A 144,179-nucleotide genomic window follows, 5' to 3' on the forward strand; every position below is an offset into this window, starting at 1 on the left:
GCACAAAGAAGCTAGTTTATAGAGCAAGTAATTAAGCTGCCGCCTTAATTTGGAGATTAAGTTATTCCTATCCCCAGGAAGAGAGATAAATTAGTAAACAAAACAAAACACAACAAAAACAATATCAAATAGGTTAGTTTAGCTATCTGTAGCTATCTGCAGAAGTTCAACTTTAAGAGATTTTTATAAACAGTTGCTAATGGAGATGAATAAAACATTTAAATTCAATCAAAATGTTTACATAGGAAGTACATATTTAGACTTTAAAAGTAATGTAATAAATTCTGTGATACATAAAGTCAGATTTGAACATAAAGGTAATCCAGCTTGCATGAAAAAAACATAACAAGAAGAGTCAGAAGCAAGAATTTGCAGTTTTTATCCAGCATTATTCAGGGGAAAAACACTGACCTGGAAATCAAGATACTCTTATTATTGGAAATGATTGTCCTATTGGGGGCAGGAATCAGTAATTAGACCTTCCTAAAGTCTAAATTATGTATTATTTCTACATACTTACCTATATTTTTGATCTGTACTCATTAAATAGTCATCTATTTTGCAAACTGTTTCCCAAAGAACTTCTTGGCAGCTAAGGAAACGCAGCATCAAAACGTGATGGTTAGGGAGGTGGACATTGAAGTTAGTGGTTTCAAGTCCTTGTTCTCTCATTTTTGAGCTATGTAATCTTGAGCACATCACATGACCTCTCCCTTAATCTTATCTACGAAATTATAATATTTGCAGAATCCATTTCATAGACTTGTTACTAGGATTAAATCAGTTAATACATATTAAATATTAAAAACTATGTTTGGCCCAGAGTAAGGACAATTTAAGTCTTGATAACATATGAAGGGGGAGATTCAAATGGCTGATACACTTTTTGGATTACTATGAGTGCATATTCAATCTATTTTACACTAACATTATAGGCCTTGGTGAATTGGATTGATTTGATTCAGTAATCCATAGCTAATAAGCTTGTTCAAAAACTTAGAGGAATGTACATTTTAATAAAGTATATGGAAAGCCCGTACATATCCAAATGTTCATCTTGACACCTGTGTTTTACATTGTAGCATGTAATATAAGGAAAGGTGTGAATACGGTAATCTATATTTATATCATAAATTGTGTAGAACATTATAGATACTTAATTCTAAGGCAAATAAAAATGTATGCTCAGTTTTTAATTCTGGGAAGAGGTTTGTAAAAATAGTGTATTTTGGAATTTCTTAAAATAAGTATTAAATATGCAAAAATTTGATACATTTTAATATTCTTGGTTAGGAAAATTTAAATCATTTTCTTTATTTGGTTTATTATAACCAAATAAGAAGTCGGTTTATTATAACCGACTTCTCGGTTTGTAATATACTACCATCTCTTATTAATTTCTGAGAGTATTGTGGAATTATATGAGAACACATCATTCCTTTGCAGAGCATGTTGAACAGCAATGTTTCTCAGAATACATTTTGAAAAGGCCTGGGCTGTAATATAAAATAATAAGTGTAAAGAGAGGGATTATAGCAAATCATCCACCATTTCAGGCAAAACCATACCTAAACCTATTTTTAAATCATAAGCATTTAAAAATAATATTTGAGAGTAGGAATAAATTATTTGTAAATACTGCCTTTTAGAAAATTGCTTCAGGCATCAAAACTCATACTACAATCCTGAAAGCTCTTCCATAACATCAAAAATGGAGTTCCACATGATGAGGTCTGATTTTACCCCCCAAAGTAGCTAAGAATAACCCATTGTATATGAATCTTTGAAAAAGAAGGTAATAACACAAATATAAATAACATCTATATGTATTAATTATTGTCAGTGCTTCATTACTGGTCTCCAGTAAATGTTTCAAAATTGCAGAATGCTACAGTGGCTTCTTAAAATTTCTCTTAAATGTTTCTGCGGAAATCAATACAGAGTCTGAAAACAGACTTGCAAGTTATAGAAAGCCATGGAAGAAGATTTAAGCATGTAGTTTTTCGGAATCATCTCCTGGAAGGCAAATTGCAAACAATATTAAGTGGATCAAATAGCAGTCGAAATACTAAATCAAAAATCTGTCATAGAATGTGCAGTGTGTACGAACCCATTGTAGCTAAAATAACTCACTAACATTAGTCAGTGGGAGTGTGAATTGGATATAAATGACTGTCACTTGTGAAATACTTTATTCCCTCAACCACAAACAGAATGTACTACACAAAATATTGTTAAGGATTTCCTAATAGTCAGGGAGTTTTTGACATTGCTCATATTCCCATGTATACACTTACAAATAAATGGTTTGCCTAATTGCCAACCACTAGGGCTAAGGGGAGTGGAAAATCAAAGCACTAACCAAAGCTTGTTAAAAATGATCACTTAACATTAACGTACAAAGTATAACCAAGGGCTTGGATATATGAGATAAGAAAAGCAGTGAAAAAAAGGGATTTAATTTATTTTACAATTTTACAAATGATAAAACAATAACACCCGGTTGCTATACACAAACAATAAGAAAACAGTGTTGAACAGAATGAACTTGACAGAATAAACCTCATCTTTCAATTCCACAAATTCTATAAGAAATACTCAGTAGCAATTATTGTGTGCAGCAATGCTATCTCTGTAAACTCTTTTTTTTCCTGCTATTTACATTTGAAACACTTGTGCTTTTGCCTACACAAAGAAACGGTTTTTATTAAAAGGTGCTACTTAAATGAAAAACACAAGGCCTAGAGCCACAGTCTGAAAACTGTAATTCGAATACATTGCTAGCTTGAAGGCTTTACTTTTCTTCTTTATTATTATTTTTAAGATTTGGACATACTAGACTCTTACTGTAACTCTACATATGAACGACATAGAATTCAGTTATAAAGTAGATACCTCTTAAAGCAGGTTAGTAACTGAAGTCTCAAAAGAACTTCTTTATTCTAAAGTGGCCTTACTTATCTCCAGGGTAGTTCACAGTGCAGACCCTGAAGATGTTAGCATAACACAAATCTAGTGTGTACATATTACAGACTCAGTGTGTATAAACACATATACACATATATAACATTGTATATATGCATCACACATGTCTATTTGTACTATATAGTTATATCTATAGCACATATATAATAAAATATCTATTTCTAGGTGGGTTTTATTTGGATTTTCTTTCATCAAATACAAATAATAACCCTCACTCAATTTTTAAAACGTTGGGATATTGATAATGTTTGATGGGAAAACTTTCAAACTTGTAGAGATAACAACTAACTATACACAACTCTTCCCATACCCCTTCCACAATTACATATACTCCCTACAAAAACCACATGAAAACAATTCTTTTATGAACCAAGTATCACGTTATATGCATTATGTCTAACTGACTCAATCAGAAATAAATTAATTTGTTCATCCTTTTTCTGTATAGTAGCTGAATAACTAATTGGTATGTACACTACCCCTAGCATTACTTAAATAAATTGCTTTTGTAAGCATATATGTAGAAATTCCCATTAGTAATTGATATACAATTCATATGATATACAATACATGAAGACATTTGAATGCCCAGCACCTTCTTTCAGATAGAAAAACTTCCGCAGTAGTTTCATCAGTCCTGTGGGCTGAATCATCAGATTTGCCCAGAAAATCTATTACTTGCTCACTTTTTATTTCAGCAACTTAACATTAATTACAGCACAGGCTGAGTAATAATGATGAAAATGTTTCCATAGTCTATTCATGTCAACAGCACAATAACAACCATGTTCTGTAAAGGACAGGAGTATTTCACAATCAGCTGCCTGAGCATTGCCAGGTACAGGGTTAAATAGTAAAAAATAAATTAAAATATTAAAATTGTGAATATATGATATTTTCAAAGTAAAAAAAACTCCACTTATTTCAAGTATGCTTTTATAATTTGATTTTGTTATGATCCTTTATGCTCTGCTATTGGTTAAATCTCAACTCATTTTCTTATTCTTGCCATTAGACTTCATTGATCTTGCTCTGTTCCTATAAAAAGGCCACAGTAGATAGTGAAAGCGGGAGGGCAGATGGAAAGGTATACAACAAGGAATGAAATGGGCTTGTACGGTTTGTCTTCTTTGAACCCTAAATACTTTTAACTGAATTCATTCTTGACTATTGAACGTTCCCTGAGATGAACAAAAGTAGTCTCAGTTGATACTGAAGCCCTTTTTTTCATGCTGAACATTTTTGGAAGTGGGCAATGTATTTAGGGAACACAAAGGATACAGTAGTAACAAAGCAATGTGAAAAAGCTAAAAAGGCACTACTCAATGCATCTATGAGATAAACATCAATGCACAGAACAATTAATGGCTGAGATATGTGTGCTGTGGCCTTAACATTGTTTAAATATATTTATTGAAAATATACTAAAAATGATCCGGCTGCAGTGGCTCACACCTGTAATCCCAGCACTTTGGGAGGCTGAGGTGGGTGGATCACTTGCAGTCAGGAGTTCAAGACCAGCCTGGCCAACATGGTGAAACTTCGTCTCTACTATACAAAATTAGCCAAGTGTGGTTATGGGCGCCTGTAATCCCAGCTACTCACGAGGCTGAGGCACAAGAATCACTTGAACCTGGGAGGTGGATGCTGCAGTGAGCTGAGATGGCATCACTGCACTCTAGCCTGTGTGACAGAGTGAGACTCCCTTTCCAAAAAAAAAAAAAAAGAAAGAAAGAAAGAAAGAAAAAAGGAAGAAAATATGCTAAAAATGGCAAGGTACATTGCTGCTGCTTTTTAAAGACATACTTTAAGTGCCCAGATGGATTTTACCTATAAGATATTTGCTTGTGACTTCTAGATTTCTGTTGGATTTAAATTAAAGGCTACTTGAACAGCTTATCATTTGCAAGTAGTCCAAATTTAGATTTTATAAATCACTTTCAATTTGTTAAGTAAACCAGACTTTTCAACTTTACATTCAAAACATGTATCTATTCTCTTACAATTTCCAATAGATAAGAGGTTTAATTATAAAAGTACATTAATGTTCCATTCATTTTTAGCTATCAGCCTCCTATACGCATTAGATTTCACTTACTTAGAGACACATACATTCTCAAAAGATGTAACATTCTATATCCCAAGGTTTTACTATATTTTTAAAAGATGGCATCTCATTAAAAATATTGAGAACTGTACTACTGTGAATATCCTTTTCCATGGTAACACACACACACACACACTTCATGCTTTTTATTCATTTCTCAGATTGTTTTCCCTAAGAAACAAAACATATATATTCCCCGTGCATTTCTTCTTTCCTCAAATTGCCTCCCCAAGAAATAAGAAATCAAAGTAGAAGTGAGAATGCAGTGCTTCTGCTTTCTAAAGAAACACTCCACTATCGTATGTTACCAGAAAACTGGCCTACCGGTCAATTCTGTCATACATTAAAAATTTTTAAATTACTTTATTAATAATTTCATGTGTCTCTTGAAGAACACATGTGATATTGTGACTAAATTTAACTACAGAAAATATTGGTCAATTAAATTCATTTTAAATGCAAAATATTGACACACAATTTCATTGTTAAACCTCTTGAAATTAATCATCTCTGTTTTAAAAACAATACTCTATTAATAATGTTATTTCTGCACTAAGAAATTTAACAGTAATATATGAAGCATTTCCATATTTCTATTTGAATAACAAGGGGAATATCAAAGAACTGGACGTCACATTTCAGCTATATCAATCTAATATTTATTCTAAAGGGCAAAATGCTTCCACAAAATTATTATGTAATGCAAAAGGTGTGAAAAACATTTCAAATGAAAATAAAGCATGAGTTTGGAAATTTAAAAATATTTAGAGACAACTTTCACATTAATAGCAAAATAATATATTCATGTTAATAATATATTATTTTCATGAAAGAAAAATGGTTTGCTGTGTAGAAACGCAAGCGTAATCTTTGGTACCAAAGATCTTTTTTTCTTTTTTTCATTTTTTTAAAATTCTGCCTATTTTACCATCTCTGATGACATGGAACATCTTTCCTTTAGAATGGCCTAATATTACATAGTGGTTCACTTTAGCTGGTACCTTCTACACCACTGGAAAATAATATGCAGGTTTAGAGTTGTGCAAAATAAAACTTTTTAGAAAGTCGGCCGGGTGCAGTGGCTCACGCCTGTAATCCCAGCACTTTGGAAAGCCGAGGTGGGCAGATGACGAGGTCAGGAGATCTAGAGACAATCCTGGCTAACATAGTGAAACCCCATCTCTACTAAAAATACAAAAAATTAGCCGGGCGTGGTGGCAGGCGCCTGTAGTCCCAGCTACTCAGGAGGCCGAGGCCGGAGAAATGCGTGAACTTGGGAGGCGGAGCTTGCAGTGAGCTGAGATCACACCACTGCACTCCAGTCTGGGCGACAGAGGGAGACTCCATCTCAAAAAAAAATAAAATAAAATAAAATAAAATCTTTGTGTGATAGCTTTTAAAAAGTATAAGAACTTTAAAAATAATTAAAGTTTCTTTCCTCATTCATATGTATCTCAGAAAGGATTTCTAAGCACCCTAATACCCAAAACAAAAGAGATCCCAGAAGAAAAACAAAAACATAAATTAAAACATAAAATTCATGATCAGACTCAGAGTCCTGACTGAAGGCATTTACTTGAGTTGTTTAATCTTATGGATTTCATTGCTCAAACTGCTTCCATCTTGGTTTCTGCTGACAAGGATGGTTTAATTTCCCAAGGTCAGAGTTACGTTCCTGGGGTTCCTCTTCTGATGTGCTTGGCGTTGCTGTGGGCAGCCTGACAGTGATAAACATATTTGCTTTGTTAACTAATGATGAGTGCACTGTTGGATCTTGTAAACACTACTGATTATACATTCAAACTGTATTCTTAGTGGAAGTGGCACTTACTAGGACCCTTGAAGTCAAAATATTTAATTTTTAGAGCACTTTGCAGGTATTTCGTCAGCTGGTAGTCGATTTCTCATGAACGTCCTTTATTCACCTTTCAGTTAATTGGTGGATGCTGAAACCCAGCCGTGTTTTGGATCCTATTTTCAAATCTCCGGAAGCATCTTCAGAAAAGAAGTGCATATTGTTTGTTTCAAAATGTGCTTTATTGCTTTACACACTTTCCTGTTGTCAGTTTTAGAGCTCCTCTATTATGTAGCACATTTAATGTTTTGAATTCCAATGGCATTCTGTGAGGGCTTGCATTGGAAAAGTACCTATATTTTAAGTCATCATAATAATGATATTTGACCGCTTTTCCATTTAAATCCTTAGGGAATGGCCAGAATCCATACAGGTGAATTTCATCACAGAATCTTGTGGCAAGTGTATACATGAGGAGACCTGTGCTGGGTCTTTTGATAGGAACTTTATTGGTCAGCCAGTAACTGGAAAAACAAAAAACAAAATCAAGAAGAGAAGAATTTAGAGAAACAGAGCATATCCTATAGCAAGCATACAATGCAGAAAACTTAAAAAGTATCTTTATGAATAATATTTTAAAGAATTACTGAAGAAATATTTCTAAGCATTTAGAAAATTTGATGCTTTTATTTTATTTTTTCTTTAATGTTTATTCTCTTTCTTATTCTTGAGGTCATATAAATACGCAGGGGACCTGGAATGTAGGTGAATATTACTCTAGAACCTCACCTTTGAAATGAATCAATAGCAAACATTTATATAATATGCAGAGTAAAATCTTCTCAAAAGGGACTAAATATGACTGCAGAAGTCATGGTAACTGGGTAAAGATTAAATAATCTTCCTAGAAAAAAATAGTTTGAAACTATGCCTATAGATTTTCAAAATGTATGATATTGCAATTAAAATTCCAAAGAAATAAATGCTTTATCTATGTTATATCAACTGATTTATTCAGCTCTAATTTTCCAAGTCATAAGGTACTAAAGCAAATTAGAAGCCTTAGTTCCACTCATAAATAAAAAAGTTGTAGAATAATTGATAGTTTTCCACATACACAATTCAACATTTTGTTAAATAGATAAAATATATTTCAATGCTGATAAGTACTTTACAGGCAATAAAGCACTTCAAAATGTTTAAATCCATAATTGCTGTCAAACATTCATGTGAAAAGCACACAAACTCACATCTCTGGAAGAAAGGAGATTTCCAATATTTCTTGGCATATTCATTTCCTTAAGGGCAATGATGTTTTTTGAAAACAGCTGAGTGTGGATTTTTCTCTTACTTTCAAAGTTGTCCAATTATAAACACAAAAACTTAATAAGTTTAAAAATTATTTTGTTTTTGCTATTGTCTTATATACTCTGCCATCCAGATGTAAGGGAAATATGTTAGATCCCATTTGTTGCTGTATTTAATAAACTTGCTTTAGATTTCACATATTATTTTCTTTTTCTCTAAAACTTTTATAAAGCTTTCCAGGGGAGATAAAATATATCTAGATTACTGAGTATGAAAAAAACTTAAAGTGAGATGTTACTTCATTTCCTTAAATAAATTTATACTTTCAAACCTCACTGGAAACATCCAAAACAGGGAAAATATACCTCACCATAATAATTCTATATTTTGTCTTTCATTTTCTCGCTTCTCTGAATCAGGAATGGCCTTACACATATTCTATTTTTCTCATTTACTGAAGGCCGTGGGCTAAATATTTTGAGCTGTATGAAATGTGTTATGAACCATTTATTATCACAATTGTTTTGAGAACGTCTGTAATCAGTAAAGAAGATTTTATAAGAAATTTTCAGAGAAGAACATCTAGGAATTTTCTCATAACTCAGAGTAACTTAATGAGCAAAACCATAACTTATACACTATTAACATAATGAAGAAACCATAGAGCGTGATTCTATGCAAGGAGCATAGTCAAACTTCTTTGAAGACTTTGAAGAAACTATGATATGGCCTGAAGCTCACTGGGCTCTGAGAAAACAAGTGTTTTTTAACATGAAATAATGATTATAGGAAAGTATTGCGAATGTGATCTTATGTGAAAGCATTGTGAACGTGTATGGTTACAGAGGTTAGGTGATGCAGTTGGTTAGTTAAAAAAAACTATCTATTTATAAATTTTTAAAGTAAGCCAAGCAAATTCACATTCAGTCAAAAAGAAAAGAGTATTACCATTAGGCAAAGTCAATGATTAGGAATAATTTGACAGTATGAGGTTCATGGTGAATTATTTCTAAAGTGAGAAAAATGCTGCTATATTACTTGTATGAAACTCCAAACTTCTTACTACCAATGAATGCTTTCCATTTCCTAATTCTGGAGAGATTTCCTCAAGGTTCATGTAACTATGGTTGCTCATTGACAAATACCAAAGCAATTTCTACATGCAATACAAATAAGTAACTACAATGTTAGAAATGCTGAAGGCAAAATTATTTTCTTTAAAATGGTGTCAGAGATGAGCAATCACTCAACCTTTTTCGATTCAGCGCATCTTATGAGATACCACAAATAGAATATCACTGAAGTGTCTTGAAAATGAAACTGGGATTGCGAAGCATCTTATTTGAAAGTAATGGGTAGAGTGGCTTTAAAACCTTTCTGTGGTCTTGTTCTAGATAAATTAATCTATGCAGTTAAAATACTGAATTAATTTAGCTTTAATTCAGCTAACAGAAAAATAAACTTTGCGATATTTCATTTGCAACACTTTGAATAATTTCAAAGAAAAATATACCATCAATATTTCAGGACATTTTTGAAGAAACAACATAAAATAAATGCCACTTATCCTATTGATTTCTAAAAAGTGTCACAGGAAAATACACCTTAATAAATGACATCAATATGTAACAGATAAGTTGAAAAATACCTTAAGTCAGGCAATAAGTAATAACTTTCTAAAAATTTAAAAACACAGAACTGATCAAACAGTCAATAAGACTATATTTTGTGTTTATTATCAACCTAATGTTGTTTGAAATTATATAGGCCAATCTAAATTATAGTAATTCAGTATTAAACCAGTAACAAATTCCACATGTGAAAAGAACAAAAATAGATATTCTTTTAAATTCTGTTAGCATATTTGGTTAGATAATAATTATCAGCATTAAAAGCTAGAGCCCAGACTACATTTTTGAAATCCATACCTGAATGTATACACCTATATACAATTTGATATTTGAAAACTGCAAATTCTTATGGAGTCTATCAAAAGAGATAGAATATTAACTTGTGTTTCATCCTCATTAGGAAAAATAATAAATTGAAAATAATGCATTATAAAATAATGGAATAGTCACACTGTTTCAGTATAGCATGTTCTAATTTTTATCCCAAATATACATGTTATAGTTTAAAATTTAGCAAAATTTTAAATTCAACCAATAATTTAGTTTGCATACATGTATTTCTTTCTATGTAAATTGATTTTTTTGTGTGTTACCAAATCAATGTAAACTCCTTGTAGAAAATTTGAAGAAAAAAAAATCTGAGTAAGAAAAATATTACCTATAATCCATACACATAAAGATAATTACTGCTATAATATGTGACATTCTTCTCTGGTTGATTTGGATCTTAATATATGTTACATTCATACATAGACATATACAAGTTAGTTTTCATCAGAGAGGCTTTGTTTTATTTTTAATATTATTAATTTCCTTTCATTCTTCCTTTCTTCCTTCTTTCCTTCCTTCCCTCCTTTCTTCTTTCTTTCCTTCCCTTTTGTTTTATGATTATACTTTCTTCTGTTGTATGAAACATTCACTCTGGACTTTATGTGTAAATAGAACATTTATTACTTTTTAATAAATTTGGTAGCCTCTATAGATCTCACTACTCTCTCACATACAAAACAGAGCATGAAAGCTGTGTTTTGGCTAAGTGAGGTGTCTTATATACTCTTGCTCCAACATGGTTGTTCCATTTCTTACATCAAAGAAACTCAAAATTTGTAATGTCTCTACCGACCAAATCAGTGTGCTATAGAAGGCTATATTTATAGTCAGTAGCTGCAGCTTTGAATCTGTGATATGTTTATAAGTACTTGAGAAAGCTGTTTCCCTTCCTTGGAGCCCAGTTAACAATATTTAACATAAAAGGTTGTGATGCTGTAAAAGAGGAAGTAAAAGTAAAAGAATATAAAGCTTGACATATAATAAGTAATACTACTTGGCTCTCAGCATATCCCAAAACAATCATTCTTCAGTCCCACTCACAAATCCCACTTCTCTCTTGGAAACTTCCGTGACTACTTATTGGCTGGACAATTGTGGTCACGTTGTTTAACCTCAATGGACATATTTCCTTAATTGTGAAACAAACATTTAATTTATGGCTTTGGGGTTTCCTCTATAAAATTCGATTGTAGTTTCAAATCTTCTCTCTCCATGAAATTGTGTGAAACACTCTTATTCCTTGTCTCCTTTCTCCTCACAATTTTGTTCCCTCTCCTTCCTTCAGGTTGTAGTACATTGCAGAGAAAAGAAGGTACCTAATAAATGCTTACTGATTTTAAATCCAGTAATATTTTAGATTGTATCTCATAATAATAGCAGATAATAATCACCTGATGAGTCAAAATACCTGATTATTTCAAGCAACCACAGTTCTAGAACAACAATGTTATAATTAACAACATTGATACTAAGGAGAGCTCACATTCAATATATTGACAAACAAGGAAAATTAGTTTGTGTTTATATTTAAATAAAGAAGTCTAAATTTTTAGAAGTATAACATTGGTGCAAAAGTAATTGTGGTTTTTGCTATTGAAAGTAATGGCAAAAACTGCAATTAATTTTATACCAACCTAATAATGATAGTTTTTTTCCTCTTAAAATATTAGTCTTCTTCAAAAAATCAAATGTGATAATTTCTAGAAGAATTTGAATATCAAGGATGGAATTTCACTGTGCCAACAGTTGTAATTTAATGTTATATTATAAACAAAGTTTCCATTAATGAGCCCAGAAATTCTTCTATCTGGAATGTGAGATGAAGTGTATAACAAAATATACCTTTATATTCTTAATTCAGGAGCTCCTCTATTTCTCCTCTCATATTTATCTTCCAATAACTGAGATTTGTGCTTGATTCCACTGGAAGACTATGTCACGGGTTAAAAAAATGGTTTTTGGTTCTTCTAGTCTACGGTAACTTGAGATATTATAAAATAATTGGCTTTTTTTTGATGTTTTTTTTTGAGACAGAGTCTCGCTCTGTCACCCAGGCTGCAGTGCAATGGCGCGATCTTGGCTCACTGCAATCTCCGCCTCCCGGGTTCAAATGATTCTCCTGCCTTAGTATCCCAAGTAGCTGGGATATCAGACACCCACTACCACACCCAACTAATTTTTTTTTTTTTTTTTTTTGTATTTTTAGTAGAGACTGGGTTTCATCATGTTGGCCAGGCTGGTCTCAAATTCCTGATCTCATGATCCGCCTGCCTAGGCATCCCAAAGTGCTGGGATTACAGGCATGAGCCACCGTGCCCCGCCAAATAATTGGCTTTCTATTAGTAATCTTTGCAGAACATATCTGCACATTCTGAACTCTAGAGTCACGCCAGAAAGCTAACAGAGACCATTTATGATGATATTATTTTTCCCATCAAAAATCATGTATGGAACAATAAATAAATGTATGTTTTTTTGAGATTCCATCATTCACATTTGTCAATATTTCCATTCATTCTTATGAGGAGTATATGTGTGTCAACCATATAACATGGAACTTAAAGCAGTCATCCCTGGACATATTGAAATGGAATATCTGCTGTTTTCTTCCCTACTGTTAAAATAGTCCTTTCATTGTATTCTAATCTGCAGTATATTATATAAAGCACAAGCAAGTTAATTTTGTTTTGAAATTATTTTGGCACAGTTCATGATACCTTTTAAGATTATGAAATGGCTTGTGCTGTCAGATAAAGCAGGGTTGATAGTAAATTCTTTAAATAAAAGTAGAACTTCCAGCACTGAACTTGCTGAAAATAATTCACTCTGCCATGAAGTAATCCTTATAGTATGCCAGACAGACAATAAGTGATAGATCTTAGATCTTGTTCTAATGTGTGTAAATAAAGGGACAGACAGACATATTTAACATGATTTGGCAAGCTAAGTGTAAACCTAGGGGTAAAAAGATAAGCAATTATTAAGAGATAGCAATAAGAATAATTTATTGAGAGTATATAATGGGCCAGAAACAGTGTAAAGAGCTCTATATATGGTCCTTTTTCATTTAATCCTCGCCAAAAACCTATGAGTAGATGTTATGTCATATATGAGGACACTGAGGTTTGGTGGTGATGGGAAAGAAAGGCTAAATAATCAGTTAAAAGTCACAGAAATTGTAGGTGACAGGACCAAGATTTAAGCTCACATATACCTGGCTATAACTATTTTAATTTTAACTTTTAAAAATTGTTTTCTTTAGCTACTTAAGAGCATTCAGCTTGGAATAGCAAGTTCTTAGGATCATTACCAACAGGGAGTTAATTGGTGGAAAAAGTAAACAATGATCTGTATGGTGTTATGGTGATTAACAGGCCAGTATCAATAGTGATTTTTTTCTATGTATGAAGCTTTTTGGAAATTTTTTTTTCAAAGGTAAATAAAAGAGGACTAGTATAAAGGACCCACTTTTCCCATGTACACTCTCAAAAGTGCTTGAAGTCAGAAGACAATTTTGTACTTTCACGATATATTTTACTTAACCACATTGCAAATGACAAAGGCAATGACATTGTACCAAAGGGTAAGAATTTCCTTGCAGAGTTTTATGATGCTTCTGAAGGTATTTTGAAGTCTCATTAAAATGAAAGCAGAAGTCTGTAGCTTTAAGAGGTCAATTGCTAATTTTTTTTCTACGTGCCCTTTGTATTCAGAGCTCTGCGTCAAATAGCTGAGAAAGAGAAAGTAGAAAATATTTTCTACAGAAGCTCTTCATAGTATACATACAGAGAATACTTTATCACACTTTATAAGCTTAATTCATCAGAGGCATAAACGACTCATGGCATGAGGAAAGGAATGGGGATACTACTTTATGCTCAATGATCACTAAATTCTATTCAGTACCAATGTATGTTATCTGACATCTATCAGAGAAACAAGGCTTTGCCCTTAGCTCTGAATTTCACCCCTCTTCTTTTTATCTGTCTATGCACATTGTCACATCAAGTATGGATACAATGTTAAGAAATTCTAGATCTACCTATATTATGTTAGTTCAGCCAACTGTCTCATATTTAATGAATACACAACTCCCATTATTGTGATATTAGTAATTTTACTCCATATAGTTTCAAACCACTTTCACATGATCCTCATAAAATATTACAATATACGCAATAGAATATATTATCATCCCTACTTCATAGAGGATGCAGTTGTGGCTCAATAAGTAAAATAGCTTATCCAGTTTTGTTCAGCCAACAAGCTGTACATTGGTATGTTGGTGAATGTTTAAAGCAGACATTGGGTGTCGGGAGACAGTTCAATGATATATATAGCATTTGTCAGTTTCTGTGGTGTAAATGTTACCATCATGGCTGATTTCAAGCTACCAACCTGACATCAGTGAACACTAAATTGGGAAGAGATGGCGCAATGAGATCTTACAAGCCAGTACAAGCAAGCTCCAGCATGCTGCAGACTGCAGAAGAGAGAGAAAATATTCCTTCTGACCTGCAGCTTCATGAGTTTTAACCAACAAAATTCAATTTAAAAAATTACTTAGAAACATTTCCAGGTATTAGTTGTTTATTCCATTTGTGAAGAGAGAAAATAGAGTAAACCATTTATTAAGAGAGAAAGTGGAGTAAGGAAGCTATCTTTGTAAAGATAGCATCACTACCTATTAATATAAATGTTTACCATTATCTAATAAAAATAGAAACAGAAGAGATAAATGATGTTTTTATTTTAAACTCATATTCAACAGAATACTGGAAACACAGTTGGTACTTAATGCATGCTTATTTAATTTATTCTTGCTGGCATTTTAGAGAATTGTAGTGTTAATAAAACAGCATTCTCATGACTTGCTAATCCCTGAGTTACAATATTCAATAGTTTGAAAGTATTGGAAAAACTGAAGCCCGGCTTTGATGTACCTTTGTTAATGATGTGATCTTGAGCAAACCATTTAAACATATTCGGACTCAGTTTACTCACCAACAAAATGAGGATCTTAATATGGTTTCACTGTATCTAAAACTTTCACTTCTATATGATCAAAAGCAGTATGAAATTCACAATAAGGAACAAGAGAGCTCATTCAACTATAGCAGTAGTCTATCCTTTACATCTTGCTGGCAGATACTAACTACCCCTACTTTATCTGACATAACATGCAGCATTTCTCTTCAACCGCATCATGGAGCTCTTTGATTAGATCATCCCTACTGAAAAACTTACAATATAATTTCCACTTTCCTGTAATACTCGTAATTAAGGGTCATATAATCTTTTCTCCTAACAAATTCATAATTAATGTTTATTTCAAATTTATTTATTCATTTTAATTAACATATAAAATTGTATTCATTTTATAAAACATGATGTTTTGATAATGTTTGATTATCTGAAAGTTATAAAATGACCCATTACAATTTAAAAGCTAAAGCTAATGTAAGAGAATTAAGTCACAGGAAAATGGAATCTTGCTGAAAATTGAGAAAAATTAAACAAAAATAACCATAGAGAATACTCTAGACTTTATTTACCATGTCAGATTGTTGAATGGAATTAAAATATATGTCTCCCAAACTACATATATGATTCAACTAATCATATGTGGGCTAGATTTTGGTGAAGAAGAATTTTAAAAATAAACATCATATAATAGATGGATTATAACTGCATTAGTAAAATATATTTGGGGAGTTGTCAAAGACAATGCTTAAAATCTTGAGCTGGCAAATTGGAGGTAGAGTAAAATATGAAACAGATGTCAAACCACAGATGTTAATGGCCTTTTTTTTAAATCCATTACTATTTCAATGACCTTCACTTTTAATCCTTCTGAGAAAAAACTGAAACTCATAACCTAAACTTCCAGAATGAAGAAGTGGTGACGTACAAAAAGTGAAATACTAGAAAAATAGAAAAGGGATGGTCTTCTGAAGCATGATGAAGGAGTTAAATTAGGTTAACATTTAAGTGCTCTTATGAGATCAGGTTACTGTTTGAAAATCAAAAACCATGGAAACTGTACATTTTTCTTACTAAGATTGAAAGGAAACAGTGCAATAATTAATCACAGGACATAGAATCCTACAAGAAAAAAAAAAGCATTAAAATACAAGGAGTGGTAGTTGTGTAGGTAATCCTAAAGCTCAGTAAAAACGGGTTAGATAGGGAAGACGATAATGATCTAGGTGTTTATCCATGCACATTTTTTCTTTACATTGACATGGAGTCCAAGGAGGTACTTAGAGAATATACTTCCATATTCCCCAGCTTATATGAGGTTAATTTCCCAATAAAAGTTAATTTTACTATGACAACAAAATATAAACAACTCTTCTAATGATCTGATGATCTTATTTTAGCTTGATTTGGACTGTTTACAAATGGATATGCTCAGTTTACATCAATAAGTCAGGTTACATTAACCTCTCAGTTGTGCTAAAATCAATTTCAAGAAAAGTAAGGACCAACAAATGTGATCTATATTCCATTGAATAATGTAACATTCTTGCTATCAATGTACACTAACTAAACATCAGTCAAAGATCAGAGTTCTCAAATCCCAGCAAATGAATAGAATTAAGATAGCCATAAGCAAATTCAAAGTGGTTCCTAAAAACATTCTCAGCAAGCATCAAACTAATAGCATTTGGGAAGGTTAGTCAAATATAAATCTTTATTCTCTATTTTTATTCCTGCCATAAAGGGCAGATACTGTAGGAACTGCCCATTTAGACAATTGCCTTGTCCCTGGCATAAACTGAACATTCAAATAAGGACTTTCCATGAGCATATAAGAAAGGGAACTTCCCAGCTGAGAAAAACCTCCATGAAGGAATAATGCTAAGACAATGTCAAGGTGGCAGGCTTTGGGTTTTGAATTCTATTACAAAGCCACTGTTTTAATTCTGCTCCACAAAATTAAAGAAAAACTTTCAACTTTTAGCCCTGAAACTTTAAAGGGCTATAAGATGCTATGAAATATGTTTCATTAGTCAAATATCAATAAATACCTGGATTGTTTTTCCCCTCCACATGTTAATCCCTATTTGGTGAAATGTCAATCTATTCAAACCATTGTTAATTTTCCTCCCTTTACTTTATGTTAAAATAAAGTCAATGGTGATACCTTCAACACATTTTAGGCAGAATCACTTAGTTTAAAAACTGCATTTATAAAATGATTGCCGAAATCAAGAATGTTAATATAGAGAAAGTTTCTAACATAATGTTAATGTTCCTATTGAACAACTTCGGTACAGTGAAAAATCTTAGGACTTAGATTGCAGTCAGCCCTCACAGTGTAAGCTCTAAGCCTTGGCTAGTCCTTGTCACGTCTGTGTTTCAGATTCCTGATCTCTAAATTTGGGCAAGAACCTCTTCCCTTTAGGAATGCTGAAAGAATTGAATGATACCATACAAATAATAGTTCACTGTAAATTACGTATCAATATGTAAATGAAATGTAATATATTATGTCGAAGCAATCACATTAACAAAGTCAGGTCACATTACCTATGTACAAGTGTTAGAACCAGAGCAACTCCATCTTGAATAGGAGCTCGGTGAAATAAGACTGAGACCTACTGGGCTACATTCCTAGACAATTAGGCATTCTAAGTCACAGGATGAGACAGAAAATCAACACAAGACACAGATCATAAAAACCTTGCTGATGAAACAGTTTGCAGTAAAGAAACCAGGTAAAACCCACCAAAACCTGTAATCCCAGCACTTTGGGAGGCCGAGGCGGGCGTATCACGAGGTCAGGAGATCGAGATCATCCTGGCTAACACGTGAAACCCCGTCTCTATTAAAAATACAAAACATTAGCTGGGCGTGGCGGCGGGTGCCTGTAGTCACAGCTACTGGGGAGGCTGAGGCGGGAGAATGGCATGAACCCGGGAGGAGGAGCTTGTAATGAGCCGAGATGGCGCCACTGCACTCCAGCCTGGGGCGACAGAGCGAGACTCCGTCTCAAAAAAAAAAAAAAAAAAAAAAAAAAAAAGACACCAAAACCGGGATGGTGATGAAAGTGACCTCTGGTCATACTCACTGCTACACTCCCACAAGGGCCATGGCAGTTTACAAAAGCCATGACAATGTCAGGAAGTTACCCTATATGGTCTAAAAAGGGAAGATATGAATAATCCACCCCTTATTTAGCATATAATCAAGAAATAAAAATAAAAAAGGGCAACCAGCTCTGTCTATGAAGTAGCCATTCTTATATTGCTTTACTTTCTTAATAAACTTGCTTTCACTTTACTGATTTGCCATGGATTCTTTCTTATGTGAGAGCCAAGAATCCTCTCTTGGGGTCTAGATGGGATCCCCTTTCCAGTAATACATGCTCATATAACACTCAACTAACAAATGTAAGTTCAGTTTCATTTAACTCTTATTTTTGTTTAAATAATTTAACGAATTGGTGCCTGAATTATACAACCAGGACTTGAAAATTATCCGGTAAAACAAAGCAAAACAAATGAAGAAACAAAAAACTCCAATAGTTACTTTTTTTGGACTTGATAAATTTTAGAAAGCAGTGAAAAATGATCATGTGGTATCTATCTAGAATGTGGACTATGCAATTCAACTCAATATAGCAATCATGAAATTCATTTAAATTTAGAGGCACTGCCTAAGACAAACATTTATTCCATACAATTTGTTTTCTTTCTGTTACACTGGTATAATAGAAATTCAAGAATGAGAGTCACAACGTTTTTTTTACCGACACTTTGAATAAGAATATAAGTTGATAGAGATAATTAACTGAGACTTTATAACAATAAACTTAAAGAGAGTTAAATATAACTTTCTTTACAATGAAAATGTGATTGAAATGGCTTTTTGTTGTTGTTATTGTTCAAGAGGAATATTTCCATAATAAAGCCTCTCAAATCACTTGTTTGATTGATGATTGGTTCTACTTGGGCAAAAAATCTGAAGAAAGGCAATCTGTGGGAGTTGGTTTGTGAAGAAGTGTACAGTGTCCTTGACCGTCTGTTTCTCTTTTAGTACATTCACATAATATTGTTTTGTATGATGACTCAAATTTCATGTATAAACTGCTAGAATGCATGTAATACATATAGAGTGCAGAAGGCAAGAGAAGAATCTAGGGTATATACAGGTTCATAAAGAATGTACAGAGTACTAGAGTATAAACTGCATTAAAATATTGGGGAAAGATTAAGTTTAAAATATTACAAAACCTCACATTGAATCTCTAGTGGGATTACTTAACTAAAAGAAAACTGAGATATCTCAGTTGCTATCTTAATTCATTCTTTGGAAGAAGGCTACAAATCCATAAAATTTATGGGAACTCTTTAAAGGATATCCAGAGGATCCTACCTTTTGAACAGACATGAAAAAAAAAAAAAAAAAGGCTTTTTATTTTTGGTCTAACAATTGTGTATCAAAGCAAACTCAGGAACTAAGGAACTCTGTTATATATCTAAGAAATTTTAAATAACAGCATCTAAAAAGGAAAAAAAAAAAGAGCAGGGGGTAAGGTAAGTCATCCCATTCAGTTCCTTAACCAAATAAGAAAATACACCTAATGAGTTCCTCCAATGGCTGCCTACACAAAAGACTTAGTAAATAAGATCTTTAGGCCAGGCGCAGTGGCTCATGCCTGCAATCACATCACTTTGGAAGGTTGAAGTGGGAGGGTCCTGGAGGCCAAAGGTGTGAGACCAGCCTGGGCAACATAGAAAGACCCTGTCTTTACAAAAAAAAAACATAGCCAGCAGTAGTGGCATACACCTGAAGTCTTAGTTATTAGAGAGGCAGAGGTAGGAGGATAACTTGGGCCCAGGAAATTGAGGTTACAGTGAGTTATTATCAGGCCACTGCACTCCAGCCTGGGTGACAGTGTGAGACTCTGTCTCTAAGTAATAAAAATAAGAGATTTTATCAGATTATTAGAACCAGTGATTATTCACTGTCAGAGAAACATATAGATTCCTAGAGTGGGATATAAGTAGAAGTATAATAAATACAGTTGTTTTGATTGGGTTCAAATCATATTATTTAATTTATTTTGCAATTCCAAATATTACTAAAGACAGACATGAGATTTCATGTTTATTTATTTATTTATTTATTTATTTTGGAGGCAAGGGTTAAAGAAACTTTGAGGATGGTCTATGATTCTACTGAATTATATTTTATATATTAACATTAAGCTTTCTAGATCAGTGATGTTGAAATTAAGTAATGAGCACAGAAATAAGAAGTGCATTAGTGTCTGTCTTGGATAGTTCACATTTTTGTCATCAAATTCTGTCTGTAACATATAAAGTTTTCAAATTTGCAAATATTCAATAATTCAGATTTATTCCAGACAAACTGCCAATCAGATTGTTCTCATAGACTTTAAAGAAAGCGAAGGATACTCAGTATGGTTGCTCTTTCTACTGCAAGAATTATCAGGTCAGAAACAGGCTCTGAAAGCACAGGACCATGACTGAACTCTGGACATTAAGTGGCATTTTAAGTCTCGCCACTGGCTAATGTAAGGAAAATATATATTATTTATGAATAGGATATCAATGCACAAATAAAAGTACCTTTTCTAGCCATATAATTAAGGTCTGTCTTAGGTAGATATTTTTGTCATTATTTACCTAACCTGTAGCTTGTAGAGAGATTATTCACCTAATTTGTAGCCTGTAGAGAGCTTAACCTAACACTGAATTGCCAGTAATGCTTAATTTGACTTGCTTATATTAGGGTCAAAAAATATAATTATAATTTATATAATTACATAAAATAAAATTCAGCAGAGCAAACACATCCTTGTCAAGGGCATAGCTCATTTCTTTCTCTTTTAACATTTCACCAGCACTTACTGTATTTCCAGAATTCCAGTTCTTTTGAAGAATATTCTTACTGGATAGAAACACAGGCAACCTGATGAACTTTTGGTTGGTTTGGAACAACTTAATTTTTTTTTTTTTTTTATGATGTGGTTCTATAGAATAAAGAAATTGTAACTATGTAGTAATGCTAAGTAATGATCTTCCAGTTTTTCTTGCCACACACCCTGGCCAGTTCCCCTTTTCGTTGTTTCTTGTCTATATTTAAGAGCTGACTACATATGCCAATGTGGGAAAACATTGCTCCTTTTCAAACAGAAGTTCTACTTAAGTTTCAATTTCCACTTGATTCATCAAAACAAAGCTGGTTCAGAAAGGGGAAAAATTACAAATTGCTTACATCTGTTCGATGTAAAACATTATTCATAATCTGCCAGTGATGATGGCTAAGCCATCTGGGGAATATGATAGGTACTTGGGGCCAAAAAAAAAAAAAAAAAAAATCACAGTGCAGTGAAGAAGTGACAAGAGTGAAGGTCTGAAGTTTATCCTGCAGTCCAGTTATGGCTTTCAGGTATTTTGGGATATGCAAGTTCTAAATTTATATGTAAACAAACTAGAAACTCTTATATACTTAACATTTTCACATAACAAGTTTGAATATACTTGTTAAATTAATGAATTATTAAAATCAAGAGTTTCTGAAAAAAACAAGTGAAACAAATTGTTACAGGGTATCATTAGGTAATATATCATTTAATTATAATAAATAAAGTAAATATCCATATGAGTGTCCTATTCAGAATAGTTATATAACATGTATAGTTAGATGTTGTATATTATATTTATACAAACAATTATATATAATACATTAATACATCAAATCATATCTGTAAACATATATAATAAATATGTAAATATATATATTCAGTCTGCTATTCAGATACATATATATATGTACACACACACACACACACACACACACACACACACATCCCATAGGAAGAAAATTTCCTCTCCAAGTTTTTATTACCACCTATTTGGGCACACCTGTGGGGTGATATACGTTAGTTCCTTATTAGAAAAATACTTACAAAGTAACAAATTATATTTACTGGGCTTCTCCTAACACTAATGGTACAAGTTAGAAGTTTTGAAGTAATATTATAAATGTGTTGCTAGCACTATACATTTGACAGAATGTTGAAGAGAATAAGTTCAATATCAATAAATAAATATAAAATAACTTAAATCTACGTTGTAAAAACATCTCTTTTTCAGATGAGTCATTGAAGTAGCTTGGATAATCTATAACAATATTGTCTTCATTGAGGAAAAAGAACAACAACTGGATATCTTAACTCTGTATGGCTTACAAATGTTCCCTGCCCCTCTCAGATGTAAACTAAGAGAATTATGGCTTCAGAAAAGGCTCAGCAATCAGAGATGAGAAGAGGTACTGGGGTCACTTGCATACATCTGCATATTTACTATGGACCATCCTGCTGATAAAACTCACATTCAAATATGACTAGAGCTGCTGTGCATTTGTATTCATTCCACCATGGAAACAGTTTGAATGCTTTTCTCTGGAGACTTATGTATCTCAGTGACAGCTGCATTGCCACAATATGCTGAAGTGGCTCATCTTGACAGGTCATATCCTGGATTTCACATTCTGAATGGCAGCTGGGATGGCAGAGTGTTTTCTCACAGTGGGTGGGCCCTGTATTTAATCAGGCCCTCCCTGACTTCAGAGACAAGCAGCACGTGTGGCCACAGGCAACTCAAAGAAATCCAGGATTTACCTTTGTCACTCTAGTTCCTCCCTAAAGAGCATTGACATTCACAGCAACAATCTGCAGCTCTACAAGAAGAGGGCAAAGTGCATTTTAAGATCACAGATTTCCTATGTTTTCTTGTAGGACTTTGCCCTGGTGCCATGTGCAACATCAGTACTGTACACTGTTGATAAAACACTGGTTAAGTAATTCAAATTTCAAACTGAAATCTATCTCTGTATCCATTTATCTATGCATATACAGAATGTATGTAGTGAAGCAAAAATAAAACACTCTAATTTACAGTTCTGGGACATCTCACTAATCAGAGCAAACCTGTGATTGCAACTACAAAACATGAGTCCACTACCATTCACTGGAAAAGTAAATTACCTGTCCTGGGAGAGCCTGGGGTTCTGGGGGAGTTTTCACTTCTTGGGTTCATTACACACTGGGGTTCACATAAACCAACCACCGTGTAAAACCCTAATGAGCTGATGAGCAATAAATTGATACGTGCTGAAATGAGGAACATTTCTGTCAGCCTTTCAGAGTTCCTCTTTTGTGCCAGTCAAGAGCTTTTCCAAAACGTTCACTCACAGCAGCCTGAGAAAGCAACTTTCCGGTATTCCTTAGGGTCAGTGTGCTTTTTGCAGGCTCCAAGCTCCGCTTTTCCTTCTCTGAGACCTCAAAAAGCAACACCTCTTTGAAAATCCCTGAAAGTGGCTCATTATGGATCAAAAGCTTTTCCGTTAGATGGAAACATAGGTTGGACTTGAGATTTCTAATCACGTCTTTGCTAAAAGTCTCCTCTCAGGCTAAAAGTTGATTTTGCCCTATATTCCTCACTCGTGGGACCCCATAGACATCTCTAGGGCTACTTCCCTTGCCTAAACCTGCACTTTACTTCTAGAAAATTTAGGTAGAAAGGTCTTAGAATTCCAGAAGAGGATCAGAGGATTGTGTGGGATGTGGAAGATCGTTAGTCTTGAACAAGCATTGGTTCAAGTCAAAAGAGGTAAACTACTATTCCTTAATTAAGCAAGGGAAGAGTTCCGTTTTCTTCAATGGCCCACATTCCTGGGAAATTTTCTTAGCAGGTCTGAGACTGAGAAGAATTTTCATTGGCTTAATTATTACAGCCAGGAAAAGAACAAAACCTTGTCAAATGACTCACTATGAAATAACTATGAATTCTGACGCAGGCAATTACCTATAAACTATGAATATTCTGCACATAGGAGCATCAGTGTGTATTCACGCTTGCTCTCACCTCACTGGCATGCTCTGCTCTCTTGGGTTAATTGCCAAGAGAATCCCAGTGAACAGTACCCCGTGAGCCCCTACAGAACTGTGTGAGCCATGAAGTCTTCCCCAGCACTCTCTCTCCCTTCAAAATAATTATCTATTGGTTTGATCATTAAGATTCTTTGTCTTTTGGTCTCTCATGGGTTAGAAATTTAAACTCAACCCTTTTTCAAATACAAGCACCTATATATTCTTTGATCTGTTTTTTCCCTTCACTCCTCCCAACTATTACCTAAATGCTTTGATAAATCTTTTCATTTACTTGAACTTTTTTCCTTTGTCTGAATTCTGTTTTAGAGTAATAAAGTAAAGGTTGACAAAATAGGATATTGACAGTGATATATCTATAATGGGGAAAGGAAAGCCATAAGTTAAAGAGAAAGTAGACATAATAAATTACTTGTTGTGTATAATCTCTGAAATCCTGGAACATGTTCAGATCCTTTAGAATTATTACAACATTTCTACCTAGCAACATATTCTTCTGTAAGGAAAAACGATCTTTCCAAAGCACAATTAAACAACATAAAGAGATAAGAAGTCTTTATTTATTATTTATGTCTCATTTTTAAGAGTATGGTCATGTTATTTTTGCAATCTTTGGTCACAAATGTGCCACACTGAAGATAAAATACTTATGTGGCTCACTCTAAGACTTTAGGAATCGCTTATAAAACTGTTGAAGACCTGTTACAAGGGACAAGTAAGTGAAAGGGAATACTTACAAGACATTCTGTGCAATAATTATAGGTGCAGACTCTGGAACCAGACTGATGAGTTTCAAAGCCCAGTGCTACCACTTACTATGTGAGCTTGTATAAGTTATTTGACTTCATTGTGCTTTATTTCATAGTCAATAAAATGGGAATAATATTTACCTTATAGAGCTGTTATGGAGACCAAATAAAGTAAAATTTGTAAAGTGCTTTAAGTAATGCCTAGCACATAATTAGTACTGTAGTATTTATTGTTGAATAAAACAGTCAATAGTTTCCTATTTGGATTTCAAATTTTTAAAGCCCAATCCATGTCTAAGTTAGAAACTGCCATATGCAGCAAATATCCGTATACATCAAATATTTTATTCTTCTGAATTCAAAATACCTCTATAAACCCTCGACAGACTTATTTTATGTCTTATAATATTTCTGGGTGGTAATATATTGTAATAAGTTTATGAGTTCAGGCAAGCAGTCAAGGACACATCATCAAGAATGATATGGCAACTGATTATTGCATAACTTAAAGATATTCTTTCGAATGGTTGCATTATATTTGTCTATGTGTGTGCATGTATGTGTATGCATAAATGTACAGATACACAAGAAACGTGTGCAAGTACAACTCAACTTAATTTTTAAAGGATACAAGCAAATAATTTCTATAGGAGATTCAGTAATCATATCTATTTATGTAACTATACTTGCATATGACTTCAGATATAAATATTATGTTTTATTATGTTTACTTAGAATTGGTAAAGCACAGTATAACCAATGCATTCTTAAAATTAGACCTATAGCTTCTCAAAATAAATCCTATTACACCTACGTATAGGACTTATAATAAATGTCCAGTGACAACTCTCTTCAAAAGTATTAATTGAAATTGAAATAACTGGTTTGCAAGAGGTAATTAGTTACATTATATAATTATATTTATCTACCTAAATTAACTTTTGGAATTATTTCTTTTTTCATTATTGGTTCTGTTCTCCATTGACCACTTAATTTTGAGGAACTACTGTTCTCCAGGTACTTGACTCGTGAACAAGCCCAGACAAGAAAAAATATAGTCCTTACCCTGGGATGACTGACAGTCTTTATCCCATAACTAAGGCCCAGGGTCTCGTTTACCGGACCACAAAAGGACTGTATAAAATGCCTTGCAGGTGCCACAGCAAGACAATCTCCAAAATGTGACTATAAAAAATTCTAAAATTATACCTTGAGACATAAAACATTTATCAATTCTAAAACTTCCCGTCTGGATTCTTAACAAGATCTTTTAAAATTCTTTTGGAGGCACAGTTCTTTTCATCTTAAAAAAAGACTTATAAAACCTACTTCTGATGATTCAATGATAAAATAAATGTTCAATAAATGGAATTATTATGATGACCACTGTTTTTCTTTCATGCAGAGACACAACTCTTCTTCAGAGTACTTTCTCATCTCCATCCTGTTTCATGATATTAATTTTTCTTTCATTCTCCACTGTCTCTGCTCCATTGAAATATTGTCCATCAGGTGCAATGCATAGAGCTAAAATGCCCCTATATGAGTTGGTCTGATTATTTCTGAGGGTCAGGGGGCTCAAAACAAAAATATTTATTTTTTAAATTTTCCTTATCTAACTCTTGAACTAACTTTTCCACAGTTGGTTTGCGTTATGGGGAGAGGGGCTGGAAAGGTGACACAGGAATTGAGAAATGATGGGAATCTACATATTGTATGCAAGTCAAAAATACTTGAGTATACTCCCAGAATCTAGAACTATAACTTTATTTAAAATATTGGTTCTAGGAAATATTTAGAAGGAAGGAACTTACCTATGAATTCTAAAGAGAATCTAGTTTAGTTTAAATGCTATTTTTAATCTTTCTCTACATAGATACTAAATATCAGTAACAAAAAGTTCGTATTTGGATGGATTAAGTGTGCTCCGCTCATTGACACTTAAAGCAGGAGCTTTGATACAAATCAGTTCACGCTTTAGGTTTTATTTAATTATTTATATTTATTTTAGTTAAATTCATATGGGTTAGTTTTTCTTTTGGAGGTTCTATTGGGGCACCACAGTGCTTGCAATTATAACTAAGATGTGATACTGTATATCTGGGACATATGCCTGAGGGAAGCCTTCTCAATTTCTAAAAAAAAATTGAAGATATTTTTGTATCACAGATGTTTTTTTATTGAAGATATTTCAGTACCACAGATGTTTCATTTTCAAACATGCTTTGGACCACAGAAACTGCAATGATAAGAAGAGAAATTTGCTATGCCCATAAATGAAATGAAGGAGATTGTTCTTATTTTCAAAGTATGACTCTCCCTTTTTCAGTTAATGTAGGTTACTGCACTAAAATGTATTGCAGCATTCTAAAAACATAATCTTAATACAACCCTAGCTAACTTCCACATATATCTCTTTCTTTATCTTCTTGTTTTCATTAGTCTGCCTTAGATTATCATTAGTTTGCACAAAGTGTAACAAATTAACCTCTAAAATGTTCTTATAGGCTCCTGTTACATCATTGGAGACCATCTAGAAACTTACACCAACCCAACTCTTCAGGACATTCTCTCATTGTTCTTACTCGGCTCTAACTTGTCTATTCTATTGCTTTTGCTCCTCTTCCCCTCTATGTGTCAAGTTTCATCTACCTTACTACTCTACCACCTTCCATTGAGAAAATCCAATCCACTCTTACAGGCCCTAAATGCCTCCTTTTAATGAAGTATCTCATGATTGACCCCGAGAAAAGTAATTCTTCCCTTTACAGCATGTTGTTGTGTTCATTCATTCATTCATTCTGTCTTTAGTCAGGTAATAGATATTGTGTTATAAATTCAAAGGTGAATCAGGCAAACTCTGTACCTTCATATCACATGTAGGTTGCATTTGGCATAAGTTTTATACATTCTTATTGGTTAACATGTTATTTTGCAGGAAACATTGTGAACTCTTTGAGGGCAGAGATTAAATTAACTGATCTTTACATCCTGGTAACTAGCACAGAGTCTTGCATGTATAGGAAGACAATAAATCTTCGTTAAAGTGAAGTAAATTCCTAACCTTCTTGCTGAGTTCAAATTCATGATTGATGACACACAGGGTTTATGTATTATTTCAACGATTGTAAGTTGGTCTCTAAAATTATTTTATGCAATTGATTCGGCTGTAAAATGAATACCTAGCATAATAAATCAAATTTTTTTTGTGCATTTTTATTGTACAAGGCAGTATGGAATTGAGAGGAAGCAGGAAACGTACAGATGATGGAACCAAGCTACTTGGATCCCAGCCTTGAATTTTACTGGTTATGTTAACTTGGGCAAGTTACTTAACTAATTTATTCCTCAGTTTTCTTAAGGGGAAAATAGGAGTAATAACAAACCTATGTTAAAAGGGCTGTTTACATAGTGTGAAAATCACTTGTAATAATGATTGGCACACAGTGTTACATGAGTGTTAACTAATATTACACAACAAAAAGGCATCTGGTTTTGCACATGTAATTTTCTCTGCCTGAAACATATTTCCCTATTTTTGGCATTAGCTAGAGTATCAATTTCATCAGCAGGTCTTTTTCTTTTAATCAGTCCCCTAACTCAGTTTTGCTAGAAGGGATTCTCCAAGAGCATCCACTCCTCACTCATCTTGCACTTATCACACTGTACTATAATTTCCTAGTAATGATTTAATTATCCAAGTGAGGTAATAACTGTATCTATTTAATCCAAATGTGCACCCCAGATATGGCAAAATGCCTGGCACTTAGAATATGTTCAATAAATATTTGTTGAATAAGTAAATGAAAGAATTAAAGGATATTGAAGAGATTGGGTTATCATCTTAATCAAATGAGTGCTAATATAATAATCAAAAGACATTATTTCTATAAAATTCCATCTAAAAATAGATGCACTTACATATACACACATATAATAGATATGGATATGTACTACTGAGGTCCGTTTTAAATAGAATTAGGTAGAAGAATAAAAGAATAATAAAACATAGAACGCTTTAGTGACAAAAGGAGTTGTAGGGTATAGAGAGCAGAATGCTTAGAAATTAGAAATTAGCATTTAGTAAAACTTTAAATATTAAATACAGTGATCTCATAACTATTTAACTCACATTAAAAAGAAATGTTTTCAGCTATGATAATGCCTATAATTTGGTATCGAATGGGGACATTAAAATATAATTGCTAAAACGTATTATTATGGTATTTATTTTATGTTGACAGTTTTGAGTTTCTAAAGCTTTAATATTGCTTATTATTTTTTATATTAAGTTGTCACTACTGATCAGATTGATTCAGTGATACAATTTGGATCTATGTCCCTGGGAAATATCATGTTGAGATGTCATCCTCAGTATTGGATGTGGGGCCTTGTGAGCAGTGATTGGATCGTGTGGGTGGATCTTTTATGGCTTGGTGCTGTCCGCGCGATGGTGAGTGGGTTCTCACAAGATATGATTGTTTAAAAGCGTGTACCATCTCCCAGCTCTTTTCTCTTGCTCCTGCTTTCGCCATGTGAGAGCCTGCCCCACTTTGCCTTTTGTCATGATTGTAAGCTTGCTGATGCCTCCCCAGAAGCCAAGCAGATGCTGGTGCTGTGATTCTTATACAGCCTGCAGAACCATGAACCAATTAAATCCCTTTTATTTTTAAATTACCCAGCCTCGGCCGGGCGCTGTAGCTCAAGCCTGTAATCCCAGCACTTTGGGAGGCCGAGACAGGCGGATCACGAGGTCAAGAGATCGAGACCATCCTGGCTAACACGGTGAAACCCCGTCTCTACTAAAAAATACAAAAAACTAGCCAGGCGAGGTGGCGGGCGTCTGTAGTCCCAGCTACTCGGGAGGCTGAGGCAGGAGAATGGCGTAAACCCGGGAGGCGGAGCTTGCAGTGAGCTGAGATCCGGCCACTGCACTCCAGCCTGGGTGACAGAGCGAGATTCCGTCTCAAAAAAACGTAAATAAATAAATAAATAAATAAATAAATAAATAAATAAATAACCCAGCCTCAGTTATCTTTTTATGGCAACATAAGAATGGCCTAACACATCCAGCCTTCTTGGATTATTGTTTTTTCGAAATATAAAACATGTGAAATGAAAAACAAACAAGGAACTAGGGCTGAGATGTCTTCCAGCTTATATTCTTGTTATTACAGATGTGGCATTTTTATATCCTAGAAAATATGTTAATTTGTTCTTTCACTGTTTGTAAACAAAATTTTCAATCACAAATGCTAAAGTTTCCCATGAGTTTAGATCTATTAGTAAATGGCACATGATTAGCTATACAGTGACACTTCTCCCTTGAATTATCATATGGAGAGTTAATCAATTTTTCATGGAATTGTGAGACATTCTGACAGCCAGGAATGATTCTCTACTTATTTTGAAAGAGGTTGTCATTTTTTCTAACACAAACAAATTAAGTTATACTCACATGAAAGTAGGTAAATGAGTAGGAAAATGCATGAGAAAAACCATTCAATTTTTAAAAACCTTTTTTTTCAGCCCAAGTAAATGTGGCTACTTGAAATTTGAAAATATGCAATGCTATTAAAGATAAACATTGGAAAGTTAACTTGTTACAGTACTGCTATTACTGATGGTTAAAATAAGGTTCTCCACTAATTCATATTCATTCATACCAAATTTTTCATCTGAGATTGTACTTGTCACTCCTGTGAAAAGCTTAAGATGAAGTTTAAAATATTAAAACATCATTATAGGTGCTGTGGTTGCCAATTATTGTTTCAGAAATAGCATAGTGAAGTCAACAGATATTTACCAATAATTAATATACAGCTATTTCAACTGCCAAGTTTGGAATGGACCCATCCCCACTTTGGGAGATACATTGGACATATTCATTCATTATTAATATTCACCAGAATAGAAAGATAACCATCAGTTGACTTCATTCTAAATTGAGAGAGATACAGAAGTAAAAAGGAAGCTAAACGCAGATATTTTGAGTAGAGTATTTTCTGAAATCAAAGTAAGGCATAATAAGATGTGATCACTAGGTCTCCTACTTGTTTTTCTAACCAAAATTCATTTATGTATTTCAAGACACTTTATTAGAACAAGTGTGATTAATTTAAATAAACCTGCAGAAAGGGAAGAGTTGTCTGGAAAGAGAGAAATACCTTGAGAGAGAAATGAGCTTTGCTTAATTACCCAAAGGAGAATTTACTGAATCTATTTTTCAGTGATGTATTAATTAGAGATAAGCCTTGTTTAGCACTTATAATGTGCCAGGCACTGTTCTAAGTGCTTTGCATATAACTCAAATGATTTCTCAGTAGCCCTGAGTAGGCACTGTTAATAATCTTATTTTACAGATGAGGAATGATAATAACTAACTGGCACAAAGTCATGGAACTAGTAAAATGTGGAACTGGGAATTACAACGTAATCTGGCTCCAGAGTCTGTGCCCCTAAAGACCATGTTGAGCTGGATCTCTAGTATTACTATTAAATTGGCCATGCCATTTTTACATGGATTAAATTAATTTCAAATATTAAAATTAAATTGTGAAAATCATAAGATGTGATAGAGGGTTGAATGCAGAATTCATTTTTTTTTTTTTTTTGCACTGGTCTGAGATTTGTCATTAGGTTTGGTAGACTACTAATGGATAAAAGTACATAGAAAAGAAGAAACCTAAAATTGAATGTAGAAAGGAAGGTTCACGTGTTTTCTCAGCTAAATATATGGTACTCCTTACTAAGTATAACCTAGAAATAATTAACTTTCACTTTTCTACAGCAAATGTTAAATCCCACGTTGACTTCTCCAACTTGGCAAATTAAAGTTATCATTTCAAAACTCCCAGGTGGACAAATATTTTTTAAATAAAATGAAATTTAAAAAATAAACTTGAATTATTCATAATTTGAAAATTCTAAAAAGCATTATTTTATCATTGCCAGATTCAATTTTTTATTTAGATTTGGTAGAAAACACAGACTGAAACTTGGAAAAAATAAAATCCATCAGAGAAAATTGCTACTGTTCCGTACTGACGTTAAAATATAATACTTTGGAGACTTACTTTCCAATTTCCAGGTTAAAATACTCCCACGTCACTTATCACTATTGACTTTACTCATAGGAACTCTAAAGGAAGTCTAGGGAATTTTCTCATTAGTGCTAAAACACACACACACACACACACACACACACACACACACAGACCATAATACCTAAGGGAAATAAGATACCATTCTGATCATTAGCTCTACTTTCCACTTGCAAAACCTGAGTCGTCAATAAGTGTCACAAGTGCTTTAGGGAGCCAGTATTGAACTGGTTTCCGAGACAGAGAGAGAGAGACAGAGAGAGGGGGAGAGACAGAGAGAGAGAGAGAGAGACGAGAGAATAGATAGTAGATAGATGGGTAGATAGCTAAATAGTAGAGAGATCTAGAATTGATTGTCTACTGCAGCTTTATTTTCCATACCCACACTCTCTAGCTAAATTTGTGAAAGAACATAGAAGAAAATAATAGGACATTTTAAATCTCAGTCTCATGTCATCATTTCCGCTCCAAATTCTTTCTCAAGAATAATTCTAGAGTACTTGAGCACAGACTATTTTACTTTTCTCTTATGCCCTTTTCTATTTTCATACACTGTTCACTTCAAATTCAAAGTCCTCTCTCCAAATCGTTGGGCAAAAGGATGATTTCCTTTACATTACAGGTGAGGAACTATAAACAGCAGAGGACAGATTTCAACAACTGTTCCAAGTGAATTTCCCAACACACACACACTCACACACACACACACACTTATCCATTTTGCCAGTCTTTTCATAGACAATAAGTAAAGTCGTTGGGGTGTATAAGTTCTGGGAGCAGCAGAAATCTTTTACTAGTATTTAATACTATTTGAATATTTTTCAGCAAATTTTATCTTTCTTTGCTTTCTTTAAGTCAAATGTTACATTTATCTGTCATTTTATGGATTTTTTTTTTTTTTCATCCAGACAGGACAGTTAATGGAAACAAACGATGCAGATTCTCTATCTGTAACATTTAATAGTTCTGTAGCACTGGGCAAGTCTCCTTCCAGCAAAAAGGGTGAAATATTTTAGATGCAGTGGTTGCAATAGAATGACATTCAACCATAAGAATGAATTTAAGAGGTTTTAAATGAAACATCTGCCGTTTTATTTTGCTCATGTAGTAGCACAAAATCAGTCTTTTGAGAAAACCATTATGCTCAATATTAAATTAAGAAAGCTAGAAATTAAGATAACCTATATATTCTTAGGTACTGTTGCAAAATATTTGGTTGTAATTCTCTTTAGTGGTGAGATTCCTTTTTTTATGGAATGAGGGAGACATTATATTTCAATTCTTAATTTAAAAGCTCTATAAGTCAATCACTGAGAAGTACAGTAAAACATCATAGGTGAAAGGAGTTTTTCCCCCTCAAAAGTTGAGCATACGTTACACCCAAATACCTTATTTCTATTTAAAAATTAATCATAATCTGTATTAATATTTTAATAAAATCCTGCATTACAGTTCTGGAATTAGGAATAGAATTGAATGCATAATAAGCTGAATATACATACTAACTGAAATATGTATACACACACAAATATACACACACATACTCAAATGAGCATATATAGACGTGTATATGTAATATTTGTCATATTTTAATCATGTATTATCAAGAATTAAATCTTATTTCTGTTTCTTGTATAAAACTTGTATCACAAATTCTAAAGGAAATGATATAATTTTACTTCCTCAGATAAGCAGCAATCACTTTACTAATATCATCTCATTTTCAGGCTAAGTAGTTAAGAAATCAATTTTTTCCAATTATGTAAGTAAACATATTTCTTACCTGTGAGAACCAACGTCATAACTACCAAGTTTCCAGAATAAAATGAAAACATTTAAATAATGTCAAAATGCTTTTAAGCATATATAATAGAGAAATTAGAATATATATACTGTGCTATGTCATTACTATTGGATTTTTTTTACGTTTTAGACAAAGAATGAAAATTTAGAAAAATAATAATAGATTTAGAGTAAATATCCATTTCTGACACACACCATAAAATCTGAATGCTATTCAAAAGCATTTAGCCAGTCCAAACTCAATAGCAGGATGAAGAACTTAAATACTTTTTCTTTGTCCAAAACATTTAGAGACTCCACTTTAGGTATTATTATATAAAGTATCCATTACACATGTTGATATTTGATTAGTATAATAAACCAGAAGTGACAAAGTCTATAAAAGCTATTGACTTTGTGTTTACAGATGTCACTGTTGCCAGTGCAATTGCATTGGCCAATCTAAACTACGATGACAGTTAAAATTTAAATAAAATATTCTAATACATGAGATAGACATTTCTGATAGAGTTGCCATTTGTGATAGAAATGATTTCATTTAATAAGCCTGAATGTTAGTAGCTGTAATTTTCTTCACCCAATTTACACAAGAATCTCCTTGAATCATATGTCCATTCTAGAGTGCTGGAGCTGGCCCTTATTGATTCACAGAACCACAGAGAATTTTTTTCTTTTTTAATTTTGTGAGCTGTTTGCCATCTCCTCATTAGTCTGAAATTGGACATGGTGGGAGTATTTACCTTATGAAAATCAGCAAATGCTATAAATCCAGTTTGTTTTCCCAGAGAGTTAGTGTTAAACATTTACTAGCACACACTGCCTGAAAGGAATCTCTACTGGTGAGATGTTGCCTGCTTTTTTGCAACTATTTCAGATTTGGTTTCTTAAACTCATGCTGATAGACGTATATTTGAGACCAACCTATTGTATATGTCGTCTTAGTAAGTCACTTAATCTGTCCAAGAATGTCTTAAGGTCATTATTTTTAAATGAGATATTCATTGGAAAATATGCAGTCTTCTCCACTTCTAAGAGTGTCTGAATCAATTACCACATATGTTTATACGGCATTCTACCTTCAGAAGGCAGAATAATGAAGCAAATGGTTAGAGAGCTGGATAAAGCCAGAAACTAGGATGAGTGAATCAGGCTTGTTATCAGGATGAATGAGACAAAGCAGTACATGGGACTGTGAAGGACAGGATATCAGTGCCTAGAGTATAGAAGACAGCACAATTTAGCTCTGCCTCACCATAATCATGAAGAAATAGAGATCTAGGACAGACAGATATTCTGATTTTTAAAAGAATCACCAGATATTGAAATGTATTTTGAAAAATCTCATGATAATTAGATGTTGACAGTTAATTTCATTTTTAAATATCTGTGTTATTAAGCAGGTCGGTAGGCCAAGTCAAATTGTGAGTCATGAGTCTGCTACCTCTCTTCTACAACCAGAATAAGGAACAGAAATTACACTATGGTGTTTCTGTAAGATAAATGAAAGAAATCAGAGATTTTAATGAAGGCCAATGTTACATTACTTAGATTGCTAACAAATACACATCAAATAATATAACCAAAATACATCTTGGCCAGAAGTAACATGTAAATTATATATTTTTTCATTCCAGTCAAAACATTAGGAACTGATTAAATTTGGAGCACTACAGAAAAAAAAAAAAAACAACCTATTAAATTAAAAATCAAATTAAAAGTCACTGTATTACAAGTATTTACTTATTTATTTATAAGAATTTAATTAATTTAATCTGAATTTATAATGAAAATGTTTCTGTGAATTCCAGAGACTTACTGTAAGTCATCAACACTGTAGATACTTAGAAGCTATTCTCTGGCAGTTTCTTCTGCTATAGCTTCATGAATATTTGCTTTGAATAGACTAGCAAATATGTACAAGAGAAAATAAAATTGCTACTGGGTAATTTCAGCAAATCATAAAATGGTGGCATTCAATTTCCAACACTATGACATCCACATTATAAACTTTCTGGCAAAATTATTTAAGCCATAGTGACAAAACTTGCACTAAAAACAGAACATTAATTTTTTTTTCTTTTTTGTAGAGATGAGGGATTGCTGTGATGAAAAGTCTGATTTGAAACTCCTGGCCTCAAGCAATCCTCCTACCTTAGCCTCCCAAATAGTTGGAATTAGAGGCATGAGCCACCACACCCACCTTTTAAAAAATTTTTCTATAAACTTTCGCCAACTTACAATATGTAAAAAATTATATTTAGTTATGAAATGAATTTCACTTGTTTTCTGGGTAACTGCATATTGCAAGGTTTCATATCTTGTTTCAAATTTCATTTAAACTAAAATATTTCAAATGTACATAGTTTGAGCCTTATAAATAATATGGCACACCATCAATCAATTTGCCAGAAAAGATCTTGATTTTGCTCTGCAGATGTCAGCTGAAAGCCTGAGCAGATAAATGAACTTAAATTTAATGAAATGCTTCAAAGTTCAGCTATAGAATTTATGCTCTCTTTGTTAAATTGAAAAAATAACCATTGAAATTCTATTTTAGAATTATTTGAAAACTTGGGTCTGAAGTTTGAGCTTTGAATCCTTAGCTACAAAGGCAGTTAATTTAGTTGTTTCCTCTTCTTGTCTATGAAAAATAATCTTCTCTTTATCTCTGGCCAGGAAACACAAGACAGAACAGCTCAAGATCTGTGATAACTTATATAAATAGAAACCACTCACTTTGTGAATATTATTTTGGCAATACATACAAGGGTCTCTAAATCAATAGGTGTTATTATATTGAAAAAACATACATCAACAAGAAATGATAAAATGGCACAAATATTGCCATGTTATTATAAAGATAAACTGTTCTATAGTGAGATTGGTTGAAAGAGAGCTGCTCCTGGAATTAGCAACTCTAACTGTGCCACTGAGTGCCCATTTTTGAGCAAATGAGACTCTGAGCTGTATAAAGACTTTCCTTTATAAAATAAGGAATTTAACTGGATTATGTCAAAAAATCATGAAAATATTTTCCATATGTAAGCATTAGCTACATATAATAAATGCATATATTTAAATAAAAATATATACTTTTAATATTTTCAATTCATACAGAGTATTTTTAAAACTATTCCTGATCCCAAACTTTTATATTATGTCATATTTTCTTTGGTCTTATCAATGAGACACAGCAACATTGTCGAATACCTGAAAGGAGAATTTTCAAATGTGTTTAGATTTTTCCAAGTTATTATAAATTTCCTTTCACCCTTTCCTTTTCACATTTTAGAGTATTTTCTACTTATTTTAAGGAATATTGTAGTGCTATTTTAAAGAAATCCAGAGCAGAGAATACATACAGTTGTTTGATGAAATATTTGTGTGTGTCTGTGTGTGTGTGTATATATATATATGTGTATATACATACATATGCACATGGCTATTTTAGAGTTTTCTTTAGGGTACAAGTTGGGGAATTTTCAAGGAGACCATGAAACTAGTTTTCAACGTGTTGTTCTAATGGACTAAAAAACAAGCTATGAAAATGTTCCCTAATATCATCATCAGCTTGGTTAGAAAATCCCCAATCATACCTAAATATTAAAAGGGTCAGAACATTGAGCGAGTTGCAAAATTCCCCCAAGAAGTTGATTTCCTCATGACTCACAATGCTTGAATAAAGAAAAGTCATTTCTTAACACACAAGTTACTATAGAGGAAGGTGAATGCCTATACTATCTCCTGACTAGCTTGGGCAGCATAACATTTTTGGAGCTTTTTGTCTTCCATAGAGTCTTTTCCAGTCAGCCTACATTCTCTCTCATAACATTCTTGTCTCTAGGTTACTTAAGAATGTAAGAAAAAAAAAGTCCCCAAAGTTTTCTTATTACATGTATTCCAAACAATAAAAACAAATGAAAATAGTTTTTTTCAAAAAAAAAAAAATTGTTTCTGTGTGTTTTATTCTCTAGCAAGTACCCCTTTCCCCGGCCCCCACCTAATCCATTTGCAATCACAGTATGCCTCCTCATTATCACACTCAGTGTCACAGTAAGGCATCCAAAAGCTTATTTCCTGTGCACACCAAGTTAAATGAGAAAGCCAAAATAAGGGAAATGCAAAACCTACTGTACATCATAATAAAGAAAGAAGAGAGGTTCACAAATCTATTTGGAACGTATTTTTGTTGTCATGTTGGTAATTTCTAAACAGATTACTGATTTCAATAGTTGCATAGCTGTTTACTCTTATTACCTTCCATGCCCTTCTAGAATAAAGTTGAGTATGTAAAATTATGGTTGGGAACCTGATGCTTTGTGTAAACTGGAATTTTTGTAAATTGGGATCAATAGAAATTTTTTTTCAAGCCATAGGTATTGGAGTCATTATGTTTATTTCTTTCAAAAGAGGTCGATTATGCAGTGTATAGCTGAGGCAGGAGGATAGGGTCTGGAGGCAGGGAACATAAGGTCAATTCACATTCCAATTGACTCCTTAGAACTAAATCAAATGGAAACACTTTAGCTATGACAAGAAATATCCTCTTCATTTACACACGGCATACAACAAGTAACCAATGGAAACCTCTAGAGGGTATTTAAACACTAGAAAATTTGGTAACCCAGTTATTGAGTGCCTACGCTTGGGCCCGCTCTCATCCTGTGGAGTGCACTTTCATTTTCAATAATTCTCTGCTTTTGTTGCTTCATTCATTCCTTGCTTTGTTTGTGTGTTTTGTCCAATTATTTGTTCAAGATATCAAAATCCTAGACACCCTCCACTGATGACACAGTTCTGACACAATTTGTGGATAGACATTTCTGTAAACTCTTAGTCTATACTTTTAGCTGATCTTTAATACTGTTTGGAATCTCTTCTGTGAATCTCTAATCAGTGACTAATTACATGTCCCATCCAAGCATTTGCCAAATCCCTTGATCTAGAATTCCAAAACTACCTTGTCACTTCCCTATGTAACCTTGTTGGCTACCAAGCTGGTTTTGTTGCTTGAGGAAGCCCCTGCTTTGTTTTCTTTTTTGCAGCTTCAGACCTAGCCCCCAGTACAGCACTCTATACGTGTTTACAGAAGGAATTTAGTGATATAGCAGGAATACTTCTATTCATATTTTCAAAATGTTGTGGAATTGTGTGATTTCAAATATTTTACTGCTTCAATAGACTATTTTAATGAAAAATATCTGTATTTCACTCTTATTCCGCCTGATAGGAATTTGTAATTTGTACATTCCTAAAATATTCGTATTTATATATTCTGTTATTTCTCATAAAATAATTAGCTTATTAATTTTGAAACTGACAGCAATTCTGGTGTATGCATCTGTTCCACAGAAAACAGAAAGAGAAGAAATAATTGTGATCTCAGCAAACAACAAAATTTTAGCAGCATTGATTCTTCCTGGTAGTGACGTTTATTAATGGAGACCTGCTGGTGGATTATTTGATTATAGCACAGATGGATTCCACAAAGTATCAAGTTCCTTAAAAAAAAAAAAAAGTTGACTATTAAGCAAAAACAAAGATGAAAATTTTGATAACGTGCCCACATCCCCCCTCAACACCATCCCCAGTTTTTACTATTTTCAGTTATGGACTATTAACATTTATAATGACTGTACAATTCTTTCAAGCAGTATTGAGAAACATATATTTTGGTGTAAGATTAGCTTGCCATATTGTAGATTTTATATGTGCCTATAAAACAGTTTTTGCAAAAAGTTCACTGAATTCTATTGAGAGGAATAAGGTCATCATTTGAATAAAATACAGAATCAGAACTTTAGCTGCAAGTAATGATTTTACTTTAATTAAGATTCACCAGTGAAAAGAAAAAAAAGTTTATATTAGATCAAATTATCAAATATATTAAGTGTAAAGTAGAATCCGTGCCATGCTAGATTATGTTATGATACATCCAGTCACATGATTCTTTTAGCACTTAATTTCATCCAAGTTTGTAACTGGTGCAAATATTGTTGAGTATCTAAAACAAGGGAGCTTTAACGCTGAACTCAGTTGCTTGATGCTGTAGCTTAGCTTAATGAACATTGGCAAAGTTTGCTGAAATTTGTATAAAGGCCAAGGAAGCTCCTATTATAAAGGCCAATAATTTTTTTTTTTTTTTTTTTTTTTTTTTTGAGACGGAGTCTCACGCTGTTGCCCAGGCTGGAGTGCAGTGGCGCGATCTCGGCTCACTGCAAGCTCCGCCTCCCGGGTTCCCGCCATTCTCCTGCCTCAGCCTCCTGAGTGGCTGGGACTACAGGCGCCCGCCACTGCGCCCGGCTAATTTTTTTGTATTTTTAGTAGAGACGGGGTTTCACTGTGGTCTCGATCACCTGACCTTGTGATCCGCCCGCCTCGGCCTCCCAAAGTGCTGGGATTACAGGCTTGAGCCACCGCGCCCGGCCAAAGGCCAATAATTTTTAAGGGAAATCCATATAAGCTATTTACCTAAGAATTCCTCATTATTTTATTATATCGTCACTTTATTATTTTGTTTATTTTTTAAAGAAATATAGTTTTCCACTGATTTTACTATTTCTAGAGTGACATCAAAAGGTACATAAAGGAGTGTACTTTAAATGACGAATTAGAGAATGGGGCAAGCAATATAGACCATATTTTCATTATGAAAATAATTTGATGTTGACAATCAAAGTTTATACTGTCTGAAACAAAATCAGTTTATTCTTAGTTAGAAAAAAGGTAGCAACTGCCAGCACAATCTCCCTCTGCAACATATTCCATTCAACTATCAACATGGTCACTGGAAGATGGTTTGGAGGCTAAAAGTGGAAGCAGGTAAGAACTGAGTGTTTATAATTGAGTTCTTAAGATGCTAGCATTTGACTTGTATTCTCACCAGGAAAACTTAACCAAAGGATATAGCTAAACAATATCATTGCTGAAGAAATGAAGTCTGGTGTTGAAAACTCATGTAAAAATAAAAAAAAGCATCAGGCATTTACACAATGCAGAGCAATGATTTGTCACCTACAATTTTTTGTTACCAAGCTTAACTATGATGCCTAACCATGATCCACCTGAATGAAGATGCAGTGTATGCGTTATCATGAGGAATGGAAGTCAGCCATACTGCTGCTCCAACATATTTTCCACTGCTTGCTCTGCAAATTCCCAAAGTGTGTTCACAGGGCCCTTATAAATCCCTTCTTTTAATCTCAACAACTTATTTGCCCCTAAGAATGAATTAGCTATCGGTTATTTACACCTTACTTGGTATTTAAGCATTTTATTATCTCTCTCCAATATTTGAAGTTTAGGTGGTGCTCACTGAGATGTAAAGCCTTTCAAGTTATAGTGAAGTAAGGTCTTAAGAGGGACAGGAATTCTTCATGGAATGTACAAAAATGGTACCATCTGGATGGCTCCCTAATTTACCAACAAATAGGCACAATGTTGCACTAGAAGGCCAGAGTTCCTAAGATATGATGGCAAGTATCCTTCCTTAAGAACTGAGGAAACATTTTATAGCTTTGCTTTCACTTATGCTCCTCAGGTGACAGCCCTAGCATAAGACCATCTGGAGGAAATAGTGTGTAAGAATTTGCATCTTATATAATGTGATTTGATTGATCTTGAAAGAAACTATTGAACAATATTTCCCACATATGTCAACCACCATGTATTATGTTTAAATATAATCTTCAGAAAACCATACTCAATCATAAATGTACTATCTTGAAGGGAGAGCACATTAACCTACTAACACACAAACAAGAAATCTCATTCAACAGAGTAGTGGGGAACACAGAATAACCCTGGCTATTTGGGATGCACATTGATGTGAGGAGGCTGCCAGAGGTATCAGAATCAGGCCACTGCATTTTGATTTTACTCCCTGCACTGGATACTGGTCTTCACTAGGGCTGTATTTTGTATTTTGTGATTCTTCTCTTGTAGGTCTGAATATTCTTTTTGATTTATTTTATCCATGGAATGTGAAAAAGTAAATGGCTTATTTCTGAGAAGTCAGTCATAGGTGTTAGGCTCAAACTGGAAACTAAGAAACAAAACTTCCAGCTTTCCTCTGGTGAAGGTGGCTCCAATACTTGGCTTTATGTAATCAAGTCACTGAAAACGATTGTTAAAGCCACTTTAAAAATATTTTTATAACTAAAGTCTTTAAACTTATTCTGCTACAATGTATGTACTCATCCAGGTTGGGGCATAAGATTTTAGAGCAAAGAGAAAAAGAAGCAGAAATGACTCTTTCTTTGATCTCTTACCAATAGGAACCTGGTGTGGCAAACTAGTCTCTGAAAAAGTTGGCAGAATGTACCAGTATCTTGTTTCCTACATGGCAATTCTAGTGGTCAAGCCCCAAGTCTTTTGCCTTATTCTCTAACTTATTTCTTGTATGTTGAGCTGGCTTGACCAATGGCAATAGCCATAATTTGGAAGTTGTGGCCTGAGGCTGTGATTATATGATCAACCACATGAGACACTAGAGTTAGTTAACTGACCATGATCAATCACATAGAAACAAAAGACCTAATCTAAGCTATTACACTCAAGCTAAAGTACACTTGTATCATTTCAAGAATATAAGAACCTGTAACGTTTTCAAAGATTTATGGGAAACTTGATTAGATAACTTTTATCCACAAACTCAGGAGGTAGTTAGTTGTGTTCACTGTCTAAAAATTTATATTTGCATTTAACTTTAAATTCCCAAGTATTTAATATTTAATAGTTAAAATATATTAATTATTTTACTATATATAAGAAATCTCTGAATGCAATAATTGACCAGTCATCTTGACTTAAATTAGAATAGCTTAATGCAAATTAACTCAGTATATATTTTGCATATTGATCAATGTTCTTTTCTTCTGAAAAGTCAAAGAAACAAGGGAATTTCTGAGGTTATTTGTGCACCTTCTATCACTCATTAAAAGATTGAGCCTTGAAAGTAAAAGGTAATGGAACAAATTATTGAGCTTTCCCTGCAGTTTGTGAATATAGCAGTATAGCGCTTTGTTCTGATTATGAAATTTCAGTCCTAGAATTTATAAAATAATGACAATTAATTTATTTCCCCAGCTAAAATGTTTGAGTAACCATTTTTCCTCTATAGAGCACCATGATAAATTAATATTAAAAATTAATGGACTGATTTATTTATGCAGATTTTGAAAGATAACACCCAAGAGAAAACTGTTACTAAATTATAGATCTAGGGTACTTTTCTCAGGTGGCCAGGATGAATTTATAGATGGTCAGCCTGGATGCTTCCATACGTCATGCCTCATTATTATGATTCATCTACTTTTCTTATCAGAACTTGCTCTTCTATTTTTACCCTAACAAACACCACAGGCAGGTAAAATTTAGTAAGCATTAATTTCATAATTTAGTAGATTCAGGGCATAAGTTGATACATAGTTTGATTAATAATAAATTTCAGGAAAACAAACTATCCAGATTATGTCCTCACTATTTAGAATTCAAGCCTTCCTTCTTGAAAGTTTCCCTCTTCTTCATCATAATACTGCCTGGTGAAAATAATTTCTAGTGCTACCCAGATTGATGAAAAAAACCTCTTCTTCAATTCTGTTTGGTTCCCTGCTTATTTGAATTGCTCTAGAGAACTAACTGAACCAAACTGCAACGTCTAACTTCAGCACAACTTTGCCCATTTTTATTCTCCACCCCTTTGCACATGTGCCCCAACCTCCACCGTAACATATACTGGGAATTCATGTTTCTTTTAGTTACAGAGATGAATAAGTCAATATTTGCTATGAAAAACTTTAAAATAAACCTACAAAGTTGAAAATAAACAATACTCATACATTTTGAAGAATGTTCCAAAAGAGAAGAGAATACAGAGAGCAGAAACCCAGGTCAATCTCACCAAAAGGAACAAGAGTGAGAAATGATGCCCAATTGAAACTCACCTTTAAATTGAGACTTGAAGGAATAAAAAATGATCTATATGAAGAAGAGAGAAAAATACACAAAAAGAAGGAAAGCCAAAATATGCCAATGTCACAGAGGTGCTATGAAACCTTAACTACTCTTCCAAAGAAATTCTAGATATTTTGCAAAGCCTTTTAGTCTCAATGAGAGATAACCAGAACTGGGAAGCATATTGGTCAGGGGCAGAATGAAAGCTGTTTTCCATAGGTTCCAATTTGAGCCACAGACTTGGGAATATCTTCTCAGACATAAACTATTTTTACTTCCACATTACACAATGCAATATGAATAATAGGATCTACTAGGAAATAACATTGTGACTGAAGGGTAACCAGATTAAAATATCAGGAAACACTGAAGTTCCGGAAGTGTGCATATCAGAGTCCACCAGTAAGGAAAGAAATATCCTTTCATGGAAATCTCCTTTGGTTTAAAATACCTAATATGCAGCATCTAGCTACTCAAAAACATTAAACTAGGACACATGTTTTATAAAGAAATATTACAGCTGTGTTGCTCATAGGTCAAAATAGAAACCATATGGAAATATTTTTAGCCTAAGACTAATTTTAAAACAAGTAAGCCATTTTCAGAAAGCACTTGGAGTGAATATTCTCTTTTCAAAGTTGTTTTTTAAAATTGCTTTTCCTTATGTGACTTGAGTTGATTGAATACTCCAAAACAATCCATTAGAATGACTAATAAACTCAATTTCCTGAGGTCTATTGATGATGTATTTTAGCCTATAGTTTTGCTAAAGACTATTGGGAGCCTGGTCTGATTCACATTCTTCTACAAACCCATGACATTCACATGAAGTTATCCTGCAGAAGATCATCTTCATTTTATATAGACTTTAACCCTTACATTCATTTAAAATGAATTTTTGCATCTGAAAGATGAGTGCAGCAACTAACATTTGAGAAACGATATTTTTGTTAGTCTTAATGCTGAAAAAAAGTTGATGGATGATGTGTGAAAATATAATCTGTTTATTGGTTAGAAACCATAAAAATATTCTACCAAAGCAACTAATGTGTGCTTTCATTCTTTTAATAACCATTAAATATTTTTCAACAGAGTGAAAACTACCCAGATGAGAAGTTAGAGAGATATGTCACTTGATATGTGTAAGACATATTTTTTCCCTCTTACATTTAGCTAAGAATTATGGTATTGATCATCATGCCATAAAGTGTGAGCACAGGTAGTTTAGGAAGGTATGCCAAAATAAAATATCAATGTTCTAGCAAAACCCTGGGAACCCTAGGAGGGTACATTAAGTGATATCCTGTTGTTCACCGTAATTTTATTTAATAAAATTAATGAAGCAAAAAAGATACTGCATATAAAGTACGTAAATCAATTAAACTATTATCTTATATTCTGAATGAGGAAATAAAGAGTTATTTAGTCACTTAAAGTAATAATGTAAAACAATACCTACTTAAAAACAAAAGAAGAAATTACTAGAAATAAATTCAAGATGGCATGTCAAACACCAACAACAGAAATATAAAAGGGAGGATTTTTACTATATATTAAGCATGGAAAAACTGATTTCTGAAAATCCTAAGTGACTACAGTTGAATAAAATTTAGTAATGTACCATTATTACAAGAAAATCAATATATTATTGGCACTATGTTTGACATACAAAATGTCTAACAAAGTAACTTGCATAGAATAATAAACATATATACTATGAGTATACTATTACATATTATATAATTATATAAAACATATATTTGTATATTTTATACTTTGTTAGTATGTGTAAATTATATACAGTATATCTATCTATTTATGCCGTGTGTATATATACAAAGAATATAAACATATCTACACACAGAGTATATATACTCTGTATAGCATATATAGAGACAGAGAAATAGCAAGAAAATATATAGAATTATATATAATATATTGATATATGTTTTGTGTGTGTTTACAAAGTATATTGAGAATACATATAGACTATATATGTAAAGTCTGTACAGTGTGTGTATATAGATATAATAGTAAATATGTATGTATACTAATTTTATTTTTCATATATATAAATACTAGTTCAGAAATAGGTTTTCCACAATTGACATTTATCAAAAAAGTTATGAATTTAAAAAAAAATTAATAATTGCAGAAATCAAACAAAGGGCAAATTCAGCAATAAACATGTCTGTCTGTTCTTTTTATATAATATTTACCTAGGTATATATACATGCTTATATATATATGAATGTGTATCTATGTGTGCCTATGTGTGTATATATATTTCTTATATATTTCAAATATATATATTTCTTAAATATATTTCTTTTGCTGTCAAGTAAACATTTAGATGATGGTGGGTTAACTTAATTGTGGTGTTGAAACATGTAAAGAATAAATATCAAGAGAAAATGACTTTAAAGAAGAAATATTTTAGAAAGCTCTCTTTATTATCATGATTATCAAAAATTTAATGAACCTCCTTAGGAAGTTACGGAGAAGACATTCCTGAGAATGTTTAATTAAGGACAAGAGGTTTTTTTGTGACAGTTTGAATATTCCCATGTGTAAGGACAATCAAAGTTCAGAACCAGTGATTCTTAGAGCCCAAAGGAATCTATACGATTATAGACATCAATACCTATATTTTAATGGTTATAAATCTGACACTAAAGGAATTAAACAGTCTTGTCTAAAGTCAGAATAGGAAAGGTTTGTTTTCGTCTTCCTTGGAAATCAAATTTCTGCAAAATTCTTTAAAATTCTCTAAGTCAGTGTTCTTAGTTAGAATTGTTCAAATCCTCTTTAAAATCAAGAACATTTTCACAGAATCTCCAAAATACATATGTGAGCTTGAATTTAAGAAACACTGCTGGCTGGGCGCAGTGGCTCATGCCTGTAACCCCCGCACTTTGGGAGGCCAAGGTGGATGGATCACCTGAGGTTAGGAGTTCGAGAGCAGCCTGGCCAACATGGTGAAACCCCATCCCTACTAAAAAAAAAAAAAAAAAAAAAAAAAAAAAAAAATTAGTCGGGCGTGATGTCGCATGCCTGTAGTAGCAGCAACTAGGGAGGCTGAGGCAGAAGAATTGCGTGAACCCAGCCAAGAGGCAGAGGTTGCAGTGAGCCGATATTGTACCACTGCACTCCAGCCTGGGCATCAGAGCTAGACTCTGTCTCAAAAAAGAAACCAAAAAAACAAAGATAAACAAAAAACAAACAAAAAAACACTGTTGTAGGGCATGAGATGTTTACCAAGTATTTCAAATAAAAACAACAATTTTTAATTCCAGGCAAATCTAAGGCAGTTTATGTAGCCCATTCATCTTACACATACTCATGTGCTTTGCAATCACTAAAAAAGACTCTATTTTTTTTTAAGTATACAGGTATGTTATGTATTCTCCACTAAAAGATAAATAACGAAAACCAAAAGCGTTAGGCTGGTGCAAAAGTAATCATGGTTTTTGCCATTATTTTCAATAGCAAAACCCACAACTACTTTTGCACTGAACTATACTACTCATTGAATCAAAATTTTAAAAATCTATATGAAATGAATTATCTTTAAAAATTTTTTTGAGAAAGATGTAAGCTTAAAAATGGTAAATAACTTTGGAATTATTTACTATGATGGTGACATCACAGAATATTATATACATTTATCAGTATCTTCTGTGAGTACTCAATCCAAGTGTTTATCTTGATTAATACAAAGTAGAAGCTTATTAATTTAATAAGAGGATAACCCCCATCATATTAAAACAAATTAGTACTTATAATGTGGTGGCAAAAGAATATATCTATATTACTTTTGTTATAGTAGAATTAAAAAAAAGTAAAAATTTAAAAAAAACTAAGGGGCCATCAAAATTTTTAAGGTAATTGAATTAAAAATCTCATTTTTGGTTTAAATCTTTTAATAATAGTTCATAATAATTAGCAGGGGCCAAAGGATTCAAATGTAAATATTTTAACATTTTTTTTCCCAGACTCGAATATCAACAGATCAAAAGCTTAAACCAATTAATGTTTAAAATTAAAATATCTGAATACAAATAACATTTTCAGAAGGGAACATATTATACAGTATTCACTAGGTTTAAACCCATCCATACCTCTGTGTTTATTAAAATTCCCTTTTTTTCTGGGGAAAAAAAACACATTCTAAATGAATGCATATTGTATAGATGTATATACATGTATGATGTATATATATAAGGTGTGTGTGTGTGTGTGTATATATATATACACACACAGACAAAAAGAATAGATCAATAAGAGCAATTTTGGGCCCAAAATGCTCCACTCTTTATTTAAAAAAAAATACAAAATGTTAATTTGAAAAATGCAGACTATATGGGGCTTCTGAAGAAATATCAATAAAAAAGTGGCAATCCCACACCAATTTTGTGTTTTCATACATTCTCTGAATGTTGTTCCTTCAGGATATTGTAATTGAAAAGGTAATATAAGACTAGTTTATATATAATTATTTGTTCAGAATTATTATTGTAAGCATACTTTTTTTTTTATTTTTTGAGATGGAATCTCACACTGTTGCCCAGGGTGGAGTGCAGTGGCATATCTCAACTCATTGCAACTTCTGCCTCCTGGCCTTAAGCGATTCTCCTGACCTTAAGCAATTCTTTTGCCCCAGCTTCCCTAGTAGCTGGGATTACTGGCATGCGCCACCATGCCTGGCTAATTTTTGTATTTTTTATTAGAGATGGGGCTTCTCCATGTTGGCCAGGCTGGTCTCAAACTTCTGACCTCAAGTGATCCACCTGCCTTGGCCTCCCAAAGTTCTGGGATTACAGGCATGAGCCACCATGCCTGGCCTATTGTGAGCATATATTAATTTTATATTTTAAAATATACTATTAGCTTATAAAATTAGCTAATCAGAATTGTATATTTACTTTTCTTTCCCTACCTCTCGTTTTTCCTATAATTTATTTTTAATAACAAAATAAAATTATATATAACAAGAACAAATGAGAATACAAATGTCCATCAAACAAGATTGGTTAAATACATTATAGAAAAGTATATGATGGAATATACTTTGCTATTTAAAAAAAAGCTGTATTTATGTGTTGTTAAGAAAATGTCATGTTAATTTAAAAAATAAAGTGCGAAAGAGTACATATGATTCGAGTTGTAGAGCTACTACAATAAATACATATTTAGGCTTGTGCATTTAAAACATAATTTTAAAATATGCTTCTCTATCTATATGGTTTTTGGAAAGATTCTTATGAAATTATCTGTCATAGTTCGATAGTGAAACTGAGGATACACTTTCTGTAATGTTTGTTTTTTTCCCATACTAAATGTAAGAAAATTAAGTATAATCATCCCACCAATGTAAAAACTACATTTGGTTATTACTAGTCAAATTAAAGCAACTGTAAAATAGGAATTTTTACCTGTCTCTAAGCATTTTATAAAAATGTATTTTGAGCTATGTCTTAGATAATATTTTAAAATATTATATAAAACTGTCATTAATTTAAACAGGTTATTAAGATATTCAGTTGCATATTAATAATTTTCTTAGCTGGATATAAATAAGAAGCTTTTATTTTACATTTTGTAGTCAAATTTTTAAATGACTTTGAAGACCCCGAATCCCCTCTTCATGCTTACTATCTTATTTGCTCCAATTTTTTTTTTTTTTTTTTTTTTTTGAGACAGAGAATCACTGTGTCACCCAGGCTGGAGTGCAGTAGCATGAGCTCGGCTCACTGCAACCTCTGCCTCCCTGGGTTCAAGCGATTCTCCTGCCTCAGCCTGCCATGTAGCGGGGACTACAGGTGTGTGCCACCATATCTGGCTAATTTTTGTATTTTTAATAGAGGCAGTGTTTTGCCATGTTGGCCAGGCTCGTCTCGAACTTCTGACCTCAGGTAATCCACCCACCTTGGCCTCCCAAAGTATTGGGATCACAGGCATGAGCCACTGCACTGGGCCCAAAATTATTCCTTTCTTTATTAAAAAAAAAAAAAATACAAAATGCTAATTTGAAAAATGCAGACCACGTGGGGCTTCTGAAGAAATACCAATAAAAAAGTGGCAATCCCACACCGATTTTATGTTTTCATACATTCTCTTAAACTTGTAATGTATATATCTGATTTGTCCCCATTAGATTACTCTTTTACTATTTTGCAAGATTCTTTTTAAATTATGAATCTATGTATATAACTTTTCCTTCTGTTTTACTGAATATGGTTTCAGAAGAATTGCAACACATTAAAACAATACTTAAGAGTATCTGAATTTTGTGACTGACGGCTTCATTTTTAGAGCTTATAGAAAAATCTAAAATTAAATAGGATTTTAAAATTAGTAAGGAATCACAGTTTTTAGAGGGCAAAATGGTTAAGTAATGATGTCTGACCGTATGAAAACTATCTAAATGATCCTCACTGTGTTCAGGAATCTTGTTTTACAAATCACTTAAACTTTTTATTTGTAATTGCAGTACTTGGAAGAGCCTTCACATTTTAACATTATGACTATACACACCCTAAATTCTGCGTCTTGGGTGCTTTAATTGCTCATGAGGGTCAACCAAGTCCAGTAATCAACAGAGGATATGAAACTCCTTATTTTGCTGAACTGTATTAACCACAGGGTTTCAGAGAGGTAAGTCAAAGGAGATGTAAAACAATTACTTAAAGAATAGTTCTTTGGGGAGTTTGCCTTTGCTTTCATATCACATAAATCATTTTTGTTTCATCAGTGCTCATACTTCCTTATTTTCATTTACAGTTCCAGTAGAAACTACATACATTATGTCAAAACACTATCTTGCATACATTAATGTACTAGTTTCAATAAAATCCATAAATGAAGTTGCCTTTCACACGTACACCATGTGTACAAATTTCCATTCTATTGGAAAAGTCCCAAGACTCTCTAGAGCTCCTTTTATTATCCATGGCCACAGCTTAGAACTCAATACCTTGACCCTTTAAGAGGGTATATGTAGATTTGTGATAAGGAAGGTGGAGAGAGAAGTTATTTCTACAGAATTCAAAATCAGTTTAGAAAATATATCTAATTCACAGTAACCAAAAAAAGCATACCATTCCTTTCACCAGTGGTAAGAAATTTAGCCTTGTTGCTCTTTGGAATAAAATGCTTAGGAATTAGTGAAGTAGTTTATATTTATAATGGTTATAAAAGTGAATAGGACAAAACATAGGAGTCTTATTAAATTACTGAAAGAATCTGCAATTTTTACCTTTAAAATATATGTAAAAACCCATGTGTATTCACTGTTAATCATATATAACACTATCTGGATTCTAACTTATTGAAAATGCACTATTGCAGTCACTCCTCTTATTTCATGCTTCAGTTTTGGTATCGGATTGAGAAATATAAACCAAAATCTAGGAAACAAAGGTACTAATTCAGAATAATCTTAAGTTTTCTCATTAGTTTTCCATAGTCTGCTTACTTCAGAGTATTTCTTACTAAAACTTAATCTGCTATCACTGGAGTGAGTGTGTGTGTGTGTGTGTGTGTGTTTAAGATGGAAAAGTTATCTTTTTAAGGTGTTTTTCAGAATAACATGATACCCAAACAGACAAAAACAGACATGTTCTTAACACAATGCACTGTAATGTTACACTTTCTTAAAATGTACTTTTTTTTAAGAGTCAAATTGTAATTACCAGGGATATTTGTAACTTAAAAAACAAACAAACAAACAAAAAAAAACAGTTACTTATCCAAATGCACATATTTTTATCTTACTTTGTTGAAACTTCCTGTCAAACACCAAGAGAATGTGTGTTGAATAACCATGCTGTAATTATAAGAATGCAATTTAGGCAGGGCGCGGTGGCTCACGCCTGTAATCCCAGCATTTTGGGAGGCCGAGGTGGGCGGATCACGAGGTCAGGAGATCAAGACCATCCTGGCTAACATGGCGAAACCCCGTCTCTACTAAAAATACAAAAAATTAGCTGGGCGTAGTTCCAGCTACTCCGTAGGCTGAGACAGGAGAATGACGTGAACCCGGAAGGCGGAGCTGGCAATGAGCTGAGATCGCGCCACTGCACTCCAGCCTGGACGACAGAGTGAGACTCTGTCTCAAAGCAATGTAATTGTGTGCAGAATAATACAATACAAGAAACTCTCTAGAGATTTAAACAGGAAATGGTAAATCCTTGCAGGAAATTATCTCAGGAACAAAACAAAAACACCTTAGCCCAGTTCCTGTTACAGTATAAGAAACTATTTTTAAGTCTGGGCTTGGAAACCTGTTTTTTTCAGGACTTGTATCCATTGTATTTAATTGGCCCCCTGAACTTGCCCTTCCTTCCCAAGTCCACTGCTTCTGTCTTACATCCTTATTATCTTATGAGTAAACTGATCAAAAGCCTAATTGGTTTTTATGCCTCTAGCATTTTTCTTGTCTTTGCCAAATAAATGTCTGCAGTTACAAGATTTCTTATTAAAGTCAGACATCTAACTGTGCTTCCTACAGCATAAACTCAATTCCCTTCTCAACCACATCCCAAGTTACTTTTCCAACTTTGTATTCCAGTGTTCCACAACAGGCTCCATTATTCCATATGTTTACTGTGCACTTCATCATTCCTTGACCTGGTACCCTCTAATAATGTAACGGCATTTCCTTCTGTTTGGTTTTCTTATTCCGTTTCTTTTATCCCTCTGGCAATTGCTATTCTGTTTTTTTCTTTTTTCTTTTTTTTTTTTTTTTTTGGGACGGAGTCTCACTGTGTTGCCCAGGCTGGAGTGCAGTGGCCGGATCTCAGCTCACTGCAAGCTCCGCCTCCCGGGTTTACGCCATTCTCCTGCCTCAGCCTCCCGAGTAGCTGGGACTACAGGTGCCCGCCACCTCACCTGGCTAGTTTTTTTGTATTTTTTAGTAGAGACAGGGTTTCACTGTGTTAGCCAGGATGGTCTCGATCTCCTGACCTCGTGATCCACCCGTCTTGGCCTCCCAAAGTGCTGGGATTACAGGCTATTCTGTTTTTAAAGTCCAGTTCAAACGTTTGATCTACTTTCCAAGTGTCTTTGTGAACCTGAGTGACAAATTATACACCTCTGACAATATATTCCCCTATTAGGCCACTAGTGAATTGTATATGCCTCTGTTTGTACTGTAAAGCCTATGCATTTTTTAAAGTTAGTGGTCAGCTCTTCATTTTTGAAGCTACAGTATCTGACACTCAGTACACTTCCAGTAAAAAAACATAATTTCTCATCTGTGGTTCATCTTCTTTACATACTTATATGTGTGCATGAGTGAATTTGGCCTTTTGGTCATTTGCCACTTTTAAGCAAGCGTTTATATTTTAATGCTTTTTTCTGAACTTGTGTTAATAAAAGGGAAATGTTGGCTTAATTCATTAAAACAGCATCTGTGACTTTGGGGGGAAGCATTAAGGCATTTTATCTCAGCCAGCCTCCTTTCTCACCAGTAGGCCTCTTGGCTACAGATGGGACTTAATTGCTCCTTAAATATATCTAACATTTATGCTTACATAATATTGCCCAATAGCCATTCAGTACTTCTGTTGTAGTTTCCTTACACAAAACCCATTAATTTTACTATGAATTCTTATTACTTTTTAGCGCTAAAAATAAAAAAAAAATAGTAGTTTGTTCATGAGCAGACATAAATAAGTGACAGGTTCAACAATTTGCTTTTTCAAAAAAGAAGATGAATTAAAATCATATCATATGTAAACAAACTTCAAGTTTGTAAATAGAGTAACCATTATGAAATAATGGAAGCATATATCCATTTGGAGATTTTACTGAAGCTTATTCTTGTCTAGGGAAAATGTTTAGTTATATGTGTTCCACTGTGCCAAGGACAAACTGATCCTTTCCAGTCACTTACCCTCTGACAGCATGAATAAGTCTCAATGATGGATAGGCAGTTCGCACTTTCAGTTTATTCTTAAGTATTAATGCATTAACCCACTCCACGTGCTTCTCTCCTCCTTTGACCATGAAAGCAGGAATCCAAAGGACACTGTCATTCAGCATGGAAAGTCTATGCACAAATTTTTCTCTGTCACTCTCATTCCGAAAGCCTCCAAATGCTCTTTGTACAACTGATGGATTCATGGTAATAAAATCTGATTTAGTTCCCACATCTGCAGCAAACTCCACCACAGGAGCTAGATTACACCTGAAGAGGAAAAAATTAATGAGACAAATGAAAAAAAAAGAAATATTCACTGGTAAAATGATGTTCATGAAAAGAAGAATGGGAAATGAGCATTTTTTTAACCATGTGAAAAGAAAACCAACAGATCATCTACTTGGTAAGATTGCATTTTCAATAACTCTCTGCACGTGCAGGAATGCTGCTTGCAATAAAAAAGTGCACTCCCAGTACAGGGCTCAAAATGCCACTTGTGTGAATTCAACCTGTTGTCTAAGAATACCCTTTACTATTATCTTCATAAAACCACACAATTTGAATTTGTAATCAGAGAATTTATGATGGTAAATTCACAAGGGTTCTTTGGCCATTCAGTAGGCAATTTAAACCACATGCTGCTCTGCAAGTAAATAAAACGCATTGGACTTGACATTCTAATCTGCACCACTTGTAAAACTTAAGTCATTTCAACAACTTTGTAAGTCTAAGGAGATAAAGTTGGCTTTACTTATACTCTGAGGTTAAGGGAAAAGTACAATTCCTTATAGTGTCTTACACAAACATATTTACAATTGTTTTCTATAGGTCTAAATGGAGAAGAAAAATAAGAAGAGTGGAGATATCATATTTAATGTGACTTTCTGGGGTTTTAAGTAATACAGAAAAACTCTTACTATAAGATCAAATATCAGCCTTCCTGTTATTTTAGGACCTCCTCAAAATATCTGTTTTCTCTTTTTGGACGTATGCATCCCTGGGGAATGCATATGTAGGGAAAGAACAGAATATGTTGTATTGTTTTCTCCACTAGAGCCATAAGGTTTTGAAAAGAGCTTGGGCCTGATGTTATTCATATAACCTGATTCCATTCTTATATTAGAAGAAAGCTTTGAAAAGCACCTTGAATATGGCCTTTAACCAATTTCTGTTGCTTCTTTGATCGGTCACATAGACCTTTTTATACTTGATTTTAAAAATAACTTCATTAAAAAAAATTATTTTAACTTGCTTTTAAAAAGGTAGGTTTGGCCGGGCGCGGTGGCTCAAGCCTGTAATCCCAGCACTTTGGGAGGCCGAGATGGGCGGATCACGAGGTCAGGAGATCCAGAGACGATCCCGGCTAACATCTACTAAAAAATACAAAAAAATAGCCGGGCGAGGTGGCGGGCGCCTGTAGTCCCAGCTACTCGGGAGGCTGAGGCAGGAGAATGGCGTAAACCCGGGAGGCGGAGCTTGCAGTGAGCTGAGATCCGGCTACTGCACTCCAGCCTGGGTGACAGAGCAAGACTCCGTCTCAAAAAAAAAAAAAAAAAAAAAAAAGGTAGGTTTTAGTTGACAAAAGAAAAACTAGATTTTGATAAACAAGAGTTTACTGTATTGGGAAAAAGTTGTTGGAATCAATTCAATCAAACCTTTCATGAAAATATGAAACTATTTTTAATATTTTTATCAGCCTTTCAAGGGACGTGATTTTCTTTTCCTGCATTTTTGAATGTTTGGTCACATTATGAAAGTTCCTTACATTTCTTTTCCTTGTGTACTTTGTCACATTAATCGAATTATTAAACATTTTAATTAAAAAGTCAAGTATGTGTTCTGATATTAAAAATACTGTCTTATATATCGTTCCTTATCTCTCTTAATTAACATATCTTATTACTTCCTAGATCTCTGACAATATGTAGCTATAACAACAAATATATTTCATCTCAAATTCTATGTTATTTAGAGTTAGCTACTGAGGGAAAAATATTAACACAATAATATTATTTAGAAAGTATAGGTTAAAGATTATTATCTTTTCAATTTAGGTATCTTTAATTACATCCACTATATTATATGACAGAGTACATATTCGTTTCTATTCATGATTCATACCACTAATTGTGATTGATATTATTCATTCTCATTATGGTAAGAATATTACAAACAGGACTGACCAGAAAAAGATTTGCTGATGTGAATACTTGTCAAAGTGAACACCTTCTTGTGGAACTCAAGGAAGATCAAGGACTTGATCATTTTAAAGTCCTAAAATGTGCTCTACACAAATATTAAAAGTAATCTAAAATCTTAATGAAGCTAGTTATAACACGAATTTGGAAATTGTGGAGAAATTATATTCTGGACATCATTATTACTGACACTTCTTTAGGTAAAATAGTGAGAATACTTGTAACATTACAATTAACATGTTCCTGTTGGGGAAATGGCTTTGGATATTTTTTCCACTACAACAAACCCTCAGTAATTTCTTTTCAGAGGATTCCGATTGTAGAAAAATCAATATTTATACTTTATTTTCACTATAATAGTAAAACTAGTAAAAACCAACCCAATTAAATAGAATAAAAATGATATATTCTGCTAAATTATCCCTTCAGGAAAAAAATCACTCAATTACTCTATACTTTTTCTTGTCATATATTTAAACTTTCTGATTACTTTATCAAAATTCCTAGGGAAAGCTGGCACATGTGACCTGTCAGTCTCTCTGACTTTCCTGTCATAAAGGTTGTGGGCTCCACATAGACTTCAAACCATTCATTTTGCTTTGAGGTAAAAAGTAGTATTAACTTCACTTTTAGATGAGAAACTAAGGCTAAAGTGGTTGAGAAACATGTCCAAGGGCATATAGGTTATAAAGGAAAAGCACCATCTAGTTTGTAATCATTCCAGGACAGGAGTTTTAACTGACACTATTGTACATACGATTTCATTCAGAAATATGATAAATGTCTATAAATTCATCCTTCACACAAACCTTCCTGTAGAAGAAAGAATGTTTTATCATTTAGCCCTAGCTTTATAGCTCAGATTCCTAGGACTCGCGTATATTATTCAAGGCCATTCAGCCAGGACCTTTCCCAAATTTTGAGCAGTTATTAAACAAAAGGTTTTAAACATCTAAAACATAAGCATAATATCTATACCTCAGATCTCTTGATAGACAAGATTTCAAAATGTTACTAGAAAGTATTAAATAACTAATTGATAAGACTTTTGAACTATTAACCATAGGATTAAAAGTTGACTTTCCTGTGGTATGCCATAATGTAGTAAACAAAATATAAGAAATAAAGTTGAAATATCACCTTGAACATTTGCATTTCAGTATGCTGAATAGGCACACAGAATACACACATATACACACATACCACATTTTATGCTTTTAACAATGCCAATTGATGAAATTCTTAACTTGATAGAAATACAAACAATACACATCATGAAAATAATGAAATGACTAAACAGAAGAGGAAATTTTTCACAAACCCAGATTCGTTAACATTACTGGCAAGGGTGGGAAGAACAGTGTCATAATTTCTAGAGAAATTCACAGAATGAAAATATAATCAAATTCCTTCTACTAAACAAAGATCTGAACACCAAGAAATATGTTAGACTGTGTCATTCTCACATTTCTGTGGAAACAAAAATGGAAACTTCGGTCAAATTTGCTATAACTGCACAGATATTACAGAATAGCTTAGATTTTGGAGGGGACAGAAAGGAGAACTATGCCAAGGAAAAATATATTGTTTAATTTAAATAAAAATGTTAAATATATACCTCATATTTATCCAAATTTGGCTTAAACTTTGAGAAATAAAAGATACTTAGCTTCATTTCTATTCTTAGCTATCTGATCATCAGTAACCACGTGGGCAATGGAGACCTAAAATGTGGGCAATGGAGTTCACATCAAACAAGTTACTTAACTTCTCTAAGCTTATAGATCTTTTTTCTTTTTACTTTTTACTTTATTCAAGTATAAGTGACAAATAAAAATATTTCAGAGATTCAAATTTTTCTATAAATCAGGCTAACTGATTTATAGAAAACTGTAACCGGAAAATTAAATGAAACAAAATATTTGAAATTCTTCTCAAAATTCCCATGCCCTGGATGGATAAAACATATTAGATTATGCTAATTCCTTTCACATACTCTTTCCTTTTACAATGTATTATGATCATAAATCTTTGGAAATGCACGCAGGTAAATTAAAGGCATGTCAAATAAGATCTTTCTGAGCAACAGCATAAGGAAGTCCAGACTTTATTTACAACACATTTAGTAAGCCATTTTGGCTGAAATTTACTTTTGATCCCCTGGGAATTGAGACTTGAATGACTGATGGGGCCAGACTGCAAACATTTTAAATATTAGATGAAACAAATTTGACTCCATAGGCAGCATGGAAACTTTAAAACCCATAGACATGGTCAATTGTACTTAAAAAGAGGAATATGACTCAAGTATTCAGGAGAATAAGGCCTCCCAGCTAAAATTTCATAATAACATAATTCACATAGATGGTAATAAAAATCTTTTATTATTGCTCTAAGAAGAATACTTACATTTTTAAAATATTTATTTCTTTATTTCTGTATTTATTTTGAGATGGCTTCTCCCACTGTCACCCCGGTTGGAGTGCAGTGGCGCAATATTGGCTCAGGGCAACCTCCGCCTCCCGGGTTCAAGTAATTCTCCTGCTTCAGCCACCCAAGTAGCTGGGATTACGGGTGCCCGCCACCACGCCCAGCTATGTTTTTTTATTTTTTATTTTTGTATTTTTAGTAGAGATGGGGTTTCACTATGTTGATCATGCTGGTCTTAAACTCCTGACCTCAGGTGATCCACCCGCCTCTGCCTCCCAAGTAGCTGGGATTACAGGCATGAGTCACCCCACCTGGCTGAATATCTAACTTGTATTGAACATTTGTGATGTGCCAGGGAGCATTTTCTGTGCTTTGCATGTAATATATGTGATTCTCACAATAAGCCAATGAGATAGTCACTATTGCTGTTTTCCAATGATGAGGAAACTGATTTGCAAGAAATATGTCCAAGATTACATAGTTTGTAAGTAGTAGAGGCAGATTTTAAGCTCATGCTCTTAAATATTGTGTAACACTGAATCCCTAAGAATGGAAAGGAAGCAAAAAATAAATACAAAGAACTTGGTCACAAGTTCAGTTGTATATGTGAAGGTGATATGGCTATGACTTCCATCACCTTGTTGAACCTTATGTTTGGTCTGAAAGTCTAATTGGCTAAAGTGAAGGTTTCATCTTTCCTCAGTCTTCTGTAAACACTCCTCCCCAAAGGTAGGGTCTTGGGTGGGAGAGGATGATAATTCCAGCATGCAGAAAGTCACTGCCTGGTAGGAATATACAGAAGGTTGTGATCCTCTGAAAAGCCACCAAAGAAAACAGACATAGGAAAGAATGTGAAGGAAAATAAAAGGTTGATTCTGAGATTTCCTACTATGTAAGTGTGGAAAAAAGGTTAGGTAATTAATAGTAGATGTGCACACACTAAAGGAGGGAGGGAAGAAGGAAGCAAAGAAGAAAGAAGAAAAATGACGCACTTCTGAGATGCCATTTAAAAGTACAGTACTAAAATTCAGAACACATGAATTCAAATCAAGACTCTTTACAATAAAACCAGTGGCCTATATTCTCTTTCCTAAAATAAAAAGTGGTTCTATGTGAAAATGAGAAGTAAAAACCACTCATTGAGTTTAATTTTAAAATAAATATATTGAAATGTGTAAATTTTTATCTTCTTTCTCTTCAAGAGATTTACATCTTATAAGAAATGTGCCCAGTATGAAAAACTACACCTAAACAAATGTTATTGCTGAAAGAAAAAAATCTTCTTTAGCACTGGAACTCAAGTCTCAAAATAAATAATAAGAGGATACTGGAAGCATTATCTCAAAATATTATGAGATCGCTAAAATGCTATTAGTATCTTTAATTTATTTAAATGTAATATAAAATCACAATTATCTTCTCTGATATAAAGCAATGGATTAAACTAAGACCTAAAATTACAGAGATATCCCAGGACTCCAGCTAAGGACAAACGGCAAGGACAGCTCTGTCTTACACTGTCTTTATTAACTTCAGCATACCAACAGAAAAGAATCTGTAAAATCAGGAAAGGAGCTTATAGTCAGAGTGCTTCCTTGTGAATCCACATTTTAAATAAAACTAAAACTTTGCATTTATCAACTTTCTCCTTGGAGACTTGAATGGTATGACTAATTACAAGTTAGCACTTGTTTTTTCAAGAAAGGGTAAAAAAATAGAGCAGAGTGTAAAAGGAACCAAAAATGAATAAATTAAAATGATAAGACATCATAAAGACAACAATTTGTAACTACTTTTATCAATTAAAAAGAAAGTCTAATGGCATCTGGTTGTCAATGCATAGTTGCTTGTAATAAGCAAAACGAAGGGTAAAGCGTTAACTGCTGTTCTTTATCTGGGACTTCACAATATATTTATAAAAGCCAACAGCAAATTCTGAAATGGCAACAAAATTCAGGTTCTACTAATGCGGGTAGCTATCTTGTCTGGTTCATTACTTATTCCCACTGCCAAAATATCTCATATTAGGTGTTCAGTAATCATTTTGTAAAGTTCTCTCATTTATTAAATGCAGTACAAAGCACATGGCAATATCAGTGACACATAACATACACATAACTGAATACTATATTTTAAAAATTGCATCCCACAAAGCAACCAACTATTATAATGTTTGTTATTTAATATGACTTCTTGTGACATTTGCATAGTGTCTATTTCCTTTGTTTCTGTTCTGTTCTTGTCCATACCCAACTCCCAGAAACCAACTCTGGCTTAACTTAGAAAAAAGTGATTTATTGGAAACCTGGCTAGACCACAGAATCACTAAAAAGATCATAGCCCCCAAACAATGGGTTATGTCCCTGTCAGGGACACCGTGATTTCTCACTATCAGGGAACTCTGAACTTCTAGTAAACCCAGTTTTCTTACCCCACATTTCACCAGCCAAAGTCATAATTAGGAAAATGTGGTTAAACTAGTTTAGACCACATTTCTGTTCCCGTGCTGCTAGGCAGAGAGAAATGAAAATATTGATCAATTCTTGCTTTTGTAGTGGATAGCAGGTCCCCTTTCTATATATTTACAGGTTCTCCTTAAATAACAAGAAATTGTCAGATACTGAATAGTTTAAAAAAAGGCAAAAAATGTCCAATTGATCACTCCTTATTCTTAATTTTTCCTTGTTGGCATTTTCTAGATTTTTGTTACTAGCCATATTATCTCTCAATTCACACCTCACCTCTTGCAGGAGCGCAACTACTCCCATCCTTCACTTAGCATGGTTAAGGAAATCTTTATCTCCAACTCTAACACCTATCTGGGTTTCAATCAGTTACTGAACTCCTCAGTTATTATCCCAACGATACTTCAAATCAGCATGTTTACAATGAAAGTCATTACCTGTAGTGTTCTCTTTTCTCTTCCATAAACTTCTTTTTTCTTTATTTTCTAATACTATGCCACTATTACTTCTACTGTTACCAAAATACAAGCATCTCAGAGACTTTTTACATCTTGCTCCCCATTGTATTCCCCATATCTTCTTGGTCACCAAATTCTGCCTTATATATACTCTTCTTACCACCCAAATATGACACTTCCTATTTATTCTTCTTGCCACTGTCCAATTTTAGTTATACCTTGCTTAGATTTTTGTTATAATTTAAATGGTCTTACAATCTTTAGTCTCATACTCCTCCAATCATACATGCGCATTTACTGATTATGATAATTCTGTTTGTTGAGACTTCCAGTGAATGAAATTTAAAATCTAGTGTTCTGGAATCTCAGTCTGCTTTAGAAAGCATAAGCTTGTCCCTTAAGCTTGAGGACACATGGGCATGGCCAATAGTAATTCTCAGTGCCTTCAGAATTAAGAACCAAGCCTTAGATTATGTCATTTTAACACTGGTTTTACTAAGTGTTGTCTTGTATTCATTGGCACAATGTTAACATAGTGTCTGTCTGTCTCTCACTGAATTTATCACACTGTGGATTAATTACATAGTTATGTTAGTTTCTTCTACCAGAATATGGATTCCTTAGACATATCTCTTTTCTCTTTATGTTTCCAGGGCCTATCAGTCAAAGCCCAAAACATAGGAGAAATAAGAAATAAGATGTGTAAAATATTTGCTAAAATGAATGGAAATATTTGAAGTTAAACGTGCTATATCTTGATTAACTGTTTAAGGTTCACATTTTTCCATCACATATAACACACATATTTACTTTCAAAGAGTAAACTGAAAGATGTTTGTGTAAGTAAAAATAATTACTATGCGGGTCGGGCGCGGTGGCTCACGCCTGTAATCCCAGCACTTTGGGAGGCCGAGGCGGGCGGATCACAAGGTCAGGAGATCAAGACCACGGTGAAACCCCGTCTCTACTAAAAATACAAAAAATTAGCCGGGCACGGTTGCCGGCGCCTGTAGTCCCAGCTACTCGGGAGGCTGAGGCAGGAGAATAGCGGGAACCCGGGAGGCGGAGCTTACAGTGAGCGGAGATCGCGCCACTGCCCTCCAGCCAGGGGGACAGAGCGAGACTCCGTCTCAAAAATAATAATAATAAGAAAAATTACTATGCAAAAAATTTTCTTTAATGAAATGTTACAAAGACATCTTTGTTTTTGTTTTAACACTTGAAAAGGACTTTAAAAATGCCAGGACCTCTTCTAAATTTCACACACACACATATACATAAATTTAAACATTTAACCTCATAAGGACGCAAATAAATAGTACTACAATTATATATACTTTACAGATTAGTAACCTGAAGCACAAACACAGAGGATGGGTGACCAGACTAACGTCATTGGTTTGTAAGTGCTAGAGCCAGGGTTCAAAACCAAGCAGTCTACATGTGATTCTACACTCAAACTTTTTTTTAACACCTGGGCCAAATAAACATATACATAGATGTGAAAAATACATCATTAAACTTCATGAGCATTGTTGGGAACTTGCTGTTACACTACATGAATTGTCAAAGTAATTTAAATATGACATATTAATTTCACCATTTATCACAGACCATTAAGAATCAGCATATGATTGTTTTCTTTTTTTCATGAAAGTGAATATGAATGTATTTATGGTAGTCAACTAAAATATATTTGAATCATAAATATGTTTCTTAAAATTGCACATAGAATTAATACTAGGTATACCCTCAAAATTCTGCCTTTGTAATTAAAAAGAGGTGTAATTTCTATTTGCCTGAAGGAATGCAAGGAAAAAATATGAGTTGTTGAAAGATTCCCTGTGTATTACAAAATAAAATTTTGAGAAAAGTTTGTAATTAGGATATTTAAAATTAGGGATTGGAGAACCAAGTGAGAATTCTCAAGATATATGTATCATGACACATTCTTGCCAAAATAATCAGTAAAACTACTCCATTGGTCTGTGGTTGCAGCAGTTACTACTGTTTAACAAAAGAACTGATTCAGCATAGTACTTAAGTCCTTTAAAATTATGTTGTACACTTAAAAGAAGGAAACAACATTTGCTATGGTTGATACTGTAATCACCCATGATAGAAAACTAAGGTAGAAAAACTATAATTTTTCCCTTTGCAATTCATGCTGTTGATAAAGTATGTACAATGGGTACATTAGAGGGGTTGTAGGAAAAATATCTAACTCTTAGTGATTATATCATCAAATTGCCACAGAAATGTCACTTTGACATTTAACTTTCTTGTTTAAATAAACAAAAAACCTTAATAACATATTCACTTGTCATTCTTATAAATATCTTTTTGAAAGTATAACCCAAGGTTGAAAATTATTTTTAACTTATTATATATTATTTATTCAATACTGAGTCCCAAAAAGACGGTCGGCTTAATGCTCAAAATATGTAGGCATTCTAATACCAATCAAGCATTGGGAAAAATATTATGAGTGTATAAAAATGAATGTTTCAATTTCTGATATCATAAGGTATGCCAAGACAATTTCACGTTTATTACACCATACTTATTATAAGGGGATCATTCTCAAGCTCTATTTTAACAGGTTCATACTTTGACTTAGTTGTAATGCCTGATCCCCATAATGTTCTTATCCTCTGTATCTGATTCATTACAAAGCCCTAAAAATTCCTCTCAGAATTTCCCCTGAATATATTTCCTCTCTTACGTTCTTACTGATACATTCTCAGCTGAGGCACCACCATGTTTCTTTGAACTAGTATTGTAATAATATCCTTATTATTTTTCAAACAATTAACTAGATTCATTGGTAGATCATGAATTAATTGTGTGCTCATTGATCGCTAATTTTGAAAGAGTAAAAAAGGATAGAATGGATTATAACAGAAAATGACAGTGTTCCTTGAACATCATTTTAAGAAAATTTGTTGAAGACTTCCATATATGTGTGCATGGTTAGTAGCCACAGTCGGGAAAACAATACGAGGAGTAAATCATGATATAAAATCGATTCTATTACTAATCATCTTTGTGAAAAGATATTAAAAGACACTGCTGTAACCAGCTGCTTGCCACAAGGACTGTCAACTTTATCAATTCTCTGTTTCAGAGATAGTGTTTTGATGTTTACAATGTACATTTAATCATGTTATGAACCTAACCAAACATCTTCATTAATTTCAGTCAAGATTCCGAATTGGATCTTCCACAACTATTCCCTCCCCTACTCAGAATTTTTGTTTTATACATCCTATTGCCTATCTTAGATTCAAATATTATCAGACTCCCTATGTCTTTGTTTATTTGTGTTCCTTTATTTATGTTGATGTCTCTGCCTGAAACTACCTCCCTCCCTAAGACACCCTAGTCTTAAGCCTGAAAAAGTCGTATTTGTTCTTAAAAACCAATGATTAATATCCATTTCAATGCTTTACCTAATTTCCCAGGCCAAATTGATTGTTTCCACTGCTCTGGTGTAAAAGTACTTACTGTTATCTATATTCTACTATGTATTAAACTCTGACATATTTTGTTACTTGTCCAGGGATTGACATCTTTAATAAGTTAGTAAAGCTACACATAATAATAATGAGAGCTTATGTCCTGCCTTTGCCTTATCATCAGTGGCTAGTTCTGTGAGTACCTTTAATAAAGCAATTTGGACATTGTTAGTGTAACAATTTACTTCCTTCATCAGAGTATGATCATCTGAAAAGTCGAAACTTGCTCTTTATATTTGTATCTGAACTTTCTGATAAAGCACTGAATGAAGAAGTGGAGAACAATTATAAGGAAGGTGAAAGTTATAATTACACATAACTGGAAACAATAGGCACTGACAAGTGTATCTGTGTTTGGCTTTGGGGTACATTTTTTTTACCTATGTCTTATTTACAGATAAATATGATAGTTGAAAAATAACAAGTACTTTAAACCAAAAACTGTAGCTGTATTTTGAAAATCTGTGGAAGGATAGATCTACTGACCATTTGCTAATGTCCATTTCATGTCAAAGAGGAATGATAACGATAATATTTCACATTAATAGCAATCATACCATCAACACTAGGTGTTATCATCTTACTTACTGCTATGATCTGAATGTCATCACTTTTTTCCTCCTCTAATATCTTCCTCATTTAGGGTGCCTTCTCTTTCATATACTTTTTTATCTGTTTATTATTATGGTCTTTCCAAGTGTTAATATGTTCATGTTTCTATACTTCTCAGTATTTTTCTCTTCTGTTTATAACAATGACAACAAAACTCAAACAAGCAAAAAAGCAAACCAACATAACAACAAACTCCAGCGGTCCCTCTTGGACTGTAAGATTCCATGCAAATTCTTAACATGATGTAATGATCCTTCATCATTTAAAGTCAGCATGTCTTGGCATTTCCCCTTGAACGTTCATTATGAACCTAACAAGAGGGTGGTCTCAAATTCTGTCTTATCTTTTTTTTTTATTATTATACTTTAAGTTCTAGGGTACACGTGCACAACATGCAGGTTTGTGACATATGTATACATGTGCCATGTTGGTGTGCTGCACCCATTAACTCGTCATTTACTTTAGGTATTTTTCCTAATGCTCTCCCTCCCCCTCCCACACCATGACTGGCCCTGGTGTGTGATGTTCCCCACCCTGTGTCCAAGTGTTCTCATGGTTCAATTCTTACCTATGAGTGAGAACATGCAGTGTTTGGTTTTCTGTCCGTGTGATAGTTTGCTCAGAATGATGGTTTCCAGTTTCATCCATGTCCCTACAAAGGACATGAACTCATCCTATTTGATGGCTGCATAATATTCCATGGTGCGTATGTGCTACATTTTCTTAATCCTTTCTATCATTGATGGACATTTGGGTTGGTTCCAAGTCTTTGCTATTGTGAATAGTCTCATCTTAAGATCATGGAAAGTATTTGTCTGTGTGCTTACAGGTCCCATTGCCTCAGATTCCTCTTCTTCACATTTTGAATAATTATTCAGATGTACAATGATTTAATTTTATTTATAAGACTTTGGAAGACATCATTAACTTGATTTTTGGAAAAGCTGTTTACAGTTTACATTTCCAAATGCATTTTATGGGAATGCCAACATCAATGTAACTTTTCACTGACTAGTAAACATTTTAAAAATCTTTGTTAGACTTATATATGAAAAATTGTTTACAATCTTTGCTTTAGAAAATGGGTGAAAATTTAAAACGTTTTAAAATTTTAGATAGTTTATGGTCATCATTTCCATTTTTAAAAATTTTTACTTGTAGATAAAATAATGTCTGTGTGAGGAGTGACAGAATTAGAAAAAAAGAACTGTACCTCTCATCACAATTTATATTTCATATTTCATGTGTAGTTTTAAGTTAAATTTTAAACATCATAATTAGAACAACATATAAATCATGTTTCTACATATAACACAAATTTTGCATTTAAAATCAATAAACAAAAATCACAATTTAGTTTTATATAAATTATAAAATTTCATAGATCAAAAACATGAACAAGGTATTAAGCAAAACTACTGGAGAAAATGTGTGTAGCAAATATTAGATAAGCAATGTTACTATTCCTAAACTATAAGTCGTTATTTTTTTTAGTAGTAATTTTTTAAAAAATCATTCTAGTGCCCTAGACTTAGCTCTCTATCATGGATTTAGTTGTTCGCTATTTCCTGTTTGAGTTAAGGAAATACATATCCTTTGTGAGATAGAAGGATAAAGCCTTAAGGCCTGATCTTAGTTATTTCTTGCCTGCTGCTAGCTTTTGAATGTGTTTGCTCTTGCTTCTCTAGTTCTTTTAATTGTGATGTTAGGGTGTCAATTTTAGATCTTTCCAGCTTTCTCTTGTGGGCATTTAGTGCTATAAATTTCCCTCTACACACTGCTTTAAATGTGTCCCAGAGATTCTGGTATGTTGTATCTTTGTTCTCATTGGTTTCAAGAACATCTTTATTTCTGCCTTTATTTCGTTACATACCCAGTAGTCATTCAGGAGCAGGTTGTTCAGTTTCCATGTAGTTGAGAGATTTTGATTGATTTTCTTATTCCTGAGTTCTAGTTTGATTGCACTGTGGTCTGAGAGACAGTTTGTTATAATTTCTGCTCTTTTACATTTGCTGAGGAGTGCTTTACTTCCAACCATGTGGTCAATTTTAGAATAGGTGCGATGTGGTGCTGAGAAGTATGTATATTCCATTGATTTGGGGTGGAGAGTTCCGTAGATGTCTATTAGGTCCGCTTGGTGCAGAGTTGAGTTCAATTCCGGGATATCCTTGTTAACTTTCTGTCTCGTTGATCTGTCTAATGTTGACAGTGGGGTGTTGAAGTCTTCCATTATTATTGTATGGGAGTCTAAGTCTCTTTGTAAGTCTCTAAGGACTTGCTTTATGAATCTGGGTGCTCCTATATTGGACACATATATATTTAGGATAGTTAGCTCTTCCTGTTGAATTGATCCCTTTACCATTATGTAATGGCCTTCTTTGTCACTTTTGATCTTTGATGGTTTAAAGTCTGTTTTATCAGAGACTAGGATTGCAACTCCTGCTTTTTTCTGTTCTTCATTTGCTTGGTAGATCTTCCTCCATCCCTTTATTTTGAGCCTATGTGTGACTCTGCATGTGAGATGGGTCTCCTGAATACAGCAAACTGATGGGTCTTGACTCTTTATCCAATTTGCCAGTCTGTGTCTTTTAATTGGATCATTTAGTCCATTTACATTTAAGTTAAATATTGTTATGCATGAACTTGATCCTGTCGTTGTGATATTAGCTGGTTATTTTGCTCGTTAGTTGTTGCAGTTTCTTCCTAGCATTGATGGTCTTTACATTTTGGCATGTTTTTGCAATGGCTGGGACCAGTTGTTCCTTTCCATGTTTAGTGCTTCCTTCAGGATCTCTTGTAGGGCAGGCCTAGTGGTGACAAAATCTCTAAGCATTTGCTTGTCTGTAAAGGATTTTATTTCTCCTTCTAAGATCAGAACAGAACTGAAGGAGATAGAGACACAAAAAACCCTCCAAAAAATCAATGAATCCAGGAGCTGGGTTTTTGAAAAGATCAACAAAATTGATAGACCGCTAGCAAGACTAATAAAGAAGAAAAGAGAGAAGATTCAAATAAATGCAATAAAAAGTGATAAAGGGGATATCACCACTGACCCCACAGAAATACAAACCACCATCAGAGAATACTATAAACACCTCTATGCAAATAAAGTAGAAAACCTAGAAGAAATGGATAATTTCCTGGACACTTACACTCTCCCAAAACTAACCCAGGAAGAAGTTGAATCCCTGAATAGACCAATAGCAGGCTCTGAAATTGAGGCAATAATTAATAGCCTACCAACCAAAAAAAGGCCAGGACCAGATGGATTCACAGCTGAATTCTACCAGAGGTACAAGGAGGAGCTGGTACCATTCCTTCTGAAACAATTCCAATCAGTAGAAAAAGAGAGAATTCTCCCTAACTGATTTTTTTGAAGCCAACATCATCCTGATAGCAAAGCCTGGCAGAGACACACACACAAAAAGAGAATTTTAGACCAATATCCCTGATGAACATCGATGCAAAAATACTCAATAAAATACTGGCAAACCGGATCCAGTACAGCAGCACATCAAAAAGCTTATCCACCATGATCAAGTGGGCTTCATCCCTGGGGTGCAGGCTGGTTCTACATACGCAAATCAATAAACATAATCCAGCATATAAACAGAACCAAAGACAAAAAACACATGATTATCTCAATAGATGCAGAAAAGGCCTTTGACAAAATTCAACAGCCCTTCATGCTGAAAACTCTCAATAAATTTGGTATTGATGGAACGTATCTCAAAATCATAAGAGCTATTTATGACAAACCCACAGCCAATATCATACCGAATGGGCAAAAACTGGAAGCATTCCCTTTGAAAACTGGCACAAGACAGGGATGCCCTCTATCACCACTCCTATTCAACATAGTGTTGGAAGCTCTGCCTAGGGCAATCAGGCAAGAGAAAGAAATAAAGGGTATTCAGTTACAAAAAAAAGAAGTTAAATTGTCCCTGTTTGCAGATGACATGATTGTATATTTAGAAAACCCCATTGTCTCAGCCCAAAATCTCCTTAAGATGATAAGCAACTTCAGCAATGTCTCGGGATACAAAATCAATGTGCAAAAATCACAAGCATTCTTATACACCAGTAACAGACAAACAGAGAGCCAAATCATGAATGAACTTCCATTCACAATAGCTTCAAAGAGAATAAAATACCTAGGAATCTAACTTACAAGGGATGTAAAGGACCTCTTCAAGGAGAACTACAAACCACTGCTCAGTGAAATAAAAGAGGACACAAACAAATGGAAGAACATTCCATGCTCATGGATAGAAAGAATCAATATTGGGAAAATGGCCATACTGCCCAAGGTAATTTATAGATTCAATGCCATCCCCATTAGCTACCAATGAGTTTCTTCACAGAATCGGAAAAAACTACTTTAAAGTTCATATGGAACCAAAAAAGAGCCAGCATTGCCAAGACAATCCTAACCCAAAAGAACAAAGCTGGAGGCATCATGCTACCTGACTTCAAACTATACTACAAGGCTACAGTAACCAAAACAGCATGGTACTGGTACCAAAACAGAGATATAGACCAATGGAACAGAACAGAGCCCTCAGAAATAATACCACACATCTACAGCTATCTGATCTTTCACAAACTTGAGAAAAGCAAGAAATGGGGAAAGGATTCCCTATTTAATAAATGGTGCTGGGAAAATTGGCTAGCCATAAGTAGAAAGCTGAATCTGGATGCTTTCTTTACTCCTTATAAGAAAATTAATTCAAGATGGATTAGAGACTTAAATGTCAGGCCTAAAACCATTAAAATCCTAGAAGAAAACCTAGGTAATACCATTCAGGACATAGGCTTGGGCAAGGACTTCGTGTCTAAAACACCAAAAGCAATGACAACAAAAGCTATAATTGACAAATTGGATCTAATTAAACTAAAGAGCTTCTGCACAGCAAAAGAAACTACTATCAGAGTGAACAGGCAACCTACAGAATGGGAGAAAATTTTTGCAATCTACTCATCTGACAAAGGGCTAATATCCAGAACCTACAAAGAACTCAAACAAATTCACAAGAAAAAAACAAACAACCCCATCAAAAAGTGGGCAAAGGATATGAACAGACATTTCTCAAAAGAAGACATGCCTACCGTCAACAGATACATGAAAAAATGCTTGTCATCACTGGCCATCAGAGAAATGCAAATCAAAACCACAATAAGATACCATCTCATACCAGTTAGAATGACAATCACTAAAAAGTCAGGAAACAACAGGTGCTGGAGAGGATGTGGAGAAATAGGAACATTTTTACACTGTTGGTGAGATTGTTAGCTGGTTCAACCATTGTTTAAAACAGTATGGCAATTTCTCAAGGATCTAGAACTAGAAATACCATATGACCCAGCCATCTCATTACCTGGTATATACCCAAAGGATTATAAATCATGCTGCTATAAAGACACATGCACACGTATGTTTATTGTGGCACTATTCACAATAGCAAAGACTTGGAATCATCCCAAATGTCCATCAATGACAGACTGGATTAAGAAAATATGGCACATATACACCATGGAATACTATGCAGCCATAAAAAAGGATGAATTCGTGTCCTTTGTAGGGACATGGATGCAGCTGGAAGCCATCATTCTCAGCAAACTATCGCAAGAACAGAAAACCAAACACTGCATGTTCTCACTCATAAGTGGGAACTGAACAATGAGATCACTTGGACTCGGGAAGGGGAACATCACACACCGGGGCCTATTATGGGGAGCGGGGAGCGGAGAGGGATGGCATTGGGAGTTATACCTGATGTAAATGAAGAGTTGATGGGTGCTGACGAGTTGATGGGTGCAGCACACCAACATGGCACAAGTATACATATGTAACAAACCTGCACGTTGTGCACATGTACCATAGAACTTGAAGTATAATAAAAAAATAAAAAAAATTAAAAAAAGCCTTAAGGCCATTCATTGTGAACATGTAGAAAAGGAAAAGATATTTTTTCTGTTCCAGAAAAGTCTATTTTCTTATAAAAGAGTTAGCATTCAAAGAAGGTCAAGAAGGTGATTTAAAGCTTGTTGTAAATTATCCACCAGTGGAGAATAAAGAATTGATTGAGTTATAAAAACGCATTGTACCAGCATTGTACCAGGGAAAGTTTGTCTTCTTATTCATATCAGACAATGATAATTTGCATCTCTAGTCATCAGGCTTCCCTTTTAGCCATGGCTGTTAGAAAATGCAATGCCAATTTTAAGTTTTACCTATGACAATGAACTTAAACAAGACGTCCTTTAGCATCACTTATTATCAGTTTCATTTTACAGTTTGTGCTTTTCTTTACTATGTTCTCATCTGATAAGTGAGAAAATCACTCTGCTGTTAACAGGCCTATTATTATTGACCTCACTGAACAATGAAAATACTGATGGTTTTCTAATATTACACTTATAGTAATTAATAGGAACCCAGGTTTTCTGATTCCTAATCTTTAGAACATTTCACTATACCACTCTTCATAGTTCTGTATTTTCTTGTAAAGTTTTAAATTATCTTTATATATGCTTTATCTTATGTACTAATGTTGAAATTCAGTGTGTTAAAAACTCTGGCAGCAGATACAAACCAAAATTTCCTCAACTCCTACATTAATTTTCTCATTCATTTATCCATTCAATAAATACATTATATATACCTCAATGTATCAGGTTTTTCTTGGCAGTTATATTCTTTTTTTAAAAAAAGTATTCACTCTTTATTTTTTGTTTATAATTGACACATCATAATCCTATATATTTACAGGGTGCAGTGTGATGTTTTAATGCATGTGTAGGTTATAAAACAATCAAATCAAAGTAATTACCATATTCATCACTTTAAACATTTTTTTTCATTTCTTTCTGGTGATAACATTCAAAAATTTTTCTTGTACCTATCTTGAAATATACAATACATTGTAACTTTCTATAGTCATACTACTGTGTAATAGACATCATAATTTATCCTTTTTGTCTGATAGGATTTAGCTGTCTCCCAACTCAAATCTCATCTTGAATTGTAGTTCTCATAACCCTCAGGTGTCATGAGAGGAACCAGATAGAGATAGTTGATTCATGGAGGGAGTTTCCTCCATCCTGTTCTTGTGATAGTGAGTGACTTCTCAAGAGATCTGATGGTTTTATAAGGGGCTTCCCTCTTTGCTGGGCACTCATTATTTCCTGCCACCCTGTGAAGAGGTGCTTTCCACCATTACTGTAAGTTTCCTGAGGCCTGCCAACCATATGGAATTGTGAGTCAAGACTCTTTTCTTTATAAATTACCCAGTCTTTGGTATTTACTTATTAGCAAAGCGAGAATGGACTAAACTGTCTAACTGTAATTTTGTACCTGTTGACCAACCTCAGTATACCAATCTTGGTGCTAGGTCCTAAAGATATAGGCTAAAAAAAGTCAGACATAGTGGGAGCTCCAACGTGCCTAAGGCATATTGTTTAGGCCAGCACATCTCAAACCTTAATGCACATAAGAATCACCTGGGCACTGTAATCAAATGCACATGCTGACTCAGCAGACCAGGTGCAAGTTTTGATATTCTGTAGTTCTAACAAGCTTCCAGGTGATAATGCTGGTCATCTAAGACCACACTTTGAGTAGCAAGGATTTACTTACATAAATACATACACATTTAAGTGGCTCTCTCAATTGATATCTTATTGCTGTTTTTGATTTTAAGGAGAAAATATGTACCAAGAAGAAATTAGGAGGAAAGCAGTCAAGGAGAGCAAAAGTTGCAGGAAAGGGACTGAAGATGTTGGTTAAGAAATTAAAAAGGAGTAAATAGAAGATAGTGATTTAATCTAGAGGGAAGATGAGAAGACAGAATGGAGAAAAGGTAAGCAGAAAGAAATAAGTAAATAAAGAAACTTAAGTTAGAAATTCCAACTAATTAGCCAAAAGTGGCAAAAGAAAGTGTTTTGTAGCTCTTAATTGATTTCTGACTAACTGTCTCTAGAAAGACTCACTACCTCTAGCATCTTTGTTTAAACAAAGTAAGGAGTGGTGTTTCATGGTTAAAGAATATTAGGTGCCAATTGCAATTGTTAATCATTGCCTCCCTCAGAGTCCACCACGTAACACCAAAGACAGTGCAGGGCCAGATTTTCTTGTTACCAAGGGGAAACAAGGTTTCTTTTCTGTGAGGAACCAGTACTGAAGTGCTGCTTGAGAGTTTCTACAATCCACAGCTAGCCCAGAGAAAGGAAAGAATTTACCACCACTTTTCCAACAAAGGTGGGGAAAGAGGAGACTAGGAGCGATGAAATGAGACTTTGCTCTTTGTCATCACTCAAAATCACTATTAGGAAATATATGAATATTTTTATTGAAAACCACTGTTGTGAATTTATTGAGTATAGCTAATACAAATATTAGAATATGCTTTTTTGTAGATACTCATGAGAGTAGATTATGTAAAAACTTGAAAGATAACTAGAGAAAAAATTTAAAAGCACTTTAAAGATTGCTTTGCAAAATTCAAAACAATTTTCACAACCAACAAATTAAATTCCTTAATGTAAGATAGGCACTATTACATTAATTTCAAAACTACTCAAAGAGAAAGAACCTAAGAAAAGTTTCAAAAGACAATTTATACAGATTGTATGAGGGAATCTTTCTAAACTTGTGTTCCTTTACCTATGGTGATATATAAATGATATGTGTAATCTTTCAAACTCTCAATTCTTGAAATTTTACAGCACACTTTTCGATAAATAAGTATACATGGTGGGGGTAAACTTGAGGCAAGGATTTTGTAGGACACCATCATGGCTCACTGTAGCCTCAACCTCCTGGGGTCAAGTGGTCCTCTCACCTCAGTCTCCCGAGTAGCTGAGACTACAGGCACATACCACTACACCTGGCTAATTTTTAAATTTTTTGTAGAGATGGAGTTTCATCATGTTGCCAAGGCTGTTCTCAAACTCCTGGAATCAAGCAGTCTTCCCACCTAGGCCTCACAAAGTGCTGGGATAACAGGTATGAGCCATTGTGCCCAGCTTCTATCTGTTATCTCTGTTTATCGTCTATCTATCTCTATGTTTATATGGTATTTAGCACATTAGACAATCCAAGTGCAAAATTAAAAAAATATATATCAATTGGACAATTTTTCTAATGCTTACCAGTTTTTATTTAACTTAATAAAGATTCTACTCATCATTATTCCACTTTTTGTGGCATTAAAAAGGGTTATTTAAGTTAAATTCCGCTCAGATATGGTAATAGACTATCCCATGAACTGTATGTAAAATCTCAAAGTGGGTCAAAGTATTCTACAGTACAGGTATGGTAGAAACGGCCATGGTTTTAGTCAGTTGAATATTTTTCAGCCCCTTATGATGATGACTGAGTCTGTTAATAGTTAATCATATAAGATATGTAGATGTTGGCGGTGTTCTGGTTGGTGTGTAGCAGAATGTCAGACAGCTTATGGCACTTAACTAAAACTTTAAAGTTACTAATGATTTCTTCTTAAAATTTATTATGTGTGATATCTAAAGATTAGTAACCTAATTAGTTATCCTGAAATATCTCAAAGACTTCAGATAAAGTTCTGAGTGGGAACACTTCATTCAGCATTGGAAGCATACCTTAACTTCTCTTTCAAACATTCTATTAGTCCTCTGCATTATTGGAAATAATAAACCTGGCCATAGTCAAATATTTTAAATGTATTATGTGTCTTTGGAGATTCTGAATTGTAGTGATTATTCCTCACCCCACACGGCACCAGCTGTCCTTTAAGAATGAATGTATAAAAAATAAAATAAAAAAGAAACACTCTCCAGTGTACCTAAGATAATATTTTCAAAACATTTTTTAAAGATTCCGATCGAAAATCTTTCAATGTGGTGCTTTTAGAGATAATATTCTACTGCTAAACGTATGTTTAACAGATGCTTGTGTTTGACTTTGTCCCCTATTAAGGTGTAGTCATTTACAAATGTTTTGATGCATTCATTGTATTGGTAGCTGGACATCTTCTGTGGTGTATAACCAGATAGGATAAATGTAATACTCTTGAACAACATAACATAAGAAATCTCATTGCTGTTATAGTTTCTCTAGAGTTGATTTTTTGCTCTTGACTTTGTATAATAGATTTTGTTTTACATTCTTATTTATATCACTTTGTTGTAAAATTCTAGATCCTTTGAATTGGAATACTCATAATATGAGTATCTTGCAAGATAATGTAGCTAATTTCATAACTTTTTAGGAGGTTTTGTTTTGTATTAAGGATGACCTCTGGAAGAACGTATTTAACATGTTAATTAATACCTTAAAAGTCCCCTGAAATTAATAGATAAAATAAATGGGAAAAGTCCTCATGGCAAAAAACAGAAAGAATGAATGCAGATGTTCATTTCTGTAATTGGGCACTGTTCATAACTGGCTCTTGGTTGGTACTCATGAAATGTTATTGTATAGATAAAATAATGTAACAAGTGTTAGTTCCTTTGATAAAATAAACTTAATGTTTATCTTTTAGAAGGTAATTTTCTCTTTAAATGTTTACAAGAAAAATATACAACCAATGTATTTCAGTTGATAGACTTTTCATTAAAATGGACTCTGGTTGAGACAAATTTTAGGGAACTAGTTCTACAGGTTCCTAAATTTGCTAATGTTAAAAGCAGTAGTATCAAGTAGTGTTTTAGTGTTTTACAATTTTAAAATCACGTATAGTTTACCTTCTTCTGCACACATCATTACTATTGATATTAGAAGTGTAGCATTAGTCAACTGATTATTTGGAATTTTTCTCTTATTAGGTTATTAAAACAAATATATAAAGCCTAAAACTATACTCCTCTGTACTTAACAATACCAGAAATACAGATGTTATTTGAAGGATAAAATAAATTATCCCAGAGATGAAAAAGAGAATATGAGAGATTGAATTATATATGTAAATGAACATTCTTTTGTACAGAATCCCATAGGGGAAAATCATCATTTTCTGTAGTTTTAAGATAGCGCATTGAGGGTATTCAGAATTCCTATCAATCTTTGAAGAGATAGGTCTAAGGAATAATATCAAAACAATATTTTCTCTTATGCTCCCATTTGCTTGTTTTCTCAAACAGGTGAGAAATGGTATATTTTAAATGGCACATCAATGCCCAACCAAATTTGTCAAAATTTTGCTTGTCTATAATCATATGATTAAATCTTAATATTACGAGGATGTTATCATTTTTTACAAACCTTTCTTATGAGAGGGGACTGTAGGACAAGAAGATATCTTTAACCTAGTCAATGACTGGCTTCCTTTGTTTTTCTATCTTAGCCAATCTTCTTTCCTTGAAGAAATGGCATTTGCTATTTAAGGAATCTTGTAAAAACACTAGGTGTTTTTAGGGTTTCACATACAAAAACATTGATTGCAGTGTATTTAAAATTCTTACGTAAATTTTGGTTTTAGACATTTTTGTTAAGAAATAAGAATTTTACTCTTATGATTATTTTTCTGTTATTTAGGTATATATGTACATGAGACCTAAATTTTAGAAATTAGTTCAATGTTGAGTCACTCAGTAGGCAATGAAAATTGAGTTTTAATTTATTTTCCTATTTTTATCTGTTTTTTTTTTTTTTTTTTTTTTTTTAACTTTAAGCATCATGTAATGATATTGACCAGGACTCCCTTTTTTTGAAATACCCCACTAAAACCATTATTTAACCTAATTGATTAATTAATGATACAAACCTCCACTAAGAGACTATCTTGGTTTATAAAGTTAGAGGTCAACTTGAGTATAATACCTGGGTAAATCTTAGCCTTAAGGAGTTACTGCACTAATTAGTGACCACTGCAAGTAGACCAGGTATAATTTATCTCTCCCTCTCTCTTTCAACAAACTTACTATGTTAAAGGAAAAGTAAGAAACAAAAAACTGGAAACACAGACTATAAAACCAACCATCCAACGAATCAATTGGGTCTACAGCTACGCAGATACATACACATCTCCAGCATAATAAAAAATTCTAGAGATCCTAAAAATTATTACTAAAATTTTGTAATAATTTTAACCAGTTCAATGTGGCTAGGAAACTATTTCAAGGAAGAATAATGAGGATTGATTAAATTTGAAGCAAAAATTCTCCGTACCTTCTATGGTAGAGGAGACACATTTGTAGTAACAAAGGGCTACACACACACTTGGGGAAGGAAATGTATTTGTTACACAAATAATGAGTCAGAAGGCAGCAAGAGGAACAAGAGTTGTAAGGAAGAATGGAAGTCTGGTATGACAACAGGTCATTGAAGATCTTGTGTCCACAATGAAGTGACTGGTTTGTTTATGTTCATAAGTCAGATTAGAATTTTGTATTTTCAAGGGTTATTATAAATCTAAGAATGTTAAGAGGTAGCATGATATGACCTTCAAAATAGAAAATAGATATCATACTAAGGGAAAAGGTAGTACCAGAAGAAATAATCCAAAATCTATCGGTTGAACACTTACACGTGATTTTGGAGAGCTTCTATTATTAAAATTATTACCAAAATAGTCTCCGATTTTTGTTTCATATACTCTATATTTAAATTACTTACGGTCACACTCTCCAGCTATCAATTACAAATTGGCATTTGTGAGCTGAAATTAACTTCTGTCTTTGGGAAAACTGGTTGGCATTGGATTCTGTTTTACTCTTCCTTCTTTACTATGCCTCAAATAATGACTTGATTTCAGATATTCAGATCACTATTAATGAACCTTTGAAAAGGATCTAACTTACAGGGAGTTTAAGCGCTGGGACAGTTTGGTTCATCATTAATATTGCCAGATATAGCACCTCATTTTTCGGCTTGATGGTTTGAAGAATATATTCTTAGGAGTGGCCTAATAAATAAAATGAGAAAAATGAGGTTGCATGCCTCTTGGCAAGTAGTGACAATCTTTATTCAGAAGTGACAAAGTTATTTATTTATTTTTTAATGGAGTTTCACTCTTGTTACCTAGGCTGGAGTACAAGGGTGCAAGGGAGTGATCTCTGATCGTAGCATCAGTCTCCCGGGTTCAAAAGATTCTCCTACCTCAGCCTCCCAAGTAGCTAGGATTACAGGCATGCACCAACACACCTAGCTAATTTTGTATTTTTAGAAGAGATGTGATTTCTCCATGTTGGTCAGGCTGAGGTTGGTCTCGAACTCCGGACCTCAGGTGATCCACCTACCTCAGCCTCCCAAAGTGCTGGGATTACAGACATGAGCCATTGTGCTGGGCTGCAAAGTTTTTATTCCCAGGCATTACTTTTGCTCATTTTTTGTTCGTAATGATGACTCTTAAGTGCTAATTGAACTTTGATACAAACACCAACTACTTAATAATGACCAACTATCAGTGTTTTGCTTATTGCTTCCTACAATAAAGGAATATATTTTTCAGCTCATAGGTACTGAGAAAACTTTTCAAATATCTCCACAATTAAACACTGTAGAATACAGTAAGTGATCACATACAATTTCATAATAAAATGATAAAATTAAACTCAAGCGAATGAATTTCTCAGCTAGCTATTAAGTAACAAAAGATTTTTCTGTAGATATTGTTTCTAAAATGTAGATACATTCGAAAATGTTCATTAGAAAATCTGATTTTTTTGTGGTAAATCAGAAATTTTGTTGTAGAATATTGTAGATTAGATTATGTGGTAAGCAGTGCCACATGTATTGCTTGGTGAGATGGTGAGGCAAAATGCAAACAACAGATGCCAAATCTGTAATCCCTTACTCCGCGAAAGACAGTATAGCCCTAGCAAATAATTCAATCTACAACATTCTAACCTCTATTTTTGGAAAGTAGTAAAAACATAGAAAAAATAAAAAATGATCACGGTGATAATTTCTGTGCCTTCATTAAGATGCTTATCTTTACCTTTCTATACTTCTTGATAAGTCTGGAATACAATTATGAACTTGAATTGGTCACTATTTAGTTCTTATTAAATAGTTTTTTTAAAATAATCATAGCTGCTAAAAATATCAAGAGACTCCTAAACTCCTAGTTCTAAGTGTACTCTGCTATTTACTAATTTTCAAGCACAAATCAGTAAGTTCTATGGCTATTCAACTCATTTCTGCATTGCAAGTTTATAGAGAAAGGTTTAGAATTTTTTCTTGAAAATTAAACTCATAAATTTTGAATTTATATAGCCCAATAGATTTGCCCTCAAGTTTATTATCATCTTTAAATAAAATATAAAGGAATGTTTTATCTTTAAAGAAATAATAGAGATGTTGTATCTTTAAAGGAATAATATAATAGAGATGACGATAATTTAGAAAAACAAAACTAGTTACAAAAATATTTCAGATGTGCACATGTAAAGTAGCCTCTACCCTACAACATTTCTCTAGGTTGTAAGACACTGAGTTTATGTAAATTCAACTTCATGCCAATTGTTTCATAAGATACATTCTATACATTTGGAATTATAACTATATACTGTAAGTTTAGAACTATGCTAATATGAGAAAATGAAGAGGCACTCAAAGCAGAGATCCTCATGTTTTGCTTGGTGAGATGGTGGGCTAAAAGGCAAGCAACAGATGCCCAATATATATTACTCTATGAAAGACAGAGTAAGATAGCTTCTGCATTTACTGTAGGAAGAATTTGCATCCTGCTCTGAAACTTGGTCGCCTAAGGTTTTAGAGGAGATGATGACTAGATGAGCTGTAGTTTTGGATGAGATGATGTGACAGCCACTCATCCCAGACAACCAAGTACATTATTATGGTAATACTGAAGATTATATAAGGGATTATCATTCATGCAAGGTGGAATGGATGATGGAAGACCTTGATAGAACACTTTTCTCGCTCCTCTCCCTCCCTCTCTCCTTTACTTCCTTCCTCCTTCCCTCCCTTACTTCCTTTCTTTCTTACTACATGCCTTCTCACTTACCTCTAGCAAATATTTATGGAATATATAAATATGTCAGACTCTTCGCCAGGGTCTGAGATTAAAAAATGATTAAATGCAGGCAAAACTGGTCTTGCAAATATTCTAGTTGAAAAGATAAACAATAAAGAAATAAACATACAATGCAAAAATAAATACATAAATGGAAGGGTAAAGAGATAGTGAGAAAGATGGTGATAGTGGTAGGGAGTGTTTCTGATATTACAGTCAGGGAAGACTTGCAGAGGATATTCTGTACAAGCATAGACCCTCATCCTTTCCCCCAAATGGGGGGTAAAACCACCCATAGGTATGTGGGAAAGAGGGTTTCAGGGAAAATGACTGGCAGGAACATCGTCTGTCCCTGAAGCTTCAGATTACCTCATTTATTGTTACTGGCAAGATATTAGTACTTTATAGAGTGTGGTAAGAAGCTGTTTCATGATAAAGAGTGACTTTGGCTTTGGGGACAGGAAGCAAGAATGCAACCAGACACATCAGTTAGGGAACTATTGGAGAATTCTAATCAAGAGATGATGTTGGCTTTTACCAGGGTGACAGCAGTGGACGTTATGATAAATCATTTGACTCCTGATATATTTTGAAGGTAATATCTATAGAATTTGCTGATTAATTGGTGATATAATGCTAAGAAGAAAAAGGGGTCAAGGCACTTTTATACTAATTTCAATTTTTCTCATTCATATTTACCATACAATAATTAAATATGATATTTGTATGTGCCTGTGGGTGTGTATATGAATCTGACACTCTAAGACTTAGTTATGTGAGTTAGATATACATAAAACACATATATCTACATTCACTAAACTTCTACCTTATAGTGAATTAAGTGTCAACTCCCCATATATATGCTTTTCAAAGATGCAGATTCTTGCTCCACTCTAAAATTTCTGATTTTGTATGCAGGTAAGACTCATGTAGGAAAGTCACCAACAATGGGAGGTAGACTGAAGTAGGTTGTAGATTTACAGAAATGCGTTTGAAAAATCCACGGTGATGTTCCAAATTCAAAAATATAAATTAAAACTACAGCAAGCCTGTCTTGTTTTTTAAGTTTATCAACTCTGTTTGAATTGTCAAAGAACTCTTGTATTACAAAGTATAGAGATAAGTCTACTTTGAATTGAGAAAGTTAGTATTTTGTGTGGCGTATATTCTTATATAATACCTCTCATTTTAGTTCATCTGAGGTCATCTGTTCTCTGGGAAGAGAAAGCGCCTGGAAACTACCAATAAGAGAAAATTCTAGTTTGTTAACTATTTCAACATTATTCTCAAAGCTTTAAAAGAATTTTTTTCACACTAGTTAATATTACTAGTTATCTAGGCAAGGAATTTTACCTTTTAAAGTTTGGATGTATATATATTTTATAATACTCATGAAATTTGAAAGAAAGTAAAGCACACATTGCATGCAGAAAAAGTATAAGGTCAAAATACAACTGTTGACTCCATGAGGTTCTCACTTGATATAGTTTAGCTGGGTCCCCACCCAAATCTCATCTTGAATAGTATTCCCATAATTCCCATGTATTGTTGGAGGGTCCTGGTGGTAGATAATTTGAATCATGGGGATGGCTTCACCCACAATGTTCTCATGGTAGTGAGCAAGTCTCATGAGATCTGATGGTTTTATCAGGGGTTTCCGCTTTTGCATCTTCCCCAGTTTTTCTTGCCACCATCATGTAAGAAGGGCCTTTTACCTCCACCTCCCGCCATGATTCTGAGGTCTCTCCAGCCATGTGGAATTGTAAGTCCAATTAGACCTCTTTTTCTTCCCAGTCTCGGGTATGTCTTTATCAGCAGCATGAATACAAACTAATACAGTAAATTAGTACCAGTAGAGTGAGGTGTTTCTGAAAAAAATACCCCAAAATGTGAAAGCTACTTTGGAACTGTGTAACAGGCAGAGGTTGGAACAGTCTGGAGGGCTCAGAACAAGACAGGAAAATGTGGGAAAGTTTGAAACTTCCTAGAGACTGTGGAATGGCATTGACCAAAAGCCTGATAGCAATATGGATAATAAGGTCCAGGCTGAGGTGGTCTCAGATGGAGATGAGGAACTTGTTGGGAACTGGAGCAAAGGTGACTCTTTTTATGTTTTAGCAAAAAGACTGGTGGCATTTTGCCCCTGCCCTAGAGATTCGTGGAGCTTTGAACTTGAGAGAAATGATTTAGGGTATCTGGCAGAAGAAATTTCTAAGCAGTAAAGCATTCAAGAGGTGACTTGGGTGGTGTTAAAGGCACTCAGTTTTATAAGGGAAACTGAATAAAATAAAAGTTTGGAAAATTTGCAGCCTGACAATGTGATGGAAAAGAAAAACCCATTTTCTGGGGAGAAATTCAAGCTGGTTGCAGAGTTTTTCATAAGTAATGAGGAGCCGAATGTTAATCCCTAAGACAATGGGGAAAATGTCTCCAAGGCATGTCAGAGGTCTTCACAGCAGCCCCTCCCATCACAGACCTGGAGACCTAGGAGAAAATGGTATCATGGGCTGGGCCTAGGATCCCTGTATGCAGCCTAGGGACTTGGTGCACTGCATCCCAGCTGCTCCAGCCATGGCTGAAAGGGGCCAATGTAGAGCTCAGGCTGTGGCTTCAGAGGGTGTAAGCTCCAAGCCTTTGCAGCTCCCGTTTGGTGTTGAGCCTGTGAATGCACAGAACTGAAGAATTCGGGTTTGGGAACCTGGGCCTAGATTTCTGAAAATGTATGGAAATGCCTAGATGCCTAGGCAGAAGTTTGCTGCAAGGGTGGGGTGCTCATAGATAACCTCTGCAAGGGCAGTGTGAAAGGGAAATGTGAGGTTGGAGCACCCCCCTACACAATCCCTACTGGGGCACTGCCTAGCAGAGCTGTGAGAAGAGGGCCACCATCCTTCAGACCCCAGAATGGTAGATCCACAGACAGCTTGCACCCTTTGCCTGGAAAAACTGCACTCAATGCTAGCACGTGAAAGAAACTAGATGGGAAGGTATATCCTGCAAAGTCACAGGGACTGAGCTGCCCAAGACCATGGGAAACCCTCTCTTGCATCAGCGTGACCTAGACGTGAGACCTGGCATCAAAAGAGATCATTTTGGAGCTTTAAAATTTGACTGCCCCACTGGATTTTGGACTGGCATGGGCCCTGTAACCTTTTTGCTTTGGCCAATTTCTCCCATTTAGAATGGCTGTATTTACCCAATAACTGTACTCCCATCGTATCTAGGAACTAGCTTGCTTTTGATTTTACAGGCTCATAGGCATAAGGGACTTGCCTTGTCTCAGATGGAACTTTGGACTGTGGACTTTTGGGTTAATTCTGAAATGAGTCAAGACTTTGAGGGACTGTTGGGAAGGCATGATTGGTTTTGAAATGTGAGGACATGAGATTTGGAGGGACTGGGGTGGAATGATATGGTTTGGCTGTGTCCCCACCTAAATCTCATCTCAAATTGTACTCCCATAATCCCCATGTATTGTAGGAGAGACTGGTGGGAGATAATTTGAATAATGGGGACAGTTTTCCCCATACTGTTCTCATGGTAGTGAACAAGTCTTACGAGATCTGATGGATTTATCATGGGTTTCTGCTTTTGCATCTCCCTCATTTTCTCTTGCTGCTGCCATGTAAGAAGTGCCTTTTACCTCCCACCATGATTCTGAAGCCTCCCAGCCATGTGGAACTGTAAGTCCAATTCAACCTCTTTTTCTTCCCAGTCTCAGGTATGCCCTCATAAACAGCATGAAAACGGACCACTTAAGGAAGTGCTAATGATATTCTGCTAGAAAAGTAGATCTGTTGATTGACAATAGAGGACAAGAAACTGAGAACAGACATTCAAATTCATCTGATAGTTAGTAATAAGGTAGATAAAGAATCTAGGAGTCACAGAATATGGGGTAAAAACAGTTAAACCAGTTTACTGAACATCACTGGAGTTGGGTTACTATAGGAATGATCAAAGAATATTCCAAATTGAAGTTGGAGTGCATTAGTATACGGCAGATTATAGGGTTTTAAATCTAAAAAGTAGGCATGAAATTACGTGCCTAAAACATAAAAGGAAGAGAAAGTATATGTACAATATCAAGTTCTAGGCATTTTGCTGAAGTAGCACCAGAGTAGCTTAGTAGTGATCTAAATGTCCAGTAGTCCATAGTAGAATTGTGAAAGCAATATTATCAAGTGGCCAGTTGTTGCTTGGCCAGTAAAAGAGAAAATAGTCTTCAATTTTAGAATAAGAGGGGTGGACAGAAAGATTTTTTGAGATCAGAATTTTATTCACAGGTTGACCACATCCCAGAAATCTGGAAACCTATAGGCTTGCCATAGCCAATTACAGGGAAGTGAGATATAGTGCAGGCTGTATAACTTCTAGAAATTGAAGGCAGGAAAAGTGAAAATGAAAGGTGGTAGTATAAAGCAAGGTTGGTCACCAGCCACTCTTAAGACAGAGAAAGAGTGTAGGAACCTACTTATTGGACACACAATTCCACATGAGATAAGAACTCAGTAGTTTAGGAATTGGAATAATGCAAAATCCCAGTCAATAGAAACTGGAGTAACAAAGCCAGATCAGGAAGCAATAAGGAAATGACGTAAACTTTGGGGATTACTGTCATCAGGCCTCTAACATTACCCACATGTAAAAGCAGTCTTCATTTCAGAGTCACAGCTGGGGCTAAATCTAACAACTTGGCCCCCAGTGTCAAAGTTTAGAGGGATGCAGAAATAAGAAGTCATTTAGACTCTACTTTCCTTCAGTATTATCACCTTTCAAAATTCCCTATTGTGATTGCTGAAATCCTTACATTGCAACAATTTTGATTATGCCTTGACATCGTTACTTCTTTATTTTACCTACCTTATGATTTAGTCACATCAGAAATTCTAGAGGCCTTACATTTTTTCACAGCTATACTTTGCATAGACTTCAACATTTGAAGCTCCTGATTTCCACTTCCATTGCCATTCCCTCATCAAATTTTTTACATCCTCTTTCTATACAATTGTCTTTGTTTATATCTACTTGTTCACAAGGTTTCTCTCATAGTCTAATTAGTGTAAGAGTTCAAGTTTTAAAAGGCTAAATTGATTTCACATTAATCTCTGACCCTGTACCCAAGAGAGAAAAGGAAAGATAATAAGGAAAAATGTTTGCAGTTTTATTTGCTGTTACGCATTTTCTTCACTTGATAATGCTTGGGTGTGATTTTTCATGACTTTTTTTTTTTAAAGTAGTTGCCTATTTATGATTTAATACATACATAATTAGTTATCTTTCCTTTTAAGACTTTATTTCAAAAATATTCAAAAAATATTCAAAATATTCAAAAATAATATATTCCAGCATATCTTCAAGAGACTGTGTTTTTCAACATGTCAACTCAGCATACTTTTCTTCCATCTTTAAATTGTACTATTTCATATTTCAATATCCATGTTTCATTCATTTAGCTAATTTTTCTAAGGAACGAAAACAATCCAAAAAAACTGTACAGATATAAAAATTGACCATTAAAAACTGCTTACATTTATGATGTGATTATAATTCCATTTCTACTGTTGAGTTTTTTCAGTTAATAGATTAATCAAACACACAATTCATCAAATGTCTTTTAACCATTAATGAAAAACAAACATGCATGCTTAATTATGTAAGAAAACCATAAAACTCAAACATACTAACATACACAAATATCACATATAAAGAGAAATTAAAGAAATATGGCTCAGGATATCAAATATAAACTTGTTAAACTATGTTCTTACTATCTCTTAGATAATTATTAATAAAAAGTAACATTAACATAAATCTATTACATCATTCCATAGTAATATTGATAATCTTTATACACCAAATACAATCACACAAAACTGTAGAATATGAAGACGAGATACTAAGAAAAAAGTTTGTGTGGAATATTAAATTTAATAAAATTGCCATTTGCCTCCCCCCTCACCAAAAAAAGCTGTGTGAATCTTGTTGCTGTGATGAGATCACTTTTTCTTTCAACTATGCAATAATTATAATATTCTCTTCCAGGGTAAATATAATTTAAATGTTACACAGAAAAGGATATCATAGACAAATATTTGTTTGAGCTTTTAGTAGTACTTTAAAATTTTCTAACAGTTTTCCATCCCCAAGTAAAATGTCTTTGAAAAACTTACAATCTCAAAAAACAGAAGAAAACTCACCTTATTACAAAATTGTGACTGTCAATCTCCTTTCCACATTCACTGTCTAGCAGAATGCCAGAATTTCCAACAACAGCACAGGTCTTAAACCTGCGATTCTTCATTGGTGAGACTTCAGGTAGGAGGCTATGTAGATCATGAGAAATATTTAGTGTCCGGCGCCTATCAAGCACATAGTGTATGACATCACCAGGCTTAAAACTGCTCTTGACCACTGAGACATCTCGTTCTGCATCTAAGAAACGAAGTATGTTCTTCCTGTGTTTGAAATACAAGCAAAGTTTTTATATTACCATCAGCATATCCAAGAACTGGTGGTGTCGTTTAAAAAGTAACATAAGAAGAAATACAAATTGGCAAACTATTAATCTTAGATTACCAAATCGGTAAGCTATGAATCTTAGGTGGTGATTAAACCAATGAATTAAGTTGATTCTATAAGAAATAAAATTTTAAAAATCATTTGCACAGATTCTTCATGACTGTGTACATAGATATAGTATATACATCTATTTGTGGAGTTTTAAAAAGTACTCCAATTATCAAAATATATAGAAAAATTGGTATATTAAGTAGAACACAGTTGCCATGACTTGACTTTGAATAGTTATTCTGCTAGCTTCAGCCTATTTTGATAGTCATAAATGTTGTTTAATATCATCTAGTTAAGGTGGAGAGAAATAATTTGAGATTGTTTTTGATTGTATCACAGTTAATGCTATTAAAAGGAATGAACTTCTCAAACTTATATACATTTATACATATGATATGTATATTATAATTATCTAAAGAAGAATTAAAACTATAGCAGTAAATATATATGCAACTTTTTCTCTAAGATCAAGAGTCCAGGAAGTAAGATGGATACTTCAAAGACAAAATGAATAGATAGAACATTGGACTGTGTGTGGCAGAGGTAGCTAATTGTTCCTTAGTTTCCTTTCTTCTCTTTTTCCTTCTAATATTTGAACCTTCTAAGTTTTACCTGGTCACATGGGTGCTCATCAAGTCTCAAAACCCAAGTAGAGCTCAGCTGGGTCATGCAAGTTAGTTTTCTTAATTAAATAGGATATGAGTGGATCATGTGAGTTTATGTGAGAAATAAAGAAATTTCCTACTTGTTTGGCCACTAGATTTTAAAGTTACTTTTTTGGTCGATACTTAGCCAACCCATACCTAATATATAAATTGATAACAGATTGAGAGCTACATGAACATAAATATATGCATATGCTTAGGTAGATGATGGAAAATGATTTTTTTTATATATATACACACATATATATACATCCTATATATGTATAATTATTATACTATACATATATATGGCTGGCTGGAGAACTGATGATCCTTGGCATGATATAGAAAAGCACCTGATACAAATGCTGTCTGCAATAATTGGGAAGTTGTGCCATACATCTAATAAATATGTTGTTCTTAGATAATTGTTTAAAATCTGTCTGTATGTTGGTTTATGTTAGTTTCTCCTTTTAGCAAGGCACTAAAAGAGGTGAAGTCAGGCATAAAATAGCCAACTAACTTGCAGGCTGAGATAAAAGAGAATACATATCTAGCAGTGCCTGTAATCTGAACTGTGTGAGAGTCTATTGATTGGGACCTTTTAAATGTTTCTGTAACCCCAATTAGCAAGAGATACCACTATAAATTGGAGCCATCCCGGCAGCAAAAGGGATATTGCCTTCCCATATAAGTCCACAGATTCAAATGACTTAAGGGTAGCTGCCATTAAATTGAGAGGAGGGAAGGATAGGTCAGAGTACTTAGAGGAGAGTTCGAAGGCTTAAGAACAGTGAGCAGAAGAAATCACTGGATGAGGTTATTTATACCTGGAACTAACAAGAAGGGAAGAGTCCGGGACCCTAGTAGGTTTTAAGGAATAAAAAAGTGTGTATATATACACATACACACACACACACATATGTGTATATACACACACACACACACACACACATACATATATATATATGGCTTTAACATCTCAGCTCTAGAGAAACATGAATCAACAAAATCTAATGCTTAATATGCATGCTTTACCAGTACAAGTTTTCCTACTATGTGGTCAAGTTATTACCTGATATTCAAAGCAGGGGGTTGTGTTTAGCTCAAATTATGAACCTGGTCTACAAAAGTCTGGAATTGTTTGATTCTAGGGGTATCCAACATAATAGGGGATATACAACATAATAACAGCAAGAAACAATTTAAGAAAACTCTACACCTAGGTTGGAAATTGGATATTATTTACTAAAGTGCTGTTAGTGCAAGCTTATATTTTCAAAGTAATAACAATAATGGCATTATTTTAACATTTAAGATATGATGGACACATTTTTTCCTCTACTGCTCTTACTTTTTAAGTTCATCACAATTAGTAAATTTTATTACTGAGAGCAGAATATAACCTCATCCCTTGACTCCATCAAAAGAGTAATTCTCTAACTCAGAAGGCATAAGCATGATTAGCAAAGAAGGGAGGAAAGTAACTCATATCTTTTCTTTTGTTGTCTTTATTTGTATTTGCTCTAAATAGGTTCCAGTTTAATATTTGTTCTAATTAGAAAACCAAGTGATTGAAAAACTCTGCTCTGATTTTATAAACAAGAAATATGTCCATCAGCTAGTTGAAAAAAAATAATTTTATGATTTTTTCCCAAATATTCTGAATATCAGGTTAGAAGCAGTAGAGTTTGTACAGGAAAGCCTATATAATACTCTACAAATGAAATCACAAAATTTGATAGAAATACCACTGACACACCATAACAGTTTATATCTTAGCAAAGTCCAGGTTATATAAGAAGATAATTATATTTTAAATAAGAAACCCTAGGGCTTATGTATTATAGAAACTGCAAAAGTGTTTATGTCAAGCACTTAATGATTTTTCACAAAAGTTAACAACTAGCACCAAAAGTGTCAATATGCAGAGACTTTTGTATATCTTTATTGAGTACCACTTATTTGTCTGGTGAATAATTAATATCTGACACCTGTACTTCAACAGAAATTTCTCATTTCCTGTGTAAATGACAAGGCTGGCTCTAAAATAGAGACTACACGGATGTGGTTAAATCATCAAGCTAGATGGTGTTATCGTTTTTCTTTGAATATAATTTAAATGGGTTGCTGTAGAGCTATTTGAAGATGTACACTACCAAGAAGTGGCATGTTTGCAAGCTTACAGCGAGTAGATTAGTGGTCCTGGTGTGAAAAAAGACTCTGTAGCTTGGAAATCCAAACGGGAAATAGTCAAAAAAGTTAACACTTACATGCTAGTCAACTAACATCAAAAGGGACTTTCCAATAACAGCACCTTTGCTGTGTTACAGACAAGTTAGTTGCAAAAATAATGTAAAACATGTCTTTTAAGTTCCTGAGTATAGCCAGGCGCGGTGGCTCACGCCTGTAATCCCAGCACTTTGGGAGGCTGAGGCGGGCAGATCACGAGGTCAGGAAATCGAGACCATCCTGGCTAACACAGTGAAACCCCGTCTGTACTAAAAATACAAAAAAATTAGCCGGGCGTAGTGGTGGGCGCCTGGTAGTCCCAGCTACTCAGGAGGCTGAGGCAGGAGAATGGCGTGAACCCTGGAGGCGGAGCTTGCAGTGAGCCCAGATCGCGCCACTGCACTCCAGCCTGGCAGAGTGAGACTCTGTCTCAAAAAAAAAAAAAAAAAAAAAAAAAGTTCCTGAGTATAATTAAATCTCTTTACTTTATTTACTCTTAGGGAAAAATGATTTAAAAGGAGAACTATAAGAGTTAAGCAAAGTTTTGAAAGACATCATATTGTCTAACTCTTAGAAGAAACTAATGCTTAATAAGATAAATAATTACTAAATGCAGATTTTAATTACGTGTTTTTCCAATGTTGTTATAGGCTCGCCAGTATTTTTTTCAATTGAAGCAGTAAAAATAGTAAAAGTGATTTCAAAACAAAAATGACTACCAACTCACATAGACGAATCAAAATATAAAAACACAAAAAGTTTAGGCAAAACTCAGAATTCGCTATTTTACAAAGTAAAAAGTAAAGAGGTAAACTTTAGTGACTCTGGGTTTTTTGTTTTTGTTTTTGTTTTGTTTTTTTTTTCTTATTCCAGAACCAAACTTTTAGTTTCTGTTTTAGGTCTTCTACATATGGGAAGTTATCTGAGTTAAGATTCCTTTTCTAGGATCCAAGAAAGACTGAAAGTAATTACTATGAGTGAATAATATTATGACTTAAGTGCTTAATAATTTCTGGAAACGGTAAGAAAAGGTTAGCTTTTTATCTCCTAGTGAAAACAGTTTTTAGACTGTAGATGTAATGCAGAATTAAAAGCTTTGTGAATTTGCTAAGTCTAGTTGTTGTTCAGACTATAAATATGAAAAAAAATGCATTCAAATATAATTAGCTAAATGTCACTGGAAGCATAGAAAACTCCTGTATTTACACTGAACTGAAACAACACCATGTCACCAAGGAGAACATACATGCTTTTGCTAAGAAGACAATTGATAGAAATTTTTGTTTAACTGCAGGTCAAACAAAATTATTTGAGAAATGAGAGAGGTAGAAAGAAAACTGGCTTTAATATCTATGCTCTATCTAGAGAAACATGAATCAACAAAAGCTAATGCTTAATATGCATGCTTTACCAGTACAAGTTTTCCTGGTACGTGGTCAAGTTATTACCCGATATTCAAAGCAGGGGGTTGTGTTTTCTGTGCATGACTCAAAAGAACAGACAAACCAAAAAAAGACCCTTCACAGGTCTTTAACTGTCATTTTGTGATCATAATGCAACTTTCGAAGCTTCATAAGATAAGCAAACACCTAAATTGAGTAACTATTTTAACGTTAAAGATAACTGAAGGAATCTGAAAATGTGTTTCATTTTCAGTGAAACTAAGTATCTTAGTCATAGAAATTATTTATTGTTAGGCAATATCAGCCTTAAACTGAGAGGTTGGTTTGGACTGTTGAACTGACAAGTAGAGTTCTACACGGAAACTTTTAACTGAATTTTCAACTAGAACTTCCCTTTCAACATCACCTATCACTTGAAATAGCAACTGCAGAATCCCAGAAAATGAATTTACTGAACATTGTTTAGTAACAAGTTTTCACTTGTGAAAAGTTAAATATAGCTAAGCTATCACCAAGTGCCACTCTTCTCTGTAAGTTTCTTGGCAATAATAAGCACACAGTTGCAACTAAAATTTAATCTAAATGACATTGTTAACTATATCAGAAAATACTGTGTGACAAATCTTATAGGTGGAATGTATCACAAGTTGAGAAGCAAATTAGGCTATGATACATATATTAGGGATCAGGTTTTGCAAACTTTAGACACTGACTACAAGAAAAATCACTGTAAATTAAGTTAGTACTGACACAGTTCACTAAAAGAAAATAAAAAGTAAAATTAAAAAATGCCAAGTGTTTCATTATGCCTACAAAAAAACAGAGAGAACATACATATTTTGTTTATTTATTTCAAAAGATTATTTTTGCAAGGCAACTTGCCTTAAAGCGCTGAAAAAATAAAACCTTTAACTGTATCTTGTTTAGGATTTCTAAGACCTAGCGGTTACGGGAAAGCCATCTTAGTACCCTCAAAAAAAAAAAAAAAAAAAAAAATCTTAAACACAGCAAATGAAAAGGCAAAATTGTCCCACAATACTTGATGAAGAGCATTTTTAGTTTAATTTACACCCTAGACTGCCGTTTGATATTTGGCCCAGCATTTGGTAATGTTGAATGAAAAATATCTTGTGTTATTTTAGAGCAAAGAGAATCATTTATTCCATAATGATAAATTTTAATAATATACATTTGGATACTAAAATATATTATTAACAAAAAAAATATTTATAAGGTCCTGGTTCCTCAGTCAGGAGGTCTGGGTTTGAGTCTTGACACTGCCACTAATAAGCTTTGTGACCCGAGATTAACTCTACTGGTAACTTATTGATCAAAGCCAGTAGAAGATGGTATACACATTGTATGTATACCTTTTTGTAAAGTACATCTATGTATGCAAAAGAAAATTTTTCTTGTCAGTTAAGCATCTATAAATTTGCAATTATGTTTAGTTAACCTGCAAGTTTTATGTATTTCAGATCATTGATATATCATGACACTAAGAGCTGAAATATTGTTTCCTAATTTTGATGTGATAAAGCTGTCCTGATGTGTACATTTGTACATTTCTATACATCTATAATTCATGTTTGCACTGTTTGAGGTTTCTAGTCAACATATAAAAAACAACAACAAAAAAAGAAAATAAATAATCCAAATATGGAAAAAAAGTCAAGTTGCAAGTATTGGACCTGACTGTATAATCTCTCAGTACAATGTTCACAGATTTATTCACAACATCTAATGGATCTTAAATATGTCATTTCTTAGCTTGTAATAATAAAGAACAAACTTTTATCAATAATATCAAGCCTTAAAACTAGGATAATTATTTTGAGTGCAAAGTTAGCTGTAGAATGCATAAACTCCATATATTTTGAATCCTCAAAGTACAATGAAGTAACACATGGAACCATTTCTCATAGACAACTCCATAGAAGTACAGTTGTTTGATGAATACATAGGAAGCAATTCTTGATGTGCTTATGAAAATAATATAAGGCATATGGGAGTGAAGGGGCTAGTAATAGGGATGAAAATCATATCTACAAATGTAAAAAAATATATCTCAGGAACTATTTTCACATTTTAATATGTGGACAAAATTAGGAATATAATAAAAGTATTATAAGTTTAATAAGATTTTTAAATTTGAAAGATTTATAATCATAGTTGAATCACGTAAGATAAAAATTGGTTGGAAATAACGTCTTTATGTTCTTACTCATAAGTGGGAGTTGAACAATGAGAACACATGGACACAGGGAGGGGACCATCACACACCTGGGCCTGTCGTAAGGCAATGGACAAGGGGAGGGAGAGCATTGGGACAAATACTTTATGCATGCAGGTTTTAAAACGTAGATGATGGGTTGATAGGTGCAGCAAACCACCATGGCACATATATACCTATGTAACAAACCTGCATGTTCTGCACACATCCTGGAACTTAAAGTAAAATAGAAAATAAATTAAAATAAACAAAAATGTAAAAGTAGAATTTTGAAAACATTTTTAAAATTTACCCACAGCCAATCACTGACCCAAAGTGATATGGAAATTCTTAAATGCCAGAAAGGTGAGGAAGAAAGAAAATAATAATAATAATAATAGTAATAAATGGTCCATAATTAGTTTCCAATATGTCTTTTAAAAATATTTGCAAAAACTAAGCCAACAGTCAGATACTTTCATATTCTAAATTTTTTATTACAGGTGTCAAACTGATTAATACTCACTGGTCATTTCTGCTATAGCCAATTCTAATTTTTATGAACTCTTTGTACATTGTACAATAATGGTTTTTCAAATTATCCTTTCCTTTCAAGGAAGTGACAACCTTGTATGTATTATTCAACATTTGTTCATTGTTTTATTGTTTATTTCTTTAATCTGTTAAGGAGAACCACACAAATATAGTACTAACATTTCATTCATATTATCAGCTATTATAATTGAAAATAGATCACCCTCAAATACCTGAATGCAATGCTCATTGGTTTGTAAAGTTGTAATATGAATCTTCTGGGTCAACTTAGGTTTATTACCCTCCACTTGAATATGTTATTAATAGCAAAATGTATAAAGCCTCATGCATATTTATAGTATTTGATTTTTATATAGCTATTAGGAAAGGCATTACCAGATATAATAATTGAACTAGTGCCAATTACTTATTTAATTTACTTAATAGATTTTTTGTTATCTGACACATTATTTAGCATGGCTAGATATGCTAGTTAAACTATTACAATATTTTATTTTACTTTCTTCCATCAGGTTTCTTTACCAGATCTCTGTAGCCTTATTTGGCCCCTTTCTTGCTAACTCATCCAATTTGAAAGTTATTTTTCTGCTTACAGATCAAATTTTTGCTATTTAATCACCTATCTCTCTCTTTTTCCAATGTACCTTCAAGAAACATGAACCTTCACACCATTCTAAACCAAAATATATCTGTGTTTGTAACCCCACATCGTCTCACATCTTGTGGCTTTTTCCTCATGATTATCTCATCTCTCACAGGGTTTCTAAATTCAAATATGAGGATGGGGATATGAGACAGAGAAGAATGCACTTGATAGACATCATGAAAGATGTGAGTTCCAAGTATGAAAATGTCAAACTTGAGAGGCCATGGCTAGGGTCAGCTTTAACCAGCTAAATGTTAGGAAGAGTACAGATTCAGAGTTTTCAAATCTTTCCATTTCTCAAGAGTTTATGGAAATCTGTACTTTTATTAAAAAACCTCCTGGCTTTTAATCTTGGCTTTAAGGTTTCTTTTTTCTTTATCCAGTGGAAATAAATTTTGCTTGCTGGCCATATTTTACCCAGAAGTCATTGATTTATGAGCTCTATCATCAGATTCTACTTATCTATTCATTCTTGTAGGAGGCACATGAATATAGAAAGCTCCCACCAAACTAACAGCAAACAAATATACACCACTTGACATTGCCATGATTTGATTCCTGTTTCCCTTTCCAGTCAATTTCAAACCTTTAAACCAAAGTAGTAATACTAATCCTGCATCTCCCTGATGCCCATATTTTTAAAATTTCCAGACATAAGTTCAAGTAAATTTCAACATGCTGTAATTATCTTTGCTCCAAAACATTGTGTGAAATTTCTGTGCATACTCTAAAGATGAGTGTAATAGACTAGTAGACTCCTCCTTCAAGTTTCTTATAATCTACACTAAAGGTGGGTATAATCCAAGAAATGAGTAGGTAGAAACCCACGAAAATTAATCAGCCCCTTATATCTTAGTCACTAAGCTACACCTATAAAATCTGTGTGTTAATGCTATCATTGACTTTGAGATTATTTTATTATATAACAAATGTGTTCTTTCACACTTTAGTGAGTTCTTGTTTACTGAAATGCTTTAATTCAAAGGTACCAACCAATATAGTAATGCAATGTAACTATAGAGAAAAAACAATCTTCCTGTTTCCTCCATAATTGAGAAAGTGTGACCCTACCTGTTACCTATTAGTAACAGGTTTATATCAGAAGAAAATTACATACTGGATAAATGTAGGCATGGAGTATGATTTCAAGAGTGGGTTTCCGCTAAAATGACTAGTCTTACAAAGAAGTCAGTAATCTAGAAAGCTTATTTTCTGATTTTTATCCAATTTTTAAAACATGAGCCCACACAGAAATACTCATTCACAGGATAAGACTAATTTATTTATAATCGTCAGCACAATAGGAGTGTAATAGGCTCAATTTTCAACTAGTTGAGAAAACCCAAAAGCAGAATGAAGACTCAATAGGGAAGTTAAAGATAATTCTTAAAATATATGTCCATCCTGAGTAATTGAGTGAAGTATGTTAAATATTAGTACTCTGATGAATATTGTATTCCACTCGTATAAAGACACTATATTCAAAACTCACATATTCATCCTTAAATCTCTGACTATGTAATGATTTCAGTTTTATGATTTCATATTCTTCAGTGAGCAACATTAAATAGAGCTGGTTCATTCTTTTATTTAAGTATTCATACTTAAACCATAAATCAGGTGTTTAATATAAATTTGCTAAGCCCAACATATTTGAGGACATGATGTGAAATTTATTATGCCTTAGTAAAGAAACTCACCTTATCTCTAGGACCAAAGAGAAATTGATTTTCCAACCTTCTACATTGTGCTGGAAGATTGAAGAGCCAGCCTTTCGAATGATTTTATCAGAGCTATTGACAAGTGACCGACTCAAAGACAATTCACCATCTCTGAAACAAAACAAAATTGCCAGCTTTGTGAAAGTAAGAAACATTTTGTCTATATAGCACAGTACACAATTTGAATTAATACTGGTGATGAATTTTAGATACCTTTTCCCCTACAAGTTAGAAGGAAATATGCAAGCATGATGAAAGGTGTTATGAGGATTAAGTGAATATGACTCTCAGAACAAGAATCTACAGGTAATATTTTTGAAATTAAACAATTTCTGAATAAAAAATGATATATATGGTACTTGAAGAAAAATAATCACCAAGCATAAAGAAAGAATTACATAATTCAGCAATCTCTCCTCTGGGCATATACCCAAAGGAATTGAAATCAGTATGTCAAAGAGATGCTTGCAGTCCCAAGTTCATTGCAGCATTCTTCACAATAGCCAAGATGTAGAAATAATATATGTGTCCATTAACAGAGGAATAGATAAAGAAAATGTGGTTATATATACCAATGGAGTACTAGTCAGCCCTTAAAAAGAACAAAATCCTGCCATTTCTGCCAACATGAATGAACCTAGAGGACATTATGGGAAGTGAATAAGTCTAAAACAGAGAGACAAATACCTTTTAATATCACTTACATGTTGATTCTAAAACAGTGGAACTCATGGAAGTAGATAACAGAATATAGGGAAGAAGGAGTGGGGAATGGGGAGAAATTGGTCAACAGGTACAAAATTTCACAGTTAGACAGGAGGAATAAGTTCTGTTGCACAACACAGTGACTATAGTTAATAATATTGTATTGTATATTTTTATGTAGCTGCAGGAGATTTTAAATGTTCACACCACAAATAAATGACATGCTTTTGAGGTGATGGATATGCTAATTAGCCTGATCTTATCATTACACAGTGTATACTTGTATAGAAACTTCACATTGTATCCCATAAATATATACAATTATTATTTGGCAATTAAAATATGATTAAACAAATAAGCTGTTTCCTACTAGTCACTCACTAGCTCTGTTTAGACAACAGAGACAGAATGTTTTGTCAGTGCTCCTCCATCTGTATAATTGTGATTCCTAAGACTGTAATTTCATTTTTACAGAAGGCATATATGCATAATAGAAGGGGCTTCTGTTTTGAAGCAAGAATAACTTGGACTATCAGGTGATCTGGGCATCTTTGTGACTCTATGACTTGCTTGAGTTCCTGGACTCTACTCTTTTTCTAAGCCATAGTGGTCTTACCTTACCTTGAAAATTACAATAACTTTATCTAATATACCATGGCTTTGTGAGGATCAAGCAAGGCTCTGCATGCAAAAGTAATTTTTCAAAAATTGCATCGATTTCAAAACATCTCAACAATGAGTCACTTCCCTGACAGTTGGTGGAGAGACAGAGATTATAGTAGACAGAAAACTCACTCAGTAGCCATTGTTACTGGCATTTTCTCTTACATTAAAAAAAAAAAAAAAAAAGACTACCTCTCTGCAACCAATAGTGTCAAGCTAGTATATCATGGGGCATGGTACTAGCTGAGATGGTGGTGGGAGTGATGATGCTGGCAGATACCTATAATAGTATGCATGCCATTAGAACATTTATAACTGAATAAATTCATTATTCAATGGCCCATTTTCTTGTACTTTATAAATGTAAACCCAGACTCAGAAAATCAAAAAGCTACTTCTTATGGGATACCAATAGTAACCGTAGCCCTTTGAATATTTGTATTTATTTCTTTACATCACCTTTTACTTCTTAGAATGTCAAAATATAGTTAAAAAGTAACATGACTATTTGCTCCATAACAAAGTCTAAATCTGTGTTTTTGTTTTGTTTTGTTTTGTTGTTGTTGTTGTTTGTTTTTTTTATGCAATCCTCTCCTAGTATCAATGGAAACATTGCCTGTGTAACAGTTATTGGATGAGTTCTGTAATTGAAGCCTTATGGTTTGGTATTTTGGTTTGCATTCTTTTTTAAACATGTAGTTTAAATTTGAAGCAGTTCAAAACATCATAGGCTGCTACTCCCTGTGAAATTCAGAATTCTATAAAAATTAATATCTTAAACTATCCTACTGATGAAAATGATACATTTGCATGCCTGTGCATGGCAAATAATTATTGCTTTACAGGGGGCATTTAGGATGCCAGGAAACACGGGATGTGCTTTACTGACCATCGGCCTAGAAGTCAATTTTTATATTATATTTCTAATGATAATAACTACTTATGAATAAAAATGTGGCTATACACAGAAGCTAACATTCACACTTTGGGAAATATGACTACATGGTTTCAGGTACAAACTATCACTATTTCTGGGGATAAGAAGTATTTCTAATCAGAACCTTATTAATTGATGTATCAATGTCCTCTTTTTCTAACCACAGATTGATATCATTATAATAATTATTTTCACTACCAATAAACTTTCATAGGAGAAATAAAAATATACATGGACTTGCACTCTTTAAAATGTGTGGAAAATCAGGGTATGGTGGGCAGTGCCTACTCAGGAGGCTGAGGTGAGAGGATTACTTGATCCTAGGAGTTAGAGACAAGTCTGAGTAACATCACAAGTCCCTGTCTCTAAAAACTAAGTAATTAATTAAATAGATAATCTATAGATGATTGCTTCATTGACATGTAAATACAGATACATTTTTACATGGCAGAATGTTTGCTATGATGCTTTCAGTTGTTCCAAACCTTTTCAGAATATCCAAGATTTAAAAAGTTTAAATCAGTGTTCTATGAATAAAATGCTACCATCTTACTCTGCTGTTTGAATTTCTTTCATTGAGCTGGTGATAAGCCAAATTTCAGACTTTTATCACTGGAAAGAATTTTGAATGAAAATATCTGCAACTAGTCACACTTCTTATACTCAGTGTGGGAGAAGGCCACTTAGTACAATCTGAAGCTCTAGAGTACATTCCTCTGTATAAAGTTAAATGGGTCCCATGGGATGTTTCACTCATGACCTTGGTAGCATTCTGTCTCAGAAAAGGCTCTTCCTTCCCATGAATGCGAAGCTCGAAGGATGTTGCCACCCCTCTACTTATTTCTCATTCCAGATCAGACATGACTTTTGAACAGCTGCACTGAAAACATTTATTGCATAGGATCATCTACAAGAAGATTCCATACGTACTTTTACAAGGAAAAGAGCAAAACACATCAAAGAAATCACTCTGCACAAATCAATATAATACAAAGGATCCCTGTTTACATGGAGCAAAGAAAAATTCACTAGGATAATCATCCATGTGATACCAATGGCAGGAATTAATCACTTTTTAAGCAACCTAGTATCTACAAATATTTCCAGGCTTCACCACAAGTTACTCTAATAGATTTGCAGTACGTAAGACATATGATTAATTTCACTTCATGGCATTAGGTCTCAAAAGCCCCGTATTCCACCCCACTGAAACTCTTCATGACTTGGCTTTTGAATGTATTTGTTCCCTTTGGACTAAGTTAAACTTCCTCTTTAATATAAAAATTTTAAGAAAAGAATTTGCATGAAACTAAGCCTGAACACACACAGCAGGCCATTTTGTATTTTCATTACCTAAGTGTCAAACAACTAAAAATAAAGATGATAGGTTCTACCTTAATTTATTGCTTATTAGTTTTATTAGAATTGTGAAATGTGAAATGTGAAGTAAAGTGCAAATTCTAGATTTCACGAGGTTGTGTTTCAACCTAGAACAAACTGGAAATAACTTTGCTGTCAATGGTAATACTCTAAGTAAAAATACTTATTTCCACTTTCAATTTTATCATAGGTTTCAGAACTAATATTGTTGATTACTTAGTAATACAACCTAAAGTACATACTCAAATTATAAGGGAGATTTCTGGATAATAAGAAAAGTAAGTTAGTCTCATTTGTAGTCAACCAGAAAAGTAGTGTGTAGCAAATGTGTAGCAAGATTTAAGGACTAACAAAACAAATATTTATCACATTAAAGTCTATGTTACACTTTCAAATATATTATCTCATTAAATGAGGATGCTTACATATTTTACCTGTGGGAGCCTTACATTAACACATTTCCAATCATACCCAAAAGAGCACAAAGAGCTAGTTAAGTCATAAGCCAACTGTGAGGTCTATTAAGAAAGAAAAGTTACTCAAGAACACACCACTTAATGCCTTCACTGCTCTTTGACTTAAACTTTATTAACTAATAGGCTTTCGTGGAAGGAAACATGAATTTTAGATGTTCAATAAGCATTACTTGACCTATGCTGGAACAATTCCTTATATATATATTTAAAAAACAAAACAAAACAAAACAAACATGCCACAGGTATTCCTTTGGAGATATGAGAGTGTGGATGGTTGGTGAGAAGGTTGTGCTGGTTCTCTATTTTTCCGTCTGCGTGGAATGATGGGACTATAGTAACTGTAGATGGGACCTTCAGTTGCGGGGGAAGGGTCGAAAGGATAAAGGAACTGCCTGTGTATGGCAAAAATGGTAGCAGAAAAGCTAAATATGAATCTGGGGTGGTGACGCAAGATTCAAGGACTACGGAAGGCCCTTCTTTGAAACTGCTGCCAAGCCACAAGGCTCGCAGTGCCCCCCAAAGGCCAGAGACTGCCTTGGTTGCCTCACTTGAATACTGGACCGGGATCTGGAGTCGAACCTCCATTCCAGTTTACTCAAAACTGGCCTCTCCACGTGGCTTGGGTAGAAAGAGAGTCAATGAGATGATTAGATCGTTTCATGAGTCAACTCCTCTACCAGAAGCGCTATTTGGGAGTTGAAACGAAATAACGAGCTCGAGTCACAAGCTTTTCCACTGAACCTTTCATCCTGGAGAAAAAAGAAACAGTGCTCAGGGAGCCTAGATGTCCTCGCATTGTTCCTGGAGCTCCAACTCCATCCACAGTCTCGGTCTCTCAGGAAGAGCCAAAGCAGCCAGGACGCTACAGGGCACGGGTGTAAGCGCGATGTTCGCCGTCAGCCCTCTGCCTCGCCCCACCAGACTGCCATTGCGGGTTTTAATTAAGAAGGAGGAGCCACTTGCCAACTGAGCGTTGAAAGTGACTTTGGTGTGTGTGTGGGGGGGGGGGGGGGGGAGAGGGGGGAGGGAGGGGGGCGGGGAGGGACGAAAGGGGCCTGAGTCCTGAAATAAAGGCTTGCCCCTGTCTTCTCACTCATTCTTTCCCCCTCGCCGCCAGCGCTCTGGGAGCAGGGGGATAGCCCCGGTGCGCGCCTCTCTTCCTGTTTGGTTAACTCAAGCGCCTGCCCCAACGCCTTCTCAGCCAAGCTGGGAGGAAACTGCCTCAGCTTGAAAAGGATGCGGGCAAAAACCCAGCCCTGCTAGCTCAACTGCCGCGCCTGTGCCCGCCTCCTCTGCCTTAACGCCTAGGGCTGCTTCCACCAGCCGGCGACGTCCAGGAAAGGCCACAGGAAAAATGACACCCGTGCAATGTGGAGTGTCCCGGCTCCACTCCCCCCGCAGGGATTCGAGGCGCGCTCCTTTTCCTGGCCACGGTTTAGGGAGGCTCGGAGACTGACACCTCGGCAGTATCTGGCGACCCTCTCCTCACTCGCCCCGCCCACTTCTGCTCTCCAGGGTCCGAGCCAAGGGCCCGAACCCTCGGAGCCCTAGTGAGCCTTGGCCGCTTTGTCTGAGATCAGGCTTATCTTCCTAGCCCACCGCCCGGGAGGGAACAAAGAGCCTCGACCCTCACGCTCTAGCCTCTGCCTCTCATCGGAGCCCCACGCGCCCATTCATCACCTTTCTAAAGACCCCTTTGTCTGTCTGGCAAGCACAGGTCTGCAAGGGATGCCCACGCCCCTGCCCAAAGTCCTGCTTTTCTAACAATTGAGCCAGATTGGATATTCAAGCCACCCAGTCTTGTGTAAACGATCTCATACCGGTCTCTTTTACCCCCTCAGAATAGACCATGTTTAGATTCGTTGATGCATAACGACCATTCCAGTCCATTCCTTGCTAGCTTTTTCATTCTCTTCCAGTCCTCATTGACTGTGCTACTGTTATCCTGGTTTTCTACAGAATAGCAAGTCCTTCTGTAAGTATAAACCTGCATCTTGCTCACTTAAATAAATGCTTATTACCTAGGGAGCAGGAATATCAAGAAATGGAGTGCAGGAAGTTTAAGAGCATGTGTGTGTGTTAGCATCACACACATCACACACACACACACAAACACACACACAGACACACACGCGCAAGGACTGTTTTCTTTGTTTTAATCAATGTCAGGTAAAAATATAAACCGGGCAGGCATCTCTGCTGGTGTGTAGTTTCTGATAGAGGACGCCTCCAAACCGGAACAGGGAGGACTTCCGAAACAGGACTTTGAATAGAGTTGACAATCAGGTTCACATCCTCAGAAAAAGGCTTCCAGGCTATGTCAGCAACACAAAGTTGCACCACCTCCTGGGTAAACTTCAAAGACACAGAGGCCAGCGGGTGGAAGGAAGTGTGATATTTAGAGAACTTAATGGGGCGGGGGAGAGTCTGAACTCATCTAGACAAACTAAAAAAAAAAATAGCAGAAATATAGTCTCTGTGAAGCTACAGTACCCAGTTTCTTTCTAAAACTGTAACCATGACGCCCATGCGTTTTACCCATAGAAGAACAAATAAGGAAGTATCCTTAGTGGTACTGGAGTTTCTAACGCAAATTATAATACATTAATCTATCCAACGTCAAAAAGAAAAAAAAATTAGAGAAACAGAGTATACCTATTTCCTGCTTTCTAAGCTTTACCTTCAGCCCTTCAAGAAACGATCTATCTCCAGTATCTCCTTAGGTGATAGGACAGATAAAACAGGCAACCGTTTGGAGAATAAAGACATCTCTCTCTGTCCACAGATTAAAAGGACAAGGGCACACGTTCTTTGTTGACACTTCTGCAGTGACTTCTCCTTTGGCGTGAGAGCACCCAGGGCCAACACAACTGTCACCACAACCGCACAGAGCAAGTTGAACTCATACTGGGAACAGCTTAGAGAAGCACGCACATCTCAACAACAGCCTTTGTTATTTAATTCATGACACTAACCACACGCAAGCTCAAACACACACACATGCTATCCTAACCACCACTCTACCTTCTATATTCACATTTCATTTATGGCTTGACTTTTTGTCATATCCTGAAATGAAGCTTTGCATTTACCCGATGAGTTGCGTCTCCTGGTGCTCCTCAGTTCTTGCTATTTCTTTTGTCTTATAAAAGATCAGGAGCAGACTTATTGTGCAGATCGTCCACCTCTTCCTAATGGAGCGCATCTTGGGTGCCCGGGAAAGTCCTGGTTGCCCCAGCTCCGGCACCTTCTCTTGATATAAAGACTCCGTTTTGGGGAGATAGTCGCGGGGTTGAAATCTGTAAAATGCGAGGAGAGCTTGGAGCGGGATCCCAGGATCAGATCGCTGGGGTCTTCTGTGGCCGAGCTCCCTCTTGTCCTCGAGCGCTGCCCAGCGACCTCTCGCCCCGTTCGCGCCAGGGTCGCTCAGCGCCTCCTCCCTGGGGCTCAGGTTTCTTTTCAGATGAGACACCTTGTGCATTGGAGGTGGCGGCAGCTTCTGCAGCTGGGTTCGGGGGCGTCACTGGCCCTTCCCTCTTGCTAGGAGATAAACGCTGCGCAAAGCCAATCACCGGGCTAAGGGGGCGGAGGCTGCTTGGAGAGTAACGTCCCCGGCTCTGCCTGCTCTGTGCCGGGAGAGGAAGCTCACAGTGCTACGCGCCTGCGAGCTCACGCACATACACATATACATACATACATACGCACACACACGTACACACAGAGCCACACACACTCTCCTGGGACATCAAAGCATCAGCTCTCTGGACCTGGGGGCTCCAAGATAGTCTATCCGCATCTAGGTGAGAGGGCACCTCGCCTGGGGACAGATTACAAAAGCGTCCCGCCCGAGGAATGCTTCGGGTAGAGCTAGGGGTGGATTGCAAGAGGAGTACCTTCTTTCAATCGCTTTTGCTAAACACACACCCTCACACGCAAAAACAAGCCCTCCGAGGTGGAGTGAAACGGGGTGCCGGAGTGGGGATGGCGTTGGAAGGAAGAAGACTTTTATTATTCCACCAACAGCTCAATCTGGAAAGACACGCATGAACCTGTTAGGCGATCAGCCCACTCTGCATGGGTGGTGGACGACGACCCTGGCTCAGCATTCTGAAGGAAACAAGTGATGATAGAGGTGTCATTAGGAACTTCATGGATATTTATGCTCCTCTCTTTAATTCTCATTTGGAAACTCCTCACGCAGAAGTCAAGGAAACTCCAGTCCCGCTTAAACTTCATTGCAGAGAAACAGGGTTCTGAAAAAAAAAAAAAAAAGCAGCTACCACGGACCTCTCTTTTAAACGCAAATACACCCACACACATTCGGATACCAAGAAACGAAGGAAAAAAAGAAGGAAAGGAAAGAAAAGGGGGGAGGGGGGGAGGAAGGAAGAACAAAGTCCTCTCCAAAAGTCTCAATTATATATACATACATATGCAGCCTCTGATTGTCACCTCTCCTCCGTCCTACCATTTTTCGTACTTGTATTGGGTGGCAGGGACACTTTTCAAGAGTTTTGTGTTCAAGCGCTCGCTCTGAGTATCTCTCCTCCATCCTTTGGTCCTTGACATCAGTGGAAGAGATGCTTGCTACTCTGTTAGTACCACGCCTTGGTCCCATTCTTTAATGTGGTCTGGTAGGTCGGGAGGCACCTCTAGCATGAGACAAGGTATTGGAACCAGGATTTCCCTCATCTATATGCGCCCGTCCCCAGCTCCCTGGTCGCCAGAGTTTCTCTCCAGTTGAATTCCTTGTTCCTTCAGGTTGAACAGTAGCTTCAGCGGTCTTTCATGCTCAGAAATGATGAGGCCCAATTCCAATCTTCCCTCCCGCCGGAAGTAAGAAGGGGAATTCTGAGTTGCTTGTCGCCTGACAGCTTAAAATAGCAACGAAAACTACCAGCATCTTTGCTTAAAAACCTGAAGTTCCCTCCAGTGTTTACCATACTTCCTCTAGAGTTTAGGAAGTTAAGAACTTGTGAGATCTTGAGTTTCCTCCTCGCAGCACAGCGAACGGGGTCGGTTATAAAAATGCTCCAAGGAGCAAGTAATTACGAACCTTTATTGACACTACAAGTGCCCCGCAGGGAGCATTTCGAGTTTATTGATGTCTAGGCAAATCCAGCCTGCATTAATGCATTTCCGTTGGACTGACTTCTGTTAGACTCACTTTCATTCTGGTAAAAACTGCCGGAATAAAACAGCTTCTTATTCAAGTTAAAAGAGTTCGGGGGCTGAGGGCAGGGGTCGGGTGGGATAGGGATGCGTGGTGAGGATGCTAATTTATCAAGGATAAACTTTGATTTGTAAACAGTAGACAACTATATTTTAGATTATAAGTAAAACACCACTCTCTGTCAGGGATAGAGTAATAAGTATCATTTCATTAAACTAATTATTTCTTAGGCAATTGTTATAGGGCAGGCAATGTGTGAGGGGATGGGAGTACAAAGATGAACAAAACGTAGCATCTAGTCAGACACAAATCCTACTCACTCAAAGGGGGACATCTTTTAAAATAATAATTTACAGTATGGCACCACGAATCAGAAACATCATTTGAAATATACATGGTATCTGAGTAAGCTCCTGGGTTGAAGTACATGGAGTGTTTAAGCCTTTTGAAGCCCCGAAGATGAGTTTCCCGGTGAAGGGAACACACAGACCCGTTTTCAAAACTGACAAGGGATTAAGCCAAGCAGAGAGAGGATAGAACATTGCAAGTGGAAAAAGGAGTATGCGCAACTGCAGAGAGGAATAAAACGCTGGTGCTTTGGGGCAACTTTGAAGTGGCTCAGTACTGTTAGAAGGGAAAGTGGTAAGGGAGAGTGCTGGTCCAAAAGTTTCGGTGTGCTCATAATATTCTATGGCTCCAGAGTGTGGAGCTGTCTTCTCTAATGAGAAAGCCACAGAAAATCTTCAAGAGGAAAGTGAGTTTAATTTATGTATTAAGCTTTAAATTACATTAGGGGAAACTACTTACCTAGCCCAAACAGAAAAAGAAAAGAGGGAAACTAAAGCAACCAAGAACTAGTTATAGGAACACATAAGACAAATGTAAATGCCCAGAAGAAGAATAAGTGAGCTCTCCAACTGTATAATGCTGCTGTTTCTGAATTTTTTAAGCACAGAACTTTTTATATTACGGTGAGCAATTCTGAATGACTGATAACTGTTCAGCGAGACTCCAGGAATTCTTCTTCCCAAATTAAAGCAATTTAGTGTTTGGAGTGTAATTGAATGCCATTTGTTTAGTATTGTTAGACTCATTAAATACAGAGCCATTATAATTTACCAATTGAAAAGAAGCCATACAGGCCAACACTTAGACCAAAGTGAGAACAGTATGGTTTTACTCAATATGTAAGTAGGTGCAAGAATTATAAATATGGGACAAAAAATCTTGTCCACATAAGAAGTCTTTTGGAATTAACTTCTTCTATTAGAATGCTTAGTTTGATGTTCCTGAGCAAATAAGGTTGTTTCTAAATTTTCATTTGATCTTTGGATTGTAAGTTCTTCAATAAAGAGAATATATTTGTCTTTATTCAGCACAATTCTGCAATTATACAATAGCCTATAAATAAATAATGTGAGTAATGGCAGCTGGTTTTAAAATTCTACTTTATCCTTTGACTTAATGTAAATTCATATTTTCATTGCTGGCTGTATTCTCAAATCTAGTTGGCAAGAAATGAATAGATACTTGCAGTCTCATGGTGGAGTTTTTAATGACCCGTGACATTTTTAATAGACTATTTAAAAAAAAAAAACATTAAGGTGTATAAAAAAATTAAACAGAAAATACAGAGAGTTCCCATATAACTCTACCTTCTCCCCATACTCACAGCCTCCCTATCAACATTCCTCATCAGAGCAGTACATTTTTTTTTACATTCGACGAACCTACATGTATATATATTAGCACCTACAGTACATGGTTCATATTAGGATTCATCCTTGGTGTACACTTTATGGGTTTTGCCAAATATATACTGAACATATATTCACCATTATAGTATAATACAAATTAGTGTCACTGCCCTCAAAATCCGCTGGGATCTGATTATTCATGCTTCCTTCTCACTGCCCCTCACCCCAGGCTCTGACTTCCCTAATATTTTTACTGTCTCCATAGTTTTGCCTTTTCAAGTGTCATACAGTTGGAATCATACAGTATGTAGCTTTTTCTGATTGGATTCTTTGACTTAGTAATATGCTCCATTTTTTTTCATGGCTTAAAAAACAGATTTTTTTTTTTTTTCATGGCTTGAAAGTTCATTTTATTTTAGCACTAAATAAAATTCACTGTATGGATATACCAAAGTTTATCCATTCACTTACTGAAGGACATCTTTATTGCTTTCAAGTTTGGGCAATTATGAATAAGGCTGCTGTAAACATATTTGTACAGTTTTCTGTGTAGATGCAAAACTTTCAACCCATTTGGGTATATAGAAAGAAATAAGATTGTTGGATTATATGGTAAGAATATGTCTAGTTTTGTAAGACACTGCCCAAGTGGCTTCCAAGGTGGCTGCACCATTTTGCATTCCCATCAGCAATGAATGAGAGTCCTTGTTGCTTCATATCCTTGCCAACATTTGCTGTTGTATTGGTTTAGAGTTTGACCATTATATTAAACGTGTAGTAGTTGTATCTTACCTATGTTACCGTTGTCTTAATTTGCAATTTCCTAATATTATATGATGTTGAGCAATGTGCACATGTTTATCTTCTTTGGTAAGTTGTGTGTTCAGAACTTTTGCTCATGTTTTTAATCAGGTTGTTCATTTTCTTACTATTGAGTTTTAAGAGTTCTTTCTATATTGTGAATAACAGTTCTTTATTACATCTCTTTTTTGAAAATATTTTCTCTCAGTTTGTGGCTTGTCTTTTCATTCTCTTGACAGTTTCTTTCACAGAGCAGAGGGTTTTAGTTTTAATGAAGTCCAACATATTAATTTTTATTTTATTGATGATTTATTTGATGTTTATTTAAAATCTAAACCTAAGATAAACTAGATTTTTCAGATATGTTATCTTTTAGGCATTTTATCATTTTCTGTTTAGGTCTATAATCTGTTTTGAGTTGTTTTGTGAATCATGCAAAGTTTGTGTCTAGATTATTATTTTTTATCATGTCAATGTCTAATTGTTTCAGCACCATTTGTTGAAAAAGCTGTCTTCTCTCCATTGTATTGTCTTTGCTTCTTTGTCAAAGAAACAAAGGTTAAATATATTGGGTGGTCTATTCTGGACTTTCTATTCTGTTCCGTTGATCTATTTGTCTATTCTTTCACCAATATCACACTCTCTTGACTGCTGAAGCTTTATAGTAAGTCTTGAAATAGGGTAGCATCAGTCTTCCAACTTTATTGTTTTCCTTTAATATTGTGTTAGCTATTCTGGGTCTTTTGTCTCTCTGTATAATCTTTGGAATGAGTTCGTTGTTATCCAAGAAAATCTTATTGGGATTTTCATTGAGCTTTCACTGAATCACGTATCATATTGGGAAGGAATGATATCTTGACAGTTTGAATATTTCTAGCTGTGAGTATGGGCTATCTCTCCGTTTATTTAGCTGTTCTTTAATTTATTTCATTAGATTTTTTTTTTTTTACCTTTCCTCACGTGGATCTTAACATATTTAATTAGTTTTATACCTGAATATTTTATTGTTTGGTGAGTTAATGTAACTGACACTGTGTTTCATTTCAAATTCCAATTGCCCTTTGCAGGAACTCATGGTATATATATATATTTATTTTTTGATAATGGAAATGTTAAATAGTGTATACTTCAGAGTTTTTTTTTTTTTTTTTTTTTTTCCAGAGAAAAAGAACCAATAATATTTGCATGGATAGTGAAAATGAGATTTATTTTAAGGAATAGACCTCATGGTGTGTGGGCTGGCAATTCCAAAACCTGCAGAGAAGGCTGACAGGCTGGAGACCTAGGGAAGAGCTATCTTCATGTCTGAAGACAGTCTAGAGGCAGAATTCCCTCTTATTCAGGGTACATCAATCTGTTTTTAACTAAGACCATCAACTGATTGATTTAGGCCCACCCACATTATGGAGGTCAGTCTACTTTACTGATAATTTTAACTGATTTAAAGTTAATTTTATTTAAAAAATACTTTCACAGTAACATCTGGACTGGTGTTTGACCACATATCCGAGCACCATGGCCTAGCTAAGTTGACACAAAAAATTAAAAAGTTGAAATTTTTATTTGTGATTATATGATACAGTGAGGATTATTCATGCTTAGTTTTTACCTATGAATGAGGAAAAGCATATAAATGAGAAAACTGCTGTTAACCATTGAGCAATTATTTCTCTTTCATTTTTTTCCAGACAAAATATCTAGTTTAAGTATTTGTTTCTAAATTAATTTTTATCTATATGAATTCCTATAAAATATTAATATTTTTCTGTATGTGTATTCACTTACATTCTTCTGTTACATTTTTTTCATCCAAAATAACCAGATATAATAAGCTTACAACAGAAAGATGACCTTGACATTAGGTAAAAGACAAAATCATGAATCTAGTATAATTTCTGAAAGAACAGAAAACTTCCATCATTGTCCTTATCAATTCCTCCTCATTGTTTGACCTGTGTAACTTATAGCATTATCCTTTGCATTTAGCACTCTGATCTCTCTTTAAACATGAGTGTCCTTGCAAGAGGCAATTCTTAGGTAGCATTAGTCAAATAGTCTTCAATTTATAATATCCATTTCGAATGTCCTTTGAAAGAAATCTTTTAACTACTGTTGATCAAACAGACTCAATTTGTAATAAGCACTTCAATTGCTCACAATCCACATTTTAATTGTTTATCTACAGTTATCTCCTTTAGTTATATAGTCCAGGTTAGCAATGTTTTATTTTCTACTGTATAGACCCCTAAAATGTTGTAAACAAACAAATAGACTACCCCATACATGTTTTGGGAAATCACAGATGTCCTATTTTAACATCTAGCAATATATTGTCTTTTCTTTGTTTTCTTTCTGCTGTGTTTTTCTGATCAAATGTGATAAGAGGAACTGTCTGGTAGGAACAGAGTAGTCAGTAAACAAAATATCCCTCCAACCTGCTCTCCTATTGAAAAGTGGTCATTTACTAGGCAATCTTCTATGTCACTATCTCTAGGAAATTTATTGTTTGGAGTTGTAATTTCTTCATATTTGTGGGCTTTTTAAAAGTTCTCACTTGTATCTGGTTTAGCCAACTTATTTCACCTGTCATAGGATCTTTCCTCTCTCATATTGTCCAATCCAATCTCCCACTTAATTTCTTCATTAGAGTAACTTGTCTTCCTTTTATTCTATTTTTAACCCTTCATATTAAAAGCAAAAGAAGAAATAATGGTACATATTATGCAAGGCTAAAACTTTATTTGTGTAAGTCTATGTCTTTTGAGATCTACACATCTACATAACAGCTTTTATAGTTCTAATAAAAACAGTATCACGGAAAAATATTGCATCAAAGTACACATTATTACACAGAGCAGTTCTATGTACATTGAATTTTTGTAAAGGAAATGACATTTTAAATATTATTTTAGTATTTATTGTTTGAATATTATAAAAATAACAATACTGAAATCATTAATAACTGTAGACTGAGTGATGGATATAGCCTGCAGAAGACTTTTTTTCTTTGTAAATTGGGCTGAAATAAAACACACACACACACACACACACACACACACACACACACACACACACACGGTGCCAGTACTTCAAATTGCTTTTCAGAAATATCATACAATTTGTTAATGCCAGACTTACCTACTCTCAGAGTAACAATTAGATGGAGTTGAGTAACAGTTGTGTCAGCTTACTTTATCTTAAATTTTTATTTATTCCAAAAATTTTATTCAGTGATTTGATTTACTTGGACCCTGCATGAATCTGAGTTTGCAATCCTTAAAGTGAATACTTCTATTATGATACACAAATTTCATAACTGACCTGCTTAATAGATTAAAATGTTAATAATCTTAGCATTTGTAAAGTGAATAGTTGAGGAAATAACTAAATAAAACTCATATGAACTAGAGTTTGATGCCAACTCTAGAGATGCCTTATCAGTCAGCAGGAGAAAGTTGCTCTGGGAGAATGAATCAATAGACACTTATTGGAGGGAGCCTGTGGGAATACAAGAAAAATAATGAGTCTTATTCACATCTGACCTGTGCCTACCCAACATATTATAAACAATTGATCTCTCTCTGTATTTCCACAATTATAATTGCCTACATTTCACCAGAAAACTTCATGTCAATATCTAAGGATAGCATAGATATTGTGTTTAAGCACATTATGCTTACGAATCAAAGTTTATGCAAATTGTGACAGCTTATGTTAGTTGCTGTCTGATTGTAATCTCATCAATAGAAAAAAACAAAGAGGCCGGGCGCGGTGGCTCAAGCCTGTAATCCCAGCACTTTGGGAGGCCGAGGCGGGCGGATCACGAGGTCAGGAGATCGAGACCATCCTGGCTGACACGGTGAAACCCCGTCTCTACTAAAAAATACAAAAAAAAAAAAAACTAGCCGGGCGAGGTGGCGGGCGCCTGTAGTCCCAGCTACTGGGGAGGCTGAGGCAGGAGAATGGCGTGAACCCGGGAGGCGGAGCTTGCAGTGAGCTGAGATCCGGCCACTGCACTCCAGCCTGGGCGGCAGAGCGAGACTCCGTCTCAAAAAAAAAAAAAAAAAAAAAAAAAAAAAAAAGAAAAAAACAAAGAAATACGTATTAAACTCTACCAAAAGATCTAAACTCTCAGGAATTTTAATAACTTTTGTATGACCTACATGTAAAGCTATTTGCTTTGTGACTCCATGTCTTACATGGGAACATGAAGAAGGTAACAGAGTGGATTTTTCCAATTATGTTTTTGGCAGATGAATAAATTTAAAGTGAGTTCTCAGGAATGAATTGATTATTGTAACTTTTTTAACGTGTAAAATTCTTGTGAACACTAACCTAGAACCTATAGAGATTTTGAATATGTGGTGTGTAGCTAATATTACAAACAGCTGCTATATATCTACTAAGGTGAGCAGAGAGGTTTGGATAATTGATTTTTTTTTTTTTTTTTTTTTGATGGTGTCTTGCTCTGTCGCCCAGGCTGGAGTGCAGTAGTGCAATCTTGGCTCACTGCAAGCTCCATTTCGTGGGTTCAGCCATTCTCCTGCCTCGGCCTCCTGAATAGCTAGGACTACAGGCGCCCACCACCACGCCTGGCTAATTTTTTTTGTACTTTTAGTAGAGATGGAATTTCACCATATTAGCCAGGATGGTCTCGATCTCCTGACCTCATGATTCCCCCGCCTTGGCCTCCCAAAGTGCTGGGATTACAGGCTTGAGCCAACACACCCGGCCGATGATTCTTGTTTATGCATGCTGAGATCTCTTTGAAGATGTAGTCACCTATAGGAAGCATCAAAAATAGCCTTATATCTGGAAATCTCTATGACAAATGGTAGAACTAGCCCAAATAGACACTTCAAACTAACAGTTGATTCAACTACCCACCTAATCAGGTGGCATATATATTCACAATCTGTGGTCAAGGGGTTAAAGATGAGACTAAAACCCCAAAGAAGACTTTGGAAATCATGTATGTTTACCTGCTCTCTTTACATATAAAAAACTGAATTAGTGTTAGCAAGTGATCTGCATTTGGTATTCATTCATTCATTAATCAAAAAATCTTTCCTGTGTACATGCTCTTTGCCAGGCATTATACTAGACACGAAGTGTATAGCAGAACACAAAACAGAAAAACATCCTCCTCTTGAGGGCTATAATTTTTAGATGTAGAAAGGTATAATAAAAGGGAAAAAATGGAGGTAATTATTGTGATTAGTGCAATGAGGGAACCAACAGGGCAATGTAACCGAGAGTAATAAAGGAGCTTTTCTTTGAATAGGATTTCCATCCAAGGGCTTTCCGAGGAGGTGACATTTGAATTGAGACCTCCAGAATAAGAGCTAGCTCTGAACAGATTGGGGAAAGAGCCTTATAGTCTGAAAGAATAGAAAGTGCAAAGATCAGGAAGTGGAAATTGTCTAGGCAGAAATGTCAGGAAATAAAGAATACAATGGAAGCCATCATATTGAGCACAATAAATTAAGAAAGATAGAATAGTATATAGGGATGGATTTATTGAAAGCAAATTTCTGAAATAATTATACCAAATTCTAAAACAGCATACTGATTTAGGACACATAATATTATTTTTAGGCAGTGATGAATTTAAAGAGAGTCCTGTCAATACGGTTATATGACTATTTTCAGTTAAGTTCAGTTGTATGGAGTTTAGACACAGAAAATGTATGTACTTGAGTTCAAGTGGTGAAGAGGAAACAAGAGTTGTAAGTGCTTAAAAACTCGTGAGAATAAATATGAACCACCAAATAAATATAAGAGTAACAAAGAGAGTGAAAACAGAAAGGGAATCATGCAAAAAGATAAAATCTAAAGCTCCTTGGGATGAAGTCTCAATTTTGAGGTACTACCAGGGAAGCTGAGCTGAAAAGATGGGAGATATTTAGTAATACTGAGAAAGCGAGATGGTTACAACTTGGATTTCTAGGGGAAAATAAGTCACTGATGTACAGGAGTGTTTCCATGGGAACAGAAGACTAAATCAAGGTGAAACCAGATTTTGCTAGATGTGAGGGAGTAAAAAGATGGAGAGAGACTAAGGTTTTGAAGAGCTCATCAATACAATTATTTAACTCACTAAGAATAATAATAAGTATGGATTACATGAGCTGTGCATGACTTTAATTTCTGGGGAAGAACAGGCTATCTGTAGATGACAGCATGAGGAGTAGTAGAGAAAAATACAACTGGTGGTATAATCTCCAGAGGACATGAAAAGATGTTTTGTATATGTAATGGAGAACCAAAAACATACCTTTCCTATTCCTGGCCATGACTTAGATGACATGACAAAGAAAAGCAGCCTTCACTTTGTAAGTTCGTGCTGAAGTAGGAGAGATCTCTCCTCAAAGCCTCAGGAGTGATATTAAGTGATGAGACTACTACTTTATTTAATCATATGTTATTAAAACCAAAAGGCAAAGAAATCATACTTTTTAGTAACTCAGGATTGCAGAGTATTCTTATTTTTATTAATGTGAATTTTAATAAATTTAAAATTTTTATTTTTGTTCAAGCAGCGAACTTTTTTACTCTCGACATGTCATTTAAGATGGATTCAAATTTACAATTCAAATTTGTTGTTAAAATATTTCATCTTTATTGTTTTCTAACCTAGTATATGAATTTTATTAGTTGGTTTTATTGAAAACAAACCATCCCCCAAATGACAGTGGCTACAACTGACATTGATTTATTGTTCCAGACAGATATCCATGGCTGTAGATCAACTTCTGTGGCTCTGTTCCCCTTGTCTTCTCACACCAGATTTCACCCTCTTCAAGAAGTGGTCCTTGGGACATCCAGCAAGAGAGACCTGTCAGAAACACTTGATGCCTTCTGAAGTTTTTTTTTTTTTTTTTTCTCAGATGTTTCTGTATGTTACATTCCCTCACATTCCATTGGCTAAAGCTTGAAATGTGGCCAGGCCCTAAATCAATGGGACAATAACGTAGTACCTCTTTAAGGAGGTCTCTATATGCCACATGTCAATAAATGACTCAGGATAAAGCCCTTACTAGAAAGAGAACAGAGCAAAACTTTAGCGGCAAAAATTAAGATCTACCACTGGAAGGTGGTACTGATCCCTCATACAAGTTATGAAAATGTGGTAGATAAATCATTGAGAGACTAATATTCAGGAGATAAATTCATACTTGTTAAAGAGACATGTATCTGTCATGAATAAAATCCAAATGCTGACAACGTCTTCAGGGTCCAACAGGAGAGGGGATTTAAGAAAAGAATAAATGTTAGGAATATTTTTTTCTGAAAAAGTCTAGAAAATAAAAACAAATGAAACAATGAGAATAATACTGTTGGAAAAAGTAGATGGTTAGTTAATATCTCTAAAATTCTGATAAGTGACAATTATTTTATGGTAAAATTTTCATGATCCGATGTCTGGCCACCAAATTTACTGACTAAGGTACATAATTCTATCATCACTCCACAACTGTTCCACATGACAAAGGGCAGACAGGTATTATTAAACTCATGAAACAAAGAGCATGTTTTATTCATCTCAGGACAGAGATGATTCTGCCCGATGTCTAAGTGTATTTGAAGGCTGATGGCCAAAGTTCTCTTTCCATAAAAAAGTGCTGAACTAGGAGCTACCAAAATGTATTTTCAAGTTTCTTTTCTATAGGATTACTGGTTTAATCTTAATACTTTCTGATTGACCTGCTTATTGTTTAGCTTTCTTAATCCATATAATCAGTTTACATTTATGTATTCACAGCATGAAGCTATCCTGTCTCATATAACATTGTATCTCTGCTCTTTAATTTTAAAATTTCTCCCTCAAAAAGCAACCATTATTGCCTGGCGTGGTGGCTCACATCTGTAATCCCAAGCCTGTAATCCCAGCACTTTGGGAGGCTGAGACCAGCAGATCACAAGGTCAGAAGATCGAGACCATCCTGGCCAACATGGTAAAACCCCGTCTCTACTAAAATACAAAAACACAAAAAACAAAACAAAACAAAAATTAGCCAGGCATGGTGGAACACGCCTGTAGTCCCAACTACTTGGGAGGCTGAGGCAGGGGAATCGCTTGACCCTGGGAGGCGGAGGTTGCAGTGAGTCGAGATCCTGCAACTGCACTTCAGCTTGGAGACAAAGTGAGACTCCGTCTCAAAAAAAAAAAAAAAAAAAAAAAAAAAAATCAATTATTCCCACTCCTTTCCTAAAATTTAGAGGGTTCACCTTCCAGAGAACTGATATCTTATTTACATATTCCTGAATCTTCAATTTGGAGAAAACTTCCCCTTATTTATGTCACCTCAATTAATTAGTAATGTTTATATTTGAGAGACAGATTTCAAAAAATATTGAATATCACATTAATAATCCAAAATGTCTTACTGATCAAGGCAGAAAGACTTAGAGACTAATGAGCTATGAGCATAAAGGTGTTCACAAAGGTATGATTATGACTTTGGTTATCCTTTCTCATTGTCCACTCTAGACTTTAGCCAGAATCATTTTTTTCTTTTCTTTTTTTCAATTATACTTTAAATTCTAGGGTGCATGTGCACAACGTGCAGGTTTGTTACATATGTATACAAGCATCATGTGCTGTACCCATTAACTCATCATTTGCATTAGGTATATCTCCTAATGCTATCCCTCCCCTCTCTCCCCCACCCCACAGCAGGCCACGGTGTGTGATGTTCCCCACCCTGTGCCCGAGTGTTCTCTTTGTTCAATTCCCACCTATGAGTGAAAACATGCGGTGTTTCGTTTTCTGTCTTTGAGATAGTTTGCTCAGAATGATGGTTTCCAGCTTCATCCAGGTCCCTGCAAAGGACATGAGTTCATCCATTTTTATGGTTGCATAGTATTCCATGGTGTATATGTGCCACATTTTCTTAATTCAGTCTATCACTGATGGAAAATGCGTTGTTTCCAAGTCTTTGCTATTGTGAATAGTGCTGCATTAAACATACAGTTGCATGTGTCTTTATAGCAGCATGATTTACAATCTTTTGGGTATATATGCAGTAACGGATGGCTGGGTCGAATGGTATTTCTAGTTCTAGATCCTTGAGGAATCGCCACGCTGTCTTCCACAATGGTTGAACTAGTTTACAGTCCCACCAACAGTGTAAAAGTGTTCCCATTTCTCCACATCCTCTCCAGCACTTGTTGTTTCCTGACTTTTTAATGATTAATCATTAATCATGACTTTTTAATGATTGCCATTCTAACTACTGTGAGATGGTATCTCATTGTGGTTTTGATTTGCATTTCTCTGATGGCCAGTGATGATGAGCATTTTTTCATGTGTCTGTTGGTTGCATAAAGATCTTCTTTTGAAAAGTGTCTTTTCATATCCTTTGACCACTTTTTGATGGGGTTGTTTGATTTTTTCTTGTAAATTTGTTTAAGTTCTTTGTAGATTTTGGATATTAGCCCTTTGTCAGATGGGTAGATTGCAAAAATTTTCTATAATGTAGGGTGACTGTTCACTCTGATGGTAGTTTCTTTTGCTATGCAGAAGCTCTTTAGTTTAATTAGATCCCATTTGTCAATTTTGGCTTTTGTTGCTATTGCTTTTGGTGTTTTAGTCATGAAGTCCTTGCCCATGCCTATGTCCTGAATGGTATTACCTAGGTTTTCTTCTAGGGTTTTTATGGTTTTAGGTCTAACATTTAAGCCTTTTATCCATCTAGAATTAATTTTTGTATAAGGTGTAATGAAGGGATCCAGTTTCAGCTTTCTATATATGGCTAGCCATTTTTTCCCAGCACCATTTATTCAATGGAGAATCCTTTCCCCATTTCTTGTTTTTGTCAGGTTTGTCAAAGATCAGATGGTTGTAGATGTGTGGTATCATTTCTGAGACTTCTGTTCTGTTCCATTGGTCTGTCTCTCTGTTTTAGTACCAGCACCATGATGTTTTGGTTACTGTAGCCTTGCAGTATAGTTTGAAGTCAGGTAGCGTGATGCCTACAGGTTTGTTCTTTTGGTTTAGGATTGTCTTGGCAATGCAGGGTCTTTTTTGGTTCTGTATGAACTTTAAAGTAGTTTTTTCCAATTCTGTGAAGAAAGTCATTGGTAGCTTGATGGGGATGGCATTGAATTTATAAATTACCTTTCGCAGTGTGGCCATTTTCATGATAATTGATTCTTCCTATCCATGAGCATGGAATGTTCTTCCATTTGCCTGTGTCCTCTTTTATTTCATTGAGCAGTGGTTTGTTGTTCTCCTTGAAGAGGTCCTTCACATCCCTTGTAAATTGGATTCCTAGGTACTTTATTCTCTTTGAAGCAATTGTGAATGGGAGTTCATTCATGATTTGGCTCTCTGTGTGTCTGTTATTGGTGTAGAGGAATGGTCGTGATTTTTGCACATTGATTTTGTGTCCTGAGACTTTGCTGAAGTTGCTTATCAGCTTAAGGAGATTTTGGGCTGAAATGATGGGGTAGAGTGGCATAAGAATGAGCAGATGTTTTAAATTTGGTCAAGAGAAATTCATCAGCTTTTCTTCTACAGTTTGTGTTTTTTGTGTCCTGTCTGAAAACTCCTTTGCTCTCCACAGAGTTGTGTGTGTATATATATATATGCATACACATATGTATACACACACACATATATATGTATATATATACACACACACATATACATGTATATATACACACATATATATGGAATTAATATATATATATAAGCATATATATATATACACTACTTCAGAGTTTTAGGTTCAATATCAACGTCTTTTATCTTTTTCAAATTAATGTTTGTATGTTATGTATTATTGGTTAAGATATACTTTGTCCATGTAAACATTGAGGTGTTTTAGCACTATTTATACAAAATACATTCTGTTCTCCTTAAACTGTTTTGACATTTTCATTAAAACCCAGTTGGCCATGAGTAAAACTATTTTCAGAATTTGTATTTTATTTTATTGATATATATGTTAATTGTTATACAAGCATAATACTATCTTGATTAATGTAGCTTAATAGTAAGTCTTAAAGTCAGTATAATGTATCCTCCACTTATTGTGTTCTCCAAAAGTTTTGTTTTCCTAAGTTCTTTGCATTTCCACACACATTTTAGAATCAGTTTGTCAATTTCTTGAAAAAAGAAACAAAAAGCCTGTCATTATTTTGATTGGGATTGCAATGCATATATAAATCCATTTGTGGAGAAAAAGCATCTTGAAAACATCAAGTTTTCTAATCCATAATAAACATGGTGTATTTTTCCATTTATTTAGGTTTTAATTTATCTCAACTATGTTTTAAACTTTTTAATGGAGATGTCTTCCACATTTTATGTTAAATTAGTTTCTAAACATTTTTTAAATACTAATTTGAATGGTAATTATATGCTGTTATTTATCAATTATTTTTTGCTATTAAATAGAAATATAACTTTTTAAAAGGCATTAACCTTGCATTCAATAATAAATCTAAAATTATTCATTAGTTTCTTTGTCCACAGTTTCTTTATCCACTCGTCGATTGATGGGCATTTGGGTTGGTTCCACATTTTTACAATTGTGAATTGTGCTGCTATAAACATCTGTGTGCAAGTATTTCTTTTATATAATGATTTCTTTTCCTTTGGATAGATACCCAGTAGTGGAATTGCTGGATCAAATGGAAGTTCTACTTTTAGTTCTTTAAGGAGTCTCCACACTGTTTTCCATAGTGGTTGTCCCAGTTTACATTCCAACCAGCAGTGTGGAAGTGTTCCCTGCTCACTACACCATGTCAACATCTATTATTTTTTGATTTTTTGATTATGGCCATTCTTGCAGGAGTAAGGTGGTATAGCATTGTGGTTTTGATTTGCATTTCCCTAATCATTAGTGATATTGAGCATTTTTTCATGTTTTTTGGCCATTTGTACATCTTCTTTTGACAATTGTCTATGCATGTCTTTAGCTCATGTTTTGATGGGATTTTTTTTTCTTGCTAATTTGTTTGAATTTGTTGTAGAATCTGAATATTAGTCTTTTGTAAGGTGGATATATTGTGAAGATTTTCTCCCACTCTGAGGTTGGCTATGTACTCTGCTGACTGTTCCTTTTGCCATGCAAAATTCTTTTGCTTAATTAAGTCCCAGTTCAGATGGATAGAATGTGAAGACTTTTTCCCACTCTAGGGGTTGTCCATGTATTCTACTGACTGTTCCTTTTGCCATGCAAAAGCTCTTTTACTTAAAAGTCCCAGCTGCTTATCTTTGTTTTTGTTGTATTTGATTTTGGGTGCTTGGTCATGAAACCCTTGCCTAAGCCGATGTCTAGAAGGGTTTTTCTGATGTTATCTTCTAGAATTTTTACAGTTCCAGGTCTTAGATTTGAGTGGTTGATCCACCTTGAGTTGACTTTTGTGTAAGGTGAAAGATGAAGATCCAGTCTCACTCTGCTACATGTAGCTCGCCAATGATCCCAGCACCATTTGTTGAATAGGGTGTTCTTTTCTCACTTTATGTTTTGGTTTGCTTTATCAAAGATCAACTGGCTGTAAGTATTTGAGTTTATTTCTGGGTTCTCTATTCTGTTCCATTTGTCTATGCCTATTTTTATACCAGTATCATGCTGTTTTGGTGACTATGGCCTTATGGTATAGTTTGAAATCAGGTAATGTGATGCCTTCTGATTTGTTCTTTTTGCTTAGTCTTACTTTAGTTATGCAGGCTCTTTTTTGGTTCCATATGAATTTTAGGATGTTTTTCTATTTCTATGAAGAATGATGGTGGTATTTTGATGGCAATTGCATTAAATTTGTAGATTGCTTTTGGCAGCATGGTCATTTGCACAATAGGGTTTCTACCTATCCAGGAGAATGGGATGTGTTTCTATGTTTGTGTTGTCTATGATTTCTTTCAGCAGTGTTTTGTAGTTTTCTTTGTAAAGGTCTTTCGCCTTCTTAGATAAGTGTATTCCTAAGTGTTTTTTTTTTTTTTTTTTTTTTTGGCTGCTATTGTAAAAGGAGTTAGGTATTTGATTTGATTCTCTGCTTGGTAGTTGTCAGTGTACTGAAGAGCTACAAATTTGTGTACATTATTTTGTATCCTGAAACTTTGCTGAATTCTTTTATGATTTCTAGGAGCTTTTGGGACGAGTCTTTAGGATTTTCTAGGTATAAAATCATATCATTATCCAATAGTGAGAATTTGATTTCCTCTTTACGGATTTGGATGCCCTTTATTCCTTTCTCTTGTCTGATTGCTCTGGCTGGGACATCCAGTACTATGTTGAAAAGAAGTGGTGAGAGTGGGCATGCCTGTCTTATTCCAGTTCTCAGAGGGAATGATTTCAATTTTTTCCCATTCAGCATTGTGTTGGCTGTGGGTTTGTCATAGATGGCTTTTATTAGATTGAGGTATTTCCCTTCTATGGAGATTTTGCTGAGGATTTTAATCATAAAGGGATGCTGATTTTTTCAAATGCTTTTCTGCATCTATTGAGATGATCAGGTGATTTTTAATTCTGTATACGTGGTGTATCACATTTATTGACTTCCATATGTTAAACCATCCCTGGTATGAAACCCACTTTATCTCAGTGGATTATCTTTTTGATGTGTTTTTGGAGTTGGTTAGCTAGTATTTTGTTAAGGATTTTTGCATCTGTATTAATCAGGGATACCGGTCTGTGTTTTTTTGTTTGTTTGTTTGTTTGTTTGTTTGTTTGTTTGTTTGTTTGTTTTGTGTGTGTGTGTGTGTATGCATTTTGGTTATGTCATTTCTTGGTTTTGGTCTTAGGGTGATACTAGCTTCATAGAATGATTTAGGGAGGATTCTCTCTTTATCTTGTGGAATAGTATCAATAGGATTGGTACCAATTCATCTTTGAATGCCCAGTAGAATTCAGCTATGAATCCGTCTGGTCCCCAACTTTTTTTTGTTGGTAATTTTTTTTATTACCTATTCAATCTCACTGCTTGTTATTGGTATGTTCAGGGTGTCTAATTCTTCGTGATACAAGTTAGGAGGGTTGTATCTTTCCAGGAATTTATTCATCTCTTCTAGGCTTTCTAGTTTATGTGTGCAAATGTGTTCATAGTAGCCTTGAATTATCTTTTGTATTTCTATAGTGTTAGTTTTAATATCTCCTGTTTCATTTCTAATTGATCTTATTTGGATTTTCTCTCTTTTTTTCTTGGTTAATCTTGCTAATGGTCTATCACTTTTATTTATCTTTTCAATGAACCCGCTTTTTGTTTAAATTTTCTTTCTTTTTGTTTTTTTGTCTCAATTTCATTTAGTTCTGCTCTGATGTTGGTTATTTCTTTTCTTCTACTGGGTTTGGGTTTGATTTGTTCTTGTTTCTCTATTTCCTTGGGGTGTGACCTTAGATTGTCTGTTTGTGCTCTCTCAGACTTTTTGATGTAGGCATTTAGGACTATGAACTTTTCTCTTAGCACTGCTTTTGATGTATCCCAGAGTTTTTGATAGGTTGTGTCACTATTATCATTCAGTTTGAAGAATTTTTTAATTTTCTTCTTGGTGTTATTGCTAACCCAATGATTATTCAGGAACAGGTTGTTTAATGTCCATGTATTTGCATGGTTTTGAAGGTTTCTTTTGGAGTTGATTTCCGGCTTTATTTCACTGTGGTCTGAGAGAGTACTTGATATAACTTCAATTTTCTTAACTTATTCAGACTTGTTTTGTGGCTTATTATATGGTCTATCTTGGAGAAAATTTCATGTGCTGATGAAGAGAATCTGTTTTCTGTGGTTGTTAGGTAGAATGTTCTATAAATATCTGTTAAGTCTATTTGTTCCAGGGTATAGTCTAAGTTCATTGTTTGTTAACTTTCTGTCTCGATGACATGTCTAGTGCTGTAGGTGGAGTATTGAAACCCCCCACTAGTATTGTGTTGCTCTCTATCTCATTTCTTAGGTCTAGTAGTAAGTGTTTTATAATCTTGAGAGCTCCAGTGTTAAGTGCATATATATTTAGGATTGTGAAATTTTCCTTTTGTACAAGACCTTTTATCATTATATAATGTACCTCTTTGTCTTTTTAAATTGCTGTTGTTTTAAAGTTTGTTTTGTCTGAATAAGAATAGCTAGTCCTTCTCGCTTTTGGTGTCCATTTGCATGGAATATCTTTTTCTGCCACTTTACCTTAAGTTTATGTGAGTTCTTCTGTTTTAGGTGAGTCCCTTGAAGGCAGCAGATAGTTGATTTGTGAATCATTTTCATTCTGCAATTCTGTATTTTTTAAGCAGGGCATTTAGGCTATTTACATTCAACAGTATTATTAAGATGTGAGGTACTATTCCACTCATTGTGCTATTTATTGACTGTATATCTTGTTTTTTTTATGTATTTTTATTTTATAGGTCCTGTGAGATTTATGGCTTTAAAGAGGTTCTGTTTTAATGTTTTCAGGATTTGTTTCAGGATTTAGAGCTCCTTTTAGCAGTTCTTATACTGCTGACTTGGCAGTGGCATATTCTCTCAGCATTTGTTTGTCTAAAACGGACTGTATCTTTCCTTCATTTATAAAGATTAGTTTTGCTGGATACAGAATTCTTGGCTGATAATTGTTTTTTTTAAAGAGACAGAAGATGGAGCCCCAATCCTTTTTAGCTTGTAGGATTTCTGCTGATAAATCTACTGTTAATCTGTTTCCTTTATAGATTACCTGGTGCTTTTGCCTCACATCTTTTAAGATTCTTTCTTTCATATTGACTTTAGATAACTGGATGAAAATGTTCCTAGCTTATGATATTTTTGTGATAATTTCCCAGGTGTTCTTTGAGCTTCTTGTATTGGGATGTCTTGGTCTCTTGCAAGGCTGGGGAAGCTTTCCTCAGCTATTACCCCAAATATGTTTTCCAAACATTTGGATTTCTCTTCTTCCTCAGCAACACTGGTTATTCTTGTTTGGTCACTTAACATAATTCCAAACTCCTTGGAGGCTTTGTTCATTTTTTTCTTATACTTTTTTCTTTGTCTTTGGATTGGGTTAATTCGAAAACCTTGTCTTCAAGCTCTCAACTTCTTTCTCCTGCTTGTTCAGTTCTAATGCTAAGACTTTCCAGAACATTTTGCATTTCTCTAAGTGTGTCCTTTATTTCCTGACGTTGTGATTGATTTCTATTTATGCTATCTGTTTCACTGAAGATTTCTTCCCTTATTTCTCCTATCATTTTTTTTTTTCCAATTTCCTTAAATTGGACTTCATCTTTCTCTGGTACCTCCTTGATTAGCTTAATAACTAACCTTCTGAATTCTTTTCCAGGTAAATCAGGGATCTCTTCTTGGTTTGGATCCATTCCTGGTGAGCTACTGTGATTTTTGGGGGGCGTTAAATAACCCTATTTTGTCATATTACCAGAATTGTGTTTCTATGTCCTTCTCATTTGGGTAGGCTATGTCAGAAGGAAGGTCTAGGGCTCAAGGCTACTGTTCAGTTTCTTTTGTCCCACAAGGTGTTCCCTTGATGTAGTGCCCTCCCCCCTTCCTAGGGATGTGGCTTCCAGATAGCTGAGCTGTAGTGATTGTTATCTCTCTTCTGGATCTAGCCACCCAGCAGGTCTACCCGGTTCCAGGCTGCTACTGGGGGTTATCTGCACAGTGTCCTGTGACGTGAATCATCTGCAGGTATCTTAGCCATGAATATCAGCATTTGCTCTGGTGGAAGTAACAGGGAAGTGAAATGGACTCTGTGAAGGTCTTTAGTTTTGGTTGTTTAGTACACTATTTTTTGTGCTAGTTGACCTCTTGCCAGGAGGTAAGCTTTCAAGAGAGCATCAGCTGTAGTAGTGTCCGATCTTAATGTCTTCCTTTAGACAACATGAATTAATGCAAATAGTACCAAGATTAGTCCAATACAACAGTATAAAAGTTATAGGCACCATGAAAAATGTACTTTATACAAAACAAAAAGCATCCTGAATTCTAGAGTGGCAAGTTCTTTGAGCTTGTGTTATGAATTGAACACGTACATCCCTCAAACTCATATGCTAAAATCCTAATTCCCCAATAGGATGATATCAGGAAGTGAGGCCTTTGGAAGATCATAAGGGTGGAGCCCACATGAATGGGATTAGCACCCTTATAAAAGAGACCCATAGAGCTCTCTAGTTCTTTCTACCATGTTAGAACACAGCAAGAAGATAGCTATATATGAACCAGAAAGTAGACCTTCATCAGACATGTAATCTATTGGTGCCTTGATATTGAAATCCTCAGCCTCCAGAACTGGAGAAATAAATATTTGTTTTTTAAGCTACCCAATCTATGATCTATGTTCTTTTGCTATAGCAATACAAACAGATCAAGATAGCTGGAAATTATTTTCGTCTTCTTAGAGAACTATGAATGCATGGCTGGGGTTGGGGAAAGACTAGAAATAGGTCACAATATAGGATATTGTGAGGGGAAATGGCATTATCCTGGAGAAATATAAGTGTCCGACAAATATTTTAGTGTGCCAGAAATCTCCCATTATATTTAATTATGATCACTATGCTCCATCATAAATAAAGTACTCCAGATATCCAGGAGAGATTGCCAGGGACAATGGCTTTTTGCTCAATCAGAACTCGAGCTTCAATTCCGTATTACTAATATTGCACTAAAAATCTCCAAGATTTTCTAGATTTAAATAAGTCTAAGTCATCCTGTTTACCAATTAAGGCCTAGGCATTGGAATGAACTAAAATTAATTATTATATTAGTATGTTAGCTGATCAACATTTTCTGTAAGGATTATGCCTTATATTTGGTACAGGAAACAGACTGTGAGATGAAGACTTGAATGAAGAAAGTTGATTTACCAGTGCGTTTGATATTAATATCTGTGTTGGAGTGAAGGAAGGAAGTTTGGGCAGAGAAAAAGAAAACTGTGATTCAGTCTTAACAAAAGCCTCAGCACATCCACAGGGAACTCTGAATCTGAGAAGGACTTTCAGTGTTATTCAACCTCGAAGCACAGGGATCAGATCTTGATATCCTTTTTTTTTTTTGAGATGGAGTCTCGCTCTGTCGCCCAGGCTGGAGTGCAGTGGCGCGATCTCTGCTCACTGCAAGCTCCGTCGCCTCCCGGGTCCATGCCATTCTCCTGCCTCAGCCTCCCGAGAAACTGGGACTACAGGCGCCTGCCACCATGCTCGCTAATTTTTTTTTTGTATTTTTAGTAGAGATGGGGTTTCACCGTGTTCGCCAGGATGGTCTCGATCTCCTGACCTCGTGATCCGCCCGCCTGGGCCTCCCAAAGTGCTGGGATTACAGGCGTGAGCCAGATATCCTTTTATTCATCAGTCATAGGTGTGAGTTTCTTCAGGATAGAAATATTACCTTGAGGAGGCAGCTCTCTTTGACTTAAGGCAATTCATGGAGAGGGGCTCAGCAGGGAACCATTACAGGGTGACAGTTCTGAAGGAGATCTCTGGATTGTGTACCACAGCATACACTATGGTTCACCCCTTGTGCTATCTTAATCCACTTCCACCCTATGATAAATTTCACACATATTTTATGTGACTCTTACTATTCTATAATTCAAGAGAAACTTTCAAAAGAAGGGAAATGGGATAAATTATCACACCTGCTTCTGCAATTGGTCTTAAGACTGAGGCTTTACCATGTAGATTTTCTATCATTATTACCTTTCAGAACTACTACTGATTAAGGTTGTAGTACAGCAGCTGATTAAGCTCAACTTCCATTATTGGACAAGACAAATTCCTATATTGTTATAAATGTAGGCAGAGATAGAGGGACTGGTATAACAGTGATGAGTGTTATAAGGGTCTGCACCACTGCACATTCCTGATTTTAGATGTATCATTTCTATGTTACAATGTATTTCTCCTAGGCCTGCCTTGCTTATGACATGAAGGGTCTGACAGAACTCAGCTCATGATTTGCAGGGAGAATGGCCACTTAATTTCTTATGGTTAAGTATTTCTTCTATACCAGGGTCAAATAACATGCTAGAAGCAGAGGGTTTTTTTTTTTTTTTTATGTTGCATAATTCTCCACTATGCCATGAATAACAAAGAATCATTACTCATTACCAAACCTCTGTATGAGAATCTGCCAGGTTGGTACAAATTTTACTTTTTCTAGCTTTTCTCTACTGCAGAACGCTTTCCTGGTCTGGACCTACTCAAAGATGGCAGGTATGCATGTCATTTTGTTAATAGCTTGTAGCAATATTCTTAAGTGTGAGAGATGTTACTTCTCTTTTCCTTTTCCACCACCCCTTCCTCTCTCTTTCCTTATCTTAATAGGCTCCATATATGAAAACGGGCTCAAGTTCAGAAACTATGTCAAGAACCATGGAATTTTATTGGAGATGCTGCCCTCAGTCTACTGACTATCCATGCTTGATTTCTTTTGATTGTGCATATGGAGAAACTTTCGTCAGCTTCCCACCTGAGGATGCTGCTATCTATTAACTATCTCCATGACTCTCTGAGAGTCATGGCCTATAGGTGACCATTCTGATTTTGCCACTAGTTATGACAACTGGTTCCATCCTGTTTTTGATGATTAAATACTGCCTTTAGCCTCCACATTATCAAGATTCTATTATCCTTTGTGTCATCAGGGAACCCAGTTCTGTAACAGTATTTATTACTCATAAGTCCTCCCAGTAGAGGGCAGGTGACATTGAGTTTCTCCAGGTGAATGGTATTTCTCTCACTAGTACCTCACGTATTGCTTCGGCAGATGGGACTTTTTCTTCAGAATACGGTTAAATGGTGAATTTTCTGGCCTTACATAGTATATTCAGTAGCTTGGCCACTTTTGTAAAATTACAAACTCTTTTTTTGCCACGTCTGGCAGTTTTGGCATTCATACTTTACCTACTATAAACTACCACTTTCTCAAAACTGCTAAGAACTCAATCAGTATGTTAATGCTGTTTTCTGAGGTTTTCATCAAAGGGTCAAATCCTTTTGGGATAGTTTTCCTTTATCAATAAACGGGCCAGCCATTATCCATTCTCATATTCTACCTTCTTTGATACAAGAGCCTCTGGATACAGACCCAATCACACTCTCCTGACTCCTTCCAGTATACAGTCATCCCTGGTATCTACAGGGGATTGGTTCCAGGACCTCCCCTGGATATCCAAATCTGTAGATGCTCAAGTCCCTTACGTAAAATGGCATAGCATTGGCATATAATCTATGGACATCATCCTGTATACTTTATATCATTTCTGCATTACTTACAATACCTAACACAATGTAGATGCTGTGTAAATAGTTGTTATACTGTTTTTAAAATTTGTACAGTAATTTTTTTATTGTATTTTTGTCGTACTTTCAATCTGCAGTCAGTTAATCTGTGGATGGGGAACTTGTGAATACAAAGGATTAATTGTATATTGACTAGTTATTGCTGAACTCATTAGAAGTTTATTGAGAGATGTCTTCAGGTCTTTTTGGGATATAGTCGCTTATCATTCTTAACATTCCTAGCACTTTCCCAGCGTGTAAGCTAAAAAAGGAGCTGAGTTTAGATGCTGAGGGGTGTTCAAGACACTGGGTGAGGTGGAAATTACTGCATCATTTTCAGGCAATGAGGGCATGCTAGTTTTTATTAGGAAGGAATGGGCATCTTATTCAAGCCCAGAGTATTCAGGGAATTCGGGTTTAATGATTTTTAATTCATCAACAAAAATATTTCCAACTCAAGGCTCAGGGTCCCAATCTTTTCCAACCAGGAATCTATCATTGGCATTAACATAGCCTTCCTTGGCTACGAATTCGACTTCCTCTGGAAAGCTCTCTGCTGCTGTTATAATTATAATACATAATTGATTCTTGGACCTGATTCTCAGGTTTTTTTCCTGCCCGCTCTCTTTAGGAAATAAGAGTCTCTTTTTAACCTGCCAAGGAGGCCCTCTGAATTTTACAGTTGACTTTCATTGGTGATTAATTACCCACAACATTTTATTGGTCTTCTCTGATGCATCAGTGTTGCTCAGCTAAAACATCTAATTCAATTTCCTTCTAATTAACACTTCCCTTAGCCACTCAAAAGCCCGAGATACTGAAATTTTGAGTGCATTAACTTATACCAGCATACCATCCCAATTTATCAAAGGTGAGAGTTTTAACAATTGCACTGCTATAATTGCAGTACTCCATCTCCTCCCAATAATGATGTCGTCCTTACCAGCTGGCTAATAGAGGAACCAGCTTCAATATCTCATATTAAAATATATTTACTTAGACTTGATGATGCCAATTGTCTTAAGTCAGGATTCCTTGAAAAGAAATGAAGATGGATTTTGCATGTGGGGACTGTGTTGGGCAGCGCCCTCAAAATCAACATTTAAAACCTGTAAAGTCACTAGAATTGGGCAGAGGAAGAAGTTAAGCTTCAGTGCAGTTACAAGGATGGCCTCATATAGTTTCAGGAGAAGCCCTTGAGCTGAAAAGACCCTTCAGAGTCATCTTGCCTTGAGACAAAGGAGCCAGGACTTTACACTTTTATATTGACAATGAATAGGTTTACATATTGGGAGGGGTCATAAACCGAGCACAAATGTTGCCAGCTAAAAGAAAGTTCTAAAGAGAGACTTAGCTGCTCACATTTTCAGAAGGTGGTGGAACGAGTTTCTCATTCCTGCAAGAGGAGTCTGGGTAGCACGTCATATTATCCATTACAGAAAGTGATTGCAAATTACGTTCTGTTACAGTCTTTTTTTTTTTTCTTTTTTCCAAAGGTTCTTTTTTTTTTTTTTTAATTTTATTATACTTTAAGTTCTAGGGTACATGTGCACAACGTGCAGGTTTGTTACATATGTATACATGTGCCATGTTGGTGTGCTGCACCCATTAACTTGTCATTTACATTAGGTATATCTCCTAAAGCTATCCCTCACCCCTACCCCCTCCCCACAATAGGCCCTGGTGTGTGATGTTCCCCTTCCTGTGTCCAAGTGATCTCATTGTTCAATTCCCACCTATGAGTGAGAACATGCGGTATTTGGTTTTCTGTTCTTGCGATAGTTTGCTGAGAATGATGGTCTCCAGCTGCATCCATGTCCCTACAAACAACACGAACTCATCCTTTTTTATGGCTGCATAGTATTCAATGGTATATATGTGTTACATTTTCTTAATCCATTCTGTCACTGATGGACATTTGGATTGATTCCAAGTCTTTGCTATTGTGAATAGTGCCGCAATAAACATATGTGTGCATGTGTCTTTATAGTAGCATGACTTATAATCCTTTGGGTATATACCCAGTAATGGGATGGCTGGGTCAAATGGTATTTCTAGTTCTAGATCCTTGAGGAATCGCCACGCTGTCTTCCACAATGGTTGAAGTAGTTTACAGTCCCACCAACAGTGTAAAAGTGTTCCTATTTCTCCACATCCCCTCCAGCACCTGTTGTTTCCTGACTTTTTAATGATTGCCATTCAACTGGTGTGAGATTGTATCTCCTTGTGGTTTTGATTTGCATTTCTCTGATGACGAGTGATGATGAGCATTTTTTCATGTGTCTGTTGGCTGTATGAATGTCTTCTTTTGAGAAGTGTCTGTTCATAAACTTTGCCCACTTTTTGTTGGGGTTGTTTGTTTTTTTCTTGTAAATTTGATTGAGTTCTTTGTAGGTTCTGGATATTAGCCCTTTGTCAGATGAGTAGATTGCAAAAATTTTCTCCCATTCTATAGGTTGCCTGTTCACTCTGATGGTAGTTTCTTTTGCTGTGCAGAAGCTCTTTAGTTTAATTAGATCCCATTTGTCAATTTTGGCTTTTGTTGCCATTGCTTTTGGTGTTTTAGACATGAAGTCCTTGCCCATGCCTATGTCCTGAATGGCATTACCTAGGTTTTCTTCTAGGGTTTTTTACGGTTTTAGATCTAACATTTAAATCTCTAATCCATCTTGAATTAATTTTCATATAAGGAGTAAAGAAAAGATTCAGTTTCAGCTTTCTACTTATGGCTAGCCAATTTTCCCAGCACCATTTATTAAATAGGGAATCCTTTCCCCATTTCTTGTTTTTGTCAGGTTTGTCAAAGATCAGATGGCTGTAGATGTGTGGTATTATTTCTGAGGGCTCTGTTCTGTTCCATTGGTCTATATCTCTGTTTTGGTACCAGTACCATGCTGTTTTGGTTACTGTAGCCTTGTAGTATACTTTGAAGTCAGGTAGCATGATGCTTCCAGCTTTGATCTTTTGGCTTAGAATTGTCTTGGCAGTGCAGGGTCTTTTTTGGTTCCATATTAACTTTAAAGCAGTTTTTTCTAATTCTGCGAAGAAAGTCATTGGGAGCTTAATGGGGATGGCATTGAATCTATAAATTACCTTGGGCATTATGGCCATATTCACAATGTTGATTCTTCCTATCCATGAGCATGGTATGTTCTTCCATTTGTTTGTGTCCTCTTTTACTTCACTGAGAGTGGTTTGTAGTTCTTCTTGAAGAGGTCCTTTACATCCCTTGTAAGTTGGATTCCTAGGTATTTTATTATCTTTGAAGCTATTGTGAATGGGAGTTCATTCATGATTTGGCTCTCTGTTTGTCTGTTACTGGTGTATAAGAATGCTTGTTATTTTTACACATTGATTTTGTATCCTGATACTTTGCTGAAGTTGCTTATCAGCTTAAGGAGATTTTGGGCTGAGACAAGGGAGTTTTCTAAGTATACAACAAATGCTTAGAGATTTTGTCACCACCAGGCCTGCCTCACAAGAGCTCCTGAAGGAAGCACTAAACATAGAAAGGAACAGCAGGTACCAGCCATTGCAAAAACATGCCAAATGTAAAGTCCATCGATGCTAGGAAGAAACTGCATCAACCAATGAGCAAAATAACCAGCTAATATCATAATGACAGGATCAAGTTCACACATAACAGTATTAACCTTAAATGTAAATGGACTAAATGGTCCAATTAAAAGACACAGACTGGCAAATTGGATAAGGAGTCAAGACCCATTAGTTTACTGTATTCAGGAGACCCATCTCACATGTAGAGACACACATAGGCTCAAAATAAAGGGGTGGAGGAAGATCTACCAAGCAAATGGAAAACAAAAAAAAAAAAAGCAGGGGTCGCAATCCTAGTCTCTGATAAAACAGACTTTAAACCATCAAAGATTAAAAGAGACAAAGAAGGCCATTACATAATGGTAAAGGGATCAAGTCATCAGAAAGAGCTAAGTATCCTAAATATATATGCACCCAATACAGGAGCACCTAGATTCATAAAGCATGACCTTAGAGACTTACAAAGAGACTTAGACTCCCATACAATAATAATGGGAGATTTTAACACCCCACTCTCAGCATTAGACAGATCAACAAGACAGAAAGTTAACAAGGATATCCAGGAATTGAACTCAACTCTGCACTAAGCGGACCTAATAGACATCAACAGAACTCTCCACCCCAAAGCAACAGAATATACATTCTTCTCAGCACCACATCACACTTATTCCAGAATTGACTACATGGTTGGAAGTAAAGCACTCCTCAGCAAATGTAAAAGAGCAGAAATTATAACAAACTGTCTGTCAGACCACAGTGCAATCAAACTAGAACTCAGGACTAAGAAATTCAATCAGAACCGCTCAACTACATGGAAACTGAACAACCTGCTCCTGAATGACTACTGGGTACATAACGAAATGAAGGCAGAAATAAAGATGTTCTTTGAAACCAATGAAAATAAAACCACGGTGTACCAGAATCTCTGAGACATATTTAAAGTGGTAGGTAGAGGGAAACTTATAGCACTAAATGCCCACAATAGAAAGCCAGAAAGATCTAAAACCAATACCTAACATCACAATTGAAAGAACCAGAGAAGCAAGAGCAAACACGTTCAAAAGCTAGCAGAAGGGAAGAAATAACTAAGATCAGAGCAGAACTGATATCCTTGTTAACCTTCTGTCTTGTTGATCTGTCTAATATTGACAGTGGAGTGTTAAAGTCTTCCATTATTATTGTGTGGGAGTCTAAGTCTCTTTGTAGGTCTCTAAGGACTTACTTTATGAATCTGGGTGCTCCTGTATTGGGTGCATATATATTTAGGATAGTTAGCTCTTCTTGTTGAATTGATCCCTTCACTACTATGTAATGGCCTTCTTTGTGTCTTCTGATCTTTCATGGTTTAAAGTCTGTTTTATGAGAGACTAGGATGGCAACCCCTGCTTCTCTTTGTTTTCCATTTGCATGGTAGATCTTCCTCCATCCCTTTATTTTGGGCCTATGTGTGTCTCTGCATATGAGATGGATCTCTTGAATACAGCACACTGATGGGTCTTGACTCTTTATCCAATTTGTCAGTCTATGTCTTTAATATTGTTATATGTGAATTTGATCCTGTCATTATGATGTTAGCTGGTTATTTTGTTTATGAGTTGATGCAGTTTCTTCCTAGCATCGATGGTCTTTACAATTTGGCATGCTTTTGCAATGGCTGGTACCAGTTGTTCCTTTCCATGTTTAGTGCTTCCTTCAGGAGTTCTTTTGAGGCAGGCCTGGTGGTGACAAAATCTCTAAACATTTGCTTGTCTGTAAAGGATTTTATTTCTCCTTCACTTATGAAGCTTCATTTGGCTGGATATGAAATTCTGGGTTGAAAATTCTTTTCTTTAAGCATCTTGAATATTTGCCCCCACTCTCTTCTGCCTTGTGGAGTTTCTGCTGAGAGATCTGCTATTAGTCTGATAGGCTTCCCTTTGTGGGTAACCCGACCTTTCTCTCTGGCTGCCCTTAACATTTTTTCCTTCATTTCAACTTTGGTGAATCTGACAATTATGTGTCTTGGAATTGCTCTTCTCTCAGAGTATCTTTGTGGTGTTCTCTGTATTTCCTGTATTTGAATGTTGGCCTGCCTTGCTAGATTGGGGAAGTTCTCTTGGATAATACCCTGAAGAGTGTTTTCTAATTTGGTTCCATTCTCCTCATCACTTTCAGGTACACCAATCAGACGTAGATTTGGTCTTTTCACATATTCTCATATTTCTTGGAGGCTTTGTTCATTTCTTTTTACTCTTTTTTCTCTAAACTTCTCTTCTCCCTTCATTTCATTAATTTGATCTTCAATCACTGATACTCCTTCTTCCAGTTGATCAAATCAGCTAATGAAGCTTGTGCATGTGTCACGTAGTTCTCATGCCATGGTTTTCAGCTCCATCAGGTCATTTAAGGTCTTCTCTACACTGTTTATTCTCATTAGCCATTTGTCTAATCTTTTTTCAAGGTTTTTAGCTTCTTTACGATGGGTTTGAACATCCTCCTTTAGCTCGGAGAAGTTTGTTATTATCGATCTTCTGAAGCCTTCATCTCTCAACTCTTCAAAGTCATTCTCTATCCGGCTTTGTTCCATTGCTGGCGAGGAGCTGTGTTCCTTTGGAGGAGAAGAGGTGCTCTGATTTTTATAATTTTCAGCTTTTCTGCTCTGGTTTCTCCCCATCTTTGTGGTTTTATCTACCTTTGGTCTTTGATGATGGTGACGTACAGATGGGGTTTTGGTGTAGTTGTCCTTTCTGTTTGTTAGTTTTCCTTCTAACATTCAGAACCTTTAGCTGCAGGTCTGTTGGAGTTTGCTGGAGGTCCACTCCAGATGCTGTTTGCCTGAATGCCACCAGTGGAGGCTGCAGAACTGCAAATATTGCAGAACAGTCAATGTTGCTGCCTGTTCGTTCCTCTGGGAACTTCGTCTCAGAAGGGAACCCGGCCTTATGAGGTGTCAGTTAGCCCCTACTGGGTGTTGCGTCCCAGTTAGGCTACTCGGGAGTCAGGGACCCACTTGAGGAGGTAGTCTGTCCATTCTCAGATATCAAACTCAACGCTGGGAGAACCACTACTGTCTTCAAAGCTGTCAGACGGGGACATTTAAGTCTGCAGAAGTTTCTGCTTCCTTTTGTTCAGCTATGTCCTGCCCCCAGAGGTGGAGTCTACAGAGGCAGGCAGCCCTCCTTGAGCTGCGGTGGGTTCCACCCAGTTGGAGCTTCCTGGCTGCTTTTTTACCTACTCAAGCCTCAACAATGGCGGGCAGCCCTCCCCCAGTCTCACTGCAGCCTTGCAGTTCGATCTCAGACTGCTGTGCTAGCAGCGAGCAAGGCTCTGTGGGCATGGGACCCTCTGAGTCAGGCGTGGGATATAATTTCCTGGTGTGCCATTTGCTAAGACCATTGGAAAAGCATGGTATTAGGGTGGGAGTGACCCAATTTTCCAGGTGCTGTCTGTCAGGGCTTCCCTTGGCTAGGAATGTGAATTCCCTGACCCCTTGCACTTCTCAGGTGAGGCAATGCCTCCCCCTGATTTGGCTCATGGTCCGTGGGCTGCTCCTACTGCCTTGTACCCACTATCCAACAAGCTCCAGTGAAATGAACCGAGTACCTCAGTTGGAAATGCAGAAATCACCTGCCATCTGCCTCGCTCATGCTGGGAGCTATAGACTGGAGCTGTTGCTATTAGGTCATCTTTGAACTTCCCCTCCTTATGTTTATTTTCTACTGTTAATGTTGACACATATGATGGCTATTTTAAGTGACACATGTTACAGTTTTGCTATTTAACATATACATGGGAATTAGAATGCATTTTTTTTTTTTCATGAAACCCAGGATTTTATAGGAAAAAGATAGGTCATTCCTGACAGATTTTCCAAAAGCTAACTTCTGCAAAAATAAGATGCCCATTCCTTCCTAATAAAGACAAGAATGGCCCCGATATCTCTGTAGACTTGTAAAATAGAGCTATTTAAGAAATTCTAGATGGCCTAAAGGAAAACAAAAGGAAGTAAAGAAAACAGTAAGTGCCACCTACAGTTTTAAGTAAATTTCGTTCATCTTGCTGTTTGAAGCAGCCATTATTAATTTTGGAAATCTTTTACAATATTTACTTTTGGATCACTTTCCATGCCATTGAGATTTACTATCTAAATGAAACAATCAAAATAAGAAACAGTCATGTAAGTGGCAAACACCTCTGCTCTACTATCTCTTTGCAGTTGGATAATAAAGCTTAGGTCCATTGATCCAGGAACCACTGTGTAAGAGCATCACATGGCTCATAGCACAAAATCCCAAATATGATATGCAGAGAATTATACTCTAACATAATATTTAAAATCCCTGTAGTAAGTTAATGTGTAACATTATGGTTTGAAGAAAGTATTTTTGTGAGAGATTTCACATTCAAACATATTGAATACTCAGTGTGGCATGTATTTGGATGGGCAATGAAAACTTTATATAACTGTTCATGAATAATCACATGGTTGCACTTAACGTTCAGTAATACTTACCTGAGTGTTTTCTTATTGCTGAGATACATTCATATACAAAGCCTGAAAGCACACATTTGAATGTATGATTGATGAAAATAGACCTAGTTGATATTGTTCTAGCCTCATCTACTCTCTGTAATGTTTCTATAGTTCTTTGCATTGTTTTCAAATAAAATCATAAAATACAATCTGAGAGCTTTAAAAATATTTTACTAGTTATTCCAAAAGAATTAAGAAATAACACAAATGAATTAGAAGTCATTTTAGTATTTTTCATAGTTTAAAGAAATATAATGAGAGACATTTTCCAAAGCGGTGTTTTAGAAGCTTGTGAAAATGGATGTGGCTCAATTACCTTTCAGTACCTGGAGTGTGCTGGTTATATGCCGTGTTTGACACAAAAGAGCAGGATTCTACTACTTTGTTCCCCCAGTTTTACTCAGTGTGGTTGCATAGCTGAATCAAAATATTCATAATCACTGAATAAAAACATTTAGCTTTGAGGGTTGTGGGTTAGAATCAAGGAAGCATAGGAATTTTACATGTCCTAAGTATCCTGAGGGAAGAGATAGAGATAAAACAAGGTAGCTGGGGAGAATTCCTTACAAATCACTCAAGAACATGCTAATTCATTTCTTTCAGCTTTATTCAGGTACAACTGACAAATCGAAGTTGTATGTATTTAAGGAGTATGACTTGATATTTTGATATATGTGTTATATTATAAAATAATCACCACAATCCAGCCAATTAACATATGTGTCACCTTACACAGTTAAATTTATTTTTATTTTTGATGAAAACACTTAAGACCTATCGTCTTAGCAAATTTTAAGCATATAAGTCATTATTGTTAATGGATGTATAGGAGATCTTTAGAACATGTTATTTTGCATAACTAAAACTTTGTAACCCTTAACATCTTTCCATTTTCTTCTTGCTCATCTCTGACAACCACCACTCTAACTCTCTGCTTCTGAGTTTGACTATTTTAGATTTGACATATGAGTCAGATAGCACAGTATTTGTCTTTTTGTGTGCTTATTTTACTTAGTGTAATGTCCTCCAGTTCAATCATCTTGTCATAAATATCAGGACTATCTTATTTTTAAAAGCTGAATAATATTCTATTGTGTCTACCTACCTACCAAATTATCTACCTATCTATATATCTTGGATTTTCTTTGTCCATTCATCTATCAGTGGACATTTATATTGTTTCTATATCATGGCAATGGTGAATAATGCTGCAGTATAAACATGAGAGTGCAAATATTTCTTTGACATAGTTATATCATTATCTTTAGATATACACCATAAGCGGGATTGCTAGATCATATATGATAGCTATATCTTTAAGTTTTTGTTGAATTTCTAGACTGTTTTCTATAATGAGTGTATTAATTTACATTCCCACCACCTTTCCACCAGATTCTTATCAGTATGTGTTGCCTTTTGTCTTTTTGATAATGGCCATTTTAACTGAGGTGAGGTGATATCTAATTGTGACTTTTACTTGGATTTTTCCAATCATCAGTGATATTGAACACCTTTTCCTACAGCTTTGGGTTATTTGTATGATTTCTTTTGAAAAGTGTCTATTCAGATTCTTTGTCCTTTTCTGACTTCAAAACATATTAAAAAGCTATAGTAGCCAAAACAGCATGGTACTGGCATAAAAACAGACATATAAGCCAAAGGAACAAAATAGAGGGCCCAGAAATTTATGCATGTATGGTCAACTGATCTTTGACAGGGTGCCAAGAACATATGATGGAGAAAATATGGTATCTTCAATAAATTGTACTGGAGAAACTAGTTATCTACCCATATAAGAATGATTTTGAACCCTTGCACCATATACAAAAATCAACTTAAAATCTATTCAAGTCTTAGACATAAGACCTGAAACCATGAAAATACTTGAAGAAACTACAGGAGAAAGCTCCTTGATATTGATCTGGGCAAAGTTTTTTTTGGATATGACACTAAACACACAAACAAAAGCAAAAATAGACAAATTTAGAAAAAAAATAGTAGAATTTCATTAAACTGCAAAGCTTCTGCAGAGCAAATAATCAACAGTGTGAAAAAACAATCCACAGAGTGAGAGGAAATATTTGTGAACCACATATCTGATAAGAGGTTAGTATGCAAAACATGCAAGAAATTTATACAATTTAAAAGCAAATAAGCAAGAAAAATAGGAACCCAGTTAAGAAAAGGAACACACTCATTTTTTGACTCTTACTTTAAGACTGATAAAAGAGCTGCAGTAAAAAGCCATAAATAAAAATGTACATATATAAAAACATAAACAAATCTGATTTCCGTATGTTGGTAGGTAAAACAAGAACTCCCTTTAATAAAGTTTAGTTATTTAATTATTGCTGTGTATAATATTTCTTTCTCTTTGAGAATAATCACACCAAAGGGTATGGCTGAAAAAATTTATTTCTTGTGTTACTAAAACTACTAATTATCACATTAATTGTATGGATTTCACGTATTATTCTTTGAAGTATCTGAAGTCATTAGTGCTCATGAGTCTTAACAGCTCTCTTTAGGTAAGGCCTTTGGGATAACAGTAGACACTCTAGAGATTTAATAATAGATAGCAAAAAATATACTACTGTTTGTCATTATCTCAATTTCATGAGTGTTCCCCATTCTAATACATTTTCTTTAATCTCCTCTTTCCCTTTCTCATGATACTACCTCTACATTATGTTCTATAAAACTGGCATTTTTTTGTTAGCTTATTGGTTATATCAATTGCAAATTGTTTCTCTTCTTGTTGGCATTTTTATAAGGCCTAAGGGAAGAACATAAATGCTATTGTGATGGTTAATTTTATGTGTCAACCTGTAGGGCATTTTTGGATGAGATTAATGTTTAAATTGGTTAACTTTAGGTAAAGCAGATTATTATCCACAATGTTGGTTAGCCTAATCCAAATTGTTGAATATCTGAATGGAACAAAATTTCCAGCCTCTGTGAGCATGAAGAAATTTTCTAACAGACTGCCTTTCAACTTCACCTGCACTATCAACTTTCCAGAGTCCCGATCCTGTCAGCATTTGGACTGGAACTATGCCATTGGCTCTCCTAGGCCTCAAACCTCCTGACCCATGCTGTAAGATTCTAACTCACGAGACTTTGTCATCATGTGAGTCAATTCCATATAATAAATCTCTTTCAAGATATTAAACAAGACATCCTATTGGTTCTTTTACTCTGGAGAACCTAATACAGCTATCATGAAAAACTTGGATATTCAAATTAGATAAAGTATATTTCAGAAATGTACCAAGATCACATTGTTAGCTTCTCTCTATGGCTTTATCCTAATTCCTAAGTACTCTCTGCTTAGATAGCAGGGTTTGCTTAGTGGAGAGATTATATCTCTAACTATATTACCAGGACAGGTTTTTGACTACATACCAGCTATCTTTCTCAAGAAAGTGATAATAAAAGCAATTTTTTTTCATATTTGAAATCCTAGAGTACATCAATAGCAAATGGAAAATGAAGAAAGAAGGAATTAAAATTGAGTAAAAAATTAATATTATTTATTTTAGGAAAAAGTAACAATAAGTAGATAAAGAATAGTTAGATAAGGAAAAATTTTCTAAAGTCACTGTTAAAACTTGAATTTTCTTCTAAAATTATCCTGCTGAACACCTTTCTAGATAAGAAAAAGAGTGAGAATATTAAGTAAAATTCTAAACTTTTAAAAATATAATTGTTGTTTTAATTCTCAGACAGGTAACATACAAAATTTATATGTAAGGACATTTTTAGCTATAGCAGTGGTTCTGCAGAGCAAAACCATATACTACAAAAGTAGTGTTCAGCCATCCTAAAACACTAGAAAACTTCCACAGGGCTTTGACCTCTTGTAGATTATGTGGAAAACAGTAATCTATCTATTTTGTGTTTTTTTTCAGAAGTATCCAATTTTTTTCCTCAGAGTAAAAAAAAAAAAAACATATAGGTAATGAGTTTCTTGATAAAATGTTTCTTTTTAAAAACTGCGCAGATGACTTCTACTTTCAGGTAAGGTCTTACTTCTCTCCATAAATAATTAAAAACTTAGATAAAACATGTTTTTAGATACTAGACAACAGTAAATACTGTGAACTAAAGAAATAAAATAGGTAACTGCCTACAATCATTCTGACTTTCTGCCTGTGGGTTATTTATAAATCCTGGGGCAGGGAGAGCCAACCCACTAGCTCCCAAGAGCTGTAGCTAACATTTTATTTATTATTTTTTGATTTGAGGAAGTGTTGTTTGTAGTATAAATCTGAGATTGCTAGAATATTTTGGGACAGATTACCAGTGAAGAAAGAGTTAGTCAGAGAAACAGCTCCAGAAATCTACATACGGAATCAATGAAGTCTTTAGTTGAATGTCAATCTGTGTGTTAAGGTGAAACTCCCTGAGGATAGGGAAAGAAAATTTCTGAGGAAACAATAATTTCCAGGTATATATAAGTCAAAATAATTTCCACATGACAAACAGTGTCATGACTCCTTCCAAGTCCTATTAAACAAAGTGAAGTAACATCATTGAATACATGGGCAGTAGTAGAGATGCAAAATAAGTCCATGCTCTAGTAATTGGGCTAAACTAGTCCCATAAAATAGATTATTCTGGACCAGGGATCGGCAAGTTAAGGACCAATCTGAACCACTACCTTCTAGTAACTAAAATTTTATTGTAAAATGGCTTTTTACTTATTTACATGTTATCTATAGAGACTTCAGTGTTACAACAATAAAGTGATAGAAATCAAATAGTCTGCAAAGCTTTAGATAAATACTGTCTGGCTCTAGACAGAAAAAAATCCCTTGCTGATTCCTCCTCTAGACTTGCCCTAATCAAAGGACTTTCATGGAACTCAACAGCCTATCAGAACAAAATTCAACATTGATAAAAGTCTGACAACACAATCCAGTAGTCAAATATTTAACATTTTCAATGTCTGTCATCCAAGCCAGAGTTAGCATACATACAAAGAAGGAGGATAAAATGCCTCTATTCCCAGGTAAAACAAATCAAGAAATAACATAGATGATGAGATAAATAGAAAACATTTTAAAAAATAGGTATAATTATCATGTCCAGCATGTGCCAATATTTTTTAAAATGAACAAAATGAGGAGAGTAATAGGGATATAAAAAAAGAAAAAGGGAAATTCTAAAGATAAAATTATGATACCAAAAATTAAAATTATTCTGATTGGTAGATTAGGCCCTGAAGTAGAAAGTCAGTGAAATTGAAAACATGGCAACAAAAATTAAAATATAAAATAAATAAGAATAAATGCACAAAGGGAAAAAACCAAAATATTAGTAGCCTCAATATTAATATCAGAGACAATATCAGTTGGAACAAAATACATGGGGTGGAACACAAAAAGAAAGAGAAAGAGAAAAACAATGTGAAGCAATTCTTTTCTTGTTTTTTGAGAGTCTCACTCCATCACCTAGGCTGGAGAGCAGTGGTGCAATCTTGGCTCACTGCAACCTCTGCCTCCCAGGTTCAAGCAATTCTCCTGTCTCAGTCTCCCAAGTAGCTGGGATTACAGGCACCTACCACCATGCCCAGCTAATTTTTTTTTTTTTTTTTTTTGTATTTTTAGTAGAGACAAGGTTTTGCAGTGTTGGCTAGGGTGGTTTCGAACTTCTAACCTCAGGTGATCCACCCACCTCGCGATTACAGGCGTGAGCCACCGCGCCCTGCCCATATTTTAAAAAATCTATATTTTATACCAAGTCATCAGACATTTGAGAATATATCCTATTGAAGTAAAACACAGTACAGATATATTTAAAGAATGAGTATTAAAGAAATGCTCACAGAATTGAAAAATCAGAGAATGTTGAATAATTGTAATATATTCATATTAAAAAATAATTTTCAGTATTAAAGCAAATAGTTAAAGCAACTAAACCAGTTGTAATAGGCAGATTTCCAAAAAACGGTTATGTAAGAAAACAAGATACAAACATTGTAATATCATTTCATGTTTTCAATATAAATTATTTAAAAATTCATATATGTATACGTATGTTTACCAAACTATGTGACTACTGAGAAAAATATGAAAGAATGCATGCTTAATTGTCATATCCCATAGGGTGTGTAATGGGAGCAGCGAAGAAGATAAATGGGGTGGTATAAAAAATATAAAACCGTAATACACTGAAATGTAATATGAATATTATACTTTACATTTGTTTAAAATTACATATGTGATCTATACAACTAAAGTGGTGTAAAAATTAGAAGTAAAGTTCAATGAGAAGGAATTGATTATATGTACATACATATACCTACAGAACAGTATAAATACATGGGTACACATACACACATACACATACACATATATATAATCTTTATGTTCACTAAATAGTTATGTGTCATTTAACAACGGATATATATTCTGAGAAATGTGTTGTCAGGCAATTTTGTCCTTGTGCAAATATCATAGAGTGTACTTACACGAACCTGGATCACACTTTGGCTATCTGGTATAGACTATTGCTCCCAGGCTACAAAGCTGTACAACATGCTACTGTTCCAAATATTGTAGGCAATTGTAACTGGATATTAAGTTATTTGTGCATCTTAATGTATCTAAACATAGAAAAGGTACTTATAAAAATACAGTATTTTAATCTTATGAGACCATGGTCATCCATGTGGTCCATCATTGACGGAAGTATCGTTGTGCATGTCATCACCGTACGTATACAACATTCATATATTTAAATACATGCATATATATATATTATATATATGGGGTATGCACATAAGTAAAATATACTTTCATCCACATTGCAATTTTACTGCTTGGATTTATTTTCTTAGAAAACAAAATAAATAAGATAGTATAGATTTAAAAATCTATGGATAAAATAATTCAAAGCAATAGTGCTTTTGTAGTGGATAACATAATATAGTATAAATATACAAATACAATAATGCTTACAGATATTTTGCATATTTTGTAGTATTCAAGTTATCTCTTTAAAAGAGCTTTAGAAATGAATTCAGTAAGTGAAAGAACAAAATATTTTTATAACAAATTATTTCGCCAAACTTATACATTACTACCACTAGTGATGCATGAGATCATTCATCTCACCATTGCAAACACTGTCATTATAATTCAAAAAATTGTATTTACTATTTTGTTGACTTAATTTACTCTTTAAGAATAGTATAAAATGGCTAAAATGATGACATTTAATTATCTGATTCATCTTTTTTGGCTCCACTTAACAATTGAGGTTCTATTAATTATTTTGTGGATTTATGTGGGCTTTTCTATCAAGCTATATTCTGAAATAGTTGCTCATAATTTAGTACTGCTTTCTTTTTCTCTTAATTTTAGTTAAAGCTTCTGACATACAGTAGTTGTAAATTATATAATATTAAATCTATTGCTTTTTTCCATTATGATTTTTTCCTTACTGTAATAAAGCTTAAAATGTCCTTCCTCTTAAACAAGTTTCCTATCTAGCTTGTGTTAAATTAATCTCAGTGGAATTTAAGGATCCATAGCAAATGGAGGATTCCTGAAATCCAACTTGATATTCCTGAAAATATCAAGTATTTTCTGAAGACATCATAAGTAATAGTTTGTGTACTAACTTATAATTGTATGAAATGTTTTAAGCTTAATAAGCCATATATGTATTTAAAACTAATAAATTTGTAGATAACGTAGGCAACGTTGAATTGATCTAAGAGATACCAAGAGAAGTCTACCTATAATGTAGGGAGTTGAAATTTATTTTGACACAGGAACTTCTTTATTTTTATTTTTTATTTGTTTGAGATTGAGTCTCG

The 144,179-nt window shown here is 34.8% G+C and overlaps 1 protein-coding gene across 5 annotated transcripts; it reads right to left on the reverse strand.

Annotated features, from left to right (window-relative positions):
• Positions 1-2,443: 2,443 nt before the first annotated feature.
• On the reverse strand, positions 2,444-103,927 carry ST8SIA4 (ST8 alpha-N-acetyl-neuraminide alpha-2,8-sialyltransferase 4). 5 transcript variants are annotated; one of them, XR_006698812.3, is made up of 6 exons: positions 103,498-103,927; positions 96,224-96,355; positions 86,459-86,716; positions 53,594-53,887; positions 6,924-7,411; positions 2,444-6,810 (listed from the first exon to the last, which is right to left on the reverse strand). XR_006698812.3 is itself a non-coding variant. In XM_005557440.5 (5 exons), the coding sequence occupies exons 1-5, from the start codon at positions 103,884-103,886 to the stop codon at positions 7,129-7,131; spliced, it is 1,356 nt and encodes a 451-aa protein (XP_005557497.2). In that variant the 5' UTR covers positions 103,887-103,927; the 3' UTR covers positions 2,444-7,128. The 5 variants fall into 5 exon arrangements, 4 of the variants coding, with proteins under 4 accessions (XP_005557497.2, XP_045249979.2, XP_073851254.1 ...); XM_005557440.5 differs by having other exon boundaries at positions 2,444-7,411; XM_045394044.3 differs by lacking the exon at positions 96,224-96,355 and having other exon boundaries at positions 2,444-7,411.
• Positions 103,928-144,179: the final 40,252 nt, after the last annotated feature.

Source organism: Macaca fascicularis, chromosome 6, assembly GCF_037993035.2.
Source record: "Macaca fascicularis isolate 582-1 chromosome 6, T2T-MFA8v1.1".
Lineage (NCBI taxonomy): Eukaryota > Metazoa > Chordata > Mammalia > Primates > Cercopithecidae > Macaca > Macaca fascicularis.

Excerpts from the sequence above, each read along its gene's own strand:
- ST8SIA4 (XM_005557440.5), bottom strand. The coding sequence starts at position 103,886 with ATGCACAAGGTGTCTCATCTGAAAAGAAACCTGAGCCCCAGGGAGGAG. Across the intron at positions 96,356-103,497 it reads CAGGAGACGCAACTCATCGG|AGATGGTGAATTGTCTTTGA; the intron begins GTAAATGCAAAG and ends GTTTTGTTTCAG. Across the intron at positions 86,717-96,223 it reads TCTTTGGTCCTAGAGATAAG|GAAGAACATACTTCGTTTCT; the intron begins GTGAGTTTCTTT and ends TTTCAAACACAG.